The sequence below is a fragment of the Osmerus mordax genome, chromosome 8, assembly GCF_038355195.1.
Source record: "Osmerus mordax isolate fOsmMor3 chromosome 8, fOsmMor3.pri, whole genome shotgun sequence".
In the NCBI taxonomy this organism is placed as follows: domain Eukaryota; kingdom Metazoa; phylum Chordata; class Actinopteri; order Osmeriformes; family Osmeridae; genus Osmerus; species Osmerus mordax.
The window spans coordinates 3802362-3938987 of NC_090057.1; the positions used below are offsets into that span (position 1 = coordinate 3802362).

At 46.7% G+C, this 136626-nt stretch overlaps 2 protein-coding genes across 2 annotated transcripts; one reads left to right on the top strand and one right to left on the bottom strand.

Moving 5' to 3' along the window:
- Nucleotides 1–25187: 25187 nt before the first annotated feature.
- LOC136947553 (MAM domain-containing glycosylphosphatidylinositol anchor protein 2-like) lies at nt 25188–105680 on the bottom strand. Its single transcript, XM_067241663.1, has 18 exons — nt 105530–105680; nt 104590–104729; nt 97853–98027; nt 83520–83716; nt 81377–81509; nt 80861–81130; nt 72760–72851; nt 72275–72512; nt 63892–64185; nt 55318–55590; nt 48462–48610; nt 43149–43326; nt 36299–36319; nt 34410–34565; nt 32139–32300; nt 27707–27837; nt 27304–27400; nt 25188–25276 (listed from the first exon to the last, which is right to left on the bottom strand). Exons 1-18 carry the CDS (start codon nt 105678–105680, stop codon nt 25188–25190), a joined length of 2946 nt encoding a protein of 981 aa, XP_067097764.1.
- Nucleotides 105681–107408: 1728 nt separating this feature from the next.
- Nucleotides 107409–116991, top strand: LOC136947555 (hatching enzyme 1.2-like). The gene is made up of 9 exons (XM_067241664.1): nt 107409–107544; nt 114550–114650; nt 114743–114749; nt 115152–115229; nt 115425–115571; nt 115742–115859; nt 116160–116338; nt 116588–116663; nt 116856–116991. Exons 1-9 carry the CDS (start codon nt 107409–107411, stop codon nt 116989–116991), a joined length of 978 nt encoding a protein of 325 aa, XP_067097765.1.
- The last annotated feature ends 19635 nt before the right edge of the window (nt 116992–136626 follow it).

Below are 136626 nucleotides of genomic sequence, written 5' to 3' on the forward strand. Positions count from 1 at the left end.
TGAGATTCTATCGCCTCGTATTTGTACGTCGGCTGTCAAAACGGCCTTCTTTTCCTCACAATTTGAGGCTCATTTCACTGGTGGAGATGGGCGATGATTGCCCGCCGGTCTCATTGCAAACGCAATGTGCTGGAACTTCAGAGGCTTCCCTCCTCACTCTGGGGGGGATTCAGAGGCGATGTGGTGTTGGTGGGCGGGGGAAGGGGAGGATGGGCGGCGGGGGGGGTGCTGTCTCTACCAGGGGGCCGGTGGAAGACGTGTTTGCGTTGGCATGTGAAAGGGGACAGGGTCCCTAGACGGAGATGTGATTACACATTAGTCGTTAAGTTGTTGAGTTTGTCGGAGGCGTGCCGCTGTGCGTTTTTGTGGCAGTGAAGCCTGTCACGTTTTTTTCCAGCATGAGTGGCATTGTCTCAACAAGGACATGAGCAGGCCCCTCAGTACACTCACTATAGATGACTATATGACAACAATGACTTTAATTTCCTACAACAGCCTCTCGTTAGATTGCATGGCGGGTACATCAGTCTTTCATCCAGTAGGAGCAATGCCAAGTTGGGCAGAATCTGTTTACGGAATGCTAACAAGGACGGGATGATGCCAAGGACACGAAAGGCCAGTATAACCCTGTTGAGACCGGGAAGGTTTGTGATGTGGATCATAAACCCCTGGATCCTCCCACCCCGCCACAAATTAACCACACAGAGAGATGGATGGATGGATACAGAAAGATAGAAAGATAGACAGATAGACCAGATAAATCTATAGATTACACACTTTATCCATCCCCTGGAGTAAATTCCAAATATTGCCCCCCTTAATAACAACATTTGTTCTGACTGAATATGTGGTCAAATGAAACCACCCCACTGACAGGTCTTCCTGTATGCAAACTCTCTCAAATTCTCATGGACAACATACGTAACTGTGGCTTTTTTTCTTTTTACTGAATTATTTGACAAGCACTGCTCAACGAGTGACACAGAGTTTGCGGAGCAGCCGGGATGTATGTCTGGGCTGGTGGAGGCTTCTGTCACCACTTGTGAGAACAGTCAGTGAAGTGCTCCATCTCTTGGCTCGACCAGGAGGGCCCTTTGCTCTCCGCCGTCGGGGTAAACACAGTCTCTGGTCTGTTTTCCTCCTCCAACCAAGTCTGGAAAAAGCTGTTTGAACGCTCGTCCGCTTAACTGCAGAACTCTCGGTTTCCTCTAAATGTGTTTTTGTATCCTGTCTGACAAATCTTCCGTTAATGGGATGCGTGAGGAGACGTCCGTGTGGATGTTTGTGTGCGAGTGCGTGCATAACAAGGCTGCTGGAGTGAAATGTGCACTATTCACCTGAAGAGATGAGGAAATATCTTTTCTCCATTACGACTCGTTATGTCCTTATTTGGCATGCCACTGCTTCTATGTTTCTCCCACAGCCGAGCTGCTGAAAGGAGATGATGACGTCTGCAGCATTTTTTGAACATCTGTACATCTGTATGCCAATGCCGGTTTGTGTGTCGTGTGTTTTCTGGTGTGTGTGAATGTGTGCGGTATGAGTGTGTGTGTCTGACTGTGTGTTTGTGTGTGTGTGTGCCTGCTGATCCCGTATGACATGCAGAGATCCAACTCATGGGACCACCTTGGATTATCCTCCACAATACTTTGCAAATAAGATTAGAGCAATTTAATTACCCAGAAAGCGCTAGTAATAAAGCCATTAAATTAGTCATCTGCCACAGGGCAGGAGTGGCAAGGATTCCCACTAATTAACCTGTGTCTGTTAGACTCTTAGAGCCCAGCTTGTCATTATGGCTTAGGATTGTAGCTGCCATGACCCATGTGTCCTAACCTTGTCCACGGCACTTAAATTCTCATATAGTTTCGAAATTGGCCGAGCTCGTTAGATAAAACATGCAAAGCATGCAGGTGTGGCGTTTCTGTGCATGTGTACAGCAAGCGCCGAGTGTGTGTTGCTCGTGTGTGAAAGGTTAAAGTGAAGCGTCTCCACAAGCCGTGTACACGCCTCCCTTGACTCAACATCGCCGCTTTCATCCGAGCCACGAGGAAACACTTTCCTCGCCGAAGGTTTGTTGAAGTGTAAACAAAAACCCCTGCATCTCTGTTTGAGGCCGGGAATTATCTGAGTTTGGAGTGCAGGATTCGTGGACTTGAATCGATTTGAAATTAATGATTTCAGTTGCGTATCAGACACTGCTCTGGAAATTGCCTTCAAGTCCAGTCTGCAGACCATGAGTGATAGATGGATATCTCCTTTGATTGGGTGAAGTTGACTGTGAATCAAAAGACAAACCGTCCCACTCGGTCTCATGTGCTTCCGTCCCTCAAACGACGAGGAGACGACAGTAAAGGCAGTAAACACACTCTTACCAGTCCATCAGTTCATGTTTCATTACTCTAAGTGGTATGTCCATTAGATGAGAGAGATAGAATCCAGACTTCCATCTCACCGTGATCACAGGCAGACACAATTATTGGGCCAGGATAATCTTGGCTCAGAAAACACAGGCAGAGCTAGCAGAATGCAAATTAACAACCTCTGTTGAAAAAAGTCAGACAAATATGAATCCATTATATTACTACCACTGTCGTCCTCATTCACGCTTTCTCATTATTTTACCAGGGCACATACCTCTAACACCATAGCTAGAGGGAAAGATTGAATAGACACCCTTTAAGTCATATGGCATGTTAGCATTCATTAGGCATTAGGTGCCATCTCAAGCATGCAGTTAAACCTTTGGTGACTTGTGGTATGTGGTATCACTGATGCAAACAGACTGCTTTTGGCCAAGGGGAATCAGGACGTAATGTGTTGCAAGTCAGCGTATGAATGTGAGACACTTGCGGTGGTCACACTTCAACAGGCGACTCGAAACTGGCATCAGATCGTGTTTTGCTCAAAACGTGTCATATCATGACTTACGGTAAACGTCAGAGACAGAGTTTGAGCAGCAAAAAATATCCATCCAAAATATCTCGTTATATCCATCGATTAGAGATCCTTCCGTGGGTTACATTTACATTACATTTAGTCATTAGCAGACGCTCTTATCCAGAGCGACTTACAGTAAGTACAGGGATATTCCCCTTGAGGCAAGTAGGGTGAAGTGCCTTGCCCAAGGACACAACGTCATTTTGCAAAGCCAGGAATCGAACCGGCAACCTTCTGATTAATAGCCCGATTCCCTAACCGCATCAGCCATCTGGGTTAGGAAAATGCAGAGAGCGCATGCGGCCATGAAAATCCCCCCTGCAGGGCATGGAGGGTTGACATGATCTGAGAGGCCGAAAACGAGACCCTGAGCATCGAGTTGTGATTTTTTCACTGGTAGGCCTGTTTGACACGGCCTCCGTTTTGTGAGGATAGTCCTGGCTTTCCCTGGTCCTCTGCAAGGCCTGTGGGACCATGCCTGGCCTCTGGCTTTGTCAGGCTCCATCGACTGAGGGGGAAGAGGCTAACAAGGTTTCCAGGCTACATACATCCCGCCTGCCTGACTCCTTGACCCCTTCTCTGGCTGCTCTATCAGAGCTGGCCCCTGAGGCTTTGGACTGGACTGCACTAACCCTGCTGTACTGCACCAAATCCAAATCCTCTGTTCCAAGCTAAGAACGCGAGCAAAACACAAAAGCTCAGTCAGTATCTGGTGCTGATAATCTGCCACATCATTTTAACCCCCCCCCCCCCCCCCCCCCCCCCACCATCCCTCTTCATTCTCTCCTCAATCGCTGTCTCCAACTCCATACGGCTCCTACCAGCTTGAAAGGTACATACATCACTGCCATACGTGTAGGACCATTCGCAGAGTGGATCCTTGGTGAACGTTTGTGGCGTGGCTCATTAGATTGCCTCTCCACAATCTGATCCAGCGTGGTGCTAGCTGTAGCCTGCATAGCAAGCGTGGCTCCTGTGACCCCCTCGGGCGACCCCTCCGCTTGCCCTCTCTCTGCCTGCCTCCTCATTAGTGGCTGCCTCACAATGAGGAGTTCTATTCTCTGTCTTGGTATGAATCCCTTGCTCTTTTCTCTCCCTCTCTTCTCTTTCTTTCTTTTCGATCCGTTTACCATCTCTGGTCTGCTCTTAGACTCATTTCTTTATTTTCCACTCCTCTGTCCCTCTCTCCATACATATCTCATTCTCTCTCTCTCTCTCTCTCTCTCTCTCTCTCTCTCTCTCTCTCTCTCTCTCTCTCTCTCTCTCTCTCTCTCTCTCTCTTTCTCACTTTCTCCCCCCCCTCTCTTTCTCGCCTTCTCTACTTTTCTTTGTATATCTCCACATCTCCATCTCTCTAATAACACCCTGCGGACAAACACACACACACACTCACACACAAACACACACTCTCCCATGCTTGCGTTCTCTCGGCTCAATGTGTCGGAGGCGTGAGAGATCGCGGTCAGCACACGTCTGTGGCCAGCCTATTTGGATCTAAATTAGGCTTGCCGAGACCCAGGCATCAGAGGACGACCTAGGGAAACGTCTGGAAGGAGGAGGGGCAAGGCCTCCCGTACGCCTCCACCAATCAGCTGGCTCTGTCTTCAGGGTGCTCTCGGCGCTCTCTGACTCACCAGAGAGGAGGCAGCCTTGAGCTGGCTCCACTCCTCCATGGCCAAAGAGCAGAGAGGGAACCCAGTTACACACTGTGGGTCTCTTGCACGCGTTTACATGCAGTCTACCTGCATGCGAATGAAACCATGTTGTGTTGGCACCCAAAAACAAAAATTCAAATGTGATTATACACATCAATGCATGCGTGTGAGTCTTTAACGCCTCCAAACCTGTTGAATTGTGTACTTGACATTTCCTGAATAATCTTCAACAGAATATGTTGCCCAAGTCACTGTGTTTGATAGAAAACAACAAAACAGACAATCTGGCAATTAATCAAACTATTACCTGAACACCCCAAGCAGCATGATGCAATCCAGGAAAATTGCTGAGCAGCGAGGGCGGCACTCCTCCCGAGCATTTTCTGTGCTGCAATTTGTCCTAATTGAAAATGTCAGTAAAAGATGTCTTGCACAAACAAAGTGTGGTTAGTTGTGGCATTGAACAATGGCTGATATGAAGAATGATTTAACAAGAGATGGGAAGTAACAAAGTACACATACTTTGTTTGATAAATCGATTTTTCTGGTTTCAACACTTTACTTACTCACTATTTATTATTATTATTATTATTACTACAACTTTTTACTTTCATGATCAATATTATTTATTGTCATTGCACGCCTTGTTTCATTTCCTGGCTATCACGCACAACAAACATAAGCTAGTCTACGAAGCTACCCTGGAGCGAGGCAGAAGGCAACAAGAAGAATGGCTATCATTATGGCTGGAGGGGGGCTGGAGGGGGAGGCTGGAGGGGGGGCTGGAGGGGGAGGCTGGAGGGGGAGGCTGGAGGGGGAGGCTGGAGGGGGGGCTGGAGGGGGAGGCTGGAGGGGGAGGCTGGAGGGGGAGGCTGGAGGCTGGAGGGGGAGGCTGGAGGGGGGGCTGGAGGGGGAGGCTGGAGGGGGAGGCTGGAGGCTGGAGGGGGAGGCTGGAGGGGGGGCTGGAGGGGGAGGCTGGAGGGGGAGGCTGGAGGGGGAGGCTGGAGGCTGGAGGGGGAGGCTGGAGGGGGAGGCTAGAGGGGGAGGCTGGAGGGGGAGGCTGGAGGCTGGAGGGGGAGGCTAGAGGGGGAGGCTAGAGGGGGAGGCTGGAGGGGGAGGCTGGAGGCTGGAGGGGGAGGCTGGAGGGGGAGGCTGGAGGCTGGAGGGGGAGGCTGGAGGGGGAGGCTGGAGGGGGAGGCTGGAGGGGGAGGCTGGAGGCTGGAGGCTGGAGGGGGAGGCTGGAGGGGGGGCTGGAGGGGGAGGCTTCACAAGACTAAGGATTGAGGAAGTTATATTAAAACATAAAGCTGTCAGATTTACTGCACCAGTAACTTTCATTCCAGCATTCCAAACATTCAGTGAACATGTCTCTTCAAATACACAATGAATACATGCATTTCTCACTGTAAAAAACACAATTGCTGGGGGGTTTTAGATTTTATGGAAGGGTGTAATGAAATGCACAGGCTACACACACACACACACACACACACACACACACACACACACACACACACACACACACACACACACACACACACACACTTATAAGTACGCACACACACACTCAGTGGTTAAATGGACATGGCCATTATTCAATCCGGCAGTCGATCATCCAAGTAATGACCAGTGGGAGCCAGTGAGGCCTGAGGACAGGAGGAGCCTGGGCACATGACAGGGACCAGGCGGGATGAAGAGACAGGGGCCTCTGTTCCTCCAGCCTGAATATCCCCACTGTGCTACTCACTGTTCTGTGTTCATACTGACACTCAACACCGCCTCATACGTTTCCCTCCTCTTGTGTAAGGTGACAAATGCCAAGCAATTTTTTACTGGGTTGGGGTTGCGCCTTCAGGAAGATGAACACACTCAAATGTCAAAAGATGCATGCGTTTGTGAGCGTGTTTATGTTTGTGTAAAGATTTGTAAACAGAAAGCATTGGAGACTGCAATTTTAAACTAGTTCTAGGCTGCAGGGAAAGAAATTGATTTCTGCTGACCAACACAATGTCACATCCTATGTTCACAACAGCTGCCTCAAGCAAGGTCCTTTGTTTTAAGGTTAAAACAGTCAAAGAAAGTATTCCAACGTATAGCTGTTGGCGAGTGAGTGTGTACTTTGTTTATGTACACCCCAGCCTTAATATTATGACTTCCCATTGTATAGTTCCAACCCACACATTAATTTGCTGCATTTGTCACCACAATAGCTCACACAGAATCACACGCACAGAATAAGGGAAACAGACAGACAGACAGACAGAAAGACAGATAGACAGGGTAACAGACCAACAAACAGACAGGCTAACAGACTGACAGACAAACAGACAGACAGATAGGCTAACAGACTGACAGATAGACAGACAGACAGATAGCCTAACAGACTGCCAGACAGATAAAAACACACAAACACACACATACCCCAAACAGACAGAGGCTTCGTGTAGAGGCACACCAGGCTTCTCTCCCGACACCCACTCTGATTTCACCGAGGCGACGCTGTGAGGAACTCTACCAGGTTCTCTTCCTCCTTTCTTACCTCTCATCAGTGCTGGAGGAGAGCTGGGAGCGAAGCTACTTCAGTGTTGAGATGCAGGCAGAGACGCCTCGTGTGCCAGTCTGACTGTGTCAGGCTGACACAAACACTGGGGCGTACAGGTGAGAAGCGGAGGAACTTCTGAGGGAGAGACCTGGTTTGCTGTTCAAACGAGCCCAGCTGTGGCATGCTGGCACTCGTTCTGTTCTACTGTGGGTGACCCTCCCCTGGGCCTAGCGCTGGGTAAACAGTGCAGCTGTGATGAACCTCTGCAACACACACACCTACGCACACAGGTCCTTCATCTCCAGGGATGGACATCTCCTTCTGCTGAATAAGAGGGAAACAAGCTGCTATCCTCCAACAGCATATGGCTTCCGATGGAAAAGATTTGTTCGGTGATGCACGGAATTGTTAAGGTCTCATTGGTTTACTGAATCGTTTGGACGGAAGTATTTCTTAAAAACAGCAAACAGTAGAAAGTGTACATCAATTTAATAGCCCGAGTTGTATTATTTAAATTTGTGATGCGAGTTGTTGTGGCCAGATTAGAGTCTCATTAGGTCTAACAGGGTCAATTTTTACCCATAGTTATATATTGAAAAAGCATATAGAACATCATCAGTGTCATATTAGTGGTTGTTCAAAACTGTTACATAGCCTACACACAGTCTTTCATCTGGCATAAAATTCAATTCAGACCAGACCAGACTTAAGTCATCATCAGATCCATGGACGGTGAGCAGAGATGAACATCAAAGAACTCATTGTTTTGTCAGTTGCAAATCTATACATGTATTCTCTTTCTTTCTTCTCCAAGTCCCTTGCTGATGTAACAGAGTACACATGCATGATCCTCCCATGCACACACGCAAAACAAACAGCAGGCAGATTGTGAAACAATGGCGTCAGACTATCCAGCCTTCACAGCTCCCTTCTTCCCTTTACATCCTTTCTCCTCCCGTCCTCCGCCCTCTCGTCGCCCCCTCTTTCCTTTACCTAGTCCTCCACTCCTCCTCTCCTCTCTCCTCTCCTCTGCTTACCTCACTCCTCTCATCATCTTCCTCTCTCTCCTCTCCTCTGCTTTCCTCTCTCCTCTCATCATCTTCCTCTCTCTCCTCTCCTCTGCTTACCTCACTCCTCTCATCATCTTCCTCTCTCTCCTCTCCTCTGCTTTCCTCTCTCCTCTCATCATCTTCCTCTCTCTCCTCTCCTCTGCTTACCTCACTCCTCTCATCATCTTCCTCTCTCTCCTCTCCTCTGCTTAGCTCACTCCTCTCATCCTCCTCTCCTCTCTCCTCTCCTCTGCTTACCTCACTCCTCTCATCCTCTTCCTCTCTCTCCTCTGCTTACCTCACTCTTCTCTAACCTGCTTCTCCTTCCTCTGAACTGCAACTGGCTTCCCAGTGAGTGACACTGTCTGCTAACAGACCCCTGCTAACTCTGGGGCCTTCTTCTCGAGTCTAGTCAAGACAGCATGAATCATGATTTGTTTCCTCTTGATATTAAAAACAAGTTGGATGAGAGCTGGGATCGTCTGGGGAGCCTTCATCTCTTCTCCGCCCCCTCCCTCCCTTCATCACTCTCTCCTTCCTCCGTTCGCCCCTCCTCCCCCTGTTCCTTCCCCCTCTCCTCTAGCTGATCGTCAAGGCGATAAGAGAGAGTGATGAAGGGAGAAGATTGTGCTTGGGGGGGGGGGGGGGGATGGGAACATTGGATGACACTCCCCCTCCACCCCACCCCACCCCATCCACCTCCATGTCAACTCTGTTCTCAGATCAGCCTATTTGTCAAACACAGGTTTTGTTTTCTAGAACAGGAGACACCAGGAGTTCCTGTTTGATGTGCTGAGATGTGTTGCTGAGGAGCAGAATGGGCAATGTATGTGCAAGACACAATTAGTTTAAATAGTGTATGTGTGTGTGTGTGTGGGTGCTGAATAATGAGCTTGTCTCGACATGTGTACATGCGTACATGCTCCTCCCTGTTTGCGGAATGATGAATTGCATCAGTGACCTCTGTCCCTCTACTGTTTTCCTTTGGGGCGAGAGATGGAGGCACCAGCAAGCAGATAGCAAGTAGGGGAGGGGGAGAGGGAGTGGAAGAGAGACAGAGAAAGACAAAGAGAGAGAGGAAGGAGAAGAGGTAGCATCTATGCTAGGGAGTCAGGTGGCTGAGCGGTGAGGGAGTCGGGCTAGTAATCCGAAGGTTGCCAGTTCGATTCCCGGTCATGCCAACTGACGTTGTGTCCTTGGGCAAGGCACTTCACCCTACTTGCCTCGGGGGGAATGTCCCTGTACTTACTGTAAGTCGCTCTGGATAAGAGCGTCTGCTAAATGACTAAATGTAAATGTAAATCTTTGTAGCAGACTCAGTGACATGCCTTGCTTCTCTGTGGTCCGCCACTAAAACCCATCTGAATCAACACGCCCGCGTCAGGACTGCTACTGGAGAGGAGTGAGTACTGTTCTTCTTCCTCCCTCCTTATTCTAACCACGCATGCATAACCATGAGGGCTGACAACACAGAGAGGTGGGAGAGGTGAGGGGGAGAGAGAAAGAGAGAGTGAGGTAGAGAGTGAGAGGGAATGAAAGGGAAAGAGAGGAGGAGAGGAGAGGAGAGGAGGGAGGGGGAGATAGAGAGATGGGGAGAGAGAGTGCGAGAGAGAGCAAGAGAGAGAGAGAGATAAATTGGGGAGAAAGATTGAGCAAAAGAGCGGGAGAGAGCAAGTGAAAGAGAGAGAGAGAGGTGGCAAAGGTGATACAGTTAATGAGAGGTGTTGAAAGTCCTATATGAAACACTATAGATTTTATTCAAAACCTCATTTTGTTTGCGTGTGTGTCTGTGTGTGGTTGTGAATTTTGAATACGACTGCAAATAGACGAGAGACGAGGATGCCATATTAGGGATAAGACAATTCCCTCAACAACATGGCCTGCTGTTCTACTCATTACGGCAAGAACGTTTGTAAACTGATGCTGGAAGAGGAGGCAGAACAGGTGCGACTGTCCACAAAGAAAACAACCAACACAATGGTTTGTATTTCCCCCCCCATCATAATGAATGAGACGGTACTGTACCTAACGTGATTGGAATGCAGAATCAGTCGAGTCAACTCAACACCACCGCGTCATCCTCATGAATCCTTGCAGTCAACACCCAAGGAACCAACTGGTCCAAACACATGACACATGACTGTGGTTCCGGAGCCTGCGAGGGAAGATAAGAAGAATGTTAAACGCCATTGAAAGTTGGGAATCAGGTGGCTGAGCGGTGAGGGAATCGGGCTAGTAATCTGAAGGTTGCCAGTTCGATTCCCAGCCGTGCAAAATGACGTTGTGTCTTTGGGCAAGGCACTTCACCCAACTTGCCTCGGGGGGAATGTCCCTGTACTTACTGTAACTCGCTCTGGATAAGAGCGTCTGCTAAATGACTAAATGTAAATGTACTTACTGTAACTCGCTCTGGATAAGAGCGTCTGCTAAATGACTAAATGTAAATGTACTTACTGTAACTCGCTCTGGATAAGAGCGTCTGCTAAATGACTAAATGTAAATGTACTTACTGTAACTCGCTCTGGATAAGAGCGTCTGCTAAATGACTAAATGTAAATGTACTTACTGTAACTCGCTCTGGATAAGAGCGTCTGCTAAATGACTAAATGAAAGTAGCTAAAACTCCCAGTAGCATGTAGCTCCCCGAGCTGCAGGATGGCTTGGCCACTGCAGGGCGTACACAGTGCAGTGACAGAGTGGTGGACGGGTCAGAGATATCCAGGGATTTGTGTCCTGGAGACCAAATGTCTTCCCTCGGGCATGGGTACTAATCTCAAGTGGTCTCTCATTGATTAGGAACGGTTACAACATGGCGGTAAGATTTCTCATGGAAACACATTAGTTTTGCAAGGACACACGTACAAACACATCTATGGCAACACACACACACAAACAAACACACCAACTCATACACACACAGACACCCACACAATCATTAATACACACATTGGTCCATCCATCTCTGTTTTGCATAAAACCAATAACCTGCTGGTGTGAAACCCTGTGATGTTAATGCTAGGAATACCCAGCAGCAGCCCAAACTTTTAATTTCCCTCCGATCACAGGATTCAATGGGACCATGAATAAAAAATTATGACAATCAATAGATGTAATGTTGCAGAATTATTGTGCAAATAAGATGAGTTGTCTCGTCTTTACGTTCAATTGAACACAATTACTGCTGGGAGTCTGGCTGCTTGGGATTCAGCTGTGATGGATCACGTCTCTCAGCTGGCTAAGCCGCCCTCTGGGTGTACGCACACAGACATGGCACCTCTGAAGAGCATCGTGGGTAATGACGGGATGGGGCCCGTACGGCCACGGCGCGTGTCTTCCTCTCCCTCCAGGGGACGACGAGAAGACTGGAGCACCACACGAAGGAGAGGACTGAAGATAGGAGGGAGGGAGTCTGTTTTGGTCTGAGCACCAGGCCCCTGACCCTCCACATGCACCACAGCAGACACAGGCTGAGCACCCGGCCCCTGACCCTCCACACGCACCACAGCAGACACAGGCTGAGCACCCGGCCCCTGACCCTCCACACGCACCACAGCAGACACAGGCTGAGCACCAGGCCCCTGACCCTCCACACGTACCACAGCAGACACAGGCTGAGCACCAGGCCCCTGACCCTCCACACGCACCACAGCAGACACGGGCTGAGCACCAGGCCCCTGACCCTCCACACGTACCACAGAAGACACGGGCTGAGCACCAGGCCCCTGACCCTCCACACGTACCACAGCAGACACGGGCAGAGCACCAGGCCCCTGACCCTCCACACGTACCACAGCAGACACGGGCAGAGCACCAGGCCCCTGACCCTCCACACATGCAGGTAGCCGGTGTGGAGCTAGCCTGTCGGGGAGGTTTCTGGGAGAGGAGCGGACAGACAGCCAGCCAGACAGACAAAGTTCCCTCCCTCCTCCTGGCTGTTGATCGTTTGAGTCACCTTCACAGCTTCTCTGGGTCGTGGCAGAGGACCAGTGAAGGAGAAAGGCAGTGCAGAATCAGACTGTGAGTGATTACATTAATGAAAAAGAGAGGGGGATGCAGAGCTCAGAGGAGGAGGACGGCTCTCCGGCAAATAACTCTAGAGGAGAGCCAAACCAATGTTTTCATCAGCTGAGGAATAAAGTAGCAGGCCTTTGATAAGCAGAACAGGGATCACTGCCAAGACTCTCGCTCTCTCTTCTCTCTCTCTCTCTCTCTCTCTCTCTCTCTCTCTCTCTCTCTCTCTCTCTCTCTCTCTCTCTCTCTCTCTCTCTCTCTCTCTCTCTCTCTCTCTCTGTTTCTCTCTCTGTTTCTCTCTCTGTGTCTCTGTCTCTCTCTGTCTTTCTCTGTCCCTCTCTATCTTTCTCTCTTTCTTCCTCTCTCTCTAGAAATGTCAGTTTATTGTTGCAAGGGAATACTGTATGGTAATGTTCTGATTCTGACCACTAACTGTCCTCTGCGGTCAGTCCACCAGACAGACTCATAGATCCATGGGATCAAATTACATATTCAGCAATAACAGTGAAATATGGCGTCCTTAGTGATAAAATAAAGCTATATGGATGTGCTAGGTAAAAAAAAAGTTGTACAAATGTGGAGATCAAGTAGAGCACAGTCATTTGGAAAGTCAATTACAAAGAACTGAAGATTAGCTGTCTACTGTATGTGACCTTGCATGTTCTCCTTGCCCTCTGCTCTACTTCTCCTCAGGGTGTACTCCAGGCATAGCCCTCTTTAATGCTCACCTCGTGTTGTGACACAACAATGATGCCAAATCCCAAAACAGGCTTGAATTATTGATAGGGAGAAGAGCAGGGGAAAGTTTCCCACAAAATATGCATTCACTGCAGTCCGAAGAGAGAATCTCTCAAGTGCTAAGTAATGTCAACACAAACACCTGGAGAAAGCATTCCAAAAAAACGATCACCTGAGTAATTTGGCTGTGTCAGTCATAGACATTCACATTTACTGAGTTTTTATTTAATTTTACTTCCGACCAAAAGTGTAGTCAGCACTTCAACTTTTACCAGAGTCTTTTACGATCATATTTTAAGTATGAACATTAATATTAATACTTAATTTAAAGACGAAGTATAATGATGACATAAATACATCAGGATATGGTGAATGTCCATTTTTGAGCCAGTGATGACCACAAGGATTGATTAGACTGGGTTTCACCTCAGTCTGAAGACCCTGGATGGAAACAAACTCTCCAGCCTCCTACCTTCACACCTTCTGCATTTCCCTTCATTTAAATGCACATCACCTCAACATGTTGTTTACACAAGAGCTTTGTTTAACAACATGAAAATTCCATGGACTCTAACACAGCTTATTTTCTTTGACAAAAGCTGTTACTTCAGGCTCCCAAAATGCCTACTCTCATTTAAATGCTGCGAGTGTGATGCGTGCGTGTGATGTGTGTGTGATGTGTGTGTTGTGTGTGTGATGTGTGTGTGATGTGTGTGTGTGTCACTGCCAGTCCTGTCACCTCTGCTGGGGCCTGTGAGCATCCAGGGGATTGTGCTTGTCACTTCACCAGTGTTGGAGAAGCATTTATTTGGGTGATGCACTCCAAGGTTTGCTGTGTGTGTGCCAATTTATCTCAAGGACTGACCCTTTCAGATTGCATTGGGCTCCATCTCTGGACATTTCAGGATTCAGACAGGCGGGAACAAACAACAAAAACTCCTTTGTTTTCTCCTCTCTACTAATGACCAGAGGAGTGCTCTGTGCAGGGCAACCATACCAACACCAGTCCAACAGGAGCCAGACTCCAGCAGATGGCTTTATTGATTTCATCAGACTCTTCCTGTAGAATATGGGGGTGAATTTTAAGTATCTGCTGGAACAAAACCACCAAAAATCCTTTCCTTGCCTGAGAAAAAAAAAAGGAGAAAAGAAAAACGAACAAAAACAATTCGGGAGCTCAAAGGATCTCAAACCATCTGGATTGGAGACCGTGTGAGCGGTAAATAGAGAACAGACAAGACAAACCCCCCTTAAATCTCTTCTCAGCTTCCCATCCACTACTCAAAATTCTCCTCACACTACTGTATCGACCTGGGCCTCCTCAACCTGGCCTAGAACCCCCACCCCAGCACCCCCACCTTCCATGCAGTGGAAAAGTGCTTCCTCTGTCATCTGAAACACCAAGCAATGTCTCATCACTGGCCTTTTGATCATCCGAAGTACTTTGATGTTTTTTGGGCCAACCGCGGTGTCTTAATGTTGGAGGTGAAGGTTGAAGATCATGGGGGGTGCAGAGGACGTGATGTCCGTGGACGAGAGTTCAAGGGGCAACTGATGGGGAGTGAATTAACATGAGATCTCTTCCTCCTGCTATCACATTATTTCTTTCTTTCTTTCTCTCTTTCTCTATCTCAAACACACACACACACACACTCTCTCTCACACACACAAGCACACATTCTTGTCTTTTTCCAATTTGAGCACCTTGATTTCTCGCTTTCTCTCCTTCCCTCCAGCTACCTTGTTCTCTACCTCCCTCCAGGGGCACCGGCCCCCCGCTAAGGGGCAGCAGAGTGCACACAGTCCACTGAGTGCCCCTGGCAGCCCCACATTGCACCTCCACAAGAGTGTGAAATATAATTGGACACCTGCACCCTAGGAGCACCAAAAATAGCTCTCTGTGTTTACGCCACTGCACAGGAAGTGAGAGAGAGAGAGCAAGGCAGTGCCCGAATTATCATCACCCTGTGTTAGGCTGGGGAACGTCTCTTATTTCCCCTCTGATTGCCCATCCTTGCATGACAATGTGATACAAATCCAGCTTAAGCTCATAATACGAAAATGGAATTTTCAAGTGCTTTTTGGTGTCTCTGTAAATCGCCCAAGGCACGCTAATGTCTACACAAATCTCTCACACCAGGCTAGTCTGTCCAAATGTGATTTAGTGTGGCACTTTCTGAAGGAATTCCAGCTAGTTCAATAATACAGATTATTCCCTCACAATGGGGACTAGATAGTGAATGAATGGGTGAGCTATTTAAGACACAGGCCTTGTTCAAATCCAACCTTCCTTTTCATTGAGGCAATCAGTTGCTTCGGATAATACCCTGCAGGACTGATCCAGAAAAAAGTGACTGAGCTTTTGTACAGTTCTAAGCATAGAAAAGTTTTTCCACCACCTCTTGAAGTGATACAGCAAACTTCAATGATCGAGCCATCAATAAACCTGTGTAGGAACAGATGAGGCTTCTTCAGGGCCCGGTCTCAGTGTGTGTTCTTAGTGATGGAGTGAATCATGAGACAGTTCTCTCTGTCTGTTCACATGAGTCAGTATATACAGGCGTTTCTGATCGATGGGTCTTGCAGGCAGCCAGGGGGCACAGTCATCTAGATCTATATATCTCCACCTCTCCCCCCTTGGAAAGACACGCACAATGGACCTCAATACACAATTAAAAATTCACACATGGCTGTGTTTTGCAGACAGCCAATAGGAGGGAATGGATGGCAGAAAACTTAGAGGCCACTGAAAGGTTAGTGGATCTGATACTGGAACATGAAGTATGGAGTACTGATGGAGGATTACGTGAACTGGTTAGAACTGTGGGTCAACTGATTAACTGGCCTGAGCCAAATTGATCTGATTGGAGTACTCAGAATAGTAGCGTTAACATTGCTTATTTAACAATAATGATTTCTTTAAATTTGCATCTCTACTGTAAAATCCTGGAATCATTTTAAGGCAATCAATGTCCTACTTCCAAACCAAAGACTTTGAGTGTCAGGGCAAAGTTTCCACTGATGTGATCAATGTTGATGTAGGAAATCTGACCTTGTGCATTTGAATCAATGCCTCATCCAGCTTTCTGGAGAGGCTCCATTGGACAGTAGATCGGTATCTAAGGGTGAGGTGACACATCTAGCATTGGTTCGTTGGTGACGCGAGCATTGACATCCTGTGAAGTATGAAGTGCCACACCACTATCCCACAACACAACAACAGGAGAGTCCCGCACTGCGGAGGTGAAGAATCTCCGAGAACAGGAGTTTTGACTTGTGAATACAGGAAGCAAGCTTGTCTCACCACCAGTAATGGCTAATAGCCCAAGAGGATTTAAAGACTATTATAAAATCACAAAGATTGGGCATCCTCTAAAAGGATATCTGTAGACTAGCAGTGGTCCTCAAGGCCCACTGTCCTGTATGTTTTAGATGCTTCCCTGCTCCAAAACACCTGATTCATACGAATGGTAGTTATCAGGCTTCTGCAGAGATAGATAACGACCCATTAATTTGAATCAGGTGATCAAAACATACAGGGCAGTGGGTCCTGAGGACCAAGGTTGAAGACCACTGGACAAGAGGATCAAAATGGTGGTCAGTTTGATGGTTACATTCCAGTGACCATACAGTGTTGATTCTAAACATACGATCCAACTGTCAAACATCCATCCCAGGTGAAAAGAATCCCCCTCGTCTGTTACCGTCTGAGGGAGGAGCTCTGGAGATCTGTGTTGTAGCTGTGTGGGACTGAACAAGCAACGCCTTGCCGAGCAGAACCAAGGATAAGCTGAATTTGTCAGAGACCTGACACAGGGACATTTTCTAACAGTGACAATGAAGCTCACCCGCCCAGAGAAATAATATACCAATACAGACAAACGAAGATGTTTTAGTTTGAGGGGCTTCCCCTTAGGCCTTCCATCGGACTTTAAATCCATTTGGATGCTAATACTATTCTGAAGGGCAGTCTACTGTCAATATCCCTGGCTGTGTTTATCTGGTTTCAACTGTCATCTTTGATGCAGGGGAATATATAGACATCTGCTCTGGTGAATCTCTCTGGAAACTTTGAAAAGTTGAAGGAGCCAGTGCTATGATAACTGTGAAGAATTTAGAAGCTTTCCTCATCGTCTTCAAAGAGAAAGACATCCTTTGATTGCGGCGTTGTCTACAAAGGACACTTGTGTGACACTGACAACAATTGGAGGAGAGCCGTGCGATTGTCTAAGAGGAGAATAAGAGGGAAATTACCCACTGGTTACTCAGTTAAGACATCATCTGTTATGATGGCTCCATGTGGCCACAAAAACAAACAACTCCAAACAAGGCAGATGGGACTCAACCCAATGGTCTAAAGACTACATCAATGCTTTTAATCCAGAACCAGATATGTAGTATGGCACATTACGGAATGGCATCTCCACTGCTTCCCGCTTTCTGGGCCTTTAGGCTGGAAATGAGGAAAGAGAGGTGGTGTTTTACATGACGGAAGTGCACTTGAGAATTCTTAGACACCATCCCTTCATAAAGCCACAGGAGATTAGTGGCACCGTTATTTTGAACTGGCACTTGTTTATGACAGTCAGGGCCAGCTGAACACTTTACTGTGTTCCCCAATGCAGTTCTGTGGCTGCTGTTTTTTCAGGACTTGCTGTTATGACGGAAGTGAGATATGTTTAACTGTCTGACTCAAACTCTCTCTGCTATCTTGTATAACACGTTTACAGTTTATACTTACACCCAAGAAGATAGGACTGCACTCTTGACTGCAACCTAAACCAGGTGTTAAAATTCCAGTCAGGATGTGGGCCTTGACACTGTTATCTCAGATGAAAGTGATACGTTAGCTTAGAAAGTGAACAAAAATTCACCCCCACCACCACCAGATAATCGCGAGAGTTGAGAAGAGCGAGGATGAGGTGTGGGGGTGGATCCTCATGACACGTAATCAGGACCCAGTAATGAGAAGGTCATCTGTGCTAATGCAAAACCCAGCGAAAGCCGTCAACATGGATTGACGATCTAAAGGTCTTCCGTGTCGTCACGCCCCCTCTGAATGTGGCGAGTCAGCGACAGTCCCTCCCTCTGATCTGCACGCAGCCTGATCCACAGGGCCGGTCCTTCCCATAGGCGACATAGGCAGCCGCCTAGGTCGGCATGAAGAGGGGTGTAGCATTTTCCCAAGTGCATCCATTAATTAACCCTCCCGCCCTACCAGCAGAGGGCGCCAACCACGCCACGTCATATGTCCTTGTTGTGGTTGGGGGGCGGCACCCGGATTTGCGCTCCCGGAAGGGGGGGCGGCAAAGTTGTTGATAGATCTTGCCTAGGGCGCCAAATGTGCTAGGACCGGTACTGCTGATCCTGGACCAGTAAACCCTACCCGAAACCAAACCACCACCCGCCCAGAGGCTAATGATCATAACGCGACCGTGGACAAGCGTTGAGTTTCAGAACCTTCCTACACGCTGTCATCTGCTGCTGATCTGATCTTGCAACGTCCTTCCCTCATTCTGTATCTATCACAGAGCACAGATGTCTCTTCTGGAGCCAATGGGCACCGCTCTCTGCTGAGAACCCCCCACGACGCAGCGCGGGCGCGCTGGCTCGCCTCCGAAGGGCTGAGGGATAAATAATTAAGCATTAAGTTTTGCGTCAACATTGCTGGGATGGCAGCACATGAGAAAGATTAATTTATCTCACATCTCGGAGCAGCACACACAAACACATACATACACACACACACGCATACACACACACACACACACACACACACACACACACACACACACACACACACACACACACACAGGAAAGGGTGAGAGCCATGGGCTGAGTAGGGGAGCTCAGATGGAGAGTCACTGCTGATTATAATGGAGGAATGAATCATTGAGAAGTTACTTAGAGTCTGTTAGGGAACTAACTGTTTGGGATGGACAAGAAGCTGACAAAGATATAATTCATGCTTCCTGAGAGCTGGTGCGACTGCTTGGAACCAAAGTTTTAGTAAACAAAGACACAACTGTAATTTTTTTTGTTTTGAAAGCTGTCCTTAGAAGTCTGTATTCAAGTTAATCTGCTTTAACACAACTTTATGACTCGTTTTCTAAGTAAAAACTAGGTAAACACAATTGAAATAAACTCAAAAAAGATGGATGAGTTACATCTCAGTAGAAATCTGAAGGCTACAGCAGGGCGTTTTCAGTGCCATGCCTTTAGTTTTAATGGATATCAAAAGAGATGTTGACATGTTTAGCCTCATCCATAATCTACTTAAATAATTCTCAGCGGAACGCAAATCAGTTTAAACGCAACTGTTGTGACGTTGCCTGTTGATAGGAAATTTAAATTGCCCTTCATAATTTGCCAATACTGAGGGAGAGCTTGAGACATGTCTGGGGCTCATCTGAATGACTCTGACAGACAGCTGGCATGGCTGAATAGCTTTGGTTTGACTGACGTGGCCAGCTGACTTCTGAGGGACATTAGCTCACCATTAGCATTCCCTGACATTTTCCTGTCCGCCCAGGAAGCACCAGTACCCATGTAAACAAAGCGCTGTCGCAGTGCATGGCAAGGAGAGAGGGGAATATAATGTAATGTAAAATGGCATTGTTCACCGGATGAGATACCAGGTGTGCATTCTAATGGGATCTGCTTGGCAATCTCAGTCTGGCTGAAACAGAGAAGGGAGACGATAAGAGACCGGACAGATGAGTTGCAGGGGAAGGTAATTGAAAGTGCTTAGGATTTTAAAGGGCAAATGCTACCAAGGGTTATCAGCAGCAGAAACAATCTGAATTTTTTATGGGTGTAACTTATCATCCCGACAAAAAAGGAGGTTCGTCATGCTTTATGGAGGACATGTCGGATAAAACAAGATCATAAAGGTAGCAGCCAAACTTTAGAGTTCCTTTAAAACACTGTGTAAAAAAAGCTTTTCCTTTTTTGTTGCCCTTTTGCTCACTGCAACCACCTTAGATACACCCTTGAATAAATGTGCACCTGGTCCCAGTGTCCATACAAATAAATGTGTATAAATGAGGCAATACCAACGATATGTGACACAGGGAATGAATGCATCCCAGGATGAAATGCAATCCCAAGTTCTTTCCCCTACGGTCTGACTCCTCGGTATTGACTGAAAGGAAAGGATGAGGTAGGTGTTGGCAGTGTGGTGACACATACACTTCACTTTGCCTTCAAATCTGTTTTGGGGAAACTGGCATGTTTCCGTTTTCACCTGTCTGACCTCGGCAGACGAGCCAATCACAGGAGCGACTGAGGGGGCTCCTTTGAAATAAACAAGATTATGAATTATTGAAAATTATCATGTTTTATTTGAATCCTGAAGGAGGCTGCCCAAATGAAGACATATGCCTCCTCCAACCACACACACACACACACCAACACACACCAACTCTCCCTCGACCTCAGGGTGGCCCTAAGGCAGCATGGCCAGATGAGAAACGTCTGCATCTCATAAAACAATAAAGCACCCTCCCACTGTTCCCATGGATACCACACAACAAAAACAACAACAACACCAGGCCTCTTTCTCCCTGGACAACCTGTCCTCATGAAAGGAGCTTCGTCCTATGGGAAGATCACTGGATGGAAAGATCAGATGCCCTCCCAAAAAGCAACATCGTCTCAAAAGGCCCAGAGTCGTCTAAGTAAACTAACTGACAGATCAGCCCTGTAGTGGCAGGCTGCTTTGCAGAGCAAAGTGCTTCCCTGCATTAGCTATTAATTGGCTTTCCAACAAACACAAGCTGCTGGTGGATGGGAACAGAATGCGAAATGAAGGTTTTGCGGTAGTTACTTCTGAAGCCTTCTTTGCATAGGGATACTATCTGGTTATCATCCAGACTCCATTTCCCAAGAACACACATTGTTGTTCCTCCATCTTGTCCTTTTTCTGGTCACATCACTCACCGCGCCCCATCTCCAAAGCCCAGAGTTTTCCAAGCTTGTCTGCTGCACTTAGCGACAGCTTCAAAATGAGGGGCCTCGCTGAGAGAAGAACAATTTGCACGACACAAAAGCTTTTGTTTCTAGTCCTTTGAGGTGAGGACAGGGGATCACTGAGGAATAAAACAGGCCTCCGAGAAGCACAGGAAACAAGGTGTCAGGAACAAAACTGTTTCACACAGACGAGAGGGCTTGGGGGAACTAACAACAGAGCGCTCTGCGTTTATACAGGTAATTATGCAGAGATTCAAAAAGACGAGAAGATGTTTCACACACCTGTTGTATGATGCCTGGAATGACCTTCCACCCCCAGAATGGATTTGAAACAGAAAAAAACGTAAAATATCATTTTTCTTTATTTTATCATTAGTTGCAGGTATGGCACAAAAAATGGGTGATAAATCCAAAGAAATACAGTGAATAAGGAAGAAGCCTAATTATATATAAATATATAAATATATTATATATAAATAGAGCAGAATTCAGAGAAGACAGATCATTATTACAGGGTATTGGCACAGTACAAGATATATGAAACAGTACAGTTACACAGCTCTCATAACAACCCTTACATTACAGTACAGCATCAAATCAACCTTACACAGGCATATCTCAGTGTAAATTTTCTCAATGGGGGTACATCCTCAGTGGTCTAGAGTGGATTCCTCTCCTGGTCTCCATCCTGCCTCTCCCTCCTGTGCAAGTGAACTCAGTAGGCAAGGAGAGGAAGCGACTGCAAGCTCTTGAGATGCGTCCGGGAACAAAGGGTGTGAGAGATTGTGATGCTGCGAGATAGCTTGAGATCTCAGACATAGACATAATGACATGGTGATGTCACTGGGGACTGCCTACTGATACTGAGAGAACAGGGGGGGAAATGGCACAACGTGACAAAGCCCTTCACATGGAATATAAACCAGAACCCTTTTACCCAGAAAAAAAGAAGCTCTAGTATATAACGTAATTTGTCTGTTCAGAGATACATTTGTTAGGGGGCACTTTTGCAACCTATTCTAGACTACAGTAAGGTGTGAATCCCAACTGTACAATGTCAACCATTCCTCAGTAGTGAGGGTGTCGAAGTGTGACCGGTAACCTCAGTGTTACTATAGGTGTCCTGGGATGGACTGGATCAATACAGCAGTTGCTAATTGTCCTGCTCTTGTATGTTTAGTATGTGATCTTTCTTAGCTCAGTCAGTTCTGTCATGTAGCTTATGACAAATGCTTAAAAAACGTCACCCCTCGCCACCACCCCAAAAAGATGTAAAAATAGCAATTTTTCATTTACATTCAGTATGACTTGGCATCCATAAACACAAATAGCCAAACGCAGATAGCTGTAATAAAGGAACAATACAGTATCCTACGTGTACATTATACATAAACATTATACAAGGATGTTGTGATGCCCTGTAATGATTATCATTCTGCTCTGTTTGACCTCTGTGTTTTTTTACCCGACATGTACCTGTTTATCACACACCTTTTGTACACTGAATATGCCCACACTTGTATACAACCAGGCTTACTGTACTGTTTTTACCCTACAACCTCTGGTCAACACCCACCCAAACCCCTCAACAGTACAAGCACACAGTTCTCTGTTCATGGGTCTACACTTTCCATGAGCGAAGGCCTCCATAGCTTTTCACTGGATTTCTTTGTATCATGACTTTAGATGGGAAACATGTAGAAACATCAATGCAAGAGCACAAAACCATATCATAAATGATTGATTATTTTTAATAATAATGTCTCTGTGGGATCAATAAGCCTGACTTTGTAGGAGCCGGTCACATATATGTGCATATATATACTGCATGTTATATGTTGAGACCTTATATGTTGTGCTTCCTGTACTTCAACAAAAACATTGATCATAAACCTTTGAATAGAGCTTCTTTTACATTTACAAGTTATACAATTACCAAATTGGTTGACTTGGTATGCTTCCATCTGTTTTGATACTTCAGCAATGCAAGGGAGACGACAAGAAGGAAAGTAAGTTAAAAGTCAGATCATTTCAACAGAAAAACTAAGAAACAAGACACAAGTTCCTCAAAACGTTTTTTTTTTTTTTTTTTTTCATAACCAACAACGTACGGAATTTTTCATTTTCTTTTCTCTTTTTTACAATACTTTTTAAAAACCAGCTGGTTAAGGTTATGGATGGTCTCAGGTAGATCTTCCACAGTCAATCTTCACAGTTTGTGTAAAAGCAGAGAAACATTCTCGCTAGAGTAATAAAATATCATTATTATTATTATGATCGTTATTATTATCTTTTCTCTGGTATTGTTCGATATAAACGGTGGAGGAGAGGGGGGCGGGCGAGGCGGAGGAGAGGGGGGCGGGCGAGGCGGAGGAGAGGGGGGCGGGCGAGGCGGAGGAGAGGGGGGCGGGCGAGGCGGAGGAGAGGGGGGCGGGCGAGGCGTACCAATCTCACTTAGAGCCCCAGAGTTCTCCTCTCCTCCCTGTACAACACATTGTTTTCTTCACTTTCTGTTTTGTCCCCCCCCCCCCCCCCCCACACACACACAAAAAAAAAATCCGCCAAGCAGGGATGGAGACTCCGTAGAAGACTACATCTGATTGGCCAGTGTTTTTTGTCCTTGTGATCTCGAACTGTCAGAAGCAAAGTCCAGAGTCCTCTTGTTTGCAGTTCCTCACCATCTTGCTTCTGCGTCCTGCTCTCCGAGGTTGCCCTGACTGCTTGGTTTGTGATGACTGGACTTTCAAGGGGTCAGCGTCCACTAACTTGTCTGATTCCATGTCTGTTCACACATGCGCCGTGCAAACAAGCCCCGCAAACAAGCCCCGCAAACAAGCCCCACACACACACACACACACACACACACACACACACACACACACACACACACACACACACACACACACACACACACACACACAAACACACACACACACACACACACACACACACGACCAGGAGCCAGTTCTAAGTCTAACGTAACCTAATACCTCTCTGAGCAAGCATGCCTTCCCATCAGCACTTGGGGCAAAAGAAACATGTACAAAATAGCCCATCGGTGACAGAGCAAACATCAATAGTGATGTGTTTGATGTTAACATCCAGGCTCACAACTCGTTTTTTTGTAATGAAGGCACTTTGTTTCATGGCAGAAAGTGGCTTCTGTTCCCCTGCAGGTGATAGGGACAAGACCCAGAGATACCAGACTGTCTCACCTCCACCCACCACAAAACATCCCTCTCTCATCCACTCCTACCCCTCTCCTCTCTCCAAATCCATCACACCGCCTGACCTCTTCAACTCACGACTCCCTAATCCCTAATCCCCTCCAGCTAGACTTGAACCTCCACCTGCTTGTCAATCACCACCTCCCAGACCTCTACAGACTTTTAACTATCTCAGAGACTTTAGTCCAAACTCCTCCTTGCCCCTTCAGGACCCCTTCAGGAACTACTCTTGGAAACTCTCTCTCTCTCCTCCTCTCCCTCCTCTCCCTCCCTTCTTGACACTTCTCCCTCTAGTCTCCATCCTCCTCCTGGGTCTTCCTGTGTCTCTCCCCAGACCTCATCTGTTCTGCCTGCCGTCATCCCTCCAGTTCTCCACTTTGACTCGTGAGCACAGTGTTTAGAGATAGGTAGGCAGCTACCGGGCAAAGGAGGAGAATCATAGATAAACTAAATATTGTGTGTTTCTTGTTTTCTACAGTTCAGCACCAAGCCAAAACAAAAAGGATCAGAGTGTGGCGAGGGGTTGGGCAGAGGGGAAACTGGCATTCAGGTGCCAGGAAATAACCATGTGATCCAGAGATGGCGTGTGTTTGTATGGTGGGAAAGAGTTATTTTTTCTTCAAAAAGTCACAAATGTCTTATTTCCCAGACAAAGAAAATGTTAGAACTGGCAAAGTTGTCCTTGTGCTTTACAAATAGTCCTCCCTCAATGCTTGTGAACAGCCACAAAGTACAGGCCTGTTCCTCACCAACACATGGCTCTGCTGGGTAACGCTCTCACTAGGGAGCGCTGTGGAGCATTTTCTGTAAAAGATGTCTCTTAAAAAACAAAAACAAAAAACGATTCTTTATTACCTTTTGTGTCATTTTTTTTCCCTTTTTTTCTCGGTTTTATTAGTTTTCATTCCTCTGTGGTCCTCAATTTGGGGGCCCTCCGCTGCCTTTAGAAAGGGTGGATCTTTGGTGATTGGATGCCAAGGGTTCTAGCTCACAGACGTTGGTCTGGACTTCCTCCTCCTCCTCCTCCAACAACAGACAACGACGCGCTGCAGGGTCACCTTTGACCCCCCAGAAAGGTCATCACCAACGTGATGCTCAACGGCCATATATGGGCATACGTGGGTGCAGCCGCGGCGCTGAGATCTGGAGAAGGAGATGGAATAGAAGTATGTTAGTCTAAACATGTGTGTGTGTGTGAGAGAGAGACAAGGTAAATACTAGCCTGGTTCTACCAGATCCTTGTACATTTCATTTGTACAGAGAGTCTGCAATAGCTCCATTGACAATCGTTAACTTCCTTGAAGGCGGATACTTGAAGTTTAAAACTATTGGATCTGCCCAGAGCCACTCTGGATCTGCCATAACCAATCGCTAGCGTTCGCCTTAGCCAACTCCTTCACCACTAACGGAGCTAGCCGGAAAATCAAACTTTTCCCAAACCCTGTGGGGAAGAGGGGCCAAAACATTATGGTTACCAAGAAAACTCAGCAAAGATTGTTCTTGCTCCGGCTTTAACTCCTGGATATTCGGCAGTTGCCACAACGGACCGAATGGCGTTCCTCGCATCTTTCTCCGCCGCCATTACTGAACTACAACTCAAACTAGCGAACGACGTCAAGGTCATCGTTGTCAGCCACTCCCTCTGTTCGCTGATTGGACCGGCAAAAATGTGGCTGGAAAAAAACGACTAATATACCGAAAGCCCAGACCTAGTACAGTAGGAAAATTAAAATTTAGCAGAAGTACATAGGAGGGCAGAGCCAGGCTAAGTAAATACCACCTGTGGGCAGCTTCACGGCATTCTACTCTAACCTCCACAGTTGGCAAAACTGACCCCAGAAGAGAGACTGAGGGGTTACCTTTCGCAAACTGAACTGTTTCCATGGTCACACAGAGAATCATGTAAGATTCATTGTAGAAGACTGAAATGCATAATTCATGACATGACATCTTGTTCTCCAGTGAGGTGACTTACCCCTTAACTACAAATGAAGAGATTAAAAAGCTCTGAATGATAACGAAGCCCAACTACCCAACCTGCAAGTGTAATGCACCACCAGAATGCTTCAACTTTTACACCACAAAATGTTTCTTTTCTTTTTTTATGAAAACATTTTGGATACAAATAATGACCAGTGTTTGCTGCTATTAACTGTATACAGCTATGTGGAAGCTAGGAAACTGGGATTGAACCTCTTTGTCAAGTGAAGCCAATTATCTGATGCTATGTGGTGTGGCTGGTGCACCAGATAAACAACTGCAGTATCACATGTCGAGAGGTCAGTCAGGAATATTTACAATGTAACATTTGAAGATTCAATAAAGACTTTTTTCCCCCCCTTCCTGTGTTTATCATTTCAAGCTCAGACTAACAAATCTAATTTTATCCTGCAGGTTTACAATTTCGGAGCGCACAAAGGGGGGTTAAGGAAAAGAAACCCTAAATGACATGGCAACACGGATGGCTTCATCTCTGCGACAGCGACCAAAAAGAGCCATTTCCGTCCGGCAGCTGCTCCATTTAGTCTGGGATTGAAACTCACATCCTGCTGGGAGGGAGAGAGCTCCGCCCCTACCTGTCGATATCACCTTGTCAATTGCGAGCCATTACCTGTTCTGTTTCTATTCCTGCCTTTGTTTGTTCCTCCGGCGCAATTACAGAGAAGCACTACACATTGTCTGGGCCGCTGACATTCATGCTGGTTTCGCTGACACCGTCGCCGTGGCAACGCGCTTTCGATTCCCCCCCCCCCCCTTCGCAGGCAGGAGAACCTCTGACCAGCTTAATGTACACCTCGGCTACAACCCCTCGCCGTTCCGTCAGAGGAAGGGAGGCCGGGGGAAGGGGGGGCTCCTCTACTGTAAAGGCTGTGATGCGCTTCTCGTTTAGTACGCGTGCGCAGGCGTGGGAAGGCTGCCGCTAGTATCCTGCGTGCGTTTGGCGAGTGTGGACGCAAAAGCAGGGCGCACTACCAACAGAAATCGTGGGCCGGTCAACCACCGATCCTGTGACATCATGCAGGATGGAAACGGGAAACGGAGAAGCAGAAGTAGTTACGGCGGGTGGGTTTTGAAAATGCCGACGCTGCCACTGTTTCTGATGTCCTGTATGCACGTACACATGTACAGAAGTGTTAAGGCCTTAAGGCGTGGCTGTTTGATGAACTCACTGGTTGGTGGGTTTCGACACTCTCCTTCTTCGAGGGTGACGTCATCGATGGCGATGTCTCCCTCGATGCCTGGGCCTCGAATCCCCTCAAGAACAACCTGGAGAGGAGGAAGGACAGGGGACAAGATAACATGTCTGTGAGCTGCTCCCTTAAATGGTCTCTGCTTAGCTTCGGTACTCCAACAATGTGTTTGTTTCTTTTCACCAGAGAGAGGACAGCATTCCAAACTCCTGTCTGCCACACAGTATACTCCACTTTATCTCAAGGTCTATCTAGTGCTACATCAATATGAGTCCCCAGGGAAACTAACACTCAATACCAGAGAGGCATCAGCAGTTGGGAGGAGAGGAGGGGAGAGTGCGCTCTCTGATCAAGAGACGAGAGCTCCCGGCGTTCGACTCACCTGGAAGGACGCAGTAGGATGGATGCTCACTTTGGCCTGCTTCCAGCGGTCACCTTGGTGACCGCTTAACGACCACACGGGGCCATCAGAGGCGGTTTGGCCCTTCTGCCTCAGGAAGGCGTTCAGGGTCCCTGTGGGGGAGGGGAACACAGAGAGAGACACACACAGAGAGGCGATCAGGGGGAAGTCTAGCACACAAGGAGAAGAGAGACCGGTAATCACTTCAAGGACCAACTGTGAATCCATCAATTTTGTTTCTGTTGATTGATCCTGGGATTCTTTCTCATTATTTCCGTATCAGAGCTCACATCTACACTGTTCCTTCACACTGTGAGGTAGCTACGGGATGCGTTCATGTGGAGAGCTGACGCATAAAAAAAGCTTCCAAGACTCTCACTTGTCAATATTGAATGCTTGATGGAGCACATTACTGGACCTTGAAGCAAACGCTACAAGTTAATGTCGAGGACCAACTGCCACTCGGGGAGTCAGTTTTAGAGTTTTATAACATTTCGAACTTAACATTCATATCATCCTCCACATTGCAAATTCATCTCCTCTTGTGCATGCTAGGCAGAGCAGAGCAGTGTCAAAGGTTAAAAGTGGGTCATATGAATTGATACATTTATTAATTTTAGCTTCACCAAGTGATGATGAATTATTCCCTAACACGTATTAATAAAGTTTAATTAAAACTAATTGCTGATAAGTGACGAGAATTCCGCAGTAAAAAAATAAAATATACCCCAACAACTTCACTTTGGTTCTCTCAATGATTTATAGTTAATGAGAAAGCGTTCTGCATGTGAATCGGTTTAACGTGCTCCCCAGAACGTTGGCGTGGAGTTTTATTGCAAGGTGTTTCAATGTGTGCCTGCTGTTAAATGTCAGATATGAACAGGTCCGACGTGATGACTCCCCTTAGTGATGCCACTTGTTTGGTCTCTCTCCCTTTGATGTCACACCATCAGATGATGACACAGAGTGCAAGCCCTCACCCCCCCCCCCCCTCCCCAAACAGAACAACTTAAACAACAACGAACAAAGGTGAATTACTCTTGGTGTGCAGTGAGGGGCAGATGTCTGTTAGTAGCATGCCAGCGCCACGCCGACTCCCACGGCAAAGCCCCCCTGACTCTCAGCAGCCCTGCTGCTTAGAGGCCCAGGAGGGAATCACAGCCAGAGATGGAGAAGGAGAGGGAGAGAGGAAGGGAGAGAGAGAGCGAGAGAGGGAGGGAGGGAGGGAGAGAGAGGGGAGAGGGAGAGGGAGAGAGAGAGAGGGAGAGAGAGAGGGGAGAGAGAGTGAGAGAGATAGGGAGGGAGAGAGGGAGAGAGAGGGAGATAGGGAGGGAGGGAGAGAGGGAGAGAGAGAGAGGAAGATAGGGAGGGAGAGAGGGAGAGAGAGGGAGATAGGGAGGGAGAGAGGGAGAGAGAGGGAGGGAGAGAGGGACCACATTGCCTAGTGGTCCAGGAGACGGAGGAGGGACTGATATAGTGGGACTGCTTTGATGCATTCCAGGCGCAGCAAGGTGCCTCATTACAGCACAGGCCACGATGGAAGAACGTGTGTGTGTGTGTGTGTGTGTGTGTGTGTGAGTGTGAGTGTGTGTGTGTGTATGACACACAGAGAAAAAAAGATAGACACAGTGAGAGAGTGAAGTGAGAGACAGCGAGAGAAGCCACGCATCCCTGTGTCGGTTTCCTCCTCAGCACCCGATCCCGACACGACAACACAATCTGCAGGACGAGATGAGATGAGCTCTCTCCGTCGTTCACAACCTGACCCTAGGCTTCATCTCCCGCTGGAGTGCGTCTCACACAGCGGAGGAATGTTCCAGAGCTGGCGGCCTGCCGCCGTCTTTGAACTCCCAGAACCGGGAGGCGGTTATGTCAGCGTTACCTCTCTGCTGTGTGCTCCACGGAGAGTTCTAGAAGAGATGCTGTCACCACTGCAAGTGCAGATGCACTTGCGAAAACAACTAAAAAAGGCTTTAACATCAGCATCTGCTTGAGAAAAAAAATCTCCCTCTGAGATGCAAAGAGGAAGCCCATATTGGAACTTACAATATTCAATTTCTCGGTGAATGAACCCTAAGGGGATAAACCGTTTAATCCGCTATATGAGTGGACACTTCCTATTCAGCGCAGGAAGAAGGGAGGATTGAGGGCTCCAGAAGCAACACAGCATCGGCCTTCTGAGCGCCTCCAATCTACCTAACCCCCTAAGAACCCAACATAACACAAATTCATTATTGTGTGTGTGTGGTGTGTGTGTGTGGTGTGTGTGTGTTTCCCTGTTGGTGTGCGCTCTGGGACTTAATCCTGTAAACAAACGTGACACTAGCACCGAAAGGCAAACTTTGAAGTGAGTCTCGGTAATTAGTTGTGACCTTGTGCCAGGTAGCCCCCGCTAGCTAAGTCGGACGTTCTCTCAGAGCCAGAGAGAGGTCGAAGCCTTCTTATTGAGCGGGTCCGTCCTTTAGCACCATAGAGACACACAACTCGGTGATGACTCACCTAACCTCAGCCCATCGCCCGCACCAGAAGACACTCGCAGTAACAACCGCAATACATCTGGTTGAATAGTCTAACCCTAGCCCTAACCCTGTCTCTGCCGCCATCTGTGTGAGATCTCTCTACAGCTCTACAGCCATGGCTAAAAGTATTGGGAGCGACATACATTTTGTGTTTGCAAAGCATGCTGGTCCTTGGCATAAAATGACTGCTAACATAATTATAGTAAGTCATATCATCAGCCCAGGGGAAAGTATGAACTAGTTCTAGCCAGGTGAAATCACTCTATCATTCTGATTGGATTTTAAGAGCAGATTGACTGCAGTAAAAGAGGAGACTATTTGCATATATTGAAAACCCCAAAAAGCTTTAAAAAATATAAAATGTGCCTTATTGTGATTCCAGTATTCTATAGAAACATGTGAAAAAATTTTCCTCAAATACTGAACTAGCAAACTTGCAAAACACAACATTTGTCGTTGCCATAACTTATGGCCACAACGGTATACTGTGGCAGCAAGGCTGGGTACTGAAAAACTCGAAAGATTTATGGAAATCCATGCCAACCTTTCTGTTTTGCTCGCAGGTTCTTCATTTTTGAAAGTGATGAAGGCTAATAACATGTAAACTGTGTCTTGTTTCATGTTCAACGGAAAGCAGTGAGTGGAAAATCAAGCTCAACAATGACTTTTTCCTGTTTTCCAAACATTCCAAACCAGCATTCCCAAACTGCAGCGCTACCCTTTCAGAGCCAGGCAGCTGGAATGCTAAGCAGAGCATCTTTCGGTTCTATCTGTTTCTCCAGCCCTTGACATTTAGCCCATTCATCATAACACGCCCCAGTCCTGGCATGGGCTGGGGCACCACCAAGGGGAGGGCTGGTAGGGGGGGGGGGGGGGGGGGGCTGGGGGGGGGTTGGCTGGTGATCAATCTGAGCAAATTGGAAATGTCACGGCCTACTCAACCTCAGCAGGGGGGCTGGAAGGTCTCTTGTGCCCCCACTGAGCCTCCCTCCACCAACCCAACTCCCCCTCCCTCCCTCCCCCTCTCCAGATGTTTGGTTCAACCCCCCACCTGGCCACTTCCACATGCCACCAGGGTGGGCTAAGCTAGCGTGGCTCAGCCCTGGCTAGCCTCTCCAGCTAGCATGGCTCAGCCCTGGCTAGCCTCTCCAGCTAGCGTGGCTCAGCCCTGGCTAGCCTTTCCAGCTAGCGTGGCTCAGCCCTGGCTAGCCTCTCCAGCTAGCATGGCTCAGCCCTGGCTAGCCTCTCCAGCTAGCGTGGCTCAGCCCTGGCTAGCCTCTCCAGCTAGCATGGCTCAGCCCTGGCTAGCCTCTCCAGCTAGCGTGGCTCAGCCCTGGCTAGCCTTTCCAGCTAGCGTGGCTCAGCCCTGGCTAGCCTCTCCAGCTAGCATGGCTCAGCCCTGGCTAGCCTCTCCAGCTAGCGTGGCTCAGCCCTGGCTAGCCTCTCCAGCTAGCGTGGCCTAGCTTGGGCTCGATAGCTCTCTGGCTCCCTCATGGCCTCTCTCCTCTTTCCTTTGTGCTTGGCGTTATTGTTTCAACAACAGTGGTTTGAAACAGCAATGGGGAAGCACTTCAGAGCACTTCACAGCCCACAACTCCTTCCTCTGTGACTCCACCAGACAAGGAGGAGGTAATGTAAGAGCTCCGTAACACCACACACTATTATCAGTGGAGACGAGCAGAGGGAAACTTCCAGAACCACTGTCTCCTCAACACTGAGTAAGATGTGCGGAAGCCCAGGTGGGAGACACGCACGCACACACACACACACACTCTCACTCACTCACTCACTCACTCACTCACTCACTCACTCACTCACTCACTGCTATTGGAGATATTTTGCCAACTAAATGCACAGCACCTGTGAAAGGTAAGATGGGTCCTGAGGGGTCTTACCGATGTGTTTCCCGTACATGTGGTAGAAGAAGCTGAAGCAGTAGGCTGGCGGGTTGTTGATGCCGTAGGGGTTCTTGGGGGCGACGTTGAAGAAAGGGCTCACCAGCCGCGCCTGGTCGCCCTCCTTGCGAGGACGAGACGTCTCGATGTACATGTAGAAACCTGGAGGAGCACACACCGTCAAGGCCAGCACACAAACGCAGGCACACGCTTGCGCCAACACATGCAGACAAAGGCACACGCACGAGAGCACACACACGCATACAGGACACACACACACGCATACAGTACGCCCACTGCAGAGGTTATCCAACTCGCAGCATCACACCCCAGAGCAGATGCTGCCAGTAAAATGTGCTCAGTGTGAGCATCTTCTAACAGCGTCAAGACGCCGAGTCCAAACAATGTTTGCCTTCCCTGCATGCTTAACCTGGCACCTGCCTCCTCTCCCGGTGCAGTTGGAGAGGCTGCAGAAACATTTTGGCCCAAGGAGAGAGATTGAACAGAGGGGTGGGTGTCTGCCCATCTAAGGCTGGGAGAGAGCTTGAAGCCAGGTAATCTTCTGAAGCCAAGGAGTGCTGCTGGGTGATTGCAGGATGTTGTTGGGCATGACTCAACTACAGATACCAGACACCTCACTGCCGAAATCCAGGAAAGCAAACACAGGCCTTTATATTCTGAAACAGTCTCCTCAAAATAGAGAAAAAGGAGCCGGAGAGACAAGCCTTCCCCCGCCACACCACCGCCCCCCCCCCCCTCCACCCTGTCCTCAGTCTAAGAACACTAACCAGGGGGAGATGAGGAGAGCTGACAATATGTGGCGTTAATGCTTCCCTACTCTGACACCTTCGCGGACGCCGTGCTGAGACTAACCTTCTACTGACAGCTTCTCTATTACATTTCAAACCCAGCTCCTCCCTACTTGCAAGTGAAGGCTGCTACTGTATATGCCCTTACCCCTTCCAACCTGCCAGCTCCAAGCCCCCCCAAAAGCGAAAGATTATGAATTTTTATAGATTTATATATGATCATTATAACCCCCGAAGAGTACCGGGCTGGACAATATCTTCTGGACGGTTTCAAATCATTAAAGTGATTAAAAACCCTGCTTTATGTACTACACCAGCAGCTACAAACAGTGCCACACTCCTGGAAGAGACCAGATCAGTGATTTAGCCCTTAGGACTGGCTTCTGCCAGCTAGTCTCTCGAGCAACATGGTTCGGTAGAAGTGAGGCTGTGTAGAGATTTGTGATGTGTATGACCATTGTGAGGCAGACACAGTAACCATGGAGACTGGTGTGTTTCTGTTCCCTGCTTGACTGTCCTTGATTGCTCCGCACGCTACGATTGACTGAGTGGCTCTAGGGCACAGTACACTCCAATTCTCCACAACATTCCTCCTGCTCCACACTCATTTCTTATTTTTCTATCGACATTTCTTTTTTTTTTTACAACTATTGTCAAAGCCTTTATCCATAAAACTCCTGTGTCAAACTATAAGATCAGCCTGAGATACTTCACAAAATAAAATACGTGTTTGCATTGACAACGTTTTCATTACTACAATATTTAATACGAACAGTCAGATGGTGTCAGAGGGGGGTTTCATGTAGACGCCAAGGTACAGTCAATCCAACAATCCTGCTTTGTTCTTCATCATCCCTCTGAATATTGAACAGCAATGCGCTGTCTCTCTCTCTCTCTCTCTCTCTCTCTCTCTCTCTCTCTCTCTCTCTCTCTCTCTCTCTCTCTCACTCTCACTCTCTCACTCTCTCTCTCTCACTCTCTCACTCTCTCACTCTCTCTCTCTCTCTCTCACTATCTCACTCTCTCTCTCTCACTCTCTCACTCTCTCACTCTCTCTCTCTCTCTCACTCTCTCACTCTCTCACTCTCTCACTCTCTCACTCTCTCACTCTCTCACTCTCTCACTCTCTCACTCTGGTACTCAGTCACACAGATAGCCAAACATGGACGCCAATAAAATCAATGTTGAAGGTGACATTATCCAACAGCGTATACTGTAATGTGAAGTAGCTTTCCTTTAGTATCGAGCACAGTGTTGCACCGTTTGTGCAACACTGTGCGCATCACTCTTGGTAATACCGCTTTATGAAAAGTTGGACAAAACCCCCCAGATCTCCTCACCCTGCTTGGAGCACCCCCAGATCTCCTCACCCTGCTTGGAGCCCCCCCCAGATCTCCTCACCCTGCTTGGAGCACCCCCAGATCTCCTCACCCTGCTTGGAGCCCCCCCCAGATCTCCTCACCCTGCTTGGAGCCGCTGCGGTCACCGCTGGGGCCCGTGTTGGGGGTGTACTTGGTGTCACGGGTGGCAGCGCTGTGCCTCAACCAATCAAAATCATCGTTCTTGTCCTGCGTGAACATGCAGATAGGCTCCTCCTCAAAGCTACAGTGGAACTCTCCTGAGGAGGCAAGGGAGAAGGAAGGGAGAGAGAAAGACAGAGAGAAGGACAGAGAGAGAGAGAGACAGAGAGAGAAACAAAAAGAGACAGAAGATATTTAACTTTGCCTCGATTGACCATGACCTAATGGATCCTTTGCATTTCCTGTATGTGGAGGTAGGTGTCTAACACAAGATCCTGGGTTTGTAACTCTACAATAGATGACCGTGCTATGGCGCTGTGTATTGTCCTTTAATCTGTGTTTATTAATGAAAGCCTATGACAAGCAGCCAGAGGTTACCCATTGTTGGTCTTAAGGGCTGTGGTATGCTGCAGATTGGAAGGTCTCAACTGATGGAGGCAAACACTTCCTGGAAGTGTTCCTGCCCTGCTACAGGCACCTGACCTTCATGACAAAGGCCTTTGGTACATGTGTTCTCACTACATAACCAGAGGGCATTAGGAGTAGTCAAAGCAAGCTTTCACACGGCCAGCCTCATAGTGTCAGTAAGAAAGCAGCATTTAGATTCAGGATGTGGCTGGCCTTGTGATAAATATTCATTGATTTATTAAAATGTAGCTGGGAGCCGTTTGGAGTGGCGACCTTGCAAGACGCAGTATCTAACTGTTTTACTTAGGTAATGGAGAGAGGCTGGGGAGGATGGAGGGAGGAGGGAACCCTGGTTAAGAGACTGGCAGGGAGAGAGAGCGAGAGAGAGCGAGAGGGAAAGAAGGAGAGAGAGAGAGCGAGAGAGAGCAAAAGAGAGAGCGAGAGAGCGAGCGAGAGAAGGAGAGAGAGAGAGAGAGCGAGAGAAGGAGAGAGAGAGAGAAGGAGAGAGAGAGAGAGAGAGAGAGAGAAAGTCAGGGCAGTAGACTCTTTTCTCCCCAGGCCTGGACATCTAAACGGAGGGCTAGTCTCTTAATGCCAGTCCACTGTGAGCTAAGCTGCTCTGGCCTTCCATCCCATCCAGTGGGAGGGGAGAAGAAGAGGACGGAGGAGGAGGGAATATGAGGAGGAGTGAGGGGATGAGATGAGGAGGAGAGAAGAGGAGGTGAGAAGAGGAGGGATGAGGAGGAGGGATACGTAGGCGAGCAGGTAAAGCAGTTTGTTTACTGTTGGGATTTGATAATGATGTTGGTGATTAAAATGTTAGATTGAATGTTGGAGATGTGGGAGTGTCAAAACAACAAACTTTACGCTACATAAAGTGTGAGTTCGGGAATTGGGGAATTGAGTACTACTACACTTTCTATTATGAGCAATCGAGCAAGGATGTTCTTAATGTACAATAAACAGAACACCATCTGAGAGATTTAAACACTGGAAATACATAATGTAAAAACCCACACGCACACCCCCCACCCACACACACACCCCCCACCCACACACACGCCCCCACCCACACGCCCCCCACACGCACGCCCCCCACACGCACGCTCCCCACACGCACGCTCCCCACACGCACGCTCCCCACACGCACGCCCCCCACACGCACGCCCCCCACACGCACGCCCTCCACACGCACGCCCCCCACACACACGCCCCCCACACACACACGCCCACACGCGACATTCTCCAAATCTAGCATGCTCAGCCACTCACTTCCTGTACAGGATTGTTTGACAGAGAGGGATCTGCAGCTCTTTGTTCAGTGTGTCCTGCTGTTCTAACCAGTTGAGCTCTGACAGCAGCCAAAGCTAATCTGTCAAGTCTTAATAAGTGAGGTGTTTGACTAACATAAAGCAGTACTCACTCAGGTGGGGGTTGATGGGAGCTGTGGAAAAAAAGTAGCAGAAAGAGGGAGGGAGAGAGAGAGAGAGAGAGAGAGAGAGAGAGAGAGAGAGAGAGAGAGAGAGAGAGAGAGAGAGAGAGAAGAGGGAGAGAAAAAGAGCCATTAGTAAACACAACAATACTCATCATTGATCTAACTGTCTGCTGATTCATGGTTAGTGTGTTGTCTACTATCAAGAGGTCTGGAGTCACAAAGCACACGCACACACACACCCACACACACCATTGGCAAAGACAGAACACAAATAATTCAGAAGAGGATTGGCTTAACTGTGTCCTTCAGTGCAGTATGTGGACACAAAGCTTTGGATATAATCACAAACCAAGGAGTTATTCACTGGCATTTAGAACATTATTACCAGTTAAGAAGAGGAGAGGGGAGTTTTAAGTACAAGAGATAACCAGAGTGGATGTGGACCTCCTATCCCATGAAGTAAAGTACTATAAACTGTATAAGAGAATGAGGGCTTTCTAAGAATAGCCCAACCACAGTAATGAGCTTAGAAGCTCACCAGCTTATCATTATCATTATTGCCATTTACTTGCTTAGCTGATGTCCTTATTCAAGGTGACCAGCTCCCACCAAGAGGACAACACAACTCAATTAAAGAAGAAGAGAGAGAGAAGAAGAGAGTGAAGGAGAGAGAGAGAGAGAAGAAGAGAGTGAAGGGGAGAGAGAGAGAGAGAGAGGAAGAGAGAATGAAGAAGAGAGTGAAGGAGAGAGAGAGAGTGAAGGAGAGAGAGTGAAGGAGAGAGAGAGTAAAGGAGAGAGAGAGTGAAGGAGAGAGAGAGAGTGAAGGAGAGAGAGCGTGAAGGAGAGAGAGAAAGTGAAGGAGAGAGAGAGGGTCTGGTGCTGCCTTGGTCTTCACATCTCATCACTGTAATGAACATCTTCCCATTATGGTATCTATATCTGTCTACCCATCTATGTACTGTATGTACTGTATGTATATGCTGTATGTATGCATGTACTGTATGTACATGCATACATGTAGGGAGTCAGGTGGCTGAGCGGTTAGGGAGTCAGGCTAATAATCTGAAGGTTACCGGTTCGATTCTGGCTGTGCAAAATGACGTTGTATCCTTGGGCTAAATGACTAAATGTAATGTACTGTATGTATGTATGTATGTACTGTATGTATGTATGATGATGATGTATTCTGATAATATAGCAGACTACCAGGGAGGCAACCAGAAAAAGGGTAAGGGTATCAAATGCTATTTGTTTCTTTGGAAGCCAGTTAGTCTGTAGTTCATTTTTTATTTTTTTTGCGTGAGTAAATACAATTTAAAACTGTCAGGAAGATGCATGGTCTTTTTACTGATCGATTCACGTCCGGCTGAATAGATGTGATACATCAGCTTATAACACAAAACTATGCTACTGCCGGGTGATTTATGAAGGGCTGAAACTCATGGAAGAAAATTGATTTTAATCCACTCGATTAAATCGAGAAATAACAAATCATTCCCACAAAGGAAGAACATGTGTTAAGAAGAATGGTTAGGAACTGAAAGGATGGCCTGTTATAAAACAGGGCATCATGTAAAGCTTGAGTGAATGCAGAAGAAATTAACGGAATATACAGCTATTAATCATTGTTATTATGAGGCTTAATTATCTATGTTTGTTTAGTTCTCTGTCTTGGAAAAGGGAATAGGAGAGGAGAGGAGAGGGGAGGAGAGGAAAGAGAGGAGGAGAGAGAAAGAGAGGGGAGGAGAGGAAAGAGGGGAGGAGAGAGAAGGAGAGGGGAGGAAAGAGGGGAGGAGAGAGAAGGAGAGGAGAGGGGAGGAGAGAGAAGGAGAGGAGAGGAAAGAGGGGGGGAGGAGAGAGAAGGAGAGGGGAGGAGAGAGAAGGAGAGGGGAGTAATGTGTTCCTTTGTAAAGAAGCATGCTCATATGTACAATTTTATTTTTACAAAGGAAACTGTCATGCGAGTTTGTTAGACATAGCAAGACATTTCTTTCTCTTTATGGGCATAACAAAAAGCCTGCAATATCTGCATCATTGTTAGACCCATTCCATAAAGGTTTTTCCTGTAAGGCTAATACAGGATAATACAGTTTGTCCACAATGGGAGGTAGACAGACATGGCTACAGGCAGACTCTTTCCATTTTCCTCTGTGTAAGATATTTTTGTGGGGATTGAATTTCAAATCCAAACACACAGCTCCACAGAGCAGCAGAGCTGTGCAGCGGGGGAGTCCACACAGATAGAGGAAATCAAGCAGGCAGCTTTGGAGAATTGTTTTAAACGACATGCTATAGCCTCAGGCTTGAAAAATGGATGCTGCGTTTCCAACTGAATTTTATTCTATTATTCTCCTGTGAACACTCGCTGACTTTTTTCCTCTTCCATCTCTCCCTCTTTCTTTTTTCTCCTCTCCCCCATTCCCTCCTTCTATTGCACCCTCTTCCCTCTTGCTCCTCGTTTGAAGACCTTGGTTATGAAAATATGTTTCGTTTGACTGTTATTTTACCTGCAGCCTCTACAGCCTGACTCGCACAGCCCCCCCAGTCTGGATGAATGTGTCTGCCTCGCTCATATCTCTCCCCGCGCTGATGAAATCAAGCTGAGCAGGGAGCTGGGCCAGAGGCCAGGCTTACTCCCTACTGCTGCACTGACACACACACACACACACACACACACACACACACACACACACACACACACACACACACACACACACACACACACACACACACACACACATATACACACACACACACACACACACACACACACACACACACACACACACACATACACACACACACACACACACACACACATACACATACACAAACACACACACACACACACACACACATGCAACTCATGCGCAAGTACGTGGACTACACAAGAACAGGTACAAACAGATCAATCTTTGCTCCAATCTTGCAACTGTATTTTGAATATGAAAAGATTGAATAAACAACTTGAAGGATTGAAATTGAAGGGGAAAATTGCTACATCATGCAGAGAATAATGTAGGCTGATTGTAAAGGTTTAGTCAGGGAAATAAAATGTTCTAAATGAGACTTAACAACATCATCGGTAGAGCTTTCTGTAAACACAATCAGGTATGGAAGAAAACCTAGTTCCTGTGCCAGAAGTTCATGAAAAGAGTTTTATATTTACTTTGGTTTTGGGCCAAGTCCGTACTGGAAAGGCTGGCCAATTCCCATCTCTGAAAACATGGGTGTGAAGATGGGTGCTCAAGATAACTAAGAGGGATCTTACAAGAACCCTCCATAGTCCACGTTGCTCATCACTCTGGTGGAAAATTATCGCAAAAAATCCAAAACGTCATTTAGATCATCTGTAAACATGAAAACTCAACATGAAGCTATATAAAGCCTGGACATGGTGTCCCCTTCCTAGGCCTCTCTGTGTGCAGCACAGCAGATGAACATGCCCCAGCTGCATGCCTCAACCTACATCGTCCCTCTGCAACTGTGACTGAAATAAAAATGTGAGCTCATTGACCGCCAAAGGATGCTCGTCCTCGCAGGCCGAACGGGTCCCAGACAGTGACTTCATCCTGGCAGGGTTCCCTCCTGCTGGTGCACTGCCCAAATACAAAGCAGACAACTCAATGGCAGCAGTGTGCCAAGGTCTCCTGACACAACCAAACACCACCCTGGAACTTCCTCTAACCCAGCCTGCAAGCCACACTCTCTAACAATCCCCTCAATCAGGCCTGGAGGGGGGAGGAGGGGGAGGAGAGCCATGGTCGGAGACGGTTGGTTGGGAGAAAATCCTGTGACGGGTTCACGGCTCCAAACAGCAATTGTAGTAATCAGAGTGCATCAAACACAGCCTTGTGTTGTCACTTGGAGAGGCAGCTGAGACCGACTTCTCATCTCTGTCTCTTTCAGTCCCATTTCTTTCCTCTTACCGTAGCTACAATGGTACCCCTGCACACACACAAATACAGACACACACACACACACACAGCCAAAACACAAACCCACACACTGAGCCGCTGTACGTTTCCAGCTTGTCTCTCGCATCGTTGCGTGTAAGAGAGGAGAGAGAACAAATTGGCGCGCGCTCCTCGTGTCTCTGTGGACGCCTGGCCTTCTGCGCGGCTGAGCTCTGCAGTGGTTTAAACTGCAGGGGGACACACACCACGGCTGGCGGCTCAGACTGGAGCGAGCGAGGGGGGGGACATCCCACAGCCGGCTCAGTAACGGCGGCCCTCAGGTACTTCTGCACCTGGGCACAGATCACAGAGGTCACTAGAGAGTACCAGGCTGGATTTACTGTCTGATCTAGTGTGGTGATGGGGAGAGAGAGAGATAGGTAGAGAAATATATATATATAGATAGGGAGAGAGCGGGAGGGAGAGAGATAGATAGAGAGGGAGGGAAAGATAGGTAGGGAGGGAGATTGATAGATGGAGGAAGGGAGAGAGAGATAGGTAGAGAAATATGTATATATATAGATAGGGAAAGAGCGGGAGGAGGGAGGGAAGGAGGGAGAGATTGGTAGGGAGGGAGATAGATAGAGAGATAGAGGGAGGGAGAGAGACAGAAAGAGGTACTTGTCAGTGCTGTGTAGGTGACAGCTAGTTCCTCCTCCCACACATCACGTTCTGTGTTTTCGGAGGGGCTGGGAAGGGTAGGGAGGGGGGTGGGGTTGGGTGGGGGTGGAGAGTGAATTTTGGAGCAGCAAACAGATGCTGACTTTGTCACTGCAGCAGAATCTGAGAGTGTCTGTTGGAGCAGGGTGACACCGTCATTTTTCATCCACTAGCTCGGGACACCAAGCACTTTCTTATTCCTCTACGACACAGCAAAGCTTCTGCCGTCTTCTCCGTGGCGTTCTCAAGTGCTCGTCATAATGATTGTTTATCCTGTCACATGGTGAAGACTAAGGTCACTTGCACTCAGAATATCCAATGAGCTCTGCAATGTCCCATAGTCAAATATATGTATTATTTGAGACTCAGTCAATAATAAACAACAAGAACCTACCAGTACAAGAACTAAAAATGTGATCTCAAGTGATGATCACATTGAGACATGCAAGCGAGGCAGAGAAAAAAGAAGTCGATAACCATGACATTTTGTATTTAATATTCCTGTCTAACAAGCTCATGTGAGAAATTCTCAAGGTATAGCATGCACGACACTTGTTTTAGAGAATAATCAAATCGATAATCTTTCCCTGTATCTCCCTCTCTCTCCGTGTCGTCCTATCCCTCTCTCCCTCCCTCTTTATCAGAATCAGAATCAGAATCAGAAAGGGATTTATTCGCCATGAAAGTTTGCACAGACAAGGAATTTGCTTTGGCAGGAAGGTGCATACAATAAACATATACCTAAAATTTAAATATGTGGACTAACTATACTAAGGGTACATAAACTAGCAGTACTAAGTGGGATAAATATAAGTTGCCGTAAATTACAATATAAAAATACAAAAATACAAATATTACAAAAAATACAAATGTACAAGATACCATGTTGTGGTGCAGTGCAAAAGCAGTGTGTTTTAAGCAATAAGTCATTTGAGTCAGTGTGGTCCCTTGGCCTTGTTGAAGAGGCCAACAGCGGAAGGGAAGAAACTGTTTTTGTGGCGTGAGGTATTGGTCCTGATAGACCGCAGCCTTCTGCCGGAGGGGAGTGACTGAAACAGGGAGTGTCCAGGGTGGGAGGAGTCGGCCACAATCTTCCTCGCTCGCCTCAGGGTCCTCGAGGTGTGCAGGTCCTCGAGGGTAGGCAGGTCCTCGAGGGTCAATCTCCTGCCCTCCCTTCCTCCATCTCCCTCTACCTCACTCTCCCACTCCCCTCTCTCTTCCCCCTCTTCCTCCATCCTACTTCTATCTCTCTCCCACTCCTGATGGGCTGCAGTAAAACTGAATAATTCACAACTGCAGCACATCTCAGCAGTGAACACAGAAACCGTGACAGCAACACACTAGTCAGTAAGTCAGTCTACCAGTTTCTCAATCATGTCTCAGATAACCAGAGAGATTCACAAATCAATTTATATTAGATATCATGTCTATCAGAACAGTGTATAGTGCAAATTGCATGAAATTGTAAGATAGTGGAGGTGAATTTCCAGAGAGTCCTCCAGTACAGTACATCTACTTGACTGAATTAGCACTCCTGTGTAAACGACATATGCCTAATCCTTATCCTATGGGTTTGCTCAAGCCTAGCCGTTTCCTCTGGGTTAGCTCTGTGTCCACATCGGAATGGTCTATGCCAGATCAATACAGCCCTGGAGGCTTGGGACCAGTCACAGGGATAGCCAGTCAATGTCTTAATCAACCAAATGAAACAACATCTTCACAGGGAAAAAGCTGACCTCTGTGCACACAAGATGGCCCTCCTGTCTGTAGTCATTAGAACAGGTTTATCCCTGTGATATGGGAAGGTGACAGGTTAGAAACCACTTAATCATTCCTCGAATCCCTTGACGATGGGCTTTTTTTATGTCAACTGTGGTACAAGGAGAGAAGAACTAGCTAAGTTTGGTATGGGTCCAGTTTGGTAGTACCACACCAGATGTATAATTATGGTTGATGTTTAAATTAGCTGTTTAGTAGTGGTCTCCAGGTGATCACCAGAGGGGAACATCCTGTCACAGTGCAGGATCGTTGGTGGGGGATCACCGCCTTGCAAAGTACTTAGCCTCCCAACGCAACAGCACATTTTCGACATCACAATACATTCCCATTCGCAGGTTATCTCAAGCCTTACATATTTCAGACAGTGGTGCGTTTCAATGACTCAATTTTTTAACCGTTGACATGCACCCTCTTGTGAGGCGTAAGGGGGGGGGGGTCCTCACCGCTGTAGGTGACGATGCGGATGGTGGCGTCGCCCTCTCCGAAGCGAGTGATGGGGGTGAGGCGAACCTCGTAGGCCTCAGGCTTGATCAGCTCCGTCAGGTTGTGGGTGATGAGCTCTCCGCTGGCGATGGGGCCCTCCACGGGGATCTCCTGCTCCCACCAGCGCTGCAGCCCTGTCTGGGGGCAGGAGCAACGACAGAGGTCACAGGGGGTCAGGGGTCACAGGGGGTCAGGGTCACAGGCATGCCCTGGTTAGAAGTTGTTCGCTTCAATCCACTTATTTCATATGGATGGAAATTCAAGAAGTGTTTACGAAAGATAATGTTCCGTCTTAATAATAACCAGTGTTTTTTTTAATTAATTATTAATTCATATCAATGTTTTCCTTTCCTTTTGCTGGTAATAATCTGAATTAGGTCGTTGACTATAAGGAGATTAGGACACGTGGCTATCTGTGGTGTTGTTGTCGAAATTAAACCAAGTTTCCCCAGCTCTGCTTTTAAGGACATGTTCTCTTCTATCAATGTACAGGACAGAACGTCCTTTAACAGTAACTCTCTAATCAGCATCTCATTCTTTAATCTTCCACCTTGATCAGGCACCAGTGAGTTTCCTACCAAGCCAGGCCTTAATAGAAGCTCCAACTCTGAAAGAGAATTCTTCATCTCATCTCGTGTATTACTCTGCCATCAACCTGCCCTTGGGTGAGTTAAAGAATACACACAAAAGGATTCATGCTCATTATGTCTAGCTGTACAATGCAGCATGTCTTTGAATGAGTATGGCACACAAAGACACAGCAGCATGGAATACTGAGAGTCGGAGGGAGAGAAGAAGTCCTGCTAACAGGAAACACAACGAGAGAAGAAGTCCTGCTAACAGGAAACACAACGAGAGAAGAAGTCCTGCTAACAGGAAACACAACGAGAGAAGAAGTCCTGCTAACAGGAAAAACAACAGTCTCAAAAGCAAGATTAGAAACGAGAGAGAGAGAGAGAGAGAGAGAGAGAGAGAGAGAGAGAGAGAGAGAGAGAGAGAGAGAGAGAGAGAGAGAGAGAGAGAGAGAGAGAGAGAGAGAGAGAGAAAAGGAACGAGAGAGATCGAGATAGGGTTGGAGAGGCAAAGAGTGAGATCTGTATGTAAAGGGAGGATTGATGTGATGCCAGCAATGCGCAGTCAGTGAGTGCACGTGCGAGGACTGTGTCAATTAAGTAATTACCCAGAGTGTGGGTGTCCTGTAATTACAAAATAAGAGTTCTCATTACGGCAAGTTCACAGGTAAATAGAGAGGCTTTTGTCTGTTATTGATAATTGTACACAGGATGCAACACTTGGTCCTACCTATCCTTTTAATTTCCACTCCACTCTATAGTACAAAAGGCACCTCCGCTAATTGCCATGAATTGCAAGGTTCTGGAGGGGAATCAGTCAGTGTGTGTGTGTGTGTGTGTGTTTTGGTGTTTGTGTCTACAGTCTGGGGCAGATGGAGGCCTTAAACACCAATCTTGGCACTGCGCACACACACACTCCCTCATTCCCTGTCGGGAGCACACACAAGCAGATAATTCCATGTTTTCCACATCAAGAAGGAAATTGTCTTTAAATTGTTAATTAAATCCATTTTAATTGTTCATTAGGGGTCCCTTTTATTTTCTACAGTAAATGTGATTTGAAACAATGCATCTTTGTGAGGCTTTCCGAGTTTGTGTTGTTCTCCCCATAATTGTTCATTGAATCCCTGCCACTCTACTCAATTATCCTTTCTGTTTACATCTCATTACCTTTCACTCTCTTTCACTTCTCAATCTACTTCCTCTGAGCGAGCGAGAGACAGAGAGAGAAAGACAGAGAGAGAGAGAGAGAGAGAGAGAGAGAGAGAGAAAGAAAGAGGGGTTGAAAATAGACATGGCAAAGAGAGAGCATGACATAGAACTGTACATAAAACATCTAATTTCACTTGATTGCAGTAACACTTCATAGAGTTTCTTTTTATTGGAAGTTAAAACAAAAACAGAAGGACTGATCAAAGCGAGGGCCAGATCCATGGGAAACGTAGAAAGAATCAAAGTAGATACGTTACAGTAGCGGAGTCTGAACCAGATTGCCTGCATGTAATTAGTCTGCTTCTATTGATCTGCCTGCCTCGAACCCAGCACACTGATCTACCACTGACTGACATATCAAATGAATGAGGAGGAGAAAGAGGAAGAGGAGGAGGGGGGGAGGGAGGGAGCGATCAGGACAAGGGAGAGAAGGCTGTAGTTAGAGGGGAGGGCATGACGGAACTGCATGTTGACATGGAGGCCGAATCCTCAGTTGTGGTAAAGAATGAAGGCTTGGCTGTAGGTACTGAGGGGCTGTTCTGCTCTGTACTGTGTAGTGTGCAGACCGGCCAGTCAAGCCTTCAGATCCTTGCTCCACCTACTGTATTGGGGGCGAAGAGGGCAGGAGAAAGGCCTTTCTATCGGGCCTGTGACGGCCAAGGTGATTTGTGCTTTGTGATTCTCGCCCCTGTACGCCTTTCAACTAGGGCCTTCGTCCTCCTGGCGGACTGCAGGAACTGTCTCTCACGGCCCTGGACGATAACAGAAAACCATCCATTATGAAGCCATGAAGCCCAGCAGCCCTCAGTATTAATTCAAAGGCAGCTGCGGAGGGAGATGATAATGATTCTCAGGGAATGGAGAGGTGGGACGTTGGGGGGGGGGGGGGGGGGGGGGGGGGGAGACAGGCTTGAAGCTGCTCCTCTCTATAAATAGACGGAGTGCAGCCGTCTATGTGTCAGTGCTTTCATTACCCGCATCACCGTACTCCCACCCGCACCCGCCGGAAAGCTTGCCCCAAGTATCCAGCCGTTTATTTATTTACGAAGGAACTTCTCCTCCTCCTCCTCATCATCTCCCTCTCTTTCTTTCTTTCTTTCCCCTTCCCTCGCTCCTTACTCATTCATGGCTCCATCACCATCTTGCCAAAAGGGATGAAATCGTACCGTTCATCACAAAGAATAGAAAAAAGGGGTCGAGATTCAATCAATCCTGGGTGGACGGAACATAAAAAAGGGACTCACCTTCCACATAAATGTTCAAGATAGGGCCTGTGGCTCCTGGTGTTCCGCAGAGCCACCTCAGAGCTTTACAGAGAGTCGGGCGAGCCGGAGACAAACAGTCTAATGACCTCAGACTCTTGAGATATCAAGGGGGAACAACAGGACGGGAAAAATATTCTGCCAAACTCAATTGTGTGTTTGTGCTGGGCAGGTGTGCTAGGAGAGCCAAGCGGGAGGGTTCGGGCTGTAGCCTTGTTCGTAGACAATGGCAGGAAAAGATTAAAACGTTAATGTGATTGCTGAATTTCTGTGGGACCATTTTAGCACCGATGCAGAATTAATCTGTGAAATTGTGGAAGAGACTAGTTGAATAGTGGGTATATAGAGTATACTGTTTAAACTCCCTGGCACCTTCTCAAACAGACAACCTGGCAAGAACAACTATAGGCTGTGGATTCCGCCATGGAGAAATTGTGTGAGCACAACATCATTTATAACTAAACAGACCAGCCCAGATTGCTGACAGGAAAATCATTGCAATACAAAAACAAGAAGGGTTTAGGATATTTTTTTTGTTTTTTTTCCCCCGGTGCACAATTCCTTAAGGGTGTTGTAGGAACCAACTATTAAATTGCATTATTCATTCGAAAAAATATAACAGTAGAGTAAGACTTACAGTACTGATTATGAGGAAGTATTTTCTGTGCTGGAAAGGAATGTACAGTAAATCCCGACAGAGATTGTGCTATAGGGTATAAATACAACCCTTACTGAAATACAAATAAACTAAACAGAACAACCTAATACTGTAAATGACCTTACAAAGAAATGGTCATTATTGTGATAAACCTTCACATGTTCAATTTGGTCACTAGCCAGTCAGCAAGCCAGCCAGTCAGCCAAAAAGTCAGCCAGCCAGTCAACCAGATATCGGCCTTGTCTCATATAGTTTGCTGGTCATCTCCTAACATGAAGCTAATGTTTTGCATTGAAAGTAGTATCACAGATGTTGAGAAGCAATGAGACTCAATTAGCATTAGAAACCAACACACAACTGAGGTGAACACTGGAGAGGAACCCAAACAGGAGCTTTACACAACAGGACTGTTCAGAGAAGAGACACATACTGTACTGAAACAGCATGAGAATAAAGTTCCGTACATATCTAATTTGTTAGTCGCCATTGGCGCCTTTTAATGGGTGTACAAACTGGAATACACAAACAGCAGAACATCCTGTTAGGCGACTGCAAACACCTGCAGAGGTGATAGTCGCTGGTCTCCCTCACAACATTATCTTTAAAACCCCAAAATGATTTGTTTTACCTCAGAGAGGTAGAGGGAGCATGTTTGTGTGTGTGTGCATGCATACATAATGAATGTATGTAATGGGGAGATGGAGATAGAGGGAGAGAGGGAGAGAGGGAGAGAGAGAGAGAGGGAGACAGAGAGAGAGAGACAGACAGACAGAAAATAGATGGATGACGGGGAAAAAAGAGAGAGATTGACATCCTTGAATACAGCCTAGTCATCAATCACTACAGACAGACTGTAATCTTAGAAAGGACTCCTGGAGCAGGTAAACAACAGACATGTCTGCTGATCCTCGCTTCCTCTCCTTTCCTCTCTCTCCCCCCCTCTCTCTCTCTCTCTCCCCCTCTCTCTCTCCCCCCCCCCCCCCTCTCTCTCTCCCTCTGTCTCCCCCTCTCTCTCTCAGTGGGGTTTCTCCTTACTGATTATGGAGTCATTCAGGAAGAACAAAACAGAGGCGATGTCAGGGGTCCACAGCACTGAGCCTCTGACAGGCTTATGTTCTTCTATTCTCAATCTTGTCTGTCATCCTTAAAGGCCAGCTATGAACCCCTGACATGACACACTGGGTCACAAAGTATCCAAAAAGTGAAACAATGTAGACTTCATCTGACAGATTGGAATAGCTGGTGAGAGACAAGATGTATAGTTAGACAAATTTACACACAGAGAGACCAGCTGGGAAACGGTGGTGTAGTTTCTTCCTGGAACATCACAAGACTAACTGACAGTTTAAGACGAATACCAAACCAGGACAAGATCTCACCCCGTGGTTCCTAGGTGTTATGTTTTGTTTTATATTGTTCAATTTTTTAATCATCCATTTCTTTATGCTTGATACATACAGTGTTTACAATCTTCAGGTTGCATTGTATTCTCTGGTCTACTTGTCTGCACTGTTGGGAAAGCCTGAAAATCAAGCATTTCATTGCCAATAACTTGAACTTGTGTCTTACCTGTCGTATGCCAAGCCTGTAAGCTATGATGGGATCCACAGCACCAGGGTTCATCTGGGACCACTGCAGCTTGAAGCCGTAAACTCTGGGCCGGTTTTGCCACAGTGGGCTGTAGGTGTCATAGTAGAACTCTGGAGGGTAGGCCTTCCCTGGGAGAACACAACAGAACATTCCATCACGGAGGACGTAACGGTTCTACACTTCATGGAATGGAAATGGAAGGTTGTCAAACTTTACTGCCGGCACAATGTGAGAGGAGCTTGAAGTTAAACAAACCAAGGATGTTTTCTGTCTTTCATAGTCTGAATCTCTTAGACAGGGGTTACATTTACATTTAGTCATTTAGCAGACGCTCTTATCCAGAGTGACTTACAGTAAGTACAGGGACATTCCCCCCGAGGCAAGTAGGGTGAAGTGCCTTGCCCAAGGACACAACGTCATTTGACACAGCCAGGAATCGAACCAGCGACCTTCTGATTACTAGCCCGATTCTCTAACCGCTCAGCCACCTAACTTAGTGGGTTATCTGCTTGAGTCGGCACATGCATGTACTGCACTGTGTTGGGAAGCATTGGGAAATGGGTGTTATTCCCATCCTCTCTCAACCACAGTACTACTATTCACTGTTCTCACTTTCAGACTGATCACTGACTTCTTTTGGCTCGACCAACATGCTCCTCCCGGAGCACAAGAGGCTATGTGGTTCTGTTTTAACTGTGTGTTTGTGATTGCCCTGCTCCAGCAGTAATGGATGGGAGAGGTGAACGGACGTGAGAAAAGTGAACGGCTAAGAAACAACCAAGCAGATTTGCTAAACCAATCAGCTGCCTGGTTTAACATAATCGATAAAACCTTCCTGTATGTGAGTGATGTGCACCCATCAAATGAAACAGAAATGTTTTGTGTGTTGTGTAGAGGAACTCAAGATCAACCGTTTCCTCAATCAATTCTCATAATCACCTGTGATAATGAGTCAAATTCCGTTTCAGAGAGCATTTCTTCCAAGATTTTAGACCATAAATCAGGTTAATGATGCTTTACATTTGTTTGGACAAGAGACTCCAGATCCTGAGCCTATACATGGATCAAGCTGTTCAAAATACAATATTTTAATCCTGGAAAGAAGGCAGAGTCGTTTATCAACATGATAAAATCATTCAAAGAAGGAGTGGAAGTAAACCTAATGGGCTTGTAATGGACCAGTGTTTTGGGGAATGTTTTTTTTTTAAATCATTGTCATGAACCTTATGGGGATCCAGGTAGCATGGTAATGCATTTGGAACAAGCTATTCATCATGTCCCTTAAAGCAGAAAGTAGAATTGCATTTTTTGGTGGTATGATTTCCAGAGGTCATAAGATTCCCAGATGCATTCTGTGATTCTAACCACTTGCAGAATTTTGCTTTCACACAGAGTGGGAACTGAGCCATAACAACATTTCAGTTATCTTTAAAGTTAATAGTATTCACTGAAGAACAAGGTAAAGAGGTTAAAATCTAGGCTGTTGATCCCAGTTGTATTACAGTATATTGAAACAGAGAACTAAAACTGAATTTCACAGTGTTTATCGAGTTTAGTAACCGTGTGACTTAGAATCCACCCCAGGAAAACAACACAGAAAGGACATTCCTTTTATATTCATGTAATGTCATTTCTGTCAGTTTCGATCTTTAGGCAGATATGAGATTCATACATGTATTCATGTATTTCCACGAGAGGAAAACAGCAGATTCTCCATCTCCCAGTGCTGCCTCTCTGAGTGTGCTGAATCATAACCACACCTGAGCAACAATGAAAACAGGAGCCAAGGTCAATCAAAGCAGACAATGCCGAATTTAGCTTATTGTAAATCTATCAAATACATCACTGGCACACACACACACATACATGTAATTACATGCAGGTTTCATCAATAGATACGATTAGTGAGGGGAAAAAAGTATATACTGAGATGTTGCTTAGCGATCCTTCGGCCAGTATCGAGTAATACATCTGATACAGCTACTTGAAAGATATTACAGCATCTTTGTGTGCGAGACATCAAACATATAGTTAATTGAGTATCAAATCTGTTTCTACAAGTCAAGCCGTATCTAGTTTCACTGTAGTTCACTAAAAAGCTTGTGGGGAAGGCTGAGCTGCTATCAATACATACACAGCATTGCCTTTTGATGTTAAGGCTTTCTGAGCATGCAGTATTCATGCTGCTAATAACCATCTAAAGTATCAACATGGAAAAGAGCATTTCAGCATGGATCCCATAACGTTGGGTGGAGACAACTTCTACCACATCGGCAGATACTGTGGGACATGAAAATGGTAATGACTGTAATACATGATTGCAATTTGTCTTTCGGATGTGGAACCAAGGATAGATATTGTTTGATGTTCCGGAAAAAATTATCTTTAAATCAACAATTGGACTTGGAGCAACACTCTCTATACAGTCTTATTCCATACTAAGAAATCACCCCATCCAGCCAGCACAGAAACCTGGCAATAAATACAATCCTCTGCCAACTTCAACAACTGAGAAGAACTAATTTTGCTTTAGATTGAAATAACACAATGCCCGTCCTGGCAGTAACCAATGACAAATCTGCGTTCCACCAGCTTAACCGTACCCCAGACTCAGCTTAAAGAGTTGTTCAAAGAGTAGAGTCACTCAAAGAATAGCATACCAATTCCCTCCTCTCATGAGTCTAGAACTCACTCCCCCAGTAGAACACCTCTTTGTCTGACAAACATGTCTAGACGGGGAAAATGACAATGTTCCAGTCAAGCCTTTGTGCGTCACAAGAAACACAGCATCAGAGGGCATGTATTAAGTGTGGCAAGACCCATTCTTCTACAGTGATAATGCCAGGCTGCGTTGGATTACAAGCACGTTTCCATCTTTTATCAGAGTCTTGTTAAGCCTGTCGGGTGAACGGGTCTTTGTCCTTTAAGGCTGACTGGTTTCACATCGCAGATAACACTGTTCGTGTGGTTGTGGTTGGTGCCCAACACGCTAATGTCACTCATCGCTGACGGTCCATCACTGTCACACACGGTGGAAGCTCCTTCGGCATTCTACCAGAGAGGGTTTATTACCCATTAAGGTAGTTATATCAGCTAGAGCTATCAGCGCAGAGTCAGAGTTGAACTCTACCTTACTAGACGTGTGCTTGACCCTATGGTAAGGGATAGAGCCCCTTGCTATCCTAAATTTGATTCCAAAAGACCAGTGCTATAGACAGCGAATTGCCGCCATTTCATTCCTCGCCTCCCCTAACTCTTCTCCTTTACTCTCTTCTTCTCCTATTTTCTCTTTCCTTCCACTCTTTTCTCCTCCTCTCCTCTCCTCTCCTCTCCACTCCTCTCCTCTCCTCTCCACTCCTCTCCACTCCTCTCCACTCCTCTCCACTCCTCTCCACTCCTCTCCTCTCCTCTCCTCTCCTCTCCACTCCTCTCCACTCCACTCGTCTCCTCTCCTCTCCTCTCCTCTCCTCTCCTCTCCTCTCCACTCCACTCAACTCCTCTCCTCTCCTCTCCACTCGTCTCCTCTCCACTCCTCTCCTCTCCTCTCTCTATAAATAAGCCTGGAGAAGCTGAAGGGGGCATCACATCCTGACAGAGCCAGGGCTCAGAGGTAGAGATTAAACCCTCTGAAGACGTTGCCATCCTGGCACCCTGTCCACCTCAGAAACCCTCTGCCCGTGCAGATGTCCCTCTCTCCGGTCGCATGCATGCACGCACACATACATACACAGTCACAGACACCCAGTCACACACACACACATACACAGTCACAGAAACACACAGTCTCAGACACACACACACACACACTGCCCCTGGCTTGTCATGGCTCTTGAAATTACAATGTGATTGTGCCCCTAAGCATGGCCTGTTGCCCAGCTTTGGAGTGCTCTGTGTGTGTGTGTGTGTGTGTGTGTGTATGTATGTGTGTGTGCATGTATGTGTGCGTGTGTGTCTCCGTGTGCAGTTGCCCTGGGGCACGATGACTGAGACTGTAGGTTTAATCGAGCTTGGTGGCGTTTGGCCAAATCTTTGACTGATACATTTTTACATCCCCCTGCTCTCTCTCTCTTTCTGTCCATGTCTCGTCTCCATGCACGATATCACACTTCGCCCCCTCCTCTTTCTCTGTAAAGGGACTGAGATGGAACCAAGGCAGGAAAACAGACTAAAACGAAACTCCTAAAACGAAAACAAACATTTGTGTTGTGTAGATCTTTGGATTACAGTCTCATGTGAATGAGAGCGGTACAGATCGAGCAGGCTGATGCTGGCCTATGGACTGTGTTCTCTGGATGATGTCTATCTAGGTCAGTGCATATGCTAAACATCCCATCACACTCTCTCTCATCCCTCATCCCTCTCTCCCTCATGCCTCATCCCCCACTGCTGCAACCTCCTGGCAGCAGTTTATTAATTTCAACATCATGTCAATCTCTCACCATGGTCACTGCTGGCTCCCAGGACATGGGTGGGACGGGGTTCGTCTTAAAGGATGTGGGCGGGGAGGGGAGGGGAGGGGGGGTGTAGAAGGAGGGACAGGGTACAGTGGATTTCACGGATAATCGGAGGAACCAAAGTGGATTTTCCTTGCTCCTGGTCCCAGGGGGTGACTAACAGGGCCTCAATACCTTTGGCAGCCACCACGTCCAGATGGTGAGAATCTGGAGCACTAGGAGGGAGGAATGGAGGGTGGGAGGGAGGGTGAACGATGGCACACAAGGCTGGGGCCCTGCAGAGGAAAGCAAATGCCTGGAGGGGATGATCTGCTTTCCTCCCTGCTCCACCTGTTTCCCAGGGGAGACCTGATACACAACTCACACGAGAGACGGCCCATCTATCCACATGCGGAGGGGAGGGGAGGGCAGGGGAGGGAACAACAACAACTACAAAAAAAGGGTGATAGAGAAGAAAAAAAAAAGACGAAAGGTGATAGAGAGACAGAGAGATAGAGTGATGAGGGGTAGCGACAGAAACAGATTGAAAGAGGGATTGAAGAGGTGGAGAAAGAGAGAAGAAAAGATAAGACACAGTGGAATTGACAGCATCAGGGGACAGTGGCTTAAGTGGAGGATCAAAGGGACAAATGCTTCTCAGGCCCTACGGCCGGTCTGTAATGGGAGGTCTGGAGCTCAGAGACAGAGCCAGCTTCCTGCTGCTCTACCAGCCTGACACTCACAAACCTGTATCTAACCACACACTCACAAACCTGTATCTCACCACACATTCACAAACCTGTATCTAACCAAACACTCACAAACCTGTATCTAACCACACACTCACAAACCTGTATCTAACTACACACTCACAAACCTGTATCTCACCACACACTCACAAACCTGTATCTAACCAAACACTCACAAACCTCTATCTCACCACACACTCACAAACCTGTATCTAACTACACACTCACAAACCTGTATCTAACTACACACTCACAAACCTGTATCTAACCACACACTCACAAACCTGTATATAACCACACACTCACAAACCTGTATCTAACCACACACTCACAAACCTGTATCTAACCAAACACTCACAAACCTGTATCTAACCACACACTCACAAACCTGTATCTAACCACACACTCACAAACCTGTATCTAACCAAACACTCACAAACCTGTATCTAACCACACACTCACAAACCTGCATAAAAGAAACATGGGCAAAACACACACGCCGACACATAAAATTCTCAGGGTATTTTCTGCATAATAGCACGTCTTATCTAAAAAATAAATATCTGCCTTATACACCTGCCTTGTCTAAAGAAATAAATGTTGGAGCAGAATAAGTAGGCATTATCCCAAGGACCTGAGTCAATCTGGGAGCTGTCATTTGTAATCTTGGCATCAGTTAAATTCAGTGGAGATAGACAGGGATCTTACAGCAGACCCCTCATATTCAAATTGACAATCTGTGTACGCTGTCTGTCTCACTTCTTTTCAATCAATTACCGCCACACAAACGTTCACGCCCTTGCACACACTCCGTGTTACACACACACACATACACACCATCTGACAGACAGTTTTCAATTTCTGCAGACATCATTTACCCATCAGAAAACCCACCCTGAAAACTTTAATTACTGTACAGGGGATTGAAAAACTCATTTTGCATAAAATTCTCTACAGAGAGAATGTTGAACAGATGTGTGGTGAGTGTTCTGGAACAAAATGGCTGCCATACATCATTAAGGTGTGTGCCACACAGTTGTGATGATGATAAAGTAAAGCGATGCCTTTAAAAGCACTTAAAAGCCACTGTAACTCATTAAAATTAGGAATATCTTAATAGTGAACTCTCATCATTAACACAGCAGTTAAACGAAAACTGAAGAAAGTATTGCATTTAAGCAGGGGTGAAATGGGACAGTAATTCTTCCCTTAAATCTCAGATACACGATTGTCTCTCTATGAGCCCCTCAGGTTTGTGGAAGCCAGATTTTATTATCTTCTATATACTTAGTAATGGGGGGTTGGTGATTATGCCCTCCTGTGAGAATATTCTGGCATCATTTGGTTTTGGTTCTTTTCATTGAGCAGAAGGCTATATTCAAAGCAAAATACAGTACAGGGGGATTTGATCCTTAGAGCTCTGCAGTCAACTGCTCCAACCACTAAGCTATACCCTACCTTCTAAATCAATGAACATAATAAAGGCCCTGATGAGGCCCAAACTTGGCTCTGAGGACGAACGTGTTTGCAGTCCAGTACAGCAGCCCCCTTTCAGGCCCGAAAGCAGCAGCACAGAGATCCTCCCCCAGTCCAGCCCGTACGTAACCTCAGCTCACGTGCCTCAGATGCACCACATCCCACCCGTCTGTTTACCTGTGACCGTGAAGGTGCAGCGGCCCGCCCCGGCCTCGTTGATGACGTCGCAGGTGTACACGCCCCAGCCGTCGCGGTTCAGGCTGCGGATGGTGTGCTCCGACTCGTCCCGCTGGTCCACAAAGTGGCCGGCGTTGAGCAGGCGGTTCCCCAGACGCCACTCGAAGCGGAGCACCCTGGACGGGTGTGCCCTCAGGACCCTGCACGTCAGCACCACGGGCCGGCCCAGACCCTGACGCACCTCCAGCGACACGGGCTCCACCGACGGAGGGTCTGCAGGCAGAGAGAGGGGGGGAGGGAGGGATGGAGGGGACAGATTCAGACTGGGTAGGGTCCGAGAGGGAGAGACGTAGATTTAGACTCTGGAGGGTCTTTAGATAACAGAGGAAGGTGAGAGAGAGAGAGAGAGAGAGAGAGAGAGAGAGAGAGAGAGAGAGAGAGAGAGAGAGAGAGAGAGAGAGAAAGAGAAAGAGAGAGAAAGAGAGAGAGAGAGAGAGAGAGGCATAGACCGGGGACTGTTATTTTTCTTCAATTTCTGGCTTTTCCAGGCTGAATGGAAAACATGAAATAATCATAGATATATCCTAAGCAAGTGTGAGGACAATCAATTACTTGAAAACCACAGCAAAGTGTAAAAGAGAGTCTTTCACGCACCACAGAGAACTGGCCAATGAATGACGAAGTGCATCTCAAAACTGGAAAATTAATAAGCTATTTAAGAATCTGCCTACTCTGTCTTTTCTTGCACAGACGACCTCTTAGTGAATTATTCACCTGATAATCTCCACCAAGGGTCTAGGGCTGACACTGCCCTGGCAGACCTCTGATTTGCGTGTGTGTGTGTGCGTGTGTGTGTGCGTGCGTGTGTGCGTGCATGAGAAAGCACGTGGCTATGAATATCCTGCTTTCTTAATGATGCTCGATTTTGACAATCCCGTACAGATGCTTGACAGAAGTCACAGCAGGGTAAAAACAACAGCAAGCGCTTCGAGGGGAATCAGAATAACACACAAGCCTCTTCATTGCCTGGAATTAGCATATGCCAGGCGGGGGGGGGGGGGTAGGAGGCTGTCGTGCTACAGGAGGCTGGACTGAGTGGAAGCTCTGGGCCCGGAAGAGCAAGGGCGTGCTTCAAATCTCCCATGCTGAGATGATCCTAATCCACAAGAACGCTTTGCTGTCGTGCCCTCAAGGCCTGTCCTCAGCCAACAGCTACAGCTACTGCTCGTATCAATACTTTACACCATTAATTACAAACTCTAAGATGACTGGCTGGCTGGGTGGAGATGTCAGATATAACCCTCACTCCCTTCCCCTTCAAAAGGAGAGGCCGGAAGTCGGCCGCCCTAGGTGGGCAGGGGGGTTTCTTTTTATGGCGGTTGAGAGAAACCGAGGTGTCTTGAGATGAAGGAGCATCTTGTCGTCTGGTGATGTGCACGCCAGCGTGCGGAAAACACCTTTCATCTTCGCTCAATGGAACCGCAAACACTACATACCTCAGACGAACCAGGGCTGTGCTCTTACCCAGGAAAATGGATCCTCTCTGCTACTTAAGGAGGGGTGTGAATCGTTACTTATTACATTAAAATTGCAGGCTTTTCCGCGGCTGAAATATCACCCCCCGCGCCGTGGCCTCTCTGTGTGGCACTTGACCGAATTGCGGTAAGTGCAGTTTCATTCGTAGCAGACGACTAACGCCAAGACTGACAACAACGCAGAAGGAAACAGCTTCTTACGCAACGCTGCAACGTTGTAAAGGCGGCGCCACCACCCTCGCTGTCAGAGGGCTCTAAAGGAGCTGCACTCCCTTCCCTCACTCCCTCCCCCTTCCTTCCTTCCTTCCTTCCCTCCTTCCCTCCCCCATCCCTCCCTCCCTCCCTCCCTCCCCAGCACGTGTGACAGGGGGCTCGTGTGTGGTGAGATATTCCCTGAGCACGGTGCAGGCTGCTCAGCGAGGCAGAGAGGGCGGTTATGACGCCGGGTTTCTGCGTGTCAGAGGTTCAGGGAACAACTGAGGCTGGAGGATGTAATCCATCACCAGACACTGGTGGATAACTTGACAGTCACGAGGAGGAGAACAACACCAAAGAGGAGGCTGTGTTCTCTGGTTCATAAAGGCTTCAATCAGAAGAAAAGGACATCGGACGTAATAGAATCAATGATGATACTAACAATACCATGCAATAGTTGATTGAGAAAAGCACCTTCCTGCATGTCTCAGGACACATTATGCGTACACATAGAATCGATAAACACCCACAGAATGTTAGCAACATCATGTGGTCAACCATGCGCTGTACTGCCAGGCAGACAACATTCCACTGTGACTGGTTAGGGTTCTTTCTCCATCTCTCCCTCCCACCCTCTCTCCATCTCTCCTTCCCACCCTCTCTCCATCTCTCCTTCCTACCCTCTCTCCATCTCTCCCTCCCACCCTCTCTCCATCTTTCCCTTCTCTTCTCCCCCTTTCCCTCCACTCTCCTCTCCTTCTTTCTCTCTCCATCTCTCCCTTCTCCTCTCCCTCCCTCGCCTCTCTCCATCCATCTCTCAGCCCGTGGCTGTTTCCCCTCATGGCTCAGTGCTCTGCTGGTGTGACATTAGGGCTTCACACCTCCTTGGAAGAACAGATTTATTTGGTCTATTCCTCTCTATTCTACCTCCAACGAAGCAGGCACCAGAGGCATGTCACGTGTTCCTCCCCCCTCCTGGCTTCCCCCCCATGCTCAGCGGACCGGAGTGTGGGGAACATCTAACCGTCTTTGAAACACAAGGGAGCCAAAACATTCTTGTGTCAGAGCAACTTCTGCACAACAAGGCTGCTTTCAAAATTTACTTCTGACACAAGGAATGACATTCACTGCAAACTGTTGAATAGTAAATTATAAGCTGGGTTTAACTTCATAATGAGGCTCAATGATGAATAATGCAGAGTTGCAAACTAGCTTTGCTATGCATCAATGCTCACTCCGCGAAGACCCCCAAATATGAACAAGGAGCAGCATCGTAATTATCATATTGTTATTAAACTTTTATCATAATTTATTAACTGAAAAGTATACAACTAATGCTAATCAATGTACACTTTTGGGCGAGAGTGCTGGCTTCGTAGCGCACTGGATGGAACTAATGGATTTACCTCAGGCCTTGGCTGGGATATAAATTACCCCTGCGCGGCCCACCGCTGAGTCCTGTTTACAACCGACATGTTCGCTGACCTTTGCGCATCGTTCGACGCGGCTGATCAATTCAATATTGTTCTATGAAAATGGGTTATTAAAATATCAGCCACGAATTTAGTCCTCGCTGTAATGTAGGAAGATTAATTTGCCTGCGCTGGTTCGGGTGGGGCGATTATGCGATTCACGTTAGAGTGGGCCCCGGGGGCTAGGCACAAAGACTTTATTGGCGCAGAAAGGGAATTTAATTAAAAACAATAATCATATAATTTCATCCATTACTTGCTCTTTTTCTCCCAGACAACAGCTCTTTATCTGGCGCGTCTGTTTGATGTGTGTCAGTTAGCGAGGCTCTGGCTCGCAGCGAGCGAGGCGTGTCTGGGAGAGAGGCGCCACGCCGAGCCCTGGGAGAGGCAGGAGCTGGGCTCCCTGGGCAGAGCACGTCCAGCCCTGGGAGAGGCAGGAGCTGGGCTCCCTGGGCCGAGCACGTCCAGCCCTGGGAGAGGCAGGAGCTGGGCTCCCTGGGCCGAGCACGTCCAGCCCTGGGAGAGGCAGGAGCTGGGCTCCCTGGGGAGAGCACGTCCAGGCAGCCAGCAAGCGCACCCCAGGTGGGTCTAATCCTGACAGACGGACGCACGGAAGTCCTGCCGGGGACAACTCTCCAGCCCTCCTCCATCCTCACTCCTCCTTCCACTCCTCCTTCTCCTCCCATTCCACTCAGGGCCACTTGGAGCCAGTTTTACTAACAACATCAGGGCTTCACAGCTGGGGATTTGGCCTTCTGTGTTTCTATTAGAAGGAATGATTTTCCCGAGCAGACGTCTCCAGATCCCCCCTCCCAGCTTGGCCCCGGCTGGCTGACAGATGCAGGTTTTTACATATCAAAGCTGTTGACTCGCCAGAGCGGTTCCTTCATGCCTCTAATGCTCTTTGCTTCAGAGGACTGTACCTCGGCCCCTTGATCGAGTTACTAAATGCGGCTTTGCGCATGGCTCGCCACCAAAGGCGTCTGGCTCACGCTGTGGCCTGGAGATGCAGACGAGGAAGGCATCTCAGAAGGGTTTGGCTAGCACCCACACGGGGGGAACCAGGCCAGCGAGCGGCGTGGAGATAAAGATGTAGGAGGGGTGGAGGAAAGGAGGGGTGGAGGAGAGATGTAGGAGGGGTGGAGGAGAGATGTAGGAGGGGTGGAGGAGAGATGTAGGAGGGGTGGAGGAAAGGAGGGGTGGTGGAGAGATGTAGGAGGGGTGGAGAAGAGATGTAGGAGGGGTGGAGGAGATATGTAGGAGGGGTGGAGGAGAGATGAAGGAGGGGTGGAGGAGAGATGGAGGAGGGGTGGAGGAGAGATGGAGGAGGGGTGGAGGAGAGATGGAGGAGGGGTGGAGGAGAGATGAAGGAGGGGTGGAGGAGAGATGGAGGAGGGGTAGAGGAGAGATGGAGGAGGGGTGGAGGAGAGATGAAGGAGGGGTGGAGGAGAGATGGAGGAGAGATGAAGAAGGGGTGGAGGAGAGAGACAGAAGGGGGCGAGGGAGACACAAGTGAACAATGGCAGGAGGACAGGACGAGAACAAGAGGTGCTATTGTAGCGGTTGTGTACTCCTCGTGCGTTGTGTTTTGATGGCACCAGTTGTATGTAACAGACGTGGTCGTGCTCCATCAGAGGGTTCACTTGGCCAATGGTTGTTCCCACCGGGAGTCGAACCTGCCACCTCTGGCAACCCAAGCACGACCACTACCAGCTATGCCAAAGAAAAGCTAGCTATTCATTGACGTGGGTGGCCTGTTACATACTTGAGGAGTGAGTTTTCACCGATTAACACCGGCTACACTGAACGAGAGACGACGTTCGCCAGGGTTACAACCCACCAGCTAGTGAGATGCACATTTCCTAAACTCTGACCAAGCGTTAATATTATCCTTTTTCTAAAAGGAGAATTTCCTCCGAGATTTAGTCATAAAGTAGCTGCCCAACTCCTTCAGAATTAGCTGTCTGTTCCAATGGAAAGCAAAGTGAGTTTTAATGCCAGCTATCAAGTTAACACACTAAGAGATGAATAGCGAGTGTCAGAATGATTGATTTATCAGCGGTGCACATTTTAAACCTCCATTCATGCTGTTCTGCACCCTGCATCTAGGAGTAGAAAGCTGGTGAGTGACACCAGACCACAAAAAAAAAATTCAGTCAGCAGAAGCAGAACATACTGCACCCAAGAGTTAGAGAGACAACAAGGCTGGACTTTGACAGTTTTCTTTTTAAAGAATAGATCGAATGGTCCTTATCGGTCCCTTCTGTATGGCCTGGCCACCTCTCCTAGCTCTCAGCGTCGCTGACAACCATCACACCTCACAGCTGACCCTGCTCTGTCTCCATGGTGACAGGACAGGGTACAGAACCAGTATGTGATGGAAGCTGACCAAAGCATATAAAAAAATAATTTAAAAAGCTTTTCACTAAATGTGTTTTATAGGTTTTGCTTTTATTTATTTTTTTACCTTGATTTTTATTTGTATTTTTAAACTTTGATTCTTTTTAATTTGTATTACTATATGCTTTAAATATAAAGTTCAATACAATTAAAATGTATTATTATTATTCCATCTTGGGGTCAGCAGTAAAACAGGGGGGCGAAAATTATGTTCTCTATTCATTTAAGGTAGGGGGTGGGGGGGTCTCTGGTTCAAGATAAACCATTAGTAATAAAGTTGTGTTTATTTTCTTCTCCCAAGAACACAGTTTTTCTAATCCTGGATTTAACTGGAGCATCATTATAAAGACACCTGTAGCCTCTTGAGCAACACACTAAGCTATGCCTGTAGTGTTGTCTGGCTTTCATACTGGTGGTAAATAAAGTGTCTTACTACTGCAGAGAGTGTGATTATGAATCCGGAAAACAATGGTTAAAATGTACTTCATTTCATACATGATGAATATTTGTGTTTCATGGTTAATATTTTCCGTACAAATTGCTTCGGAAATAGTTCCAAGCATTTAGTTTTGAAAAAACCTTTTATGTAGTGTATGCCGTTATTAGTTTGTAGTGTCTGAGGAGGATAGCTATTTAACATCAAAGCTAGAGGATATTTTCATTTCCTCATCTTCTTCAAGAAACAAAACACACCATTTTGGTATTATGGGTGAATCTCCTTCAAGCGTTTCATCTTCGTTTCATCTGCATGTTTTCAGATGAAGGCAGCTTTATGGTGGCATCCGTGTATGCTGGCAAGCCTAAAAGATATTTTCATTAATGCGATTGATAGTAGAAGGTCGCTAAAAAGCTTCTGGACAGCCTTTGAGTTAGAGCTTGCTTGTTATCTTGTTTGCCTTTTTTCCAGATCTAATTGTGCAGCCCTCAGACAAATGGTATGTGGAATGAGAGTGTCCCTGATGCTTTCCAATAGCAAACTGGATCATTGTGACCTATTGCTGCTGGTGGAACACTAATGCACTCTTGGGCGGGGAGGGGAGGGGCGGGGTGGGGGTGGGGGTGCAGGGGGGAGGAAGACAAAGAGTATCCATTTATCTTTACTCTGAACAGGAGAGAGGGGGGGGGGGGGGGTGATGAACTCCTGTATCATCAATACAGTTCTCTTTGAATGTGCATTCACTAGAGTACAGGAATACAGGGGACGCTGAACCAAGCTGGCATCAAAGTGATCCCGATGACACATCAACCTTGTTCACCAGTGCCACCCTCTGCTGCCCAACAACCCAATCGCTGTTCTGTATTATTTAATCAGAATTATCAGCTTTGCAGGAATAATTCCTTTGTTTACTATTTTATATCTGCGCCGGAGCACGGAAAATCCCCCAACATTTGCTGTGAGCTGTCATCGTTGTATAATCACAATCAATTTTGGAGGAATTCAGCACAGTCAGGGTTCCGGGCACATCAGAACTGCCTTAATCGTCCTCACAGAGCCGAGTCTTTAATAGCTTAGTTCAGACGTGACGGCCTTGACGCAGACAGCTACAGAGCACAAAAGAGACAAATATTTCCCTCCTATTATCTTCATTTCCTTGTGGTTCAGATGGCCTTAACATAGTGAATCTCTGCTCACCCAGGACACCTAAGAGGCATCAGGGATGGGAAAAGAGGACTCTATTCCACAGTGAAAGAATATTATTAAACAGTCCCAGTGATCAGTGATCAGTTGGGATAGTTTTGGATTAGGGAATAGATCTGTGAGTTGTTCTGCAGAAATAGGCAGCTCAGCTAACTAATTAACTGGGCTGCTTAAAATCAACAATGGTTCTTGAGCCGTGGAAAACTTAAAAGTGCTGATGACAAAGGACCCATCTGAATTAATGGAGAACAGATCCAACTCTTCGCTGACTAAGTTTCCAATTTCCTATAATCACTTGCCAGAGAACGGCATGTATTCAGAGGGTGCCATGCACGGATCCCTTTAATTTCTCTCATTCTCTTTTCGGAGTATTTTCTCCCCAAAATAACTCCATTCCTGGAATGAGTGACATCACTTTGATTCGGCCTCTTTGATTTAAATATCCTATTCAAACTCGACATAAATGCATAGAAAATGAATACTGGTTGAATACATCAACATCTGCTTATTAATCGCTAAGCAGTCTCTGAATGTCACATCCTAAGGAGCGGGGTGGTGTTTGAATGGGAAAGGCTGACGGTGTGATCCCGGGGAAATGGACCACTCTCCCCCCTTCACCCTCTCCGCCCCGCCCCGCACACAAGCCCTAATCACTGGGGTTGGCTAGCATGTCATTTTGTGCCTCTGTTAGCTTAGCGATCACTCAGCTGTCTTCCCCTCTCCCAGGGCGCCAAGTGGGCGGAGTGGCATGTCCTGTGTGCCCCCAGACCTGACAGAGCCACCAGGGGACGGAGGTCATTCAAAACTCTCCCATTCAAAGGAAAGCTGGATGGATGTGGAGGGAGAGAGATAGGGAGAGATCCACTGGAGGTGTGCAGCAGACTGATAATCTCTTACCCTCACATGTTCTGCCACATAGAGCATGGCAGCTCACACTGTCCCGTCTTCTGAGAGAGAAATGCCAAACTTATTTGGTTTGTAGGCATGCACGGACACACACACACACACACACACCATTCTAGAGACTACTATTAATAAACGCACAATAACATACGTGCACACACACACACACACACACACACAATGGTCTTTAAACGCATTCAATACTCAAATTGTGCAATTTAAATAATTCAAATAATAACACACATGTACACGCATACACATTCTATACTCACATTGTACTATTTAAATGGCACAAACAATAACACACACACACACATTCTATTCTCAGAGTGCAATATTCAAGTACAACATAAAACACACACACGCACACACACAACCACACAGGCACATACACAACCACACACACACACACACCACATTCTGTACTCACACTGCACGATGAGCTCCACCACCGCCTCCCTGGGTTTGACGTTGAAGCCGTTGTACTGGCTGGTCTGGCAGCGGTAGGAGCCGCTCATCTCCCGCGACACGTTGACGATCCGCAGCACGCCGTCGTAGCTCTCCGACTGCATGCTGCCGTCCGCCATGGGCACCTCCTTGTCCGCCCGAGACCACAGAATGATGGGCTTGGGCTTCCCTGAAACAAGGCACTCCAGCTCCACTGTGTCCCCTTCCCGGGCCACCAGGGGCGACTTGCCCCGGGGGACTGTCAGGTTGGGGGGAACTAAGAAAGAGAAAAACAGAGGAGGGACTGATATGGGGATCTAGAAAGTTGGCTGGCGGGGTAAGAGGGAGGGGTCGACCGGGGGGATGGGGGGTGGAGAGCGGCGAAGCGTATGAGCGTCCATGTTGCGATGGATGCGTGTTTTTTGTTTTTTTGATTAGTGACACATTGGCTGGCGTGGAGAGAGAGCATGCAGACTCTTGCAGAGATGGCTGGAAGCCTGCCTGTGGTTCTGGATGTTTACCGTAGAGCCATCAAGCTGTTCAGCAGCAACAAGGTTATACGGAGGCAAGCGATGGAGGATGCGATGGAGGTCTGACACAAAGCAGAGGTCGTAGGAAACAATCGATGACGTGAATCCTTTCAGATCAGCTGGAGCTATTTTCATTATCTTGAAAGTGCAGAGTAATGGAGTTAGAAAAGAAAAAAGGCATTCCTTACTGCATTGCTCAAACGGTCTGCCATCCTAATCTTCATCACCATCACCCTTGTGACTTCACTGTCCTCATCATCATCCTCATCACCATCATCATTAACACAGCTAGTGTGCCCCTTCCACATCACTTCTGGATGTGCAGGCCCTCTCATCCTCTTTCTCTCCTCAATTCTCTGCCTAGTCATCCTCAGCTCTGCTGCCTTCTCTGCTCCTGAGTCTCTGATAACAGAAGTCAACAAATCTATTTAAAAACAGACGTCAAGAACGGATAGGCCAGACTTACAATTAAAATGCTGAGAAAAAACCTCTTAACTGGTCATCTCCATTGGGGCGTAGGATGGATAGCTTTTCCTTGGATCACTAAACAAAGTTGCCGCTCCACAGTATAAATGGTTCGAGGCACTTTTGCAAGGCCAGCAGAAAGTGTATGTTGAATAATGAAAAAAGTGCAGAGTTAAAGGATATATTTGTTTTCCATTCATCGTGTGTGTGTGTCTGTGTGTGAGCGAATGTGTACGCTTCAAAGTGTATGTGTGAGATGATCTCTGTGTGTGTGTGCGTGCACAGTATAAAAGTAAGTGGAAAGTGGCAGGTTGTAACAAGAACCAGATATGTGATTCCTAATGTGGGGAGCTGGGCACATAAATGTGTTTAATTAGCAGCCTGACCTTAAAATACAGACTGTGTGTGTGTGTGTGTATGTGTGTGTCCATGAACAAACTTCAAAACCAAAGGCAGAGCTCAGATGGAAACAGCGCTGCAGCCAACACCTACCAAACAGGACCATCTCTTTTCATATTGAAATGACAGTTTTTCAGCTGAACTCATACAGTAAACTTTTGTGATGATGAAATCACCAGCAATAACCTAGAAACACTAAACCCCGACTCCAACAGACCCAGTTCTCTCTACTTGCTGTTGGTATTCTGTCTGAATCCTTCCTAGTGTACAGTACCAGTGTAGTAAACTAACATGTTCACCAGTCCCTCACTAGCTATTAACATTTTCACCACTTCCTCACTCGCATACTGGAGAAGTACACTAATATATTCACTCCTGAATGCTTGTCCTGATTGATCGTCTTTTCATGTTTCATGTTTGGAAAATTCATTCAGCTCTGTGAAGAGGAAGTGATTAGAAAATTAGATATGAATCATTGATGTACCACCGGTAAAACAGGCCAAATATTAGCATGACGCAACACACGACAACAGTTGTCCTTCTCACTTCTGTTTGTCACCGAACACAACACATTTTGTTCAGAGCATTTGTCATCTATGTGATGTACTTAGGTAAGCTATCCCTATTGAGTCTATTTTAGAGAGGGACAGTGAAGAGGTCCTTCACTGCAGCTATTAGCTAGTGGTTGAGAGTCTGTTAGGTCATTCAGAAAGTATGTAAATTATGGAAGCAAATCAGTGACGTTTTGAATTTTCAAACGCATTGAATACTTAATATTGAAACGTAAACACCACCGAATTTGTAGGTTTTCAATTCCCCTCTTTAAAATGAATAGATAAATTAATTTCAATAAAAAACATAGGCCAAAAAATTCGATCCGAAAAACTTGCCAAAATAAATCTGATCCCAAAAATTTCTGCCGAAAAAAGTCTGAGGCTCCGATTTGTTTGGATCCAATTTTGGGATCAGAATTTCACCATTTGGATTTCAGCAGCCTGAATTTTGTTTTATTTCAATTTCTGAAGCTTTCATTTTTTTATTGAATTTTTGGGACCTGAATATTACTGTTCGAATTTGAGCAACCTGAATATCCGAACCTAGAATCGTTTACATTTTAAAGAGGTGAATTCCAAACCAAAAAATGTATTTGCTTCCATAGTAAATCAGCAGATAATCTGAGATTTATTCTAACTGAACACGTAAAGGATGAGAAGTCTCTAGGCTCTGTCTCCAGGAACCTGAAGGCAGACAGCCGAGGTTGCAAGTCAACAACAATAGCTCATCACCGGAAAGACTATAGACACAAGCAGTCCTTTGCTAACTATGCCTTGCAGCAAGGCAAAACCTACAGAAAAAAATAACCTTAAAAATAGCCAAAACCTTAGTAGAAATGAAACCAGCAAAATGACCTCTCACTCCCTTTAACAGTTACATCCAGTGCGTGTTAAACCTCAAAAGACTAAACTTCCTGTGTTCAAAGCGTATTGCCCCACTTATTGAATCCCAAGACAAAAAGATGTAGGTAGGCAGCACAGGCAGGTGGGCTGGCGGGCCCCAATGAGGCCATTAGAGAGTGGACGCAAGGCACATTCACTGTGTACCCATCATTACACACATCCTCTCTATGGTCCAGACCAGGGAGCCAATTACAACTGTCAGGCCTTGGTTTTGGAAGGCCCCCTCTACCCATAATGACAGCCATTGCATCTGCTGCAATTGTTAGCTAAGGAATACAACATACATCCATAAATGCACGTACACACACACACACACGCAGGCACGCACACAAATAATACCCACACAAGAAGTAGACTCGCACATGGTAAAACACAGAGTGGGAACAAACTGTGTTTTAAAGGAGATCTGGGCATTAGCACAGCACACAACTATCTCTACATTACAGTGGGGCAGCTGCCTCTCACCACTGTGATCTTGCCTCTGCGACTCATCAGGATTCTTGAGGCTGGTGGTTTGGGAGAGGGGAGGGGGAGAGAGAGGTAGTGAGATCAAGAGAGAGGCAGAAAGAGAGAGGACATGTATGTGTGTATGTAGGAGAGAGAGAGAGGGGAGAGAGAGATAGAGAGCGGACATGTTTGTGTGTCTGTAGGAGGGAGGGAGGGAGGGAGAGAGGGATAGAGGGATAGAGGGAGAGAGGGAGGGACAGAGGGAGGGACAGAGGGAGAGAGGGAGGGAGGCAGGGTGGGAGGGAGGGAGGCAGGGTGGGAGGGAGGCAAGTAGGCAGGGAGGGAGGGAGGGGCGAGAGAGACAAAGGACATGGGTGTGTGTGTGGGAATTTGATTTCCCAGCAGACCGCACCAGGCCTGGCAGGGTCGAACCCCTCTGAAAGGACCCAGCACAGCAGCCTGTTTCCAGGGTCTCAGCTGGGATGATTCCCCTTGTCTGGAGCCTGATTGCTGGAGCCTTCTAGAAGCAGCCATCCCCACTGCAACCAACACCAAGCACAGTGGGCATACTGCAATGCCTGGCACTTAGTATTTTGATACAAACCAGGGGCCACAGCAAGCATGGTCATCTTTGAAAATAGACAACAATTCTGCTGGGCCTCTGATTGAGTGATGTTACATCACAGCCTGTCACCATGGCAACACAGTGCCACTACCACTCTGGCAGCGATTGTGTGTGTGTGTGTGTGTGGCTTTAGGCCGGTGAGTTGGTCTAACTGTGACAGGCCCCTGCTCCTATGAGCTTCTTGCCAGTAGGGACAGTCTGCGGTGCTCCCTACGGTGGATGGGTTTGTGTGTGTGTCAGTGTGTGCTTGTTTTTTGGTGTGTGTGTGTGTGTGTGTGTGTGGACCTACTGCGACAGATGAAGGTTGTCCAGGGAGGGCTCTGAAAGGCTTAGTGTTCTGATGGACTGCAGTGCCACAGCGCCAAGGGAGGCTAATGTCACCAGAAGAATCTGGAGCCCTTGTGGGGGCTGCCCTAAAGGATGCCATTAGGAGAGTATGCTTCTGTCAGATGGTCAAGCTGTGTGTGTGTGTGTGTGTGTACCAAACTCAGTATAAGCTCTGTTCGTGTCTTGTGTTTCAAATTTTAGTCTATGAAGTGTACCGATACAAACAACAGCAGCACTCTGTCATTGAATAGTCACCATTGGTTACAGTAAATGTGTCATATTTCAGTGCAGTGCCTGTGCCCATGTGATGTGTACCCTTATGATCAGTCCTGCTAGAGACCCCCATCACGCACGCCACCATCCATTACAGTACATACCACAACAGAAGTCATCAGCAACAGCCAAAGCCTCCCTTTCCCCCCATGTGAGTCGGACATGTCACCCACAATCCCCTTCACTGGGGTCAGACAACCTGGCACTTCCAACAGCAGATCAACACAGACAACAGCCGGCAGCTATGACATTCTACAACAACAGCCCCAGATATGACTGTCACTCCAGTTAGAATCAGTGACATTCAGGTTCGTCTACGCACAGATAACTGGATGATTAAACTGAGCACAGGAGGGAGGGAGGGAGACAGGAAAAATGAATAGACAGAGAGAGAGAAAAGAGAGAGAGAGAGTAGAGAGAAAGGAGAGATGGAGAGAGACAGTGAGAGGAAGTGAGAGAAAGTGAGAGAAAGTCAGAGAGACAGAGAAGGTGGAGATGAAGAGAGGGGGTGGGGCTGAGAGACTGAAGGTCTAAGAAAGGTAGCACAAATTCATCTTAAACCAATTACAAGTAGTCTCCACCCCTGTATCTGCGTGGCCGGTGGCCCTACCTGCTGTTTGTTAATCCAGCACTGCGCTTTTCCTAATCAACCGAGCAGTTAATTGATTTGCCTAATTTAATAAGCAGAGTAATTCATTTGAGTGGGAAGAAGCCTTGTGCTACGATGTTGCCGATGTGGGTTGGTTACTGATTGAGAGATAGTCAACCAGGGAAGGACTCGTTGCTCAATCCTGAGAGGGAGAGAGAGACACGAGAATGAATGAATGAATAATTGTAGGGTTGCCTGCTGGTACTGTATGGTCCGTGTATACTCATATACATGTTGTGCTGTTGACTTTTGCTTCACTGGAGACTGACTGGAAGCCTGTCCTTTCCAAAGAGGCTTACATTAACCAGCTTCCGTCATAAATCTCTCCCTAATCATGTTTGGATGTTCACCAGTCTCATTTTAAGACGATTCTCTAATTTGAATCTAGACCTCATTAAGTGTCAGGAGTCAAAGCAGCGTCAAGACAGAAACAGAAGGAGAAACAGAAACCTGACTGAGCTGGGAAAACTTGCTCATCCTGTGTCGATCCAGTTTGTCATCACACACATTTAACAGAATGGCTAATGAGAGGATAAATCTCACTGTGTCTGGGATTAAAGCTTCCCTCCCTCTCTCCCTCCCTCTCTCTCTCCCTCTTTTACATCTTCATTTAAAGGAAAACCCCCAAAATGAAGATGGATTATCTTTTACTCCAACTTATAAAATTGGAGGAGTCTGTTCTGATACTCCGGCGTACTGTAATATGTCTCTTTTCTCCAGGTGGTGTCAGATAGAGAGATCTGGGCTGGGGTTTGGATAGTACTCATGAATAAAGCATTAGCCTTGGATCTCAGAGTACCCAAAAGAGAACAGAACTGGGCTGTTAATGAGTCTGTGCTGATTGTAAATATTAGCACTATTTTGTGGGAAGATATAATAAAATCTGTTTAAAAGAAAGTAGACAGACAACGAATCTTCTCGTTCAGCGAGGGGCTGTGAGCTTTGGAAACCAGACGGGGGCTGGTTCGATGTTTCAGTTTCTGCAGTGGGTTGACCCGGGGCTGGGGAGAGGCGGGAAACACAGACAGCTCTGTCTGGGGATCAATGGCAAGGAAAATACGGCCAGTTTGGTGGAGCACAGAGGACTGTAGCTTTGAGCAGCTATGCATTCGGAGGTTACAGTCCGAGAGAGCTGAGGCTGGAGATTCTTGAGGCTCAATCTCTTTTCGAACACTTTGCCAGCATGAAATCCTGTCAGACCTGCAGAGTAACCTCTTCTAAATGCGTTTATTAAGACTTCTAATTGCTGCTGCGCTCCCCCGCTTCAGGAGGGCGACAGGAGGGGGACAAAGTCTTCCCTTAGTTACCCCAAAACAGACGGCAGGAGGGAGAGGAGATCCATGCAGAGCCCCCTCTGCACACAGCCGAACCCTTGGCTACCTACAGTGAGTCGCTCAGGTCCCAACGTCATTTGAATGAAAGCATTGACGCACACCCGGCAGGACACAACACGCCTGTTTTACAGACGTGTAAAGCACCAAGATAGGTCCAAACCGTAACTTCCTGCAAAACTGTTGAGATCCGTAGCTTTAAAGTGATTCCAACAGCATCCGTTTCTTATCCTGAAACCCTTTGAAAACAACTACAGCCCACAACATCGCAAAGGCACTGCCCTTAAATCACATTTCAGCAATTCAAGCCCTTTCAAGTGATATGATAATCCCAAAGACAGCTGTCTTGTCCTATTTTTTTACTTTAAAGAACCTGTGTTTGTGCATGGGCTGGCCTCGCCCAGACACTCAGAGAGAAAGGCTGCACTACTTAAAAGATAATGAGGAAACCAACACGGCAGGTACGATTGATCCCACTGTTTTATAGCATGGGGGATTATCAAAGGATTATCTAGTGCTAATTATGCACGAAGGTCGACAACAGGCTTTCATGTTGCTACTGTGAGTGGCAGGAAGGTGTGTGTGTGTTGTCACAGAGGGGTGTAGAGAGCGAGGGGCTCGCTTACAGTGTGTGAGTTTGACGATCACACGCCTATGCAACCCGAGACGAGCGCTCAGAATGTCTGAACTGAGCTGAATCCTCAGACATGCGCTCCGTCGGAAACTTACACTTACACACACGAGCATTCCCATCCTCATTTTCCTGGTGAAAAAGCAGCGACCACAAGGGGAAACCGGGGTCTCCGAGAGGGGGAAACCGGGTCTCCGAGAGGGGGAAACCGGGTCTCCGAGAGGGGGAAACCGGGTCTCCGAGAGGGGGAATCCATCTCCTGGACAATCCTCAGAGATCCGACCGAAGGTAGGAGGAACGTCATCAGCATTACAAAGTGGACATTCCTAATCAGAGCGTGTTACTGGGAAGGTGATCGATCGGGCGGTATCCTTGACGACGGCGTCCTGTTATGAGGTAATTGACGGGGACTCTGGACTAGTTCACGGGTCACTGATTGACCCCATTCTGTTGATTACTGATCCATTTTCGCCATCACGTCTGGGAGAAGCGCTCTGAACCCTTCCATCACCATCATCGTGCTAACCTGTGAAGACTACCACTCAACGCTGGACGTACGCCACATACCGGGACCAAACATGCATGGTCGTGATCTCTCGAAATCCAGCTGTCTCAAATGGTTCAACTCTTTCTCCTGTTTTCGACAACTGCCTGTTTTTGTTTTCAACAGAGTGCAGTTAAGGCCTACCCTCGTCAACATGCACTCTCACTGCCACTGCATGCTAATGTCGTCCATCTATTCGAAACAGCCAGACTCCCCTCCCCGGAATCTATGCTGCTCAATGAATGAGTCAGTCTTCTGATTGACATGCTGTATGTTGAATGTATGTCATGTTAGTCTGAATAATGGTAGTAACAGCCAATCAGATGAAGGGAAAGGATGGATATTTAGTGTTACATTAGTTTAGTAGATGCGACGGTAGTGAAGTTCCTCTCGCTAACACACAGACGGAGGAATAGCTATAGTGTTTGTGTAACGTGCGTGTCTCAAGCACAATGTTTCATCACTTTTCACTGTACGTGGGTGAAGTTGGAACTGATGTCCCTATTCTGTAAGGCAATTATATTTTAATTTGTGCTGAACATTAATACATAATTTAACTTAGCCTTTAGCACTTTAACTCAGCCTTGAGTAACTAATTTTTGTTTTTGGAAGACATGTCTGTGTGTGTGTGTGTGAGTGCTGAGGGAGGTGTATATTTGCAGTGATAGCGTCAATGTGTGAGACTCACCAGTAGTGGAGGAGATGTTGACGTCGATGCTGATCTCGGGGATGCCTCCTCCCTTGAGCGCCGCCACGCAGGTGTACGTGCCGAAGTCTGTGAACTTCAGATCGATGATGTCCAGGTTGGTGGTTCCAGGAGAGATGTCCGGGTCTGTCTGGGTGATCACCATTCGCTCCGAGCTACGCAGGGCCCGCCCATTCTTCAGCCAACCAAATGTCAGCTCTTCAGGGGGCGTCGCCTCCACCTGAACAACACCGATACAGACAGGGTTACCTTTAATCGTGTGTGTGTGATTTACATTTGTTAATTTAGCAGATACTCTCATGCGAAGTCGCATTCGTGGGACTCGAACCCTTGATCCGTCGTTCGCACCGCGTAACAATCTTCAGCTCTGTGAGCGAGGAAGTACTCCACCCCAGACGCAGTGCACACAAGACAGGCTGCAGCAATAACATGTTATCACAGGGAGCCATGCAGGATGGGAGGTGTACCTGGCAGGATATCTTGACCTCTCGTCCTATCTGGATGTTGTCATCATTGTGGTACGGGTCTGGGGTGATCCAGAAACGCCCCTTCTTCAGAGCTGTGGAAAGATTCACCATGACTATCCCGCCTGTTAAAACACACATCCTTCTTCGAAAAGAGGTACCGGTAGCGGAGATGCTGGAAGGTCAGGAAGAGGGTCAAACAATTTCATGTTTTTAAATTGATTCAGAAAGCAACTCCAAATTGTGGATGACACAGTGTGGTTTATGCTGATAAGGTTCAAATGCTTTCGTTAGGTTCAGTTTTGTACAATCACTGCTGACAAACACACACACACACAGGCGTGCAAGCGCAAACACACACACACCAATGCATAGTTTGAGAGATACCTGACTATTACTAACCCAATTTAGTTCCTAAACTCAATTTCCGAATAACAGCTCATCTGAATGAAAAAACACAACAACAAAAAAAACTAGATAGTCTGATTTCATTATAATGCATGTTGTATTGTTTCCAAACCCTTCGCCTACAGTACAATTCATCTCTCCGGCATGAACCGACGCTGCCACACAATCTTTTCATCTAGCAATTCCCTGGTGACATTATCATATTCTGTTTGGCACAAGGAAAATGAAAACAAAACCTGCATGTCAGATTTAAACACAGGAAATTGAATGTGCAAAACATTGGCGATGCTGAGCAAAGCAGAGCGGGGTTGGGGGCTGGGGGGGGGGGGGGGGGGGGGGGGGGGAGGGGTTCTCAGACTGAAGCCAGAGACTTCATGTCTTGAAATCAATGTCGGCAATCTTGTTTCTGACACACGTCAGGCCGATGTTAGCGCCACGTCAACCGAGCTGCCTCGCTACATAAAAGGAGGCTTTCAGCCTCCCTGTCACCATTAGCATGCGGTCATATATGACACACCTGCAGGGTTGTGGATCCCCTCCGGATGCAGGAAATGCGCGTGCTTTTAAAGTACTTCCAGTGTTGCCATGGAAACAGTGTTGATGCCTCTATTATTATTTATTTGTATTTTGTTGCTATAACACACATCTCTATGACCTTTACTCATCAGACATCCGGCTTTTTGACAACCCACAACTCCATCCTTAAGGTCTCAGCTTTACACTAATAGGATCACACGAACGCTTGCTATGAATCTATTTTCTCTCAACATATACAACACACAGTTAAAACTACTTAGCATGCAGCTGTCATGGAAACACCTCGACAATGAATGCCCTTCAATCAGAGCACTTGTCAGACGTACTAGTGAACACCCCGTGCAGTACACAGGGCTGTTCATACTGGCTGCAACAGAACAGCTTGACAGTTTTAAATTAGATTTTGTATCACGAACATTTGCACACACCGAATGTATGTGTGTGTCTGTGTGTTTGTAAGTGTGTGCGTTTTGTGTGTGTGTGTGTGTGTGTGTGTTTGTACATGTGTGTATTGTAAGAGAGTGTGTGTGTAGGTGTGTGTGTCTGTGTGTGTGTAAGTTAGCTGTCACAGGTGACAGTGGATAAACGTTGGATTATTTGCTCTACTCTCCCACCTCCCACAGGCTAATCCTAATACCTCCCTTTACTCAGGGGATTGAACCTGGATCTCAGCAAACACAACTTGCACATTAAACCAAGAGGACATTCTCATGGTCCTAATGTGAGATTTTGCTTTACACCCAAGACAAGGCAACATCACCAGAGTCCATTTATCAGACCACCTTCCCAGGTCATGTTATGAATCGTACTGGACTGTGTCTACAAAACTAAAACAACTCTATGTTCACTCCTGCGTCTCTCAGTGTGCTCCGTAAAAGGTCTCCTCAGTTCCACCTCTACTCAGACAACCTACTGCTCCTTCACTCTACAAGTTAACCTCACACACACTTGCGCTCGCTCGCTCACTCGACCAAGTTTGGTCTAAAACAAATGTTCTCGTTGTTTCCGCTCGTCTGGGAAGATCCGATACACACTTTCATTATTTTTCAGTCTGTTTTGTCAGTCTCATAGAGATAACCTTGTAGGTTCAGGTACAGTATAACTCACTACAGGAAAGAAAGGAGAGAAATGAGCATGAACTGCAGATGGCAGCTCTCTCTCCTCTTTGTTTCTCTCACTCTCTTTTCTCTCCCCGATAGGAGTTACAATACACATATGCGATACTCCAAGTCAGATCATCAAAGCTTTAGCTGAGAGAGGAACGCTTGGAAAAAAGAAGAGTGAAGTCACAAAGCCTCAGCTCGGAGCTTTCCCCTAAAAACAGTAAACATCCTCAACTCTGAACGAGTCGCGTTGGGGCACTTACATCATGTGGCACAGCAAGACCAGCCACCAGCTTGAAGCCAACCCTCGCCGCCCAGTCTTAACTCTAGCCTCAGCCCCAGCCTCAGCCCCAGCCTCGATCTGAGTCCCAGCCTCGATCTGAGTCCCAGCCTCAGCCCCAGCCCCAGCCTCAGCCTCAGCCTCGATCTGAGTCCCAGCCTCAGCCCCAGCCTCAGCCTCGATCTGAGCCCCAGCCTCAGCCCCAGCCTCAGCCCCAGCCTCAGCCCCAGCAACATCTGACCTTGTTTCAGTGGGTTGAGGCCAACTTTAACTTCTCAGAAAGACACTGGTACAGTATTCTGTACTGAGTATCCATGATCCATTCCTTAGCCTCCAGCCCAGCAGTGACTCAGCCAAACCCCCCCCCTACAGTACAGCAAACCCCCCCTACAGTACGGCACCGCACCGCTGGTCATGCCCCAAGCTGAGGAGACGTCCTCCTGCACGCTTCAACAACCACGTCCTGCAACCTCTGCCACCATCTCTTACTCTGCTCTCTCGTTGGACGACAGACAGAAACACAGCAGTTTAGGTAAGTGGGCTGACACTGGTCCTCTCGGGAGGACGGAAGCATCTGTGTGAGTGCTGTACCGTACACAGGCCTGAACAGCAGCATTAATGGAGGTCTGTTCGTGTACTTACGGTGCCCCGGTGTGACGTCTACCCGCTAAAAGGGACGTGTGTGTCAGCGCCAGTGGAGGACACAACGCCGTGATGTCACCGCGCACCTCCGCTTCCCCAAACAACCTCGGCAGTAGTCATAACCCTGTGCATCTTTAACGAGGGCTCCGCTCGCAAAACAGAACTTTCCCATTTCTCGTCCGCGAGTCGGAATGCGCCTCCTGTTCCGTCGCTTTACAGAGCCTCATTCATATGTTATGAGACCGCTGGAGGTTGTGTGTCTGTGCTCTGGTCGCGGCAACACGGAGGAAAAGGCTCGCTCACGGAAATGGAATCTGACTGGATCACAACAGCTGGCTGCGTTATCAGGTAGAACAATCCAGGCCAACTGGAGCGCGAGAGAGGAGGTGGTTTGCTAGTAACAGTACAGTACCCCAGCACTGTCCTGTAGTGACAGACTGTTGTAGACACACACACACTCACACACACACATACACACACTTACACACAGTCAGAGCAGAAATCCCACACTGTTTTAAGAGCATTCGGATTTCCTGAGAGCCACAGCCCCCAAACCAGAGTTAACACACACAAACATCCAGGGTGAATTATTGATGATATGGCTTTTGGAAGCTGGCTTCCTTTCATCGGCTTGAATGGTGCTGTCATCGAACTTCATCTGCGGACAACCGTGTGTGTGTGCGTGTGTGTGTGTGTGCGTGTGCGTGTCTACATCTGTGCTTCTGTGTTTGAGGGGGTAGGCGTGAATAAGCAATAGGATCTGTGCCTTTAAATGGTATGCTCAAAGCACTTACTGTTCTTTCTAGCACAGCTGGCTTCACCCAAAATTTTTAAATGGGACAATAGATATTTTAGTTTTATATAGTACTTATTATATATATTCTACACTAGCTTTAGACAGTGCGACAATGCAGAGGTCACACTGACTACATTAAAAACATATATATTTGTATCCACACTCCTCAACTCCAAGAATAATTACATTTACATTACATTTACATTTAGTCATTTAGCAGACGCTCTTATCCAGAGCGACTTACAGTAAGTACAGGGACATTCCCGAAGCAAGTGGGGTGAAGTGCCTTGCCCAAGGACACAACGTCATTTTGCATGGCCGGGAATCGAACTGGCAACCTTCAGATTACTAGCCCGACTCCCTCACCACTCAGCCATCTAACTCCCTGAATAATAATGTTGCTTCTGCGTGCCTAGTTAAGCCTGAGTGCTAGTGCTGTACAGAGCATGCTTTAATAGCATGCTAGAATAATGCGCTGCCCATACATGAAAATAGATAATCATGCAAAGAGCCAGTTGAGGCCTGATACTCTAAAAGGCCCTGTGTCACTCAACAGGATTACAATACCTCCACAAGGGAGCTTCTGAACAGAGCACACACACACACGCAGCACCCCCCCCTCCACACACACGCAGCACACACACACATGCAGAACCCCCCCCTCCACACACACGCAGCACACACACACATGCAGCACCCCCCCCCTCCACACACACGCAGCACACACACACATGCAGCACCCCCCTCTCCACACACACGCAGCACACACACACGCAGCACCCCCCCTCCACACACACGCAGCACACACACACACATGCAGCACCCCCCCCTCCACACACACGCAGCACACACACACATGCAGCACCCCCCCCTCCACACTCACGCAGCACACACACACACACGCAGCACCCCCCCCTCCACACACACGCAGCACACACACACACATGCAGCACCCCCCCCTCCACACACACGCAGCACACACACACCCCAGACACATGGCACAGACCGATAAACACACAGCCAACTAAAATAAAATGTCTTTGACCTCTCTTCCACTCAGTTGTGTGACCTCTAGTAAGCTCATCTCTCTCTCGCACCTCGCTTCTCACTGCCCACCTATCTGGCTGCATCTGCGTTCCTTTCATCTCCCAAGGACATTAGTGTAACCTCAGACCTCCTGTCAGCCCGCCCGCCCGCCTACCTGCCCGCCTGCCTGTATGTCTGTTCATCTGTCTGTCAGTCAGTGTGTGTGTCCAGGCTGTGCTGCCCCTCAGTGTGGACCAGCATGTGGAGCTGAGCTCCACTCCTGCCCAGATGGCCCTCTGAGCCGGGCCTCCTCTCAAGGTCAAACTCAAGGGGGACGTCCGACATCAGCACGGCCCCGTCTAGCCACCCCTCCCTCCCTCGCCCTCCACATCCCCTCCCCTCCTCACAACTTCCACAGAACGCTCACCTCATCCCCGAACCACCCCCCCAGCAAACCCCCCCGCCCACCCAGGTCATCCCCGTCACCTCTCCAAAAATCTAGCACCTTCCTTTCCACACCGAACCCCCACCAGTTCCACGGGCCCTGTTGTCATCGCACCGCACACACGCTCTCCCTTCCGCCCCACACCGACACGTTTACACTCACGCGTGCCCATGATGGGAACAAGTGACAGGTCTTTTGATGCCGTGAACGACCTTGCGGCTGACCTTCGCATTTTAATTACATTTCTAGGCCGGCCGCGGGCTGAGGGAATTACGCATGCACGCACACTCACACAAACACCAACACACCCACACAGGCCATCCTGACGGAGGCTTGTCACCCAAGCCTCCAGTCCGACTGCCAGTTCTGGCCACCCGTCTTCTGCGTTCACCATTTATAAAATGGAAATGCATGTGGCTGCTGCCCACGATTTATTCCGGAGCTAATTCGATCAGACCCATTCACATGTTGATTTACATGCCGGGTGCCAGCTTTTTATAAGTCACGTCATGAAGGCTTTGTTTTCTCTGCAGCAAACCAACCAAAATAGCAGGAGCTGGTAATAAATCAAATTGCGTTTCTGCTCCCCTATAAATAACAGAGAGCCCCCTAACCGTGTTGTAACGCGGGTGATGTGTGTGTGTGTGTGTGTGTGCGCGCGCGCGCATCTATGGCTGATGTCTCATTTGTAAAGACTGAAATCGTCAGGAACTCCTGGTGGAATAGTCAGAGCAGACAACGACAGCAGAATGTCGTTTGATCCCGAATCTTTGATAGCAGTGCCACTCATTTCCCCCACATCATAGAGCAGCAAAACTTCGGTTTTTAAAGATAAGTGTAAAGGGGGGAGGGGGAGGGAGGGCGGTATGTGTTAGTAAACTACTCCAGACATACGTGGCTATGTGGAAATGAACACCAGCCGACTGTTCATATCACCACTGTTCTTATCTTCCTTTGGGCAGATCTTCCGTGTCAACACACCATTCATCTCTGAGAGGGATGTCTCTTCATTCAACCCCCCACCTGCACACACACACACACACACACACACACACACACACACTGAGCAAACTACCTCGGTTATGAAAGTCAACAGGAGTTCGGCAGTGCATGTGGCGCCGTGCGCTCGTGCATTGTGGCGCCCGTCGTGTGACAAAAGCGCCTCGCCAAACATGGCCTCACGACCTGCCCATGGACCGCGCTGAAAGCACAGGAAATTGACCTGCATTTTCAGACGTGTCTGCGTGCTTTAATCCATGAAAAGGATGGTGTGTGTGTGTGTCCGAGGCGAGCCAGCAGCACGCTGCGCTGACGGCAGGATGACCCAGCTCTGAAAGGCAGGCTGGAGGAGGGGGCCAGAACGGCCAGAGAAGCCACCATCTGCTAAGGAGAGATCTGTGGATACACACACACAGACCTCGCTGGCAGCCTTACCCTGAGAGGGCTTCTCAAGGACTACAAGTGGGATGAAGACTAACACACACACACACACACTCTTTGACAAGAACAACATAGTCTTGAACACACACACACACACCCTTTAACAAGAACAACATACTCGCGCACACACACACACACTTTGAAATAAGAAAAAACACCCATACACAGTCTTCAAGAAGAACGACACACAAGTCACAAACAAAACCACATAAACCTAAACAAACACTGTATGACAAGTACACACAAACGCTTTTACACGTACACACAGAAAACGCAAACCTCCACAGACGCCTCACCAGCTGTCGATCTCGGCGATTCCAAATTCACCGTATTAAGTGCTTGTCAAAATGCAGAGATGCCTTACCCTTATCTCAGCCCGATCTACCAGGGCATTACAGACAGACATTCTCTCACACACACTCACGCACTCTGGATTATGTGCTGTGTGACACAGTCCGCAGTGTTTGTCACCACAGGCTGTCTGATAAGGGCAAAGAGATGTACAGTGCTGGATGTGTCATGCATCTCTAAGGGAATGGCCGTTCGTGCTAACTGTAGCACATAGCCTTGAAGCCTCCAATGTCTCTGGTTTAACTGTCCTAACTGCCGTAATTGGCCCTTTAATAAGTGTTTTAATGAGTAGTTTCACCCTTGTTTGCCTCCAGTATTGCCCTTGACCATCTACTGAGAGAAAACATCCCAGCGCTGTCTGTGTTTACAGCGTGATGCAGGCTCGGAGTGCTCACATGTGAATCCCACATTGGAAGGCTCTTCTCGGTTCTTTAATGGAACTGGCGTCGCACATTCTCTCTAGTTGAGATTGCTGGGGACCCAGTAGGCTTTATCGTGCTGTCTGTGCTCAACTATTCTACTCTCCTCCGCAGTAATATCCCTCCGCATCTCCCCTTTTCACTTCTCCCTCTCTCCACCTCTCCCCTTCTTCACGTCTCCCCCTCTCCATCGCTCTCTCATCCCCCCCTCCTCCTCTCCCCCACCTCTCCCCTTCGACTCCCTTTCCCCTTCACCCCTCCCCTTTCCCCCCTCTCTCCTCCACCCCTTCCCCTCCCTCCCTCCCCCCTCTCTCTCTCTCCACCTCCACCTCGCCACCCTCCCCCTTTCCCCTTCACCCCTCCCCTTTCCCCCCTCTCTCCTCCACCCCTTCCCCTCCCTCCCCCCTCTCTCTCTCTCCACCTCGCCACCCTCCCCCTTTCCCCCTCCCCCCTCCCCTTTCCCCCATCTCTCCTCCACCCCTTCCCCTCCCTCCCTCCCCCCTCTCTCTCTCTCCACCTCCACCTCGCCACCCTCCCCCTTTCCCCTCCACCCCTCCCCCTCGACTCCCCCTTTCCCCTCCCCCCTCTCTCCTCCACCCTCCCCCTCTCCCGCCTCTCTCTCCTACCGCCACCTCCCCCCCCCTCTCCCCCCCTCACCTCGGACCACGATGGTGGTGGACTTCTTGGCCGGGTTCCCCACGTTGTTGCTGGCGACGCAGCTGTAGACGCCGGCGTCGTCGGAGGTGACGGCGGGCAGGGTGAGCGTGCCGCCCTTCAGGACGCTCTTGTCCGGCAGGCCGTCAGAGCCGCCGTGCCAGCTGAGCGTGGGCCCTGGCTCTCCGCCCGTGGTGATGCACACCAGGGACACCGTCTGGCCCGGGTTCACCACGATGGGGTCCTCCACCAGCAGCTTGATGGAAGGGGAGGCTGGAGAGGGGGGGGGGAGAAGGGGAGTAAAGCACACAGACTGGGCTAGACAGAGGGCTTTAATCTTCAAACATTTGGCCTTTCTGTCATCCTAATCTGTCATCTGTGAGTTTGGAGATGACCGTGTCTAACCTGTCTTGTTGGTGAGTTTGAAGATGACCGTATCTAACCTGTCTTGTTGGTGAGTTTGAAGATGACCGTATCTAACCTGTCTTGTTGGTGAGTTTGAAGATGACCGTATCTAACCTGTCTTGTTGGTGAGTTTGAAGATGACACTCCGGTCAGGGATACCACACACGTTCCTGACGGAGGCGATGCAGCTGTAGTTGGCGTAGTCCTGAGGACGGAGGTTCTTCAGCTTCAGGATCTTTGTCTCCCCCTGCAGCTCAGAGCACAAACAGAATAACACTCGTGTGCAAATGTGTGCAAGACAACATCACACACGCGTGTCATTGAACATTAAGGACCAGTGTCCCAGACATGGATTAACCCTCGTCCTCAAGTAACAGAGAAATTCAATGAAGATCTCCAGTTTTTTTTATTTATGATTTTGCATTTACATGAGAGCCTCTCAGTTTGGCTTCCAGTGAGCTTCAAATTTGTGTTTTGGTTTTTTATGTGCACTTCACTTGGCAGAAATGTTTTGAAATACAGCTTGCTAAAAAAGGATTTGTAAAAATCTACCAATGTAAGTGTAGATACACACTATTTTGTAGCCTGCATCCTCACAGGACAGCTTTACCTCATGAATTTTTAAGGAGAACCTGATGCTGATGGATTAGAAGTGTGGTACCATATGTAGACACATTTGAAAGCAACCCAGAGTTCATGAACTTGAGTTACAAACACATCGCAACAAATCAGAGGGATTTTAATACTTCAATGTTCTGTCTGGCCGAGCCGCTGTGCTGTTCAGACTTTGTCCAGCCCCCCCCCCCCCCACTCCCTCCCTCCCTCCCCCCCTCCTTCTCACCCTGCCTCCCTCCATGCCTCCCTCCCTCTCTGCCTCCCTCCCTCCAGGACAGCCTCATCCTCCAGGGAGGGGGGGGCTCTCTCCTCCTGGGTGTGTTTGACACCAGCGTGCCAGAGCAGACATGGGCTCCTCCCAAAGCCCCCTTTCCACTGATGGGAGTCTTTGATCTGCTCTGCTCTTCCAGGGGGTCGGGGGTACGGGGGGCCAGATTAGGACGTGAATGAGCCTGCGCTGTGGCAGTCCTCACAACTGCAATCGCTCATCTCTTTTTTCTCTCCCACTGATCACCGTCTGGCATGGGGGAGATGTAATTATATTAGATTACGAGTAGACAGGGTCCCTGCCTCGGCCTCGCTGCCTCGCTACCCTGACTCTCCATCACCTCACTGTCTCGGGCTGATATCAGAGCCCGGCGTGGGTTGGGACAGGACCGTTAGGAATAACAATCTATTGAGGACACACACACACACACACAGTTGTGTGGGCAGATCAAGTCTTCTCCACCAGCAAAGCTTTCAAACGTGACCTGCTCAAGGCCTGCCTGCAGTGTCCTAGAGCCTGCTCCCAAACGCAAAGTAAACAACATCCCTTTTCTCTGCACCCAGCCAGCCAAAACCACCCTAATCTGGCATTTAGCATTGTGAAAACGACCGCTGAGCCATACAACCTGTCCCCCAGTCTCTCCCCCTCGCTCCAGCTCTCTGCAGGGGGGATAGCCATTGGAGGAAGAGAAAAGAGGAGGGAGTGGAGGAAGAGGAGAGAGGAGGAGAGACAGGGGCCCCTGAATGAAAGGGTGTAGCCGCTAGGCTAATTACAGGCCGGATCTCCATGCTGGGTGTGAAATGCCAGGCGGGTGTTTCATTGTGTCTGTCTGCGAGCGCGTCAGGTGGGCCGAGGCAGGGGGACGACTCAGGTGGGACGCCTCCCAGGGTCCTGGTCTCCCACTCTATCAAAGACCCCCCTCCATCTCCCCCTCGCCATGCTCCACTTCTCCCTTTCTCTCCCTCTCTCCTCCTCCTCCCTTGCTCTACCTTTTGTAGAACACACACAGAGACACAAGTGCGCACACACACACACAACTACCTTCCGTTGCTACCCTGTCCATCAGCGTGCCTCCTCCTCTCTTTACTCAACCTTCTCTCTCTCTTGGTCTCCTCTCCTCCTTTCTCCTCCTCTCCTCTCTACCCTCCTCCCTCGTCTGTCATTATCAGTTATCTGAACCACCGCATTCTGACCTGTCATTCTCTGAAGCAGGAGAAAGACAGTAGGACCCCCCTGAGGGAAGCAGAGAGTGATGGATCTCAACTCTTGCCTGTGTGTGTGTGTGTGTGGTTCATTGTACACTCGCCTACCCTTCGCCATGGTGACGCCTGCGTAGGTGTACGCTAGGTGTACGGTCCCCCCTCTCGGTGTTACCTGTGTAAAGAAGGGCTCGTAGATCTCCACGCCCTTGTCGGAGCCCTGGGACAGGACGTCGCGGCCGCGGTGCCAGCTGTAGCGCACGGGAGGGTTGGAGTTGGCCACGCAGCGCAGGAACACCGTCCGCTCGTAGTAGAACTGCTCCTTGGCCTCGCCGATGCTCTGGTGCACCGTCACCACGGGGTCGTCCAGGTCTGAGACACACACACACATTCACATGCATGCGCACACACACACATTCACACGCATGCGCACACACACACACATTCACACAAACACACATACAGTATAAATATTGATCAGGTAATGAATCAATAATGCATTATCATGCAGCTTGGAGATAGACCTAAACCTTTAAACATAGTTACGAGCAGTTGCATTATTACCGATATGTGGATCGACGTGAGATTTGTTTTATCGATGATAACCATGTTTAACACAAATCTAATATGTCTGCCAAGAGCAGGGAGTGAAGGTCAGGGGGTCAGATGTCAGGTCAGACATCCTGGTATCGACGTGTGGACACAGGCTGAAGACAGCCTGAGTCCGAGGAACACTGGGAGGTAGCACCAATCATCTGTGCTTTCACCCACACACACACACACACACAAACACACCCACCCACAGGTTCCTTGTACACACACACACACACACACAAACACACCCACAGGTTCCTTGTACACACACACACACATAGCTCAAGGGCACATTGACTTTTCTAATCAATGAGCCACCATGCCTCGTCTTCAAAGTGAATGTCCTGGTAGACTGAAGCGAAGTCCACAAAGAATCACTGATCTCCTTCGCAAACACTTAGCTGATGCTCATCCCTCCCTAGCATAATATTTGGTTGGCCTCTGAACCCACGAGGGACTCAGTGAAGTGATACATCTGTTTCTTTGCCCGTCTCCCAACACTTCTTAGGGAAGTTTTATTCTGCTACTGACAGTTGGCTATTTGAGAAGGGCGCCCGCAGTTGATTAAATGGCTTCAAAGTTAATCATCTTACTTGCCTAACGCATTAAGCCTTGGCAAATGGTGTTCATCATAACTGTGGTGTCTTTGAGTTCGCTAATACTCCACGCTTAAACGACGGCCATTTGCACACTCAGGGAAGTAAAGGGGCTTTCGTCAGTCTTCAAGATGCAATCAGTTCTCAAGGCAAAGCGAAAAAGGCAATTTCAAGAAGCAGATAAGCCAAGTCAACGCAAGTTAACCTCAACGCCAGATCCCAGAACAATTAAGGTTGACCTTTTAGGTACGACACAAGAACAAGCTCGACTCAGGGAGCGAATGAAGTAGCAAGAGAGAAAATAACGGGTCTCAAATACAGAACCGTGTTTTTTTGGGAGGGGGGGGGGGTAGGGTGGGGTCCCCCATTACACAGTTAAGGAAGCTAACTATTTGAGCCAGTTGGAAATGTTAATAGACAGATTCAAGCCCTGCACCCAGCTTCCGCGCTCGTCGCCTGGTTAATGCACGGCTCAGGCCACAGTCAGAAAGCAGAGGGCCAAATGCTGATTCCTTAGTTTTATTAAGACATGTTCAGCCCTGGAGCCCCTTAATCAAAATCTAGCAGCGGTCAATACTTCATCCCGAATCCATTACAGTGGCCCAGGTAAGAGCAATTACCTCTGGGGGAACCAGGCCCACGCAAGGAGGACACCAGGGGCACAACAGAGGGCGGCTGAGTGGAGCCATTTTGGCCAAGCAGATTGCTCTAAATAAATACACTGATTCATTATGGAGGAGGAGAGGAGGAGAGCGTACAAATCCTGTATGTTATCTTGAGCACTTCCAAAGCTACTCGTCTGGCTGTTTAGCACACGGTTCATTTAGCCTGTGTGACAGATACTGAATGAATCACAAAGAGTGCCATGACGTACCCTGTGTCTTTGAATCAAGGACCCGATTGGGTTTGTCAACAGGAAATGTTGTGTGGTGGCAGGTTAAAGAGGAGAGAAAGAGAGAGAGATAGATATAGAGGGAGAGAGAAAGAGAGAGGGAGAGAGACAGAGAGAGGTAGAGAGAAAGAGAGAGGGAGAGAGACAGAGAGGGAGAGAGACAGAGAGAGGTAGAGAGAAAGAGAGAGACAGAGAGAGACAAATAGAGAGATTAAGTGTGTGCCCTGTGTGTGTTTGTGTGTTTTTGTGATTTGCGTAATGATACAATGATCTGTGAAGGGAGTACCCCTGACCTATTTATAGCAAAACATTTATGAAGACAGAGAAAGTGTGTGCTAGCTGCCCCAAGAGATAAATATGGAAATGTACGCAGAGGATTAAAATTTGATGAATTTCAAACCAAATTTTAACTCAGTCGTAAGTCTTCCCTGGGCCAAGGTGTCGAATGTGTGTCGCTCTTGTGCAATTACATCCCGAAGTCACGCCCGGCTGACTGAAGCTTAGCTCACAGGGCCGGGAGGGGCCTGCGCTGGCCCTCGCCATGGGGCTGTTGGGTTTGTAATTACAGATCTACGAGGTCACGGGCCAGTAAACAGTGAAACAGTACAGTGAAACGCTCTAGAGAGCTAACCTATTCGTCCGTCCCCTCCTCCCCTACGAACCACGTCCAGGCTCTACTCCCCCCCTACGAACCACATCCAGGCTCTCCTCCCCCCCTACGAACCATGTCCAGGCTCTAATCCCCCCCTACGAACCACATCCAGGCTCTACTCCTCCCCTACGAACCACGTCCAGGCTCTCCTCCCCCCCTACGAACCACGTCCAGGCTCTCCTCCCCCCCCACGAACCACGTCCAGGCTCTCCTCCCCCCTCCTACGAACCACGTCCAGGCTCTCCTCCCCCCTACGAACCACGTCCAGGCTCTCCTCCCCCCCTACGAACCACGTCCAAGCTCTACTCCCCCCCTACGAACCACGTCCAGGCTCCTCCCCCCCCCCCCCCCCCCTACGAACCACGTCCAGGCTCTACTCCCCCCCTACGAACCACGTCCAGGCTCTCCTCCCCCCCTACGAACCACGTCCAGGCTCCTCCTCCACGCCGCGGATCACATGAGCGCCGTGTACAGGAAGCGACGACGCGCGAGTTGCTGGGAGGGGCTCTGGTGGTGAGCGAAACAGAGCGTGATGCTGCACACTGCTATGCTAGTTGTGTGGGCTGGGCTGTGATCAAAACCGCACAGTCGTCCAGTACCTTGTCTAAAGAGCTTCAGGGCGAGTGTTTCGGAGTGTGTCTCCTGCCCTGTGTTGGGCTGCACTACATGCCCAGGTTCAAGACAGGTGTTTATCATAGTAATGATTTAGTCAATCGTAGTAATGTAAGCAGTAGTCATGACTGCTTTTTCTTTTGGGTTTTAAACTAGAACATTTTGTAGGCTGATATTCCCAATTGAATAGCCACAAAGAATCCAAATATTAGTTTGACAAATAGGTACTAGTAAGGAGTTTGGTTAAAGGTGGTGGTGAGTGATAAAAGGAAAGAGATATGAAGAATAAATAAGACGTTTAATTTCCACATCAAACGTAAATGTGATCTCATTTCCTTTCATGTCCATTCCTCCTTAAAATAGATCCCTCACACACACACACACACACACACACACACACACACACACACACACACACACACACACACACACACACACACACACACACACACACACACACACACACACACACACACACACACACACACACACACACACACACACACACACACACACACACACACACACACACACACACACACACACACACACACACACACTCACGCGCACACACCCTCCAGTGCATGCACACACACACACAGGCACGCACACACACACCTTCCTGGGGTGGCGCTGCATGCTAATCCAGCGCCTAGCTCAGCCTGTCTGTCATTCTGTGTCTAATCTCCAGCTGTCATTGGTGGAGAGCACAGAACACCCATCAGGGTTGCTGGCTCTGAGTGTCACAGGCCCGCGATTAATTTCCCTGCAGCGCTGTGGCACCAATCATTGTCTCAGCTTGATTACAACGCCACACAAGCAACCTGACTGGCACTTGTGTTTCTCCTTTTACAAGTAAAAATAGTCCCATTGTGCCAGAGATAAGCAATTTACTTTCATTCTGCACTACCATGGGTGATGGCAGGTGAAAGGGGGGTCTGGGAAATGTGGTAGCCGCCTGTATCCAGATGTTAATGAGGTGATGAATACAACGTCTATGCCCCCTATTCTTCCCAATAAGAAGGATGGCTGTCATTGCGAGGGGAGCTATTCTGGTACAGACTCAGACAAGAGGTATTAGTAAGAGCAGCTATTAGCTGGAAGCCATCCCTAATGTGCTGGAACAGGGCCTCTGGCTTTTATTTTAGAGTTGGCATCTCAAAGCCACTCCACAAGCACAACCACCTTTAATGAATTGCAAGCAGAGAGGTGAACTTGTGTTCTGGACACAGCAGCATGGAGCAAGGTCTCTCCTATAGTTTAGATTGATGATTTTAGGCATTAAGAGTGGCTGTTGAAATGTTACCCCAGCAACAACAAGATTAAGTGTCTCTTCAAGGTAAATTTGAGAGGATAGAACCGAACTTTGTCTAACCCTTTAAACACCTCGTCAACAGCAGGTTGAAAATTAAAGTATGGTGGAACTGGTAAGTTCATCAGAACATATTACGTGTATATGTATTAGATATGAATGATTATGTTTCCAAACAGTGTACTTAACTGTAAAATAAAAAAAAAATAGAGGGACGTGTACCAGACGCACAGTAATAAAGATGAAGCATCACCTCCAGTTTGCTGAATGAAGCAGTTTTGTGCTCTCACATTTACACGGGTCACAAGGTTAATAAGCTATATTCTTGAAATACATCGCCAACCCTTCTCCATAGATCCCTGATGGAATACCTGCATCCAGCGTGTAATTTACTGTCGGGCCGTTTCCTTCGCCTTCGTCTCTCACACCCTGGGCGCTGTTGACCCCCATCTTGTAGCTCTCAGCCACAGACTACTGTAATAACTGGCTTTATCTATTTGGTGTCAGCTATGGCTCCATACAGCAACCTGATCGCATAGGGGACTGGGCAAAAATACATCCTCACAGACCATTCCAATGATGGCGGCAGAGTGAAAGAGATATCTCTCTCTAAACTGAATATCATTCTCCTGGACATGAGATATGGGTCCCAGTAAATTATGTGTCACACCAATCTCAATGCTGTACAGGATAGAGAGGAGAGAGAGGGAAGAATGGGGAATGAGGATGTCTATGAAATGGCTGCTGCAATGATAGGTGCTACTATGGAAGAGTGGCACTTCCTCTCTGCATATAGAGAGAAGACACTCACATGGACTCTCATTGTATGCAGCAAATGGGAAATGTGAGCAGAGCTTTCGAGATAGTAATTATGGTAATATACACGTGGCCGGTGTTTTTACGGTGATCACACTAGCTACTTTCGCAGCAAGCACGGCCGTGCTAAAACCATAAAAGCATAAAAGAGACCTTCTCCAGGCCCCAGAGCCGTTATGTGAATGGCATTTTGCTCTTGGATGAAATGCCAATGGTGTTTCCACTGTGATTCACTCAGAATGGGTCCAGTGTTTTCACCCTGTGTATGCAGCCTTTACTTAAGTGCACGTTTGAATGTGCTGAAACACGTGCTAGTGCACATCATGACACCTGGCAACCGAATGCTAACTTTAGCTAATTTTGTGCGTGCCATTTTCAAATCAACAAATGTAATTAGCTACCTTGCTGATTAACAGTGTTTTCATCTAGGATTTCCAAATGAGAAGAAATGTTTGAACTCCGCGGTAATAATACAATAATAAGCAATGATACTCTGGCCTTTTGTAGGGTCATGTGGTTGACTACTGTGTGTATTAGTGATATAGAAACCAGTCAGGAAAGTAGGGACAACTCAAGAGAGTGAAAGAATAATTGTGTGTATTCTGCTTGAGACTGCACTGTATACTCAGTCAAAAACAAGAGCCTCAGCATCGGATGCACGTCTCCATGATTGATTTAACCCGTTAAGGAGTAGCATCACACATATGTGATCGTTCGAAAGCGGGCCCCACAGAGTACGTCACACATGTGATTCTGAACATTCCAACCGACTATTTTCCGATAGACAAAAATTATATGACAAACGCTATAGTATGGCTTCAAAATGTACAATTAGGAGGCTAACAAGTAACTACTAGCAGGTAGTAGCATTGCTACGAGTATTATGCTAGGTTGCTAGGTAACGGAAGCTAACTAAAGCTAGCTAGCTTCCGTTTTGGAAAAATAACTCACTCTGGTGGAAGCGTCGGTAATATTTAGAACTCACTCCTTAAAAGGTTTTTAAATTAAAGCGTTGACAAACATAATGCTTGCTGACACCATCCGCAAAGGCACATGCCACATGGAATCCATTGTGTGATTGTTTGTCATAGCCTGTAACAAACAACTAACAAGGAGAAGGATTGTGATGGGCTGTAATGCAGTGAGAAGCACATGGCTTCCGGTTCGTACTGGCTTTCAGGAGAGACGTGTTTGGCACTGCTGTTTTATGCTGTGTATCTGGACCTGAATAATTCACTCAGCAGTCAGCATCTCCACAAACCAGTTCTGACCCTGAGAGATGATGGTCTCAGTAGGAGGGGGAGAAATAGGAAAGCTGTCTGTCTTTCTCACTGCATCTCCACTCGTCATTCTCTAAACCTCCCACAATCCCATTCTCTGCATCTCCTGTCTCCTGCCTAACCTCACCACACAATGTGCACCCAATAAATTCAGAATTCTCATAACTTATTACATCCAAACCATTTAAGTAAATAATAACATCTACAATCTATGAATTGATGCAATTAATAGTTTTGTTGTTGTTGTCTTTACTTAAGAGATTATGTTGCATAAATAATTTGATGTACTTGAGTGTATTTGAGTTTCTACAACAGTTTCAAGTAAACCCCTTACTGGTGTTTACAGTGCACCTCACCTTAGTATCCCTGCCATCTAATTCTCTCCCAGGAGATAAGTACTTGTGTTCTCACACTGGTCCTCCTCTCAGGCCACTGTCATCAGACCTGGCTCAGTGTAATTACTGACAATTACAGCACTGAGGCAGCGTATAGTCAGTGGACCGTCGGCTAATGCTACCGCTGTTTTAGCGCTCCTGCGTCACTGTAAGTGAATTTAGAGGGCAATCACGCTGTTAACATGGCCTTGCTGAGAACATGACAGGGTGGCGGGGGATGTTATGTAGCCGCCACTAGTTTCCTCTAAAACCAGTCATAAGGCACACAGTGGATCAGGGATTACACAAGCACGAGCAGTCTCTACAATGCAAATGCTGTGAATAAGCATTCGGATTTCACTTCCTTCAATCCTAGTACAGGTATTCTAGTCAGACATCCCTGGTTGGTGGAAGCAGCAAAACCACATCCAGGAGGATGAGTTTGGAGGCGAACACAGTGTTGCCTCTGACCTAAAATGAGGTCTCTTCACAGCAGGCATCTGGCAGTTTCGGCTCGGCTGCGTTCTAACCGCCGCTAACTGAGAGTGCAGGCGGCGGCTGGGTCAGGCGTTCCGTAGAGCTGCCGCACCTCCATCTTCCTCGCTGACAGGTGTTTCTCTTTTTCAATCTCGCTTGCTTTGGGAGGGGCACACCAGTAGTGTTGATGTGTATGTGTGTGTGTTTGTGTGTGTAAAGGAGCAAGAAAGTCAGTGAGTGTGGGTGTGTGTGTGATGGCTGGATGGATGGATGGGGGGCCAGGTGCCAGACGCCCTCTGGTCTTCCTACCAGTGATGGAGATGAGGAAGTAATGATGCCCACTAGAGCAGGGAGGGGGTGTAATGAATCTCCTCTTCATCGTCTCCCAGAGACAGAGGCGTCTGCCTCTGCCCATCTCCCATCCCATTCATCTCCCTGGAAAACAGGACACAAACCAATGCACCACACCACCCACGGGCCTCCTATTAGCGTCTGGAACACAACGCCACAGACAGAAGTCCATTCAGCTGAAGGTTCTTTCTCAGTCTAAATCAAGTCAACATGCCAATATATATAAGCTCAGGGGGTTCACTAGGAATCCATTCTCAAATAATGAGTAGAGTGGTCTCGAATGTCATATGTTCTGCTGGTGTAAATTGTGATCTTTTGTAGGTCCGCGAATTCGAAATTGTACTGTCTCTTCCTTTGAGTTGAATTTCTGAAATTGCATGCATGCATCTTGAAAATAGCTCACACTGAATTTAATGTCATTCTAAATCTGGCTAACAGTAAAGATATCCCTGTACAATAGTTTTGTGCAACCACTAGCTTTTTACCTACCAGACCTTTTACCACTAAAATATGATGCTTTCTTATGCAAGATTTAAGTCTGAATTTCATGATGCACTTAATGTACTGTACAATACAGAGATACATTCACATTGTGGACTTTTGTTACGCCAGGCTAGTTTCAATATGTATACTGCAGGTTGCAACCAGATGATTCGGATTAGAATGCTCTAAAGGAAAATGTGCAACCCGCAGCAGTAATGATAGTGATTAGGAGGACCGTGTGAGGCTTCATGCCTCAGAGAGACACTGAGATTCTCCCTCCTTCCTGGTCTATAAAAGCAATAAAAGAATCATGCATCCATGGCTTGATGTTTATTTATTCATATATATACACACATACGTGTTCCTCCATGTCAACATGTATATATTGATAGCCTGGGGGTGAAATCCCTATTTTATTGAAACTGCAGCTTTGAGGCAACATTCATAGGCTGGGATTCTCGAGAGACCACTTCAAACAACAATGCATATATATCCCTGTGATTAATGTGTATTGATATAGTCATCTTTTTATGACTTGAAATCCATTTCTACAAATACAATTATGTATATATGGATAGATTTACATTTCATGGGGGAGACTTACATATGCGATTCATTCCTGCTGGACCAACAGCTATCATAACGGGCTACTTTGTGATATTGAGGGATGACAAATATTACAGGAACTGTGACATTATGAAGGAGAAATCCCTATAGGCAAAAGCTGCTTTACTAGAGTGGTTACTAATTCTATATGTCTCGTTTGTGTGGTCCGAGTGTCAGTTCTACTGCTCTGGTGAAGGCCTTTCTCCTGAGAAAGTCCTTGAAAGATTAATGAGCAGTCGTGAACCAGCTTTACCTACATTAAACAAGCCAGCAAACATTTACATAATGTACACATAATGTGCTGATTCACTCTGCCCTGATTCAAAGAAGGCTCAGATAACTCACCTGGGCCCTATGGAAGTATTTATCATGCCAGGTCATTTACATCCCAAAACACTTACAGCTACTGCACATGCATCTTAGTCTACATATATTATCAGGTTTTGAATATTTCTGGCATACTTTGCCTTTATATTTACCTCAGAACCCCAAACATTTGCGTACTATAACTGAGCACTGTTCTCTAGCACTATATATCTAGTAATAAATAATATTTAAGATTATATTTTTTTCAGCATATCAAGTTTTGTTTATATAATAAATGAGTCGCAGTGAAGCCAGTAAAGAAATGCAGAGCTCACACAATGAAGTCCTACTTTTCTGTGACATGTTATGGGCCGAAGGATAAACTGCCATGAAATCCCCACAAATATACGACTGGGGATTTGAAAATCTGATGATAACCTCTTTTCTCAATTTCACTCATAATGCATCGTATTGAGCCAGCCTCTCAAATCCCCCTTCTCCAAATGAACTCTAAAATCGATATGTTCCCAGGAGATCTCCCTTCCTCCCCCACACACACACTGTGCATTCTGCATATACACAAATATATTAGCCTTTAACAGGCTCTTGAGGGCATATAAATACTTGATGTAGATATGATTAAGTGCTCCAAGCAATAATGGCAGGGCATGTGAGTTAATATTATCTGCATAATGGCTCATTTGAATTATCCCGCATGGTGTGGCTTTGGTATCTCTAACAGACATGTCTCCAAACTGCCAGTGTTCTTTCTGCATACACATATTATGGGGAGGGAGGCATATAGGCAGGCAGGTGGCTGAGCGGTTAGGGAATCGGGCTAGTAATCAGAAGGTTGCCGGTTCGATTCTCGGCTGTGAAAATGACGTTGTGTCCTTGGGCAAGGCACTTCACCCTACTTGCCTCAGGGGAAATGACCCTGGCCTGTGCTTACTGTAAGTCTCTCTGGATAAGAGCGCCTGCTAAATTACTAAATGTAAATATTACCCAAGAATCCTTGCAGCAGGCTGGCGGTAAACGGGAAGCTAACCACAGAGGAAGAAGTCAAGCATACTTTTCTAAAGCAGTGCAGACACACACACACTAAACTAACACCATCAGGAAGGTTTGGCCTCTGCCATGAACATGAACACACGCATACACACACACACAGACACTAAACACACACACAGACTCCACACACACAGACACCATACATACACATACAGCACCTTGTCTCATTTCTCACACTGCACGTCGCGAAAGCATTGAGGAGGCATGTGCCATGGAATGTTAATCTCCTGATGAGCATGTGTGTGAATCGGGTGCCCGGCGACAGAGTGTGTTCATCCATAAACAAGTGTCTATTCTCAGCGGGCCCACTCTCTCTCTTCTCCCCAAACTGTGTTCATGTTAGTGTCTCCCGCTCTCCACAGATGGAATATGGACTATGTCACGTTCTGAATGGGGTCACTGACAATTCGGGATAATATTTTTTATAGAAGGTAGGCGTGGAATACAGGGAAGAATGTTGCTATGAATACATACAGTGATTGATCCATGAGGTAAAAAGGATGAGCTTGTGCTTGTTTAAACTTGTTTGAATCGAATGCTTGAATGCAGTTGTTGTTTTTTTATTGATACAAAGAATATCATTATTAATATAAAATGTTTTACATACAGAAAGGCAAGGATATACATCCTAAAAATAAGTTAAGATGAGTCACATCTTTATTCTTTGTTTATGCAATTGTCAGGAGATTTATAAAACTGTCACTAATTGGAGAGTGACTCATAGGGCTGGAGCAGCCTGAAGTGTTTAGCTGGCTAAAAGGTCCCTGACCCGTCTCCTGGCTCACTGAGTCAGCTTCCTGTTGATGTTTCGCTACTTCCTCTGCTTCTCCTGTATCGACTGTTCTCTATAGTGTGTCGTCTCTGAAATGCATTACGCAGGCAACAGCCAATGAACTCCTAAAGCCCCGACGAGGAGGTGCAGGACCCCCCCCCCCCCCCCCCCCCATCAGACAGTCGATAAACTCTAAGACACAGCAACGCAATGAACGAAGCAGGAATCAGATGAAAACATGGAGGGACTCCCCTGCAGATAAGAGAACCCGGACACTTAAAGCTGTACATCGATCAGAGACCGACTGAAGACTGAAGTTCCTTATTAAATTTCGAAAAGGACCCTCCCTGCAGGCCTTACTATAGACGTATAGCACACATCTTGAGACATCAGCAGATACAAAATGTGCTTAGATGGACTCCAGAGCTGTGTGGTGGTCCTTTAAATGAGTTATTGTGAAGTTGGCCATGGCTAGTATCAGCTCCTCTGGGCTGGTGGGAGACGTTATTACAAATAATGACCTTGCCTTTGTCTCTGCCTCGCTGACGTAGCTGCCTCTGTGAGAGGTGAGGAAACCAGCTGAGCAATACAGACTGAGAATGCCCCTACCTATAGAATCCTTACCTGCCTTTCCTTTTACTTCAGTTGGTATTTATATTGTCACGAGGCTTTGGTGCTTTCAAGGCTGACTTTCATTTCCTAAGCGTGTATGTACTGTACGGATAAATCCTTGGTTGTTTGGACTCAAAATTAAAAACAAGCCCCCTCTGGTTTCTGAAAGGACTAGGCTTGTGAACAAACGACAAGTCTCACAGTGAAACATCACATGCCTTTTCTGCTGCTTATCACACAAAACTCCCGCTTTCTCCCCATGAAAGATTTCCTCCTAGTAGCTTAATGGAACTGTCCTCTCCAACTCACCATGATATTTCTGGGCGTATTACTGGGTACGAACAAAGACACACAAAATCTGAAAGAGACATTCAAGTTAACACAATTTTGTGTTGTTGTGCCCCGGCATACAATTTTGATGCTAATTAAAAATCAAGGCTGCAAAGAACTAAAAATAGCAGAATCTGCAAGAGGGCCATCAATTAAATTCACCCCCAGGGGACAGCTATAACATTTCTCCATAGTACTTTTTTGCTGGATGTGCAACACAACAGCAAACTAATGAAGTGCATGCAGTACAAAGCCAGACAGGAGAGTATCAGACTAACACTTTAAATGCTCCTGCTTCTACTCTTGGTATGAATACCGCCAGCCCCATAAAGGAGCTATCTCTTTCAATGCACACGATGAACGGAGAGTGCTTATCAGATGAGAAAAATTAATCTAATTGCGTCATCCTTTTAACGAATAATATTCTCATGAATGCCAGAGATACTGAACTCTGCTCTCTAATCACACATGCTACTCGACAGGACAGACAATTTCACTTAAGTGAAATTATAACATAATTCTTTTTGACTCTCGTCATTGGTTGATAAGATCATTTTATAAAATGATGTGTCCAACCAAACATAAAGAATATTCCGTCCAGCTGTACAGTTTCCTTTCCGAACTCAGTACCTACCATAACAACTACTGACCACCACAACCCTGGAGCGGCAAGTCAACCAGCTGACTGTTCAACAGGCTCAATCACACAGAACGTCATTCAACTGCAATGACACAACTGATGGGGGTAGTTCTCTGGTTCCCATCCTCTCATCTAACCCCGGGTTCAGCAAACACACAGTCGAGGAGTCATGCAAAGTCAGGACTCCCAAGCTCTCGCTTCTCCCTCCGTTCTAACAGCAGCTCCGATCCCAAGCCCCAGCTCACGTCAGTATCGATAAACAGGTACAGAGGAAGCACGCCACACAGGCAACTGGGGAGAGCGAAGAGACCAGGAGGCAAATAGAGAGTCCTGAGAAAGACAGATAAAGAGAGGGAGAGCGAGAGAAAGACAGGTAGAAGGAGGGGGGAAGAGAAAGAGAGAAAGAAAGAGACAGAAAGGAACACAGGGAGAGAGAGGGAGAGAGAAAGATAGAGAGAGACAGAGAGAGAACTGAGAAAGATTGATAGAGATAGAAAGACAGACAGAAAGGACTGTGGCAGTACCAGAGCACCAAACTGTACTGACAAGCACTGTGTGACTGACAGGATTGAATGACAGATTGAGAAGCCTTAGATGTCAGATGAAAGCCGCTCTTTTTACTTTGGTAACCCCAGCCTAGCTTGTCTGGGATGCAAAGCAAAGGACACAGACAGACAGACAGACAGAGAGAGAGAGAGAGAGAGAGAGAGAGAGAGAGAGAGAGAGAGAGAGAGAGGAGAAGTGAGGGGAAGGGAGGAGTGGAGTAAAGAGAGGAGGAGAGGAGAGGAAAGGAAACTGTGTACTCGGTCATGGAAGGAGTAATATGCTAAATACAGGTCAAAGGTTTATCGCGCGCTGATGATGTAACTAATGGGAAAGTGTCGGTTTAAAGTGTTCACGTCACAGGGCAGTGCGTTCTCCTTTTTGGCTGGCAGCCTGTGATGCTGACCAGGCTGGGGAGCAGACAAGGCCACACAGCCTCTATTTAAACGCACCTCAATAGAGTTGCTGGAAGCGAAAATAGGTGCCCCAGACCACTGCAACAGGACTTTGCCCTTGTTTAATGGCATGGTGGAACATACAGGACAGATTTACTTAACTGCTGGCTTGCAGGAAAGCTAGGTACTGTCCACGTCCTCACAAACAAGTCTAAGAGCAAGCCAACAGTCTTAGGGGAGGTGTGTGTGTGTGTGTGTGTGCGTGTGTGTGCGTGTGTGTGTGTGTGTGTGTGTAAGGTGATGGGGTGATGGGGTGATGGGTGAAGCACTGATCGAAGTGCACTCATGTGAGTCACCAGCACTCGTCAATTCAAGGGGTGAAAGGGAGCAATCAATGACCAATCAATAAAAACAATAACAGTTTGGCCATTCTGTTTGATGAATGCCAACAAACACATCCCTTTATGGGGTCTAGGTACAATAGAAAGACGGAGTGCTTCTAGTAATGTGTATTGATACGGGATCATAATAAAAGCTTTTTAACATTATTAACATTCTTTGGAGAGGGGCAAGTATGACTTGGATGTGTCACGATAAGACAAGCTCAGCTGTCTTGTAAAACCTTACACGCATAAAGCAGAGATCTTACACGGCCAAATACACACCCTTTACGTCAACATTTTCTGGCCTTCGATTCAACCTCCACCTCATGAGCGTTAGCATCTTTATCAGGTTTTATATGTTGGGAAAGTGATAGTGTCTAATAAACTAAAGCAGTCTGGTAGGCTACTTACAGTAGACATCCACCCTGATGGACTTGATGGCGGGCGAGCCCAGACCGTTCTCGGCCTTGCAGTAGTAGCGTCCGCCCTGGTGCCTCTGGATCTTGGCGATGTTCAGCGTCTCGTTGAACACGCTCGAATCCTGAAAGCGGTCCGACACGCTTCCCGCAGTCTTGGTCCAGCGGATCTGTGGGCAGGAAACAACGCGACAGACGGCGGTTATTTCGTTTCATGTCAGGAAATAGTTGTAAAATACTTTTGTGATGTACTAGCGTGCGGTACGGTACGGTAACGCGGGATGTTTTGTTGTAAGACCCAACCCTATAATTTCAACATCACCTTTAGCTCTCCAAAAAACATATTTGCAAATAAGATTTTTTTGGAACGACTACATTTACATAACCAATGGGTACTATTGTCTTGCCTTGCAATGCTATTGGATAAATGTGGTCTTTCAAAAAAATAAATTAGCAATTAAAGAGTTAAAGGCGACGTTGTAATTTTACAACAAGGGGTCTTACAGGGTTTTAAAGCGGTTTCCCGTGGAGATAAAACCTCGCCTCACATTATATTTTTCATGCAGGAGTAAAATTGTTTCTCCTTAAAATTGTAACCACATGTAATTGTTCTAGTTAACGCAGATTCAGGCGGAGAAAAACACTTGGGCTTTTTCTTTCGCTTCCAGGAGTAAAAACATTTTCATTCGATTTCAAACCAAACTGACCCCTACTTCGCCTTCCGAGCTTCAACGCCTCTCTACAACTGATGAAACACCCTTGGCCTGCCCAACGCAGGCGGTAATGAAAGGTGAATTACTTTAGGGTTGTAATTGACTCTCCATCATGTCTCCCTTTCCTGTCCACTGGCCTCATTAGACAGCAGACAGGCGCTGTGCAGTCCTCTGCCCCTGGGTGACAAAGATAGAACCCCGGGTCCTGATTGGCTGATTCCTTTCTCATCCTAAACTTACAGATAGGCTGAATTCTTGCCTCCAGAGCTCTCTATCCAGACAGGGGGACAGAATCGCATTGGAATTCGATATCTCCACACTGGAGTGACGATAGCATCGGGGGATACTGATAGCGTTTGATTTGATGGAGATAGCATCAGATGGAATGGGAGTATCATCACACAGGAATGGACTGTGGGTTCTGGCAGAGATAGCTGTTGTATTGGATGCAGGTCTTATCCATGTTTAGCTACAACCTTGGGCTATATTTGCACAGTGGAAGTTAAAGGGTTCTGGTCAACTCTGACACGGAGGGAGACAGTAGGGGGATGTGTTTGACATAGATGGCATCTTTTTTGGGAGGCTTGAAACCGCTCAGACTACAAGACCAGACTGAGGAGGGTTCAGACACAACGCTGAATTTATTATTAGTCTGTCACAGCCCTTCTCTGGCCTCAGGGTGTTGTTAAGAGAGGTGAGGAGAAACCAACTTTCCTGACACTCTGCTCTTTTCAAACAGGAACAGTAGGTCCCAGAGTCAATCCTACTGATTCCCTTTATCGACCTCCAGATTGAGTCTAAGTGCCTATGTTTGTGTCAAACTTAAGTGCTTTAGGTGCTTGTTTTGAAGGAAAACAGAAAACGAAGGCTCACTTCCCCCTAGTTCATCAGAAGACCTTTTAAATCGCTTAAGGACAGAATCAGTTCAACTAAACAACCTCTGAAGTTAGATAAGTTACTAGAATAAATTAGATTCAAAGTTTTCGAAATCTCTACCATTTTCCTCCAGTGCTCCGGATACCCCTGCAAGTACAAAGAGAGCTGGCTTATATCGCGACCTCAGCAGAATTGAATATTCTCCCAGATTATATACTCCATTCATTTTTGGATTCCTTTTGTGTGAAGAGCTTTGAGTTTCCAGCAAAGCGTAGTATCAATAAGTGCATTGTTAGAGTGACACTAAGAAAGATATTCAAATACCCTCTGCGTTTTCAAAGAGGAAGTGCTTCTGTTTGTTTCACATGGTGGTGGAGCACATTATCTGTGTGCTTTTAACTTTCTCTGAGCCCTGGAGCCATTTTACTCTCCTATCTTCCTGTTTTGTTTCTGAGATGTCTACCTCTTCCAGAGGAAATGTGAAAGAATGCCTGATGAAAACGGTTTGACCATTTCTTATCTGGAAGGAAGGGAGTGAGGAACTAAGAGGTATGATCATGGCTATATCAAACCTATGAAAAGCTATGAAGTATGGGCTCTGACATATACTTAAGTAAAAAGTAGCCATTACTACTACAACTTGTTGGACCTCACATTATGCTATAATACGAAAAGACACTATTTGTTATTGAAAAGTCAATATTTGTTATTATTTTTTTTACCTTTAGACACTTTCCCAACCTTAATTTTTTTTTAAAATAAATAAAAACTTTTCCAAAAATATGTTTTGCTTTAAAAGGCGAAGGGAAGGCTAATTGTTATGCGTGCGGTGGCAGTTGTGATGCCGAGATCATATGCCAGAGCACGTATCTCGCATCTCCAGTAAATCTCCAACAACGCCTGCTGTGACGCCCCCTCTCCTAACTTCCGACTGGTTTCTAATTGCGAGCCATCTTTCTGCTCCGACGCCCAGGGGGTCTGCAGGTCTTGCCTGCGCTACTGGGTGTGGATAAGCATGGCAATCAAGCGTTCAGAGCCAACCGAGTTGTGTCCAAGTCAACAGACTCCACAGGTCTGAATGAATCAGACACTTCCATGAATCAAACACTCCAAGTTGCATGATGTAGTACCGTTAAAGAAATATATTCAGGTCCTACAAAATTAAAATTGCAAACAGCTACTCCAGCTGTCTTAACTAACACAATACCACACAAACAAGTTGGAAATCCACCGAGGATGCCTGCAACAAACACATTTTACGGTGTAAGAAAGGCAAATTTAGATATACGTATATTGCCAGAGCTTGACACCTAGGAAAAGTGACAACAGAATCTCTGCGTGAAATTCCCTCTTTCTAAAGATGACTCACATTCAGTAATCATAGTACAGAAGTGAATCATTCACAGATTAGCTCATCTTCCTCCCTTACTCAGCCGCGGCTATGAACGTGAGGAACCTAGCACATAGACTATACGTCTGTACCTGTTTGCCCTCCGGTCCAGAGACAGTCTCTCTGCAACCCTGCTCATCTACACCCCTGACCTTCCGAGGGCATTTCTGAACCTCACCCAGTCTGTAATTGAAACAAAGATAGGGGTGTTTGCTGAGCACTGTAGCTGGCGTCATGGTGACATGTCCTCAAACGGAGACTGTGGGCAGGCGGGCCAGAGGCCAGGCCGGGGAGAGTGGAGAGTTATGGGGATATTATACAGATGCTAATGCAACCAGTGTGAGATGGGACCAGGTGATCTCTGGTCAGAACAGATACTGTGTGTTCTACTCTGTCATGGTCAGGATCATGTTCCAATTACAAAGGTGTCCTCCTTACCATGTGATCACGTCAAGAGAGATAAAGACAGAGAAGGGATGGAGAAGGGGAGAGAGTAAGAGAGAGACAGAGGGCGAGAGAATTGATGGAAGGCCAGCCAGGTCACAAAAAAAAGAGGACGAGATTGTGAAGAGAATCCACTTGAGGGAGTGAGCCGGTCTACTAGACACCAGACTGGCCACTACTGAGATTTTAATCAACACCTCGGAACAGATGCAACATCTCTCCCCTGGAGAGTGTAGTCCCACAAGTCCTTTCCAACGACCTCTGAACCCTCTGTCACCACAGGGACTGGACCTAGCAGCGCCTGACAAGCTAAATCTCTACAGGCATCCCATAATAACAGCTTGAAAAGTGCCAGTGCCATGGGCAGCTGGGAAAAGGCCCCATATACAGTATGGTGGAGAGATGACTGATAGGGACATTTATTTCACAAAGAAGTGAAGTGTGTGTGTGTGTGTGTGTGTGCGTGTGTGTATGTGTGTGTGTGCGGGCGGGCGTGTGTGTGTGTGCGTGTTTGGCGTCTTATTATTAGAAAGAGCCTGTTTCCTGGCGGGTGGTCAGGCCGGTCATGTGACCTGCTCTGAGAAAGCTGCCGTGTGGTTGGACAGAATCCAGAGTTTCCATCAGTGGAGGAGCCTGAGGGGAGTCTGGGTAATTTAAAGAGTGCAGATATTGATAGACATGAAAAGAATTAAACGTTGGTGAAATTGCCAACAAAGTGCCTGTTTAAGCTACAAATGGCCTCTGCCATTTCGCATGCAATTGCTGGTGGTGCTATAAATACCCAAACATGTACTGTACCAGAGCAGGGCATTTTTTGATGAGCCATTGTATAGTTCAGATCAAACTTGAGAAATTATATCACGCAATAAAACGTATTTGATTAACTATAATTCGATTTTAGATTTGAGGTAAAAGAGAAAAAATAATGTGCTACGTAGTTATACAGCATCGGTCATTTATGTGAGTTACATGAGAATTCTCCACCCCTCTAATCAAGACTTCTGTCTGATTAAAAGTACAGAGCAACCTTTGCACTGAGTAATTGCTTACTCGATCTCAGATATTCTCTTGGAAGAAGGAAGAGTTCAAACAAATTAGAAGGAGGGTGAAGTCACAGAACTTTGCCAAGAGGAGATGGACAAAAAACAAAGACTATGAACTTTGAGAATTTTTTTTAATTCAAATGAAAAGTTCAGTCATATTTCTTTTCTACTTAAAAGTCTGTTCTTGATGAGGTTCAACACTAGTTTCTATCAACCTCACAAATTAAGACTCAGGTCTACCTTAACACCCTCCTCCACCTCTCCCCCACCCCCCACCCCCATCCCTCCCCACCCCTCCAACGAGAACCTCCACAGCTCTCCACCTCTGCCCAATCCCGCCTCACCCCTTCCAGCACCAGCAGTGACAAAACTGATCCATCCCTAAACCCACAGAGACCCAAACTCCTCTGAGTCTTCCAGGGGATGGGAGAGGGAGCCATAATGACTCAATTTCAAAGGAAATCCTGCTTCTCCTGCTACACAGCAATGTAAGCCCTTTGATCTCCTCCTCTCCCTCTCACTCGCTTCTTTCCTCAAATTCTAATTAAGCAGAAAGACACAAAAGTCGGGAGTCAGAGCCCTGAGCGGTGCCTGGAAATGAATGGCATGGTGGGAGTGTATCGCTAATTTAAGAGGCCTCACCTTTTCAATTGAAATATAAAAATCAATAGCCTTGCCGCATCAGCTCTCAGAAAGGAAGTGTACAAACTAATAGGCTGTGTATCGATCAAAAGGCAAATTAAATATTAATTAATGTAAATGGAAACTATCCTGTCCCATGATACTGCCGCGTTCCGTTTAATTTGTCTAATCAAGCAAATTGGCTTTGACGTTGGACAAATGTTCCAAAGGTTATGGTGTGCACTTCCCACTGATTGATACCACGGACAAATGTGATTGTTAACTGGTTTGTACCAGTCTTGACATGCGGGAGTCAGGTGGCTGAGTGGTGAGGGAATCGGGCTAGTAATCCGAAGGTTGCCAGTTCGATTCCCGGTCATGCAAACTGACGTTGTGTCCTTGGGCAAGGCACTTCACCCTACTTGCCTCGGGGGAATGTCCCTGTACTTACTGTAAGTCGCTCTGGATAAGAGCGTCTGCTAAATGACTAAATGTAAGCAGCCTGTGTCAAGACATCTCATAACTACTACTGCGTGTCTCTGGTCTGCTGTTCTCTACAGAGAAGCCCTACTGTGTCATTCTGGAGAATAGGGGATGGAAGCAAGTCAAGGGCCAATCAAAACCTTTTTTCCTCTCAGAGCATTTTAATTGGTTCAAACAAGAGACCTAAATTAAATGGAGAGCTTAGGAGAAATCTCCTTGCTGGGTTGTTCGGTCACTATCTTCTCCCTGGTGGATTCATAAACCTAGAGCGTTTTCTCATTGGCTCTTTTTCCTTTGGCAGGACACATTGGCTGCTTTGTGTTCACAGTCTCATTAGCACTGCCAGCTTTAATTGGGTGTGCTCAAGCCTTCGGCGAGAGCACAACCTTTGTTCTCTCACATATATATTTATTATTGTTTATTTTTGCCCCCCTAAAACTCAATCAATATTTGGCCTACATAGACAACCTAGGTGTCAAAAGTTTCGTCTTGGTAGCGATTGAGTTGCTTCTATTGGGATTTACGTTCCGTTGCATGGTTTAGGCTCAAGTTACGTTTTTGTGGCGAAAAGTGAAGCTAACGGTGGCTAATTTGCTAACCACAGTCACTGACGTTACTAACGTCACTACGTCACTAACGTCACGAAAACCCCTCTAGTTATGAATATGCAGGTGTACAATGCAATATGGACCGTCAATAATTGACGGATTAAAGTTTTAAGCCGGGTTGGTGGGAAGGTGTGTGGAGTGCCGCACACCTTCCCAAGTTAACAGGTTAATTCCTAAAGCTAGTGACCCTCTCCAGTTCTCGAAGTGGACGCTGTACTAAGACGACATTTACATTTAGATATTTAGCAGACGCTTTTATCCAGAGCAATTTACAGTAAGTACAGGGACATCTCCCCGAAGCAAGTAGGGTGAAGTGCCTTGCTCAAGGACACAACGTCATTTGGGAATCGAACTGGCAACCTTCAGATTACTAGCCCGACTCCCTCACCGCTCAGCCATCTGACTCCCATTTAGGATATCTTCCTTATCAGTATAGCTATAGCTGGCGATGCGGATGGGTATAGCACAGGGGTAGAGCAGATAAAAAGGTTTGCCGGTAAAAAAAAAAAAAAAACGAACATGTTGTTATTGTTAGTGGTTCTTAGCGGTTTCACCTGAGGCCGTGGGTGTCCGGTGACCAGGCAGGTGAGCTCCAGGGTCTCCCCCTCCCGGATGGTGTACACCCTCTCCGTGTGGCGTTCCTCCTCCACATTACAGGCGTGGCCAGAGTGCACGATACGAACAGTAGGGGGCGCTGTGGAGAAGACGAGGTAAAAGTGAGTGAGTTTCAAAACATTAGTATTAGTTTTTTTGTACAATGTTTCTCACACACAATGTCACAAAGTGGTTTCGCATGATTTTGGCCCCGACGACAGCACATTTGTAGAAGTAAGCTCACAGTCGATGCAGTCTTTGAGGGGAAAAAAAACTGCCTCTCAGCTGAGATTTCCCGACACACTTTAGTACGGGAGCTAACATTGCCTACGTTATAAATGGACTTTAAAGAAGGCGATATCGTGCGAAATGATGCGGTCCCTCATTTGTCATCTGCCTGGTGCATGATCATCGGCCATCATCGACCCTTCCCCCTGATTCACAAGAGGTGAATCCCAATCGATCCTGATGCCATCAGCTGAGACTCTGACAGGTTATCAGTCAGGGCCGAGCAGCAGCACTGCTAAGGAAAGCCAGGTGCTTTTCCTTCATCGATTTCTGCCATCCTGATGCAACGGTCGCCCTGAGTGCACCAATGACCCACTGCCGGCTGACACGACAGACTAACGCTCTCTCCAAGGTCACAGTTTATCCCCTGCAGACATGAGCCGCCCGCCACCTTGAGGAGGAACAAGGTGAACATGAGATTCATGTGTGATGGGTCCACAGTCGGTGGCGTTGGGGTTCACTTTAAAGGTGGAGACTGAGGTGAGATCATGGAGAGAACTGCACGACATGAATCCCTCCAACGTGATCTCTCTCATGTTTCCTACTCTGCTGAGCCACGTTGAACTTTTCACTCCAAACCGCTTCCAGATGTCCGCCACACCTCCTAACTACCGTGCAGGTGTGTGCTGTATTTCTGCTCTGCTCCACTGACCCTGTTGATGGTTATGAGAACTGAAGCTCCCACAGTCAACCCTTGTGTAGAGGATAAAGGCTCAAGGGCAAACCAGGAGATGAGGGGTCGGCTCAGGTTAAAGTCCCTCATTCCCTCTCATGCAATCAGGTAGTAGCAGTAGGCGAGCCTGAGGATGTGTGAGGCCTACTCGGATGTAAGTATAGACTTGTATATAATCAATTAGAGGTGACGTGGCAATTCAAGATGAATTTTTGGGTAGAATGAATGGTAGAATGGGAAAACAGTACTGTGTTTTGACAGACCCATGTCTTATATCCCCAGCAGTATATCTATACCTATCCATCCATCCTGGGAGTCTAATAAGCACAGAAACAGCCCTGCTCCAGGGTGCTCTGGGAGTCTCAGCCCCAGTGCATCCTCACCACACGCCTTAACCACTTGTCCTTGTCCTTTCTCTCCATCTCTCTCTCTCCCTCCATCTCTCTCCCTCCATCTCTCTCTATCCGTCTCTCTCCATCTCTCTCCCCCCCTCCCCCTCTCTCTCTCTCTCTCTCTCTCTCTCTCTCTCTCTCTCTCTCTCTCTCTCTCTATCTCACTCTCACTCTCACTCTCTCACGCTCTCTCTCTCTCACTCTCACTCCCCCATTGTCTCATTCAGTCAGTCTCCCTCAGCTTGTTAGCTTAATGCCCTTTAGTGAGTTTGCAACCAGGCTAAATGCTACGCAGATTGATTAAGACTGAGATGGATGCTAGCACGGTAATGCTAACTGCTTGTCCCCAAGGACTGGGCCTCGTTGTGGCTCTCTCCATTAGGAGCTGGATCCACTAGTGGAGTCTAATTCCAGGAGGGGATGTGGAGAATTGAATGCCAGGCTGGGCATTAGCTTGGGACCTGCGCACAAGGCTTCCACTTAAAACAAAGGCTAAGACTAAGACCCTGGGGCACACAAAACATGGTGCTAATGTAATTTACTTCAATAAGCCAGCATCTCAACAACATGCTATCAGTCCGCCACACCGCACACTAAACCGGAGAAACGGCAGTAATTAATTACCTAGTTTGCACAAATTCACATACAAATGCTCACACGCACAAACGCTTGCAGGCACACGCTTGCTAACATGTTGGTTTAGAGCAAACAGTGTTTACATAAGGCATGCACAGCTTCTCTCTACTGTAAGAAGGAACAGTGACAGTGAGAACTGCTGTATTGTTTGCATGTTAAGCTTATTGTTCAGGGAGTCAGGTGGCTGAGCGGTTAGGGAATCGGGTTAGTAAACAGAAGTTTGCCGGTTCGATTCCCCACTGTGCAAAAAATGACGTTGTGTCTGGGCAAGGCACTTCACCCTACTTGCCTCGGGGGAATGTCCCTGTACTTACTGTACGTCACTCTGGATAAGAGCGTCTGCTAAATGACTAAATGTAATGTGAATTATTAAGAAGTGCTTCCTGTAATAGTTTGTAATGTCCTGCTACATGTACTAAACACTGTTTCAATCACTGAACGCCTGAACCACAGTTACCAATGCTACACTTCTCAATATTCACTTCACTTCCTATAACAAGTCCCTCATCACACGTTTGGTCCATCCAAAATGATTTTCCATCCCATAATCTCCGTAAACAGGACGGCCACTTCCCCCATTAATGCATGGGGGGCGAGAGGTCATGCGAAGCGATGTCAGAAGCGATGGTTGACGGTGAAAACAGACCGTGGGTATCGATTAATTAGTGAAACGGCATAAACCCTAACGGGTTCATTATCCCCTCAACCGGGTCCTGCAGCTGCTGGATGGGCTCTGAGACCCGCAGCTCCACCACACGTTTTACAACCCCTCCTCACCTCTCACGTACGGATGGCCTCCACAGCCACTGTACCACCAGGGTCGAGGGAACAATCAGCAAACAAAACCCTGGACCTCCCTGCCTGGGAGCTGAACGAGGCCTGTCCCCGGGCGCGTTTCAAGCCCGCCGAGGGCCACCTGCCTCTGGGTTTGATCTGTCAAAGACAAGGGCCCAGGTGGAGGGCTGGTCTTGACCTGATAGTGCCAGGTCAATTGCTCGTAAAGGGCTGTAGTCATAGAGGCTGTGTCTAATAGATTACTTGTTTGCGACCGCTCAAGCATGCTATATGAGTAACCATGCCTCCCCCCATGCAGTGACACGTGGATAACTCGTATGGACGGCAGGTCATGGCTTACTCATTCCGTGCGTCGTTCAGATTGACGCTATACAGTAGAGTGTAGGACACTGGCCTCTCGTTGAAGGTTATGCATCTGTAGAATACTATGATTGGAATGGTGCAAACGATGCAAGCTTGAGAGCGCGTCACTGAGGTTGTGTAGGGGTTGACAGCTTGTAGCTGTGTTGCTAACTTACGTTAGGCTGGGTCTGTCGCTGCAGTGTCCACCCCCCCCCCCCCCCCCCCCCCCGCCCGCCCCTTCTTCTCTCAGCTGTGACGGTGATGGTGGGCTGGAGGCTAAGAGCAGACAGTCCCAGATGTGTCTCTGTTGTCTCCTCCGACAATAACATCACTTCCCTCGCTGCAGCAACAAACTGTGTGTGAGTGTGTGTGCGTGTGTGTGTTTGTGTGTAACAGAGTGCGTGTGTGAGCATGCATAATACATTTGATTGAACAAGCGCGTGTGTGTGTTTGTATATGTGCATGAGCACTGGGGTGTGTGTGTGTGTGTGTGTGTGTGAGTTTGGCATGTGTGAGTTGTGTGTCTGTTGTGTGTGTGCGTACTGGGGTCTACCACATGTGTGAATGTATGTTGAACAGACAGTTCCCAGGGGAGTGCCTGGCCCTCCCTGCTGAGGCTGACTGAGACAGCTTCATTCACTGCCGCCAATGGAGATTACATTGGATTTGGCTAAAAGCGGCCCTGTCACCATGGTCCTGGACTGCCAGAGTGGCAGAGGGGGTTTTTTGGCACTGGGAGAAACTCTCAATTTGACACACAAATGAATGTGAAAAAGCTGAAACAGCTGGGGCTGGTTGCTGCATAGCTTAATGTCCCCAGACCAACCCCCAGGACCATTAGCCATGTTCTGCTCGTTTTCTGGCTGCGTTGTGCTTCTCAGCATGTGAGGAGGAGATAGAGAGGGGGAGAAAGAGGTGGAAAGAGGGAAAGAGAAAGAGAGGGAGAGAAAGACATTGTGAGATGATGAGAGAGAAATGTTACATGAGCACAATGTGCCATTTAAAAACAGAATGAATTGCCGCTCTTTGTTTCTGCTCTCCCAAACAAACCCATTCTCAGTCTGGACTTCTGGACCACCACAGTGGACTTTCACCGGGAGAGAACTATGGGAGAGAGTCTATAAGAGAACTATGGGAGAGAGTCTATAAGAGAACTATGGGAGAGAGTCTATAAGAGAACTATGGGAGAGATTCTATAGCAGCGAACAACGGGAGCATAAAGAGCATCGTTAAGTTCCTCATTTCGGCATTAAGATCTACCACAATCACAAAAGGGGACAGACTTTACAAATGGACGACAAGGGAGTTGGAGTTGTCTCACCCCGCAGCTATATTCAAACTCAGGCAGCGGGAGTCAGGTGGCTGAGTGGTGAGGGAGTCGGACTAGTAATCCGAAGGTTGCCAGTTCGATTCCCGGTCATGCCAACTGATGTTGTGTCCTTGGGCAAGGCACTTCACCCTACTTGCCTCGGGGGAATGTCCCTGCCCCAACTATGCACCTGACATAACTGCTGAAAGAGTTTAAAAGGTGTGTAGCTATAACTATAACACATGGCCTAGGTATGGGTTGCCGGTTCAGCACATGCATACCTCATCACAATACCGTGATCACAGCACTGGTTCTCAGAATATATCGATTAAACCCGTTAATGCACTCGCATGCACTCCCCTCCCTAAACTGTTATTGTAAATGAGCCCTCTGTATAGATTGCACAATCAGCATAGAGCATCTATCACACAAAGTGTGGGACAGTTACCCACACAGGCAAAGCAGAACACAAGCCTTCACACAGCTCTGCTAATTACACCTCCAGCATAGCAGGGCCACCTGATGGCTTTAAAGATGCAGAATGAAGAGGACTGTCATTACAAATCTACAGGACCCCCTCGCTCATTACTCTTTCATGACACGAGTCTTTCATGTTTAATTGAGGCTTGATGTCTGAACTGTGCATTTCAGTTTGCCTAGTTCCACACGATGAGTCAGGAATTATGTTTCAGTTTCATTCCTGGCCACAATATCATTGGAAACACACACACACACACATACACACACACACACACACACTCACACTGAAATGAGGGCAGGGAGAAGCACTGAAATGAGAGGAGGTGGAGGGAGAAGGAGAGGGAGGGGTTAGTGGTACAGGACATCTCTAGAGAAGGAAGGTGAGGGAGAGGCAGGGGTCATTGGTCCTCTGGTGACTCACTGAGAGAGGTAAGGTGAAGGAAAGTGAGGACTGGAGCTGTCGAAGAAGCTGCTGTTCTCATTGGTCTGTAGTGCAAGGGTCAGGGGTCATGAAGACAGATTATCACTGAGTTGTGTCTTAGCAATGGCGCCTCCAATTGAGCAGGTTGTGCTGACTTAGGGGCATCCTTTCCGTAACCTTGTACATACTATAGATACATATAAGCATTCAAATAGACACATATGCAACTGCTGCTACATGCTCTGTAGAGATCCTAGGGCAGAGCAGCTTGTTTGGAGAGAAGACAGAGTAGCACTGTGTAAGTAGCTGTCCATGGTCCTGACACTACCCTAGGGCAGACAGGATCTGCAGTTCACGCTCAGCCAATGCAGTCTGGTATGATGCAGGATAGCATGATCTTCGGCGTATTTCCCCGTGCTGGACGAACGTTAGTAGGCTATACGCGTGTAAATGCTAGCAGAAGTGGTTTCGATATGTCTTTAACGAGCTGAATGAGGTGTGAGAACAACCGGATCTGAAGCATAGTCTGAACGCTGTATGGGTCACTGTTCACCGCAATGGCAATCAGCAATAAACTTTTAGACGGATTTCTTCGTCAGTTGAATGCAACCCCCAATATTAGTTGGATTTTTTTAGTGGTTAAAGGAGCTAAACTACGTCTGCGCAATATTTAAACAAACTAAAATGAAAGTCAAAAACAACGAAGGTCCGATTGTTTTGACCAAACAGATGTTCGACCTCAAACCGTATAGCGAAAGTAAACACGGTGTTCCGCCAAGCGCGCCGTCATCTTTCGCCAGACCAGATGAGTCACATCTTCACTAACCAGCTGGCTCTCAGAGTACCACACCTGAACAAGAAAAAATCCCACAAATGTTCAACAGTGGGAACATGTGAGAAAATGCTGATGCCTGTGACACAAACGCGCACCAAGATATTTACGAGCCGAAGCTTACAAGTTTGTACGAGCTCATCATAGAAAACAGCTACCCGACCTTGTCTCTTTCCACTTCATTAGTCAACTCCGAAATTGAAAAGGTTTGTGTATACATGAGCGCGCTACGTCGTCATCATTCTTATAACGCTATCACATTGTTATGCGATCGTAAAATGCAACAACAGCCATTGTCAGTGTGTTTTATGTGTATCCTTGGTTTAGTGCACACAGTCTTCTTTCAGTCAAGACAAGTTTATGTTCCCATAATAAGAGAATAAAGTTATAGATGTTCAGGAGTCAAGGGTGGTAAATCTATACCTCTTATCTTCAGTTACCTTTGTTAAGGCTCTGTTAAGTGAAGCTAATACCTTTGTACACCTCTCGGGAAACTCAATTAAACTGATGTACACTACACAGAAACCACACACACACACACCAAACACACACCATACACACACACATACACACCACCCACACACATAAACACCAAACAAACAACCCACACATACACACACACATGAACACAGTATCGCAGTGCTCCAGCTGACTAAGCCACTAAGGGGTTTCTCTATCCCATCTACCAGGTCTTTCGTATGTGATGCCACATTGGCATGGCAACCCTGTTGTGTCGGCTTGATTTCCCTAAACAACACTAATCAGACATCTGTAGAGGCGGATAAAGCCCAGATTGGCTGCATCCAAACAGCTCTACTGAATAGTGATAGGCTGAAACCAGCCAGTATTCGGGTGATTGGCTACTGTCAGCCAGAAGCTCTCTTCATGGTTGGCTACTGCAAGCCAGAATGGGCTCACGAAGGATGGAGTATCTGGCAACCCTCAGAAGATTTTGAGTAGCCGGCCAAGAAACTCTCCGATGATTGGCTGCTGTGACCCTGGAGCAAACAGATCGTCCTATCAATGCCCATGGTGCAGGCAGGCTGATGGGGTTGCCTGCTGGCAGGCTTATCCAAGGCTATCCATAACCCTTCCAGAGGGGTTTGTGAATGTGTGTGTGTATGTTCTATCCATAACCCTTCCAGAGGTGTGTGTGTGTGAATGTGATGTGTGTATGTTCTATCCATAACCCTTCCAGAGGTGTGTGTGTGTGAATGTGATGTGTGTATGTGTGTGTGTTCTGTCCAAAACACTTTCACTGGGGAGTTGTACAGCTAAGCCCTGCCAGCGGCCCCTAAAACCTCATTATTCTAACCCAGGAAGGAATAGCTTTGGAGTTCTCTCACCAAGCTATGCTCCTGGACATGGTTGGCACGGGGAATCTAATACCAGGAACATGGAGAGATGGAAATGACCTACTTGCCTTGGTAAAGCAATCATTCCTGGAGGGATAGAATGTAGAAAGTCTTACATTAGCATTACTCAGGCCAGAAATGTATTATTGTGTCAAATTAAAGAATGCACGCAATCCTCAATCGTGATCAATGATCGGTTTAAATTATTAATCTTTCTGGTTAAATTTGACAATGTGCAGGATACATTGCCATAACATTTCACACTCAATGGACCACTTAAACTGAATCTCAGATATCGGCTTTCAGACAATAATATTTACCAAATGAACTGCATAAGATGGTAGTTTAATCGATAGCATTACTTTTATATTGCTACAGTACATACTTTGTATCATTTACAATTCATGGGCTCTTACAAGTGTTGTCATTCATGGCAATTACAAGTGTTCAAATCCAATGGTTTTTTTTCCTTGTTTGTTTGTTAGCTAATTAGCACTAACAGTGTGTACCCTCCAAGATTGACTGTCACCACTACAGCAGCATATTGTTGGTAAAGCTACACACTCCATTTTGTTGGGGCAGGATAAATATTTGACTTGCTTTTTCACAACTGGATGTAGCAAGCTAACTCTCTTTCTCATTCCTTCAGAGTACTCATGACTTCCCATGGCGCACAACACTGTTGCCCGCTAACCAAGGCAGAGCTACCAGTAGACCAAGACAACATTCCCATGGTCCTCAGACTGCATTTGGCTTAGATGGAGGTTAAACCAAACCGGAGGCTTCCAATCCACCCCTACAACACACTGTAATTCATTTATTTGCACCTTGCATGACATTTCAGAACAAATTCGTTTGTTTGATTAACAACTTTGCTGAATTGACAGAGTGGAAGGTGGTGTCTGGGTTGGATGTGATCGTGCTGTGGTAGGAGGCTGTAGCAATGAGAACAAACCCTCAGGGCGAATGCAGCCTATTAACAGCACAATCCTGGACACCCTTTCTGGCTCTCTGCCATTCAACACCACTACAGTGATTCTAAATGTTAAGCACATTGTCTAATAGTCCATTAGGTAAATTGATATTGCTCATTGACTGTTGTCCTTAGCTTGCCGGCTCAACATAAGACACAAAGATGGAGACATAGTTAACAGAATAATAGAAGGAGAAGGCTACTAGTAACTGGGTGGTTTTCTCTGTCCAATCTGCCTGCACTTAATAAAGCACCATGTAACTAAACCAGTTCTATCAACTAAAGCTAAATAATGCGAATCAACAGCAACATGTTCTCAGAAGAAAGCAGAACTCTAAGACTTTTTCTTCTACAGACAACTGTCTCTCTTTTGTTGACCACAGTCATTTAGAGACGAGCTCAAACCTTGTTTGTGGCCAAACGTACACAGTGGGCATGACTCAATAAGATTCGGTTCCTCTGGAAGACATTTGTCATAAAGCACAGAAGAAGGGATGCACCATACATCTCCGAGCCTTATTCCTGCAGTGTGCTGACTCTAAAACTCCAACTGGATTACCTGTGCACCCAGGCGAGTTATCCGATTGTGACACACACGCATACCAGTGCGTAAACACACACACTTGCACACAGACACACACACACATAAGAGTGAAATGCACAAATGTACACAAAAGGCACAACACCACAGTGTTCAATCCATCATGAAAGTCCACATTAATATGATTTACAACAGACAGTCCCATTATCATGACTGGTGTGATGAAATCTCATTTTTAAGCTGTTGGCCTTGACTTGGGACAAACCTTGTTACTAACGGTTTTATTGTGTTGTGAATAGAAAAAACATCCGTCTTCCACCTGTAAATATTATATTGGATCCTTGTGATTTACTGGTCAGAAATCAAATAAATCTGAATATCCAAGGGGAAAAAATGAAGAGCTCAACAGAGAGATGTTTTACTGTTTTAACTGTTTTTTCCCCCTTTTTTTTTCTTCATTATAGACTCTGCAGAATATGCAGGTATGTATACAACAGTATTTAATTCCAGCCACCATCATCACTGTTTGTTTGTTGGCTAAATAGTGTTTACAGGAGTTAACGGCAGCCCAGTTATTGAGCAGGAAGGAAGTTGTAAATGTACCTTCTGAGCCCTGGTCAGATACTCCCTCACCTTCCCAGCAGTAAAGCTGCAGGCAAAGCAGTCTGACCCTTAAGTAAATATACACACTGTAATACGACCAACGTGGATTAAATGTTTGTAGAAGTAGTAGGTGCTACTGAAAAATACTCCCTTCATTAGCTTTTCTATGAGTACAAGGATTGACTGCTGTCTAATCCCCCGTATGGACCACCCCGTGGCTCAGCAGTATATTAACTCAGCCCAGCCCAGTGGGTGGACAAATTATATTCTGCAATCACAGACAAGGAACCATTCGTGGATCCCACAATGATGGACAACAGAAAAACTGCGATGCTTCTACTGCTGGTTTCGCTGGGCCTTTCACAGGACCTTCCTGCCGAGGTAAGACATGAATCCTCCCTGGGTAAGATCAAGCGACCTATGCTGTTCTTGCATGGTGCCTTCCTAACCTGTTCTTTCTTTGTTCTCTCTAGAAGAAAAGTGAGTGTTCCATGGGTTGTTGTGTGTCTGTTTCCTGCCTTGCAAACTGGATGATCACTGAACTCTCAAGACCCAGGCCCGAAAAACGATAAGCATGACTGTGTATTGATTTCCACACATAAACAGAATAATTGGGAAAATATGAAATTACTTTCAATTTTCTCTGCATTCCTTGTTTGAGTTGAACAAAATTGTAAGTTATCTCTCAACTCTTGGAAAGAAATTATTACAGTCATTCATAAATTAAGTTAAAGACTTAGTCTTTTTCAAGACCAACAGGATCCAGGACCAGATTGTTGAGGACCAGATTGTTGATGATGTCTCATCAACAATGAGAGCAGGACTGACATTGCATCTCTGATGTAAAAAAACATGCAGACTTTGTTCCATTTTACTCCTTAGATCCACATGAAGTCCACATAGAGGCTCATAAATTCCAACCAAAGAAATCCAACCATACCATTCTACAGATTAACAAAGGTACGTTTTTGGGAAGATTTGAGACATTTATAAATCTATCTTTAAGATAAGGCGTTTTTACTCGTTTAAACTTAAATGTATGCCCACTTCCAGTTTGTCAGAAGTGGTGTCAACAGTTATAAATTATCTTTAGTGTCATATTGTCTCTGACTGGAGAATGTTCTAGACCTTTCTGTGTTCTCTGTTTCTTCCCAGACACTAATGAGTTTCTTCTGGAGGGAGACATTGCTATCCCGAAAACCAGGAATGCTATAAAATGCACTGGAAACGCTTTCAGTTGTCTCTGGAAAAAGAGTCCAAATGGGAAGGTGGAGGTGCCCTACATAATAGACAGTCTCTATTGTACGTGAACATATTCAGTCTTTGGTATAGCAGGCAGTTAACAAATGATCAAACAATGATTAAAAAACAATTATAATACTAATTAGTTAATTGTTAATACAATTTTTGTCTGTGTGTGTTAGTTTAAAGCACTGTTGTCTCTCTCTCTTGGCTCTTATACACCCTCACAGCACAGGTTGAGAAAAACTACATAGAATATTCTATGAAGGACTTTGCCTCCCAAACCTGCGTCCGTTTCGTCCCGCGTCAGCAGCAGTCGGCGTACCTCAACATCGTACCCAAAAATGGGTGAGCAGCGAGCCCATGGCTTCCACGTCCACAACCTCAATTTTTCGGCAAATCATTCACATGTACGAAAACTATTACTGTAGCCTACGTATTGAAATTTTGGACCAGGAGAGCTTACGAGTAAACATATGACACAATGTGTTTCATTTGAAGCATTAATAGTTTATTTTCAGTAGTAATGAATCACATCCATGACACCAAGACTGGTGAGCGTCACAGTGTGGTAATCGGTCGTGCCATTGGATGTTAAGGCAATGCAGCCAATGAGAGCCCTCCGTCATACTGTATGTCTTCTCTCAGGTGTTTCTCTGGCGTAGGGTGTTACGGGGACAAACAGACTGTGTCTCTGTCCAAAGCTGGCTGCCTTCAGAAAGGCATCATCCAACATGAGCTGATTCACTCTCTGGGCTTCTTCCACGAGCACACCAGGAGTGACCGGGATAATTACGTCAGGATCGACTGGGACAATGTGAACAGCCGTGAGGATTCAGCTAACATGTATACTCTATGTACTGTGTGATGACGTGTTTTTACATTTCTGGTGATTTGTATCCTTGTTCACCAAAACATACACTAAGTTTATTTTGATGTGAGACTGGTAATGTGAACTGCCACCTGGTCTGACAGAACAGAAACTATTTCAGGTCTTGACATGAGAACCGTCAACCAATTAATAAGTGTAGGATTCTTTTAGCGAGCTTTCTCTAACATATTCTTTGCCTTGACAGCTTCGGATTTTGTAAAGGAAGACACTAACAACTTGAATACTCCTTATGACTACTCCTCCATCATGCACTACGGCAAGTAAGGGAAAGAAAGCACACACACACTGTAGATTTCATGTTCGCCATTTCGTATGTTTTCTTTACCTTTACATTTGATTCATTTAGCAGACACTTTCATCCGAAGCAACGAATAAACAGTGTTCACGCTGTACACATACCAATAGTGCTATAGTGCAGCACCATCTTCAGTCAGATGTTTCTCTTTCTCCAGGTACGCCTTTGCAGCAGACATGAGCAAACCAACAATCACACCCATCCCCAATGCCAATGTCCAGATTGGCCAGAGAGTTGCCATGTCTGCAATTGACGTTCAGAGGATCAACAAGCTCTACAATTGCTGTAAGTAGTCAGGCCAACGGTTTACACTAACCGTCATGTAACTATATAGCCGTACCTATAGTATCTATATGTTGTTACGTGGGAACTGCAGAGTTCTGAAACTCTGATGAATTTAAGGGATTTTCCTTGCATTTTTACTTAACTTTAAACACAAGCAAAGTTTGATGTGTGTCTTTTTTTCTCTACAGAAGAAGATACTTCGTGGAGATTGGTTGATGGACGATGACATGAATTTTCAAATTGTGTTTTGAGGTGTCATTGCTGTACTCTTATTGTTTGGGAGTTTGTGTGCAATAGCCTTATAATCACAAGGGTAATAAATAACTTTACTGATTTAAAATGGTGTACTGTGTTTTGCATATCAAATGTAAACCCTAGCTGTGAATTCCTCTGAAATGAGAAAATTCACTACGAGAATATTTCAACCAAGATTCGTTAAAAAGTATAAAGAAAAAAACAGTTGAAGAATTAAGTATATGTTCTCGTTCTGGGTGACTAAGCAATGAGTTCAGGCATGGCACTCGGGCAGCAGCTCATCCCACTCATCAACTACCTGTTACTTCAAGCCCATAGGTCCATATCCAATAAGGCAGCAATGTTTACATTTAGTCATTTAGCAGACGCTCTTATCCAGAGCGACTTACAGTAAGTACAGGGACATTCCCCCAGAGGCAAGTAGGGTGAAGTGCCTTGCCCAAGGACACAATGTAATTTATACACAACCGGGAATTGAACTGGCAACCTTCTGATTACTAGCCCGCTTCCCTAACCGCTCAGCCACCTGACTCCCCACTATAAATGATGCACGGATATACATGCACTCTCTCCCGGTTGTTGTGTGATTCTGTGCTGCTACCGCCCTCCACCTTCCCCATCTCCCCCGTGTTCTGCATGTTACTGTCTTATCAGGGGGAAGTACTTGCTCCTTGCAATATGTATGTTGCTCTCTAATGCTAAAAGGCAGTGAGTGCTTCCCCTAGATACATTCACTCCACCAAAGTCAAACCTATTTCCATGTCTATGGTAATTAATAAATGGTCAAATCAATACGTGAGTGTCTTGACTTAAATGTAATTAGAGAATACATACATGTATGAAATATAATAATACATTTAGTCATTTTTTTAGCAGACGCTCTTATCCAGAGCAACTTACAGTAAGTACAGGGACATTCCCCCCGAGGCAAGTAGGGTGAAGTGCCTTGCCCAAGGACACAACGTCAGTTTGCATGACCTGGATTCTCTCACCGCTCAGCCACCAGACTCCCTAATACAGAACAGTTCTGTTATAATTGTTTTCCCAATACTTTATCCGGCCTTGCAAAATGCATTAGTATCTTGATAATGCAAGGACACGTTCCTACTCTGAACAAATAGTTCCATGACCCTGAAGAGAAATTTGTTTACTCGCTCGGCCTCATCCTCCGTCCTCCGGTGTGTGTGTTTACGTGTTTGTGTGTGTCCGTGTGTTGGTTTTTGTGTGTGTCTTCCCCATTGAAATCCCACGTTGATATATTGTGCTTGTACACCCCAGTGATTCACTGTTCTTTAGAGAAAGAGAGGAAGAGAGAAATAGAAGGAAGAAAAAAGGGAGGGAGGGATGGATGGGGTAGTGTAGAGTGAGAAGAAAAGAATGTAAGCTAAGATATACATCGACTTCAATTTAACTAAATTCAACCAAGCGGTCTTATTTGTCTCTGTGATGTATGAGTGAACAAAGACTGCTGACAGGTCTGCATGTATGGTTACAGTGTTCTGGCTTGAATTCAGCTAAAGAGGCTACAGCACAGTAGTTTGCCAAGTGGACACATTCCCCTGAATCTTTCATGAAGTATTTTCAGTTCATATCAATCTTTGCCTCCCATTAAATATTCAAATTCTACTTGTTTATTTAAATATTTAGCATACTAGCTCTGTTCCAGCTCTACGATCATCCAAAAGATATATTAACTGTGCTTCAGAGTTTCACAACATTGGGTTAAAAGGACCCTAGACCCCCTGCACGACCCTAGATGTTATTAGCATAACATGCTACAGTAGATTGAAGGAATGCATTTCACGTACCTACAAAAGGCGTCTTGTCTGTGTGAGATACTGAAAATAGATGCTTGATGGTCTAGGTTGGCTGAGGGGCAGTTATATCTTATGTGAAGCCGTCTGTGACATTGCTTGTAAAAAAAAAAGGGCTGTACAAATACATTTTGATTCGATTTGATTTGATTATAGATTGACTTGCTTAGCAGAAAAGCCTTTGTTGTTCATGGTGGCGCTGCTTTCACCAGCCAAGCAGTTTGATATTATAATCTGGTATGTACATCTGCTTCTTTAGCCTCCCCAGGGTCACGAACAAGTCAGTCGTTAACAGTGTGCGAGAGATGGGAAGTAAAAAAAAAGAAAAATAATTTAACTGAAATAATAACAGCAGTCAAAGAAGACAGAAGGTGTTATTTGTGTTGCCCCGCAGTACCATTTAAAGATGATAGAATAGCAGTTTTCCCTGATTTAATCAGCCTAAATCAGACTTCCACACCACACTACTTCCAAGCTACTTCTCATCTCTACAACATGGCCAACTGTTATAGCCTACTACTCGACAGATGCAACAGTATATTATTGGAGAAAAGTGTAGAAGCAATGTGGTTCTGTTGCTACTGTCAGTCACCTGCAGTTTGTCAGCTAGGCCTATACACCCCGTCTGCATTGATAACCATGAACCATCGTCACTGAGACGGCGTCATTCACAGAACAGCACCATCAGATGAGGCGATAAGACACGTCAAGATTCCAACGGAGAAAATAAAGAAAACGAAACGGAAGTTGAGATTGAGTCTGCCCTAGCTACAGTTCTCTCTCGCGGTGTTCACCGTTCCCTGCTCTGCCTGCCACCAAGAGAAATCAAAACTGCTTTTGTAAAACGTGTAAATCAACCAGAGGCATTAGTCAGAAATCCCCAGGTTTTTCCCAAGCCCCACCACCTCTGTCAACTGTGAAGAATTGCATCTGTCGAGCGTGATGCGGACCCATTAGCGAGGGAAGTCGACTGGGGTGGGTGGCAGACAGCGAGCCATTGTGGGGACAAAGCGATAACAAGGTAGTCATTTGAGAGGTGAGGAATGGTGTTTGCTTCTTGCACCGTGGGTGTCTGATGAGAGAGAGGTAGATGGAGATAGAGAGGTTATGATATAAGGAAAGAGTGGGGGCGGAGGGGAGTGAGGATTCAGCAGATAAGGAGAGACAAACAGAAAGGCAGGCAGATTCAGAGAGAAGGGAGCTGGACCGGAGGAATAAGAAAAAAAGGCAGGAAAGTAAATCGGCGAAAAAACACAAGGTATAACGTGCATGGCGTGAGACTGGCAGGTGTCCATTCGGGACGCACTGAATGTGTCCTTCCTTCATCCCGGTCGCGTGGATCAGGTGAGGTCTCCACACCGTGGAGGAATATGATATTCAACATATTCCGAATATCAGGGACATAGACCCTTAACTAAACTTCTGTCTTGACTACAGCTAAGTAATGGACCTTTTCCCGCCATCCTGCCTCAATTAACTCTCTAAAAGTCAACATTAATCACAGAGCTAGGCCACTGAGACAGGAGTTCAATTACCCTGGAAGGCAACACTGATATAAAGGAGCAGTTTACAGAGGGGTTCCATTAAAAATATCATGCAAAACCATACATTAAAAGACAATTAACAACATAATTATGAGAAACCTGGCATACTCTCGGTGGGGTGTGTAAACACATCTGCAACATATCCTACACAGCCCCACAACAGTGTGTGTGTGTGTGTGTGTGTGTGTGTGCCTGCTGTTGCTTCTAGCATCACTAAGGTGGTATTGCATAATTGATGCTACAGCGAGGTAATTACTGTACATTCATTGCATCCTTTGGTAATTGTAAAGATTGTAATTTGCAATAGAGGCAGCAATAGTGATATGAAAAGACATTATCACAGAACTTATTTTAATGACTTACTTGTGTCTCAGATTATCTCATTCTAATTTGAAATCGACAGCATACATGTACTTGACATTTTGACATTTTGCTCAGAAATCATGTCTTGATATCTGGCTATAGCTTTCTCAGTGTCCTAAGTAAACACAAAACGTAGGGAGTCAGGTGGCTTAGCGGTTAGAGAATCAGGCTAGTAATCAGAAGGTCGCTGGTTCGATTCACAGCCGTGCAAAATGGCGTTGTGTCTTTGGGCAAGGCACTTCACCCTACTTGCCTCGGGGGGAATGTCCCTGTACTTACTGTAAGTCGCTCTTAGAGCGTTTTCTAAATGTAAATGTAAAACAGGTGCGTCTAATATTCTGGTGATGCAGATGGGCGCCCAGGCGCTGTGTGAACCGTGACACATAAACGCTGGTGAAACTGTGATATCTCAAAATTCTCTGGTGTTTGCATGGTCTTACCTTTGATAAAGCTAGTTAATGAGTTGCACCGACATTCGCAGCTCACTCTTTGGTAATTGACAAATACCACAATGAAACCATCAGCCTGACAATACAACTCAGCTAATCACAACTGGACAGGTCAAACATGGGAAACCTATATAGCAATGAGTGGATTAAAACTTCACATACGAACAGTAACTAGTGTGTGAATTAATTCCCAAGGTGGGACATTTGCTATGTAAGTGTTGAGCACAATAAACACCCACTCAGCTTGGTAATGCTTCCGGACACAGCCAATAAGGGGAAATTAAGTTCCTTTTAATCTAAATGCTTCTCTTTTTTTGTTTGTTTAGATCATAATGTTCCTGGGAGGACATATTGTCCCTGAAGAGATGAGCTGCGCATTTAAGATATTTTTAACTTGGTATAGTCGCATTTTGCCTAATTAGGGACACAATTAATTCAGTGCTTCTTGTGTTGTGCTGGCAGAGCTAAGCAAGAGATAAAACACATGACAAATAAACAGTCAGGTCAAAGGCCTGAATATGAGATGTGATGGCGGGAAAAACAAGAGGTCAGCAAAGTCATTTTGCAGCCCTTCATACTACTTTGGGAAATCAACTGCTTTGTGATCTCTTTTGAAATGCAGCCCAAAGTCTGGCCCTTGTTTACGAATCCTCACACATCCTTGCTTCCCAGAAATGTAGTGATCTTTCCGCAGACAGTCTGAAAATGTAATTTCTTATTGTTTAGTGAGTGGGCAGGAGCACACAAAACCTCCTCTGAGTCTGGGCACTGTGTCTGTATCTCATAGCGAAGCACGTTCTGGCCACAAGGACATGGTAAATCAACAGAAAGGTCAAGCAGTCACTATTCAAGATGGAGGGAGGCCTTTAACGATTCAAGAACACTGCAGTTGCTGCATCTGCTGAATGATGATGATGATGATGATGATGACGAAGAGGAAGTGGGAGATGATGACGATGACACAGAAGTAAGAAGATGTTATTAGTAGAATAACGTTTATGAAAAATCTTCATCACTGTTTGTCAAGCACAGCATGCAGAATACACAACTGTGCATGTTGCCCACCCCTGACTCACACATAAAACTGAACATGGTATCAACAACGCCTCAGCATTTAAACCTTACACTGATCTACAACTGTGCAAGTTGGTGTGTGTGTGTGTGTGTGTCACTGTCATTTTGACCGATAAATAGTGCTACATTGTAAGTGACTGTCATCGTATCTGATTGTCATGCAGATGCCAAAGGCGTATCGATCAGTCACAGCACCGCTAGCTACATCAGTCAAACAACAACTGGCATTGACTAACCACCAAAGTTTAATCACGAGTACCACTGCAGTCGCCAGCACAGTCCAAAGTACAGTTGTGCAGTACAGCTACTGCGTATCAGGTAACAGTGTTTTGTATATGGAACTGACTCTCCTGCACCACAACAGAAAAAAAGTGATTGTAATACTTATTTTTCCGTCCGTTTTTTTCCCCCATTCCCATAATCAACCTGACATGCTGTGTGCAAGTAGGCCTACGATAGCTCATGGGACGAGAGAGGTTCATGGAAGCATGAAATTGAGCAATGTTTCTCTGCACTGTGCTGAAAAGAAGAAGAAAAATAAGTGGGGAAAAATTGTGAAGAGGAGGGAGGAATGTGATGGGGAGGGGAAGAGAAGAGATTGAAGGGGATGTAGGAAAAAGAGAAAAGAGCCAGCATGGCAGTGCGTGTGTGTGTGTGTGTGTGTGTGTGTGTGTGTGTGGTGTACCTGTTTGTGTTCTGTAAACAGTACTAAGAGGTTGACCTTCAGTAAGAACACATATTGCGACACTACCTAAAAACCGTCTTCAGTCTTCACTCTGTAAGAAAAAGTCCACAACCCCTGTAGGTGTGTGTGTGTGTGTGTGTTTGTGTGTGTGTGTGTGTGTGTGTGTGTGTGTGTGTGTGTGTGTGTGTGTGTGTGTGTGTGTGTGTGTGTGTGTGTGTAGGAGTCAACCAAGTGACAAGCTCAGCCTTACACTCCTCTGCGGTTACATTCTTGTACAGTTTTTCTTTTTCCAGAGCGACGTGAGTTATTCCACATCCTCTCACTTATTTTGTGATTTTCCTTGTACTTCTTTGTGTATAAACACAGGCATTGAAAGCTTATTTAACTCTTGTGTTATCTTCGGGTCATTCTGACCCATCAGTCATTGTGACCCACCATCGTATTGCGACAACTTTACCGCATACAAAAACAAAGTGAAGCATTTTCTTTTAACCGTCGGGCTGTCTCAGACCCCCCACATTGCGAAGGTTAAAAGAAAATTGTTTATATTTGTTTTTGTATTGGGTAAAATTGGGTAAACACAACGATGGTTTGTTATGAACCTTTGGGTCATGTGACCCGAAGGCAGCACAAGGGTTAAAAGATCTGTAATAAGAAGCATAATGTTAAATAAACGTTCCATTCAACACTGACTTGCTTGTTAATAGAAAATACATACAACGTTAAGAGGACTACTAGGTAGGTCAAAGCTGCATCAAATCCTGCGAGAGGCTATATAACCTGAAAGATAAAAAAGGTTCGATATAATGAGAACTTGTTTTCAGCATTGACTGTATCTTACTCAAAGTACATCATAAACTTCCAGCTAGACATATAGAGCACTCCCTAGGCCACTCTACTACCCAATAAAAACCAAAACACTTTTGGAAGGATGGGGCTGGGGGTGGTGGCGGGGAGGAGGGGGGAATAGAGAAGTTGTAAAAGACGGGTGTTGCTCTGTGGAGTGTAAAATGGTGGAGTTTTGCGGAGTGCAGGACTGGAGTGAGGAGAGGATTGTGGGCCGCTGGGGTAATTTGGCTCTGATCACGGCGCGCTATCGCGGAGCCAAGGGAAGGAAGCTCATGCATCACACTGAAACTCTGTCCAGAATGCACTCTTATGATTGATCACCTCACACCCGGCTTTAATTTAAAGTCAATGGCGTCTATAGATACCTGTCAGGGTGAAGCAGCCTCTAATGCCTCTTCACCGCTGAGAAGTGTCTTCTCCTCATAGGCCCCTGACACAGGGACCCTCAGCCGCCAGGGCAGCACCAGAAACAAGAGGAGGAGGAGGAGGCCTTGGCCTGTCTTTCATCAAGGTGCTATTTGGTGACAGGTGTGACAGAAGGTGCAAGAGTGCAGAGGTGATTCATTACAGAGATGGATAGCAACAGGTGAAACACTGCTTATTTTGAGTGAAGGACCTCCACCGTGAGACAACACAATCCCACGGATCGAGCGTGTGCAGTAATCTCTGAAGAGCCCTTCACTGCAGCTTCCCATGGTTCTGTAAGAGTGCGATCTACATATGAATCACTTGGTAGTTAAGGTTATAAATGTTAGGCATGGCAGAATATTATAAGGTTGCCAATTGACTCAGCTTTGGTGTCTGTGAAAGGAAGCTTTCAGGAATGTGAAGGAAAATGGAAAACAACCATCATGTATTGAAAGCCACATAGCTAACCACCAGTGCTATTCCACCACCTGGGCTGTTTTCATTAGTCAAATAATTGGAGTCAATGGTATTAGGGAAGGAGAGATATTACACGTGAGGAATGATATGACAGGGATACGATTTCTCTTAAGAACTACGGAATCCTCCGTCTTTGCGAGCAAGCCAACTGCACGCAGCCTTGTGGCGATATGGAAGATCCCATCCTTGAAAGGATTATTATCTCTCAGCAATTACATTTTTATTTTTGGTGAGGAACATGCGGTTCATCTAAATCATCTGCAGCAGGACGGCAGGTGTCACCAAATTAATTGGGTGCCATTGAACGCCTTTGATTTGTTATCACAAAATCTACAGTGTCATTCTGAATCGTTCCTGTTTAAATGTGTCATCGAAGGAATCAGGTGTCCCTATCATGTTCAACCAAAGGAATGAGCGCTCTTTAAAGATAATGGTGACTATAAACCCGCACACCTCTTTCCCGTCAAATGAAATATGTGACGGGCATTTAACCTTAAACAGGACACAATCCGAATGTCACCAAAGACTCACAATGCCATTCAAGAATGGCATTAAAAACAATGTTTTTTTAAACATATAATGTTCCTTAAATCTTTAATTCACAGACCATATGAAGACCCCCACTCCCCCCATCCCTCGTACCTATTAACCTTAACACGAGACCTTGACCTGTGCCGTGGTCCTCTGGCATCACTGAGACATCATCATTAAAGCATATCCCCTACAGGGAAACAACATGCCCTCTCTTCGACACATACCCATCTAGTAGATCAGAGTGCGAATTATACAATGCCATCCGGGGGGGGGGGGGGGGGGGGGGGGGGGGGGGTCAACTTGTTCTCCAGGGCGTGTATCAACCCCCAAGACCTGTTGTTTTTACCTCTTTTGGGGGGGTCCAGATCTTAATTAGGAGGGTCAGACCCCCCCAACCATCCCGTAATTCACCCTCTGTAGTACATCCATCATGCCAGCTCTCATCTGACACCTCCAAGGCCATGACAGGTTGGCTTCTAGCGGTAGGTAGATAGGGAGACGCTGCTGACACTGGCATTTGAGCTTCAAAGAGTATAGGAACACAGACATATCAGAATCAGAATCAGAATCAGAAAGGGATTTATTCGCCATGAAAGTTTGCACAGACAAGGAATTTGCCTTGGCAGGAAGGTGCATACAATAAACATATACCTAAAATTTAAATATGTGGACTAACTATACTAAGGGTACATAAACTAGCAGTACTAAGTGGGATAAATATAAGTTGCCGTAAATTACAATATAAAAATACAAAAATACAAATATTACAAAAAATACAAATGTACAAGATACCATGTTGTGGTGCAGTGCAAAAGCAGTGTGTTTTAAGCAATAAGTCATTTGAGTCAGTGTGGTCCCTTGGCCTTGTTGAAGAGGCCAACAGCGGAAGGGAAGAAACTGTTTTTGTGGCGTGAGGTATTGGTCCTGATAGACCGCAGCCTTCTGCCGGAGGGGAGTGACTGAAACAGGCAGTGTCCAGGGTGGGAGGAGTCGGCCACAATCTTCCTCGCTCGCCTCAGGGTCCTCGAGGTGTGCAGGTCCTCGAGGGTAGGCAGATTGCAGCCAATCACCTTCTCAGCAGTACGGATGATACGCTGCAGTCTGCTCTTGTCCTTGGCAGTGGCAGCAGCGTACCAGACGGTGATGGAGGAGGTGAGGATGGACTCAATGATGGCTGAGTAGAAGTGCACCATCATTGTCTTTGGCAGGTTGAACTTCTTCAGCTGCCGAAGGAAGTACATCCTCTGTTGTGCTTTCTTGATGAGGGAGCTGATGTTCAGTTCCCACTTGAGGTCCTGGGAGAGGATAGTGCCCAGGAAGCGGAAGGACTCCACAGTGTTGACTGGGGAGTCACACAGGGTGATGGGGGTGAGTGGGGCTGTGTTCCTCCTGAAGTCCACAACCATACACATCCACACACACTTGTGGTCTTGAAGGCTCTGGTGTAGAAGCTCTTAGCAAGGTTCAGGTCCCAGTAGGTCCAAGCAGGGAAACAAACCATTCGTAAACCTCAACCAGTAGTGCGTGTGTGTGTGTGTGTGTGTGTGTGTGAGTGTGTGTGTGTGTGTGTGTGTGTGAGTGTGTGTACAAGCTCCAACCCCCTCCACAAAGTGTTCTCTTTTGTCCAAGACTCAAGAATGCATCATTCTTCACAGCCCTAGCTCGACGGCTCCTGACCACAAGCTCTCAGAGGCTGGAAACACGATTGCTCACCATCCCTAATTCCAGCATTGGAAGTGCTTATGGGTGACTTGACTATCAGTGCCAGGCTAAGGTAGCAGACTAGCCACTGAGGAGGGTTCCATTAAAGACCTCTATGTTTGCGGACACACTTGGAGGGGTGTCCTGTTTATCAATGAGCCACTGAACAATGAGGTAGCTCTTGGATAACACAAAAGCTACAAGCGCCGTGTCCATTCAAGGGCATACCTCATTTATTTGGCCTCCTTTCTAATTATTTTAAACTGGGTTCTGTAAATCACAGTCAAGTTAAACAACCTGACTGTGTAATTACTTGCATGCCTGTGCATGATAGATTGTTTCGGATCATTTCAGAGGTCGCCCTAACCTTAAGTCATTTATTCTTAGTCTTTACCTGACAAATAACAATGAGGGATCCTATCTGTCATGACTCGACTAGCCAATCAAAAACAGCCTAGCGGATCTCTCCAATGGGGAACTGGCAGATTTACATGGCAGGGATTATCCAACGAGCTAATGGGAGAGGCACTGAATCCACTAGTCGTGTTTGCAGAGCAGTCAGCATCCCACGCTGTCATGAAGAAAATCAGACAGAAGATGAAATTCAAGGCCATCATCCACTGACCCTGACTAGACCTAATAGACGATAAGACAACATGCCTGGAGGACTGGAGTAAGAACATGCCTCCATCCGGCCTATTTCACACCCAGTAAACTGCAGCACTGTTAAATGGAGTAGTGTAGTGTGTGTGTGTTTAAAGGGTTCAAATGTGTGTGTGCGCGCATGTGTGGAGGCTTGTGTGCATGCATGCTTGAGTTTGAGTCTGTGTCTGTATGATAGTGTGTGTGTGTGTGTGTGTGTGTGTGTGAATGCTGCTGATCTTCAGACACCTCTGAATCATGTCTTTGCGCACACTCCATTTCACACCATCATAAGTGAGATAAGTGTTTCTGTCCAGATCATTCATCCATGGAACGACAAGAGAGCGTGAATCAATGTCTAGTCATAACTACACAAGAGGTCAAAAGGCATCTTTTTCCTGTATACTTTCAATCAAAGTTTGGAATGAATGAATTTATTACAATCTCTTGACGTGAGGTTAGTCGTAAGGTATTGTTGCTGTGTAGATGATTAAACACCTAAATGTCATTTATTTTCTCATGTCTATCATTCCTTGTAGTGCTCGTGAGACCAGGTGCAACCCTTACTTTCGATGTACACCTGTAACACCACAACACACCAAAGGCAAAGTGACTCTCTGCTAATCGTGCTCAGATAGACCAGGCATCCGAGAAGTGTAAAAATGAGAAAATCAATCATGGATGACAGCTCATTTGGGCTATCTATCTATCAAGGAGAAGCAGGGAGGAAAGAGTGGATAAGGAGTGGGGGGGAGGGGGGGTGGTGGTGTGTGTCTGTGTCTGTGTGTGGGGGGTTCAATTACCAAGTCAACACCTATTTCCTCCATGGCTATGTTTAACCTCTGACTAGACATGCTGATACCTCTTCATAATTTTTAATGAGCTCGATGTGCTTTGCTTTCTTCAGTGGAATCCTCAGTTGCTCTGAAGGAAATCAGGTCGACAGCAATCCGCTCCAGTGTCTCTCTCTCTACCTGGTCTGGGGAGAGCAGGCGCCGCCGGCTCGTCAGCCCTCACAGGAACACACCTGCCCTTCCGCAGCACGCAACAGTCAGAGAGCGTGTCTGCTTCCAAGTGCCAAATTGACAACAAAGATATTTCAGCGCAAATTCCGTCTGATTCTCAATTCCAGGCCTGTGTAATGCTATATCAGAGCCTACAAAGATGATGCCATCACTCAAAATTCATGACCCAGCAAATCAAACACCTGTGAACAAGAGACACCGTGTGCATTGCTGTCTGTAAAATTGTCGTCCGCCTACGCCGTATGTCAAGTAAAGCTTGGTATGTCTGCGCCATTACTGTGACAACAGTGTGAGGCCTTCATGATGGACGTGCTAAGCGAAGTGTCACCGACAAATCACGAGATAAGATTGTCTAGCCTCTCGTGTGCTGGAAGCCTGCCCGACACACTTAACCTTCTGACGAGCCACACAGAGCAGACAATCTGTCCACTGGCCTTTTCCTTACCTTTCAGAGCCATCACCACGACGGCTCCGTTGTTGAATCAAACTGCTCAAAACTAATATCATTTTGTCTGGGGCAATCTAATAAAAACATAGGGGTGGGGTTTTGTTTTGCTCTCTCTCTCTCTTCCTCTCTCTCCTCCGTGTCTCCTGGCGGAGTCTCCGTGATTTATACGAGAGGTGCCGTGCCGCTTTCGGTAGGCTATGAGCGAAAGGCACCTTGGGGGATTTTATGATCCATGACGAAGCGTCCAGGATCATTTCAGATGTATGCATGTGTCACTGCATATTAATAATAGTCCCTGTCGGACGTAGGGCGCCAGCACACCTTCAAAGGAGATAATTTAATCTCATCCCTGCTGGCCCTCCTTTCCTCTCTATAGTTGCTAATACCTAATACAGGATTCCTGGGGAAAGGCGCCATGGCTTACATTGTTGCATGTTAGCTTTAGGAGGATAAAGACAGGAAACAGGAAATAGGACAGGAAGTACAGAGAATAAGCCCTGAATTCAGGTCATGGAGAGGAAGATAAAGACAAATGAGTGTAAATCATCTAGCTTGTTTTAGTCTGAGTGTATTTACACATCTGCTAGAAGTATGGTGTTGCTGAGCATCCTGTCGCCGTGGATACTGGCTTCACATTATTCTATGTCAACCGTATCGTATGACGTGATGTGGTGAGCCTCTTTCTTGAGGTTGACCCAAATTACCTTTCACAGTTATTCTCAAATTCCTCTTTCTTGCGCTCGCTTTCTTGTTTGCTTTTGAAAGCCAGCGAACAAGTGCAATAGAGAGGCAGGGAGCTCCTTAGTGAGCTGGATATGCCCTTCATCTCCTAGAGAGATTCTATTCTCTTTCAAGGGCTGAACCCTGTGGCGCTGCAGACAAATGAGGAGAGCCTTTGGATCCTGAGCTAGTTTATGGGACATCATGGAGAGCATCGTAAACCATTGCTCTGTCAGCATTGCCAACGTACACAGTAATGATGTCCAGTGCTCTGTACTTTTGTTGCATAAAATCAGACAGCCAGATAAGGGCAAAACGAGTCCCACTCCAGAAAATAACTCCCAACACTTAACTATTCTTTCAATACAAGAGCTTTCGAGAAACTCATTTAAAAGCGACGTGTTGATGAAAATTCTCATTTTGTCGTGTGGAACATGCTTGTCAAAGTTTAAACATACATTCATCCAGAAATATAGTACATTTGTACAGTAATTTATCCAACAATATATCTGGGATTAAAGCACTTCACCAAATGGGAGATACAAAGATAGAGATATTTCAGGAATATGTTCGAGCATTCTTACTGCATTGCAGCAGCTTATGTGGAGCATTCACTCAACAGATTGTACAAATGAAAACCACTGCACGTACACAAAAGCTGACACGCAGCGCTTTACAAAAGCTGCTGTAGAGAATTGTCTGATCTTCCCACCCACACACACACAGACCTGAGTAAAAGTGACATTCCTGCACAGATCTGATGGATCTGAGGCCCAGGAGGAGAGTGACTAATGGGCAGTGTGGTCGGGCAGTGTCCCTGAGTTTGTTTGCCCTCTTGTCTCCCCGCTCCGCACAGGCAGGTCTGGGCAGGTCAAGACCAGGACGATCGGGCTGATGGATCTGGTTGGACACTTCACCTGGTTGAGTAATGGGTGGCAAGGCAGAGTAATCTGGAAGCATCTGGTGACTGTGTGTGGGGCGGTGCTGGGGGCCTGGCGGATGGAGGTTGGTGGCTGGGGAGCTGGGGGGCTGGCGGATGGGGGTTGGTGGCTGGGGAGCTGGGGGGCTGGTGGATGGGGGTTGGTGGCTGGGGAGCTGGGGGGCTGGTGGATGGGGGTTGGTGGCTGGGGAGCTGGGGGGCTGGTGGATGGGGGTTGGTGGCTGGGGAGCTGGGGGGCTGGTGGATGGGGGTTGGTGGCTGGGGAGCTGGGGGGCTGGTGGATGGGGGTTGGTGGCTGGGGAGCTGGGGGGCTGGTGGATGGGGGTTGGTGGCTGGGGAGCTGGGGGGCTGGTGGATGGGGGTAGGTGGCTGGGGAGCTGGGGACATAGCTGAGAGGCAGCTGTCAAGACACTTCTGTGCACAGATGTGAAGGGTAGTGATTTCTGGAGGGAAGGTGTGGACAGGTGGTCACAACAAACCTTTACCCTGGACTGCTACAGGGCTGCACAGGAAGAGTACAGTTCTCAGCCAAGTACAAACACACCTAGTACAATAACATCACATCGGCCAGGACAAAGTTCACTACCTCTTTACCATCAACTGTTATGATCTGCAAGGGAAAAGAACAGCAGTTGTTCTTCAGGACTAGAATGATGGAACGATTTAATACGTAATTTTATGTTTCATGTAATGTATTAATTGGGTGTGCAACCTAGGCACAACTTATATTCTCTCTCATATATATTTATCATTTATTTATCATTATTTTCCCACCCTAACTAGTCCCTTATGCACTACACAGACAGTGTCACGGAAGGGCAAAAAAACAGGGTGTTTATATCACAGCCTGGAGCTATGCGTATGTAGCAAGCTATGACACCCTGGCCAGTGCATGTGGCGGAGAATTTCTATGTAATGTTAAAAGTACACATCCAAGAGAGCTCCATATAGTACTCAACCTCCTCTGGTGAAACTTGTCTGGCCGCTTCTCTCACGCTCCTTCTCTCACGCTCCTTCTCTCCGTGGTTTCACCTCCACTCATGCGCGTGGAGGAGAGAAGAGGGAAAAAGCCAGAGAACTGTCATCAAATGTTATCTCAACTGCAAGCCTTCCGCAAGGACCCCCCCCCCCCCCCCTCCACCCTTGTATCAAGCCTCCACCCACTGCAGGCGACACCCCGCCTCACAACCCCCCCCCCCCCCCCCCCCCCCCCCCCCCCCCCTCGCTCTCCTCTGGAAACCCTGGCGGGGGTTCTTTTTTTAATTTATTTTTTTACATAATAACCTCACTCTGGAAAGGAGGTCACATCCAAAGAGACACGGTAGAAGTAGAAGAAGAAGAAATAAACCCGGGAGAGGTGGAGGAAAAGAACGACAGATTATCTTCCTTTTCCTCCACCGCGTCCCTCCTGCTCCTCCTCATCCCGGGATGTGAGTCAGCAGGGGTCAGTACATTAGGCCTGGGGCACACTCACATGCTCACTCCCACACACAGAAACACACGGCATGCTAATAGAACCGGGATGCGTCATCACTTAACCCGTGTACCTGGCATGTTTGCGTGTGTGCCTGCTAACGCTGGGAGGCTTCACTGGAGTGTGTCTCCATTAGAAGCGCAGAGTAATCACGCTGGCTGGTGATCAAACCCCCTCCGACGAGGCATCCTCGACGAACCAAACCTCTTTCTGACCCTCTCGGTTTCATGCATTATTAATAGGGTTGCTAGTTAACGGTAGTGGCCCTGGTGTGCTGAACAGGCACCGCACATCACAGCTACACCCGCTTCAGGGATTGGAGCATCTCTTGCTGCAGAGGCAGCATGCGTCTGCATGCGTCTGCATGTTGATGTTCAGCCTGAGCTCCTGTGCGTTCTGCGCCTCACTGCGTCTCCGACCGTCTCTGGAGGAAGGGGACACCTCACTGGATTGCTCCTCCCAAGGTTCGTTCCACTTTTGCACTCTTGAGTTTTCCTGGGAGGTTTTCCTTGTCTTCTTTGAGGGTTTTTGGGGGGTGGGTGTAGGTGCAGTTCTATGGGTGTCTGTGAAGCTCTCAGTGCGATTGCTGGTAATAAAAAAAAAAGGACTGTACAAATAACATTTGATTTGATGTGCTGCAGCCTAAGTCAGGTCCACCAGGATGAAGTGTCCCTCCTTGTCCTACTCAGGTTTGAATGACAATTACATTTCCCTGGTCTCCACCTCTCCTGTGACGCTTCGCTGCACCTAACGAGAAAAAGTGTGCGAGATGGGACTAGAACGAAGAGGGAATTATACAGAGTGTATTATACACTGTACCTGGCTTACATAAAGAAACAAATGATTCCTCGTCTTCCCGCTTGCTTTAAATATACATGCTGTAGGCAACACCGAATACAGTTACAGTGCATGTTCAATGCAGATATTCAATTAACGAATTGAACAAAGTAATATAGAATCGTATTCCAAATTTCAATCCGCTTTCGCAAGCATCCTCAGTAATCTCCACGACAATGTAAACTTGGCTCCGGATATGCTAATGCGTGCTCACAATCATCCCTGTAAGATGATGACCTGCTGATTCTGCCTATCTTTCATTCCAAGTCCCTCTCTCTCTTCAATTCTCCCCCTCTTTCTCTCCCTCCTCCTATCTCTGTCTCCCTATCTCGGTTGTTGCTCTTGAAATCTGTACTATCTGTGTCCACATCACACAGACCTATTGGCCAGTGACACTTTCTTTCTTACTCTCCCTCCCTCTCTCACTCTGTCTCTGTCTCTGTCTCTGTCTCTCTCTCTCTCTCTCTCCGGTGCCGAAAGAACGTTGACTGTGGCGAGAACGGGGGGCATTTGATGTTTGCCAGTTGAAAGACTAAGCCCTCCTTTGGGTTGTGCTTTCCACAGAGGCATGGTGGGATTGAAAAGGAGCTCGCCCGCGGCTAAAAGGGATTTTTGGTGGGCGTCACACATCCAATTACCCCGGCAGCGTCACTCAGATCCGCTGAGAGTACACACACAGAGCAAGATGCAGGTGAGGAGTCCTCGCCATTATTTGCTGCTGAAATGGCTGCTATAGAAAACAGGATCTCATCAGCATGTGCTGATAGGTGGCATATTATTGTTGAGTCTTAATGGCATTTACCTGTGTGGAAGGGGTTTTTAATGCATATTTAGTTAGGCTTTCATGAGCCTTTATGATAACATGGTACCATGAACATCACACACTGACTACAATAAGGCACTATACAGGTTTCATGAGATTAAGCCTAGTAGCACGCACATTCACACACACCTTTTAGCACGCCAAACACGCATACCAAACCAAACTCATTTAAAACAGCATTCTGCATTTGTCGCACTGGGAGTTTTCCACTCATGGCTTCACAGATTAAAAAGTTTTTAATATTTCCTTTCCTCCGCCTAGCAGGAAGTCTCAGGGCCTTAGGAAATCATCATTGCAGGTACAGTATTACCACGGAATTGATTTTGTGGTACCTCTCTAATCACCCTAGATTCTTTACTTTCTTTATTGCTCTGATGTAAGAGCCTGCAGCACTATTAAAACACTGTCTTAGAGCAACTAAGAGAGCCCGGAAAATAGTACTTCCTATATGGTTAGTCCTGTCCATTAGGTTGATGCATGGTTGCCATTTTGCAGAGGAATTCTCATTAAAGATACTCAAAAAATAATGAGTAGGTTTATTGTGATATCATGGCTCCTGGACCTAAACCATCCACTCCTAGGTTTGGCACTGCTAGCATCTTTATGATCATTTTAGAAAAGGGAGTCCCATGGTGTTTGGAAGAGAGGGGAGGGGTCAACACAGAACCAGGCCCATGTACAATAAGCTGTTGACGGTGATGCTGGCATTGAAGTTTGCTCCCTGCTGTTTTACTTTGTGTAAGTGTACTGTGTGTGTGTGTGTGTGTGTGTGTGTGTGTGTGTGTGTGTGTGTGTGTGTGTGTGCGTGCGTGCTACCACAGACACCTTGATATGGCTGCTGACAGGTTTCTCCTACCTGCTACTCCAGTGACTGAAAGGTTTCATGGTTTTCATGTATCTCAGCTGGTTCCTTCCTACCTGTCTACCTCTGCCCTCCTTTAATTCACCCATGTCTCCATGTTCCCGCTCCATTCTCCCTCTGTCCTGCCCACTTGAAACTTTTTGCTTTATTTATTCTTCTATTATTTATATATGCAGCTTATGCATTTCAGTATCCCCCCTGTCTCTCTGTATCTCTCTTCTACGTATGTCTCTCCCTTGTCTTTCTATCTCTCTGTCTCTCTCTGTGTCTTCTCCATTTCCTTTCAACTCTCATTCTTTCTTGCTCTCTCTCTCTCTCTGTCTCTATCGCCCTCTCTCTCTCCGTCTCTTCCCCTTTCCCTCTCTGCAGTCCAGAGACCGTGGAGGTACTGACCTTTCTTTGCGGTGTGGGTCTCTGTGCTGACTCACAGCGTGGCACGTATGGAAATAGCAGACGGATCAGAAAGGTGGGACAGAAGGCCCCAAAACATCCTGCGCTTACAGCTGCTTCACCTCTCACGCCTGTCATCGTTATTCATCATCCACTGTCCACAATGGCATTAATTGCGAACTGTCACAAAACAAACGATGGGACGAGGTTTAAAGCAGCTCACAGGATGCGCCGCAGTTATAGAACGTCAAACTGTCAAAACACAAACTCAACGGTGTGATGTGTCTTTAAGATAACGACAGAAAAATGCCCGGCAAACAAATAAGATTAATGCATTTCTCTGAATTTTTCATTTCTGCTTTTGTTTACAATAGGGAAATGAAGCAAATAATCAGCCAGTGTGACTCTATCTGTGGGCATGAACCCAAGGATGTGTTTGCTGTTTCTCTTATTCATAGCGAGGGAAAAGCTTTCCAACATGAGATACACCCCACACTGTGAGCAGGCACTGACTGAACAGGATTCACGGATGGTTTGGGGCAAGAGGAGTATTGGATTGCAGAGATATTTGAATGGCAACTCTTGAATTTCAATGAGGATCAGGCAGAATGTGGAACACTGCAAGCAGTCAGAAAAGGCTTCTGGAGAGAGGTACTCAGCAGGTAGTCTAATTTGTTATTCTAAGCAACACTTCTTATTTAGTAAAGGACCAACCCAAACTACATATTCATTCAAAGCCCATTTTACTTTTGTCTGTTACAGTAAGATGTTTGCAGCACTTTTTCATGTGTAGCTTCCTTGATAAGAAACAGACTATTAGTATTGGAGGGGAGTGAGCGCACTGTAACGGATATGTTTTTATTCATTGGTTGAGCCACTCTCTGAGGCAGAGGAATTCTCGATGGGTTGACTGTCACATGAGACTCCTAACCTGCCATGTCTTAGGATCCTGTAAAGATAATTAGGCAACGGTGTTCCACATGGGGACCACTGGCCACTGGGAAATATAGTATCTGGAGGTGTAATCAACTGAAGTGGGTTTACACTGGTGTGGGAGAATGGGTGAAGAAGGATGGAGATACAACATCAGTTTTAGTGCCAAGAAAGTTAACTATTACTTCAAACGATCTGATGCTAAGACTGAGGGCTGATATCCCTTTAAGGAGACTGGAGAGTGAGTAAGTGTAAGAGGACACATAATCACTGCATCACATGTTCATAAACGCTTAGGTGACGCGCTCTGTGACGAATCTTTCTTCGACTGACTTGAATCGGACAGGCCCCATAAATATTCCCAAATCGCTGTTATGCCCACACAGGTATGCTGTA

What these genes read in the sequence shown, in the direction of transcription:
- LOC136947555 (XM_067241664.1), top strand. Translation starts at nt 107,409, where the DNA reads ATGGCCTCCACAGCCACTGTACCACCAGGGTCGAGGGAACAATCAGCA. An exon ending in AACATCGTACCCAAAAATGG is followed by an intron (nt 115,860 to 116,159) that starts GTGAGCAGCGAG and finishes GTCTTCTCTCAG; the next exon opens with GTGTTTCTCTGGCGTAGGGT. An exon ending in CTGGGACAATGTGAACAGCC is followed by an intron (nt 116,339 to 116,587) that starts GTGAGGATTCAG and finishes TTGCCTTGACAG; the next exon opens with CTTCGGATTTTGTAAAGGAA.
- LOC136947553 (XM_067241663.1), bottom strand. Translation starts at nt 105,680, where the DNA reads ATGAGGGACTTTAACCTGAGCCGACCCCTCATCTCCTGGTTTGCCCTT. An exon ending in ACAGGCTTGGCATACGACAG is followed by an intron (nt 43,327 to 48,461) that starts GTAAGACACAAG and finishes TCCTGCCCCCAG; the next exon opens with ACAGGGCTGCAGCGCTGGTG. An exon ending in CATGTACGGGAAACACATCG is followed by an intron (nt 27,838 to 32,138) that starts GTAAGACCCCTC and finishes CCTCCCCCACAG; the next exon opens with GGACCCTGAACGCCTTCCTG.